At 38.4% G+C, this 144,179-nt stretch overlaps 1 protein-coding gene across 1 annotated transcript; it reads right to left on the bottom strand.

Moving 5' to 3' along the window:
* Positions 1-86,847: 86,847 nt before the first annotated feature.
* GPR63 (G protein-coupled receptor 63) lies at positions 86,848-143,744 on the bottom strand. The gene is made up of 2 exons (XM_004264799.3): positions 143,511-143,744; positions 86,848-92,651 (listed from the first exon to the last, which is right to left on the bottom strand). The coding sequence occupies exon 2, from the start codon at positions 92,499-92,501 to the stop codon at positions 91,242-91,244; it is 1,260 nt and encodes a 419-aa protein (XP_004264847.1). The 5' UTR covers positions 92,502-92,651; positions 143,511-143,744; the 3' UTR covers positions 86,848-91,241.
* Positions 143,745-144,179: the final 435 nt, after the last annotated feature.

Below are 144,179 nucleotides of genomic sequence, written 5' to 3'. Positions count from 1 at the left end.
TGTCATTTTTCCCTTGTTGCTTTCAATAATCTTTCTTTGCCTTTCGTATTTGTCAATTTGATTACTATGTGTCTCAGTGTGTTTCTCCTTGGGTTTATCCTGCCTGGGACCCTCTGTGCTTCTTGGACTTGGGTGGCTATTTCCTTTCCCATGTTAGGGAAGTTTTCAACTATAATCTCTTCAAATATTTTCTTGGGTTCTTTCTCTCTCTCTTCTCCTTCTGGGACCCCTATAATGAGAATGTGGGTGAGTTTAATGTTGTCCCAGAGGTCTCTTAGGCTGTCTTCAGCTCTTTTCATTCTTTTCTTTTTATTCTATTCTGTGGCAGTGAATTCCACCATTCTGTGTTCCAGGTCACTTGTCCATTCAGAAGAATGGATATTCTGCTATTGATAGCAGTCTCCTTCTATTGATTCCTTCTAGTGTGTTTTTCATTTCAGTTATTGTATTGTTCATCTCTGTTTGTTCTTTAATTCTTCCAGGTGTTTGTTCTTTAATTCTTCTAGGTCTTTGTTAAACATTTCTTGCATCTTCTCGATCTTTGCCTCCATTCTTTTTCCGAGGTCCTGGATCATCTTCACTATCATTATTCTGAATTCTTTTTCTGGAAGGTTGCCTATCTCCACTTTATTTAGTTGTTTTTCTGGGGTTTTATCTTGTTCTTTCTTCTGGTACATAGTCCTCTGCCTTTTCATTTTCTCTATCTTTCTGTGAATGTGGTTTTCGTTCCACAGTCTGCAGGATTGTAGTTCTTCTTGCTTCTGCTGTCTGCCCTCTGGTGGATGAGACTATCTAAGAGGTTTGTGCAAGCTTCCTGATGGGAGAGACTGGTGGTGGGTAGAGCTGGGTGTTGCTCTGGTGGGCAGAGCTCAGTAAAACTTTAATCCACTTGTCTGCTGATGGGTGGAGCTGAGTTCCCTCCGTGTTGTTTGTTTGGCCTGAGGGAACTCAGCCCTGGAGGCTACACTCTCTTTGGTGGGGCTAATGGTAGATTCTGGGAGGGCTCATGCCAAGGAGCACTTCCCAGAACTTCTGCTGCCAGTGTCCTTGTCCCTGCGGTGAGCCACAGCCACCCCCTGCCTCTGCAAGAGACCCTCCAACACTAGCAGGTAGGTCTGGTTCAATCTCCTGTGGGGTCACTGCTCCTTCTCCCTGGGTCCTGCTGTGTGCACTACTTTGTGTGTGCCTTCCAAGAATGGAGTCTTTGTTTCCCCCAGTCCTGTCAAAGTTCTGCAATCAAATCCCGCTAGCCTTCCAAGTGATTCTCTGGGAATTCCTCCTCCCATTGCCGGACACCCAGGTTGGGAAGCCTAATGTGTGGCTCAGAACCTTCATTCCAGTGGGTGGAATTCTGTGGTATAGTTGTTCTCCAGTTTGTGAGTCACCCACCCAGTGGTTATGGGATTTGATTTTATTGTTATTGCGCCCCTCCTACCGTCTCATTGCAGCTTCTCCTTTGTCTTTGGATGTGGGGTATTTTTTGGGTGAGTTCCAGTGCCTTCCTTTTGATGATTGTTCAGCAGTTAGTTGTGATTCCAGTGTTCTCCTACTGTGAGTATTAGAAGGCTTCAAATTTAGAAAAGAAATTTAGCCAAGAGCTCCTGGAGCAATAAACTTTGAATATAATATTCTATTATCAGATATAGTTAACTTTGGGTAGGAAACTAATTTACTTTGATTTGCATTTATTTGATATTAATGAGATTGATCCTTATCTATGAATTTTCTAACTATATTTTTAAAATTGAATTATCTATTGATGTGGGGCATTTTTATCAGGTGAAGTTCTAATATCTTTCTCATGATGTATAATCTGGATTTAAATAACATGTTATTTGTGAAAAATTGCCACTAACTAGGAGCTTTTTGTAAGGCACTCTGCTGATCCAGGAGTACATAGAAAGGCCCTGATTTTTGTGGTTGCAAGGCCACAATTCATAGTGCTGGAGTGTAAGGGGGAAGTCACTTAGCCACTCTGAGCCCAACTTTCCCATCTGTGAAAGGAGAAAATTGAATTAAATGATCACAGAGTATCCTACAACAATTTATTTGCAAAGAACAGAGATTCTCTCAAAATAGCTCAAGTAGAAGGGTGAGATTTTGTTAGCAAGGGCTCTGTGTCACAGCTTTGCTTGTCTCTGCTTCTGTATTTTGGCCTCATTCTTCTACCATCAACAACTTCTCAACACATGGTAGGAAATAGCACCCTTGGGAAACCACACCCTTTATAACTCATGGTTCAAAGGGAAAAGAGATATTTTTGTCCTATTGCCCATATACCAAATCTCTGGGAAAACTTCCAGTGGGCCACATACTCATCCCTGGACCACAGAACCAGAGGGGCACCATAATTGACAGTCCCGACAAAGTCCATAGTTGGGGAAGAAATAAATGAGTGCTGAGAATACAAAAATGGTGAGTGTCCACCACAGACTCACATGGGATTTGAAGAGTAGGACCTCACAGGAATGAAGAGCAGGACCACACAGAAACCGAAAAAAAATTGTCAGGCAGCCAATATCTCTGATGGTCAGTCTCTAGATCCACACATGCTGTCATGTTTGCTTCTCTTTGAGCATCTGTTCCTATGTTTTCTCTACAAAAAAAAAAAAAAAATGCCTTTTCCAGAAAACTCCTGTTTCTGGCTCCCCATGACCTTAGCTTCCATGTGGCTCTGACACCCACCTCCCCATGCTGACACTGTCTCTCAGAAATACGACCGTGCAGCTCAGCTCCTCACTGCCCTCAACTGTCTCAGCCCCTGTTCCCAATTCTAACTTTCCAAAGGAAAGAATGATTGACTGGTAACCATAAGTTCATTCTCTAAGTTTGTGAGTCTGTTTCTGTTTTGTAAATAAGTTCACTTGTATAATTTTTTAGATTGCCCATATAAGCGATATCATATGCTATTTGTCTTTCTCTGTCTGACATACTTGGCTTAGAATGGTAATCTCCAGGTCCATCCATGTTGCTGCATATGGCATTATTTCATTCTTTTTAATGGCTGAGTAATATTCCATTGCATACATGTGCCACATCTTCTTTATCCATTCATCTGTCAATGGACATTTAGGTTGCTTTCATGTCTATTGTAAACAACACTGCAATGAACAAGGGTCGGGGGGAGGGATAGATTGGGGGTTTGGGATTGACATGTACACACTGCTATATTTAAAATAGATAACCAACAAGGACCTACTGTTTAGAACAGGGAACTCTGCTCAATATTCTGTAATAACCTAAATAGGAAAATAATTTGTAAAAGAGTAGATACATGTATATGTATAACTGAATCACTCTGCTGTACCCTTGAAAGTAACACAACATTGTTAATCAACTAAGCTCCAATATAAAATTTAAAAGTAAATAAATAAAATAAAATTCCACCCCCCCCCCCAAAAAAAAGAATGATTGACTGAAGTTAGGTCAGGGGTATAGTTAAATCAGTTTGACCTATCCCAGCACTGTGGGTGGGTGGGGTATTTTGAGAGGGGAATGTGTTTCCTGTCTACCTGTTCTACTTGACCTTGTACAATTCACATCCTCTTTCACTATGACACACACACACACACACACACACACACACACACACACACACACACACACACACACACAGAGGCATCTTGCAGGTTTCTTCAAGTATAAGTTCCCTCCTGCCTCGGGGCTTTCCCTATGCTGTAGCCTCTGCCTAGAATGCTCTTTCTTCACAATTTTTAAATTGTTTGTTTTCCAGCTTTACTGAGATATAATTGACATTGAAACTTACATAAGCTGTACAACATGATGATTTGATACACGCATATATTGTGAAATGATAACCATAATAGGGTTTGTTAACACCTCCACACTCTCACACAATTACCATTTGTGTGTGTGTGTGTGTGTGTGTGTGTGTGTGTGTATGTATGTGTGCGTGTATGGTGAGAACATTCACGATCTATTCTCGAAACTTCCCTGGTGGCCCAGTGGCTAAGTATCCGCATTCCAATGTAGGGTACGTGGGTTAGATCCCTGGTCAGAGGACTAAGATCCCACATGCCGTGGGGCAACTAAGCACACGCACCATGTGCTCTGGAGCCTGCGCACCACAACTAGAGAAGCCCATGGGCCAACTGAAGAGCCCACGTGTTGCAACAAGGACCCAGCACAGCCAAAAAAAAAAAAAAGATCTACTCTGAGAGCAGCTTTCCAGTATACAGTACAGCATTGTTAACTATAGCTACCATGCTGTAATTAAATCCCAAGAACTTATTCATTTTATAGCTTGGAGTTTGTTCCCGCTGACCAAGAATTCCCCATTTCCCTCACCCCTCAGACCCTAGAAACCACTATTCTACTCTCTGTTTCTATAAGTTCAGCTTTTTCAGATTCCATGTATTTTTATGATTTTTTTTTTTTTTTTTTTTTTTGCGCGGTACACAGGCCTCTCACTGTTGTGGCCTCTCCCGTTGCGGAGCACAGGCTCTGGACGTGCAGGCTCAGCAGCCATGGCTCACGGGCTCAGCAGCTCTGCGGCATGCGGGATCCTCCTGGACCGGGGCACGAACCCGTGTCCCCTGCACCGGCAGGCGGACTCTCAACCACTGCGCCACCAGGGAAGCCCTTTTATGATCTATTTTGATGCATCCTTCAAGTTTCAGCTTTTAATGATCACCTTTTTTGACAGGCCTTTCTTGCTTGTGTAATTTAGGAGGTATCTCCTGAAATTCTGTAGCATTATACATCTGTGTGTATGTGTGTGTGTGCACGTGCGGGTGTGTACATGTATATGTAAAATCCATTTACTGTCTTTTATTCTCTCTCACTGGTTTGCAAACTTACATATGAAAAAATGTAAATTTCATATTTTCTGAAACTTTATTATTTTTAGCTTCTAGTCCTCCAAGTAGCAGAAATTTCATCTCAGTCAATTTCCCTAGAGTTTGTGTCCACGTTCTGATGGGGTGCGGAGTGAGAGGGAAGCATTGGGTGGGATTAGTCAGTCCTTGATATAATCATCTCTCCACATTGAGGTCTGGTGAAAAGGATTTATTCAAGGCTGATCTTTAATCAAATCCATCCTTTTCACTGCTGTAATCCTTTCCAATTTCCATTTTCAAGTTGTCCAAGACAGTATCTTCAAAATTAAAGTTTTCTCAAGAAACTTTATTCAATAACAGGCTACTTTTCTAGATTGGGAGAAAAGAAAACCATCTAGTGCATTATGAAAATTATTTTCTTTCTTTGAATGGCTGAGAATTGATACCACGAATAAAGATGTGGGGAGGAGGAGTCATATAGCACAAAAATTAGTCCATGAATTAAACTTATAACACTGTAAACCCTATAATTTTCACTAAAGCAAAATATTTTGAAAAAAGATGTGAAGTACTAGGAGAACACAGTATGAAACTGTCACTTGCAACAAAGATTTCAAGTACCTAGTGCTCCTTAATGTAATCTCATGTGATAAAAATTTCTTTGGCAATCAATGAGCTATTTAAATAGATTATTTTCACCTGCCTTGTATATTCTTTGATAGCAAGTTTCTGTAATTAATTTGTTTTAATTAGGGAGAGTAATGGACTGTCCTTTGTTTTGCTTTTTAAATTATTCTCAAATCATTCTGTATTAACAGTGTTTTTAGGGGTTCTTAAAGCTAATTCCTACTATAACACAATTAAAGAAAGATCATTTATTTTCAGACCACAGTTGATTGGCATATTTAGGTACCTTTAGTAAGGGGTATGTGAAAGCTCAGGTTACTGAAAGAGTTCATAATTTTTTTCATTGTGCTACTTATTTTTTTAATATTTTTTTGATGTGGACCATTTTTAAAGTCTTTATTGAATTTGTTACAATACTGCTTCTGTTTTATGTTTTGGTTTTTTGGCCATGAGGCATGTGGGATCTTAGTTCCCCGACCAGGGATCGAACCCGCATCCCCTGCATTGGAAGGCAAAGTCTTAACCACTGGACTGCCAGGGAAGTCCTTCATTGTGCTACCTTAATTCATAGACATTACTTCCAGAATTTGATGACTAATTTATTCTTAGTTGTAAGCTATGTGGGGATATGTGTTTATTCGACTTTGGAAGTCGATTTTCTTATGTCCTACTCTCTTTAAACAGTGTTCACAATCTAGCTAAATACTAACATTTAAAGCAATGCAATTTGGTCTTCTAGTTAGGTTACAGCATTATCCCTTAACTCACCTAGAAAATAAAATACGAATCGTTCACAATGAATCAAAGTATTGCCTTTAATAATCAGCAGTGTGTGTACCAAGATACTACCCAAGACAGAGCAAAAGCTAGCCTCTTAGTGTAATTAGCCTTCTTATAAGAAAATTCATTCTTACAATAACAAGAACGAGCTTTCCTGGCATTGTGCATGGTAAGGTAGGAAGAACATGAAATCTGGATTCAAAGATTCTGGAGTTGACCCCTGCCAAACTTCCGGAGCCACACAATTAACATGGCAATAAAGGAACTGTCATAGTGAAAGTACCTACAAGAGAACCTACTGTTTTAAAATTCCCTTCCATAACCTGGGTGAACAAATGCCAGCATAGAGGCAGTGGAACATTAAGATTAAAAACATGGACTCTAGGATCTGATGGCCCTTAATCAGATCCTACCCTTTGCACTTAAGGGCTGTAAGAAGTCAGACAGGTTAACTAATCTCTCTCTGCTTCAGTCTTTTTATCAACTATGAGATAAGAATAATAATATCATAGTACCTCCCTCATAGAGCTGTTGTGAGGATTTAAAGAGTTAATTCAACTAAAACTCTGAGGACAGTGTGTGGGCTGCACCAAGAATGAAATGAATACGCACTATGGTTATAAACATATAAGCTGATGGCCGTTCCATTTGGTGCTGAACTGTTCTCAGTTCACTTCAGTTCTGCTCTCTGAACTCTCACTTCCCATGGTTTCTTCTTTACAGAGTGGGATTAATGACTGTGGGCTAATCTGCAATAAAATTCATGACATTATTAAATGCTTATATTTTTCTACTTGTAAAAAGTAAAATATATACTTGTTGCAAAAAATTAGAAACTACATGAAAGTGTAGAGAGAAAAATAAAAATTAAGCAAACTAGGGTTTATTTTTATATATTTCTTCCAAGAATATTTTTCTAGGTATATACATGTTCAACAAAATTTTCATCATTTTGTATGTAGAGTTGCTTCTTGATTTTTTACTTAAACTTTAATCATGAGCATTTCTCCAATTTGTTAAATTTTATTGAAAATTAATGTTAATGGATACATAATATTCCATCATGCCCTAGTTAATTCACCAATTTCCCACAGCTGAATATTGAGATTATTATCCCATTTTTGGCTAGTATAAATTACACTATAAGAAACATCTTTGTGCTTAATTTGTCTACATTACCCTCATTTACTTGGCCTATATTTCAGAAACTAAATACTTTCTAGAAATTCTGTAATTTTTTTTTACCTCCTCTGGTGGAAAAACAGTAACTCATTATTATTTTTTTTTAATTTTTATTTTATATTGGAGTATAGTTGATTAACAATGTTGTGTTAGTTTCGGGTGTATAGCAAAGTGATTCAGTTATACATATACATGTATCTATTCTTTTTCAAGTTCTTTTCCCATTTAGGTTATTACAGAATATTGAACAGAGTTGCCTGTGCTATACAGTAGGTCCTTGTTGGTTATCTATTTTAAATATAGCAGTGTGTATATTTCAAGCCCAAATTCCCAATCTATCCCTCATCATTATTTTAAATTTCAATTATCTGACAAGAAATCAAATTGGACAGTTTTTTTTTTTAATTTTATTTTTAATTTAATTTTTTTTTTTGGCGGTACGTGGGCCTCTCACTGTTGTGGCCTCTCCTGTTGCAGAGCACAGGCTCTGGACGCGCGGGCTCAGCGGCCATGGCTCACGGGCCCAGCCGCTCCGTGGCATGTGGGATCTTCCCGGACTGGGGCACGAACCCGTGTCCCCTGCATCAGCAGGCAGACTCTCAACCACTGCGCTACCACGGAAGCCCAATTGGACAGTTTTTAAGCTACTTATTTATACTTTGGATTTATTCCATTAATTTTCTATGTTTCTTGCCTAAGTTCCTATAGAAAATTTTCTTTTTCTATTGTCTTTTGCCTACTTAACACTATTGTTAGTGTTTTCCTTATTGAAATATAAGTAGAGGAATGTACCTTCCCACTCCTGTTGTTTCCCTCTGTTTTAGTCCATTTGGGCTGCTGTAACAAAATACCACAGACCAGGTGGCTTATGAACAACAGAAATTTATTGCCCATAGTTCTGGGGGCTGGAAATTCAAGATCAGGGTGCCAGGAATAGCATGGTTGGGTGAAGGCCCTCTTCTGGTTACAGACTTCTCCTTGTATCCTTACGTGGTGGAAGGGTCTGGAGAGCTCTATGGGGTCTCTTTTATAAAAGCACTAATCCAATTCATGAGGTTTCCACCATTGTGACCTTATCAGCTCCCCAAAGCCCACCTCTCAATACTATCATCTTGGGCCTTAGGATTTCAACATAAGAATTTTGGGGGATGCAAACATTTAGAGCAGAGCATCTTATATGTCGATGGAGCCCCACTGCCTAACACCCCTGGTCCCTCAACCACTCTCCCCAAAACAGCTCCCCTCCGCACTCACTCTCCCTCTGCCCCTAGGGATGAGGAACTGTTGATCTGTGAGTTTACGATAAGGAACTGGGCAAGCACAGCTTCACTCTTCCTCCGACCTCCCTGTTCCTCCACACCAGAAACTGTGGGAAGCACTTGTCATATCTGCTCCTCTCTGCTGTAAGTTTTAAAGCCGCAGCTTAACTGGAGAGGCCAGGGGCTTCCCAGCACTGCCTGGGACCCAGTGTGTAGGTCTGCCTAATCCTAGGGTTCAAAGTTAGAAAGCCCACTCTTGCCACTCACACAGGCCACCTGAAACACTTTATTAGTAATGGAGGTAATATTTTGCTATCTGCTACTTCTTTTTCTCTCTCAACTGGTTCAAATCTTGGGTAGAGAAAGCAAAGGAGTCATTCATTGGGATTCAGGAAATGCCAAAATCTGAAACTTCAGAAAAGGAGACGAAACTGAATTGAGGGGACAAGTAATAATAAAAGAGTTGATGCATAGAGGAGATGGGTAGGAAAGAGAGCGATCAAAGCTGCACAAATGCAGTTTTTCCTTGACATGCCACAGAAGCTTCTGGAAACTTTGTTCATAGGCAAATGGCTATTTTGTACCTCTTCACTGGCATTCGGAAAATTCAAGCCTGCCTCAGCAAAAGCACAAGGTGCCTTGGTCTCAGCATATGTCTGATTTCCAGGCTGTCTCAGAATCAGCAAAGGTGCATGCCTCAGGCTGAATGCTGCTGTAGCTGAACCAGAAACCACACAGGCGCCAGGCTAGACAATAAATGCAGCTGGGACCTCAGCAAGTGCAGGCGGTCCTCAGGGACTATAGTGAGAGGATTTGATTACAGAGAAAAAGTCGTTGCATGTCAGGTTTTTTAGATATTTGGGGGTCATGTAAATTATTTGATGCGTTTGTTTAGGTTTTTTTATTGTTTGCTTTCTGTTTTGTTTTGCCAACTAGATCAAATCTTAAATTATAACTACGTTGTGTAGGAACTACAGAAATATAGTGTGCAAATTTTTAAAGATTTTTAAGATTTTTTTTCTTTTTGGTGTGGACCATTTTCTTAAAGTCTTTATTGATTTTGTTACATTATTGCCTCTGTTCTATGTCTTGGTTTTTTAGCCCCGAGGCATGTGGGATCCCAGCTCCCTGACCAGGGATCAAACCCGCACCCCCTGCATTGGAAGGCAAAGTCTTAACCACTGGACCGCCAAACAAGTCCCATAGGGTGCAAATTTTTAGCTTTAAATTGTTCGTATGAGGCCTAGGTCAGCAGTGGGATAGATTTCTCCAAATTCTGTAATGTTCTATGCTATTCTGAACTTCACTCATGAAAAACTGGAAATGGTGGAGGAGCTGAGCTTGGATACATGCGGCTTGTCCACAGGGTCTTAAAAGTCTCCCCCAGTATGGACTCAAGCTTGCTCTGGATTGTTAATTACCTAAGTTATTAAATGGCTTAAAAATATGCAAGTGTCAAATTGTAGCTAAATTCACTGAAGAGTGGTATATTTCATTAACAAATAAAAAAGAACAGGGCCTTTAATACAGAGACAAATGCTACCTTCTTGAGCTCAAAGAAATATTGCAGAAACACAGATGGTGATTTAAAAAGCCTGTGCTTAGAACATTCTGCCTCTAGAAATCAAGTTTGCTCAGGAATCAAGGAGAAATTGAGAGTGATTTAAAAAAGAAAAAAAAAAGTTGATTTAGTGTTATATTCAGAAGAAGGGTTGTGGAAGAATGAAAGCAAATCAAGGGAGACAGACTGTTTAAACTGGAGGAAGAAAGAAATTTCCTCAGGAGAAAGGTTAAAATCTGCGGAAACAGATGCGATATTAAAGGAAACATGAGATCTTAAAGGCCAGAATAGATCAATAATGAGGAGAATATAATAATAAACAATATTTTATTATAATAAAATAATAACAAAGAAGCATTATACCCAGGGGGTGTGAGGATAAAATGAGTTTGTATAATAAAAGTCTTTAGAGCAGTGTCTGCATATGGTAACTATCTTACTGTTATCTATTGTCATTACCATCATTATTGTTGCAAGGAGTAAAGATACTAACATAACAAAAAGAATAAACTGTTAGACACCACAGAGCCTTCTTAAAAGAGTAGGGGTGGGGCTTCCCTGGTGGCACAGTGGTTGAAAGCCCGCCTGCCGATGCAGGGGACATGGGTTTGTGCCCCGGTCCGGGAAGATCCCACATACCGCGGAGCGGCTGGGCCCGTGAGCCATGGCTGCTGAGCCTGCGCGTCTGGAGCCTGTGCTCCGCAACGGGAGAGGCCACAACAGTGAGAGGCCTGCATACCGCAAAATAAATAAATAAATAAACAAATAAATAAATAAAGAGTAGGGGTGGAAAAGAGAAGGAAGATACGTTAATAGAAACATATCCCAATTCTGCTGAAAACAATAGAGGGTAAAACTACTAGTCAAGGCCTCTGAAAGTCAAGGCCCCTGATGTCCAAAAGCTGAGGAGAATAAACATAGGCACAGATCCTCACGTGACCTCTTGATGGAAGCTTCTATGCAGAAATCTTCTGAGGGGGTTCTCCAGCTGAAACAACTATGAATTTGAAGGAGAAATCTTTCCTAGGAATGAGTTTTCCTAAGCTAAAACAATTTCATAAGAAGATGCAGAGGTCATAGCCCCTGAGGCAAAGGATTGAAATACCCACTCACAAGAGAAAGACCCCATCCTTGTTATAGCACTGGGGTCCCAACGCCATTCTGGGGGCCAGAGCCCTGTATTTTGTTTTTACCCTAATAGCCTTTGGCCTTTGATTTCATTATTTAGTCAACATTTCTGACTGTCCTACTCTAAACTCCACTGGGCTGGAGAGGGTGTGGAGAAAAGGGAACCCACCTACACTGTTGGTGGGAAGGTAAATTGGTACAACTGTTATGGAAAACAGTATGGAGGTTCCTTTAAAAACTAAAAATAGAACTACTACATGATCCAGCAATCCCACTCCTGGGCATATATCTGGAGAAAACCATAATTCAAAAATATACATGCACCCCAATGTTCATTGCAGCACTATTTACAACAGCCAGGTTATGGAAGCAACCTGAATGTCCATCGACAGAGGAATGGATAAAGAAGATGTGGTATATATATGTACAATGAAATATTACTAAGCCATTAAAAAAACAAAATAATGCCATTTGCAGCAACATAGATGGACCTAGAGATTGTCATACTGAGTGAAGTAAATCAGACAAAGACAAACATCATATGATATCGCTTATATGTAGACTCTAAAAAAATGGTACAAATGAACTTATTTACAAAACAGAAATAGAGTCACAGATGTAAAAAACTTCTGGTTACCAGGGAGGAAAAGGGGCTGGGGGATAAATTGGGAGATTAGGATTGACATATACACACTACTATATATAAAATAGATAACAAATAACTTTCTGTATAGCACAGGGAACTCTACTCAATACTCTGTAATGACTTATATAGGAAAAGAATCTAAAAAAGAGTGGATATACGTATATGTATAACTGATTCACTTTGCTGTACACCTGAAACTAAAACAACAGTGTAAATCAACTATACGCCAATAAAAATTAATAATAAATAAGTAAGTAAACTCCACTGGGACATAACTCAGCTCTGTTTTGTTCATTCCCAGATTTCTAACACTTAACACAGTGGCCGGCATATATTTGTTGAACAAATAAATAAATTGATGGGTATGGAAGATATTAAAGAGTTTGCTTTCATTTTCTTTTGGTTCTGATTACTTCAAAGCATATGTTAAAATATCCTGTAAAATTTTAAATATATATTATTTTCCTTTGTCCTACTGTATATTGAACAGAGGCCTCACGTTCTAAGGAGGGCGTGGGTCACAAATACAGTTGTCTGCAGGAACACTGATTTAACACAGATGCCTAAAAGCTTCTGCCTAAAATGTCACAGTGGAAAAACTCTGCCTGATACCAAACCTAATACCTGAATAATTTTCTTGCTTCATTGCATGTCTTTCTCTCTCTTTTTGATTCCAGATATTTGTGTATGAGAGGATAGAAGAAATTGAAGTCAATATTATCCCCACCCTGCATTCTTCAGAGAAGTCTTGCCTTTCTTCTGTCCCTCAAATAAAGTGAGAGGTTTATCGCTGGGCTCCAACCAAGAACTGAGCTGACTCCAAATGGACAGAGTTTTAGATATGACTCAGTTCACCTTAGTGTCAAATGTTTGGGGCTGAGCCTGTGTTTATGACAGGCCCACTCCTCCAGCACGGCTTTGTCTACCAAAGCCCCAGCATACTGTGGGAAATTTCACTTCTCTTTTCAGTCCAGGCCCCATCGTGCCTGTCGCCCCAGTACTTGACAGACCCATGCATTCACAATTCCTCCAGATTCCAACTCAAGTCACCCCATTGTCAGTTGTTTTTTTTTAATTAATTAATTAATTTATTTATTTTTGGCTGTGTTGGGTCTTCGTTTCTGTGCGAGGGCTTTCTCTAGTTGTGGCGAGCGGGGGCCCCTCTTCATCGCGGTGCGCGGGCCTCTCACCATCGCGGCCTCTCTTGTTGCGGAGCACAGGCTCCGGACGCGCAGGCTCAGCGGCCATGGCCCACGGGCCTAGTTGCTCCGCGGCATGTGGGATCTTCCCAGACCAGGGCTCAAACCCGTGTCCCCTGCATTGGCAGGCAGATTCTCAACCACTGCGCCACCAGGGAAGCCCCCATTGTCAGTTTTAACCAAAGGAATGTAAGAATTTATGTCAGCTAGCTCTGAACAGAAGCTTCAAAAGTCACTGCGTGCTTCCTCATACATATATTTTCCTCTGCCATGAGATTGGCATGACTATATTAGTTTCTTAGGGGTGTTGTAACAAGGTGCCACAAGGGGAGCGGTTAACAGAATTTATTGTCAGACAGTTCTGGAATCTAGAAGTCCAAAGTCAAGGTGTTGGCAGGGTTGGTTCCTTCTGAGGGTGTGAGGGAAGGATCTGTTCCAGGTATCTCTTGTTGATTTGTAGACAGCCATCTTCTCCCTGTATTTTCATATCATCTTCTCTCTGTGCATGTCTGTATCTGTGTCCAAATTTGCCCTTTTTATAAAGACTCAGTCATACTGGATTAGGGCCCGCTCTAATGACCTCATCTTACCTAATTACATCTGTAATGACCCTATTTCCAAATAAGGTCACGTTCTGAAGCACTGGGGGTTAAGATTTCAACATATGAAAATGGGGGAACACAATTCAACACATAACAATGCCCCAAACCACAACTGCTTTTTCATCCTGAATCCAAGAATGAAGAAGACATGTAAAGGAAAGCCTTGCAGATCCATACTTGACATTCAATACAAGCCACAAATAAATCTTTATTATTGTATGTCACTAAGATTTCAGGGTTGGTTTGTCACCACTGCTTTACTTACCAAGAGCTGACTAACATAGGATCCAGTATGTGTTCATTTGGTGTAGTTCTCTTGATTTCAGGTAATGTAGTGGGTTGAATTGTGTCCCCCTAAAAGACAAGTTTAAGTCTTAACCCCCAATGCTTGTGAATGTGACCATATTCAGAAATAGGGTCTTCGCAGAAGTTAAGATGATGTCATACTGGAGAAGTGTTGGTCCTAAATCCAATGACTACTGTGAGAAGAAGGGAAGGACACAAGAGATACATGAAGGGAAGAAGACCATGTGAAGACAGAGGAAGGCCATGTGAAAGCCATGTGCAGAGATTGGAGTGCTGCATCTACAAACCAAGGAACACCACGGATTGCTGGAAGCTAACAGGAGCTAGAAAGAGGCAAAGTGGAATTCTTCCCCAGAACCTTCAGAGGGAACACGGCCTTGCCAACACCATGATTTCAGACTTCTATCCTCTGGAATTACAAAACAATTAATTTATGTTGTTTCAAGCCACCCAGCCTGTGGTATTTTGTTATGGCAGCCCATTATGTTTATTCAGGTAGGATCAATCCCTATTTTCACAGCAAAGTTTTTTAATGCTGTGTTTCATGAAGGTCAGTAATTCTCAGTGCAGTTCCCTCATTTTTTTTTCTTAATGAATTGTCACCAAAATATGGCAATAACTTGTCTGAAACTGTCTTAGTTGTGGTGTATGCTTTATTTTGTCTTTTTGCACATATTCATTGATATTTCAGTGGGAAGTTAAAAATGTGTGTCAGGTACTCCTAAAGCGGACACTCTATAACTCTCAAATCTAGTATGTTTAAGCATTCAGGAAGAGATTTTCTGTTGAAAAGTTAATCTCCCAAACCAACAAAGGAGAAGTAAAGTTGACAGTGCCAGGGAGGACTGGACTTAAAATCCAATAGGAAACAAATACCTAAAAACCAACCTCTCTGAGTCTTAAAATCAAATATGCTCAGTTAAAAAGAAATTCCAACTGCCTGCACAGTGCTGGCCTTACTTACGATGCCCCTAAGGCACTAGAAGGGAAGGAATCACTTTATCATTAATTTTACAGTAGTGGTTTAAGATCACCATTTGGTGTGCACTCACAGTAGGCTTTTGCAAAGACAACTACTGTTAAAGTTCAAGGAGTGTAGAGTGGGGAGTCTAAGTGCAAAGGCCAGAGTCACACCATTGACCTCCCTTTGAACAGGCTTCAGCAGCAATAAAGAGCGTCAGCATTTACTACAAGTGGGAAGGCACCTGTGACTCACCTCTGTAACCTCCAGGAGAGCCATTCAACAGTCAGGGGCTGTATCAAGCGGCAGAAAATGGCAGGCTGACCATGGCCTTTGCAGAGGCAGCAGGAAGTAGGGATTTGCAGCTTTGGGAGAGTAACCCAACAAAAGGGATTAATTATTGGGGGATGGGACTGCTTATTATTTATATACATTTATATTTACTATATTTAATACTTATAAAAAGTATAACTGTATAGCACAGGAAACTATATTCAATATCCTGTAATAAACCATAATGGAAAAGAATGTAAAAAGGAATATATATGTATAACTGAATCACTTTGCTGTACAGCAGAAATTGACACAACACTGTAAATCAACTATACTTCAATAATAATAAAAAAAGAATAACATGTACTGTAAAAAAAAAATTATACAATCATTGAAGAATCATTCAAACAACATAGAAACTGTGAAAAGTGCAAGTGCCCATAAACCAGCATCATCCCGAGATAAGCACTATTACCTGTTTTATATATAAATGTCTCAAATTTTTCTATTCCTCTAATAACATAGTTTTCCCTCTCTTTTTATTTATTTATTTATTTACAAAATGGGATTATGCTATACTTTTTTTTTACAATTTGCTTATTGGATTTAACAATATGGAGATACTTTTACAATATTATATATCTACTTGTCTTTTTTTTTACTTTTTAGAATAATGTTATTATTTTTATAAATATGAAACATTCTCATTCCATAATATTCAAGCTCTCCAGAAGAGTATAAAAAAAGATAGCAAAAAATATATACAAAATGTAAAAAACTAAAAACTCTCATTAACATTAAATGAGCATCATTCCAGATATTTATGCATAAATATATAGAAAATAATAGAGAGATGGATGGATATATACATAAAATAAAATTTTAATATATGTAATATTTTAAGTAAGAAATACAGTTTTATTTGAATTTAAACAAGATAATTTTTCTAACTGAAGTAAAGTTGAAGAATTTATAAAATCAGACCAATGTCTCTTCTGACAAAGAGAATTAGTTGATTAAGTATAAGGAAAATATAAAACCATTAAAGAGGTTCATTTTATTACGTTTTAAACCACCTACTTCAAACAAGCCTATAAATATTTAGCCTTAACTCCACATACAAATGCATTTAGTGTTGTAGCAGACATTATCAAGCATCTATTTCTGTCCGCTCTCTTCTTCCCCTCCCCCCAAAATGTATTTATTCCAATTTCCTTCCTTCTTCTCATAGCCATATGCTTTAGGACAGGACAGAGGGTGAGTCTTAATTTGTCAACCATGGGGAAACCCATTCTCCCCGCCAATGATTGGTTTAGTACTGTAGGCATGTGATACAATTCTGACCAATGAGACATGAGGGTAACTTTGCTGGAAGGCTTCCAGGAAATGTTTCCTAATTTTTAAAAGGAAAACACATAGAAGCAAATAATCTATTCTTCTGAACATCTTTGCATTTGGTTGTAATGCCTGGATTGTTGCAGCCACTTTGAAGCCTGAGAACAAATCTGACTCTTTTAAGAGTGGAAACACAGAAAGATTCAGAGAAGCTGGGTCCATGATGTCATTGTTGGACTCCTGTATTAGACAGTATGGAGCTATATTGCTTCTGGAAGCTCTAATTATATAAAGTAGTAAGTATTCTTACTGTTTAAGCCATTTTGAGATGGAGTTCTGTTTCCTGAATCCAACATTATCTTCAAAGTTATCCTTATGGACATAAGTATTTATCACTGGTCACTTCCTGATTTTGTGTGTGTATGTGTCTGTGTCTGTGTCTGTAATCTAACTAAATCTAATATAATCTAATCTAATTCTGGGGTGACTTCAAGGCAAGCTTTATGATGTGGTTGGAAAGTTTTGTTAATTACTAGTATAAGAATTCCACATTTCTTATTCATTCATAAATTCATTTATTCATAAATGTGTGTGTGTGTGTTTGTGTGTGTGTGTTTGTTAGCTCTGAGTTAAACATGAAAAATATCTGCTCCTATGAATTTATAATCTAGGCTGTGGGGGAAGAGAGGCAATAAAATAAGTAAGGATATTGTATGATATATAAGAAGGTGATAATGTTATGGGGGAAAAACAAGAGCAGGAAAGAGGATAGGGAGAACCATGGAAAAAGGATGGGGTAAGGGTTACAATTTTAAGTAGGGGGATTGGGCAAGTCCTCACTGTTACAAAAATTCCTTGATACAAAAACTTGGGCCCATGATACATCATTTGAGCAGATACATAATTTATTACCATCTGACAGTTTGTGCCCATCAACGCTTGGAAGAATCAACACAGCCTCCTGAGAAGGTAATTAGATGTTTGGGCAAGACACATTTTTTTGTGCCTTGAAAGTGAAACACAGTCTCCCCCTCCCACCCAAGTTCTGTTTCAAGTGTCAATCCAAAGACAAAAGAACCTAATATGTACTAACTTTGTCCACCTGGTTATTTATCCTTAAATACAATACATAATAACTATCATTTGTTGAGGATAAGATAAATATCAGATGAGGTAGCGAACTTAGTGCAAGATCCTTCTACTTTATTACAATTATTTTACTACCTTTTATACTTATCTCTCCCTCACCTAATTTTACAAAGATATTGCTCAATAAAGCACTTAATAAAGCAATTAATGCATTTATTTTCCCAAGAAGCCCTAGCTCTCTTTTTGCAATTCATATTTCATTCACTTCCATATTATATAATTAAACAATTACAATAACAAGTACAGCTGATTTAAACCAACAAACAAACCCCCTGATTATTTCACAAGCAAATAAAGAGTAGGACTGGACATTTTTCTTTAGAAAGGTAGTGTTTGTCTCATCAGACCACGTGGTACTATCATAATACAATCAAACTAAAACGTAAAAGCACTAACACTGAGGGTAACCCCACCCCCACCCCCACTCTGACTTTTTCCTACCATCTGGCCAGGATTCACGTGGGAAGATTTTCTCCATAGGTTAGCATTCTGTTCTTTACTGCCACGCTGGACTGTGGGGAGGGTGAGCCTCTGTTGGAGTCAGGCAGGGACAAGTTATGGTTTATGACAAGAGAACAGAGAAACACCAGGATTCGGGAGTTGGCCGACTTGTCACATACACAAGGAGGGTTGTAAGTACAAGCACAGTCAGATGAAGTGAGCAGATCTGAAGTCTTTGAAGGATGTATCCAATGACCAGGCTTAGAGAATATTTCTAGAAGACTAGACTCAAACCAAGAGGTACATAATCAGAAGACAAAGGCAGGGTTAAATGGAAAACCACTTCGAGCCAATGCCTTGAAGGATGAGGCAGCTGAATGCCACCATTCAGTCTGCATTACTCTTTCCATACAGGGGAAGCCAATCCCTATGAAAGAAAACCCGAAGAAGCAAACAGTCAGCTCTGTGGGTAAGCTGATACAGGGGAGCAAGACACACACTGAGATATCCCCCAGTTAGATCAATAATGGTTCCCTTTCTTCCAGGGGATTTATAATACTGTATCAGTGCCCAGCTCCTTAGGCAAGACTTTCTCTAGTCTTGGTAAGGATAAGTGTCACCAGGTAAACACAGAGGAAACCATGTTTAATATTACTTTGTATATATTTGCTAAAGCTCAGAAATAGAAAGGAAATCACAGGAAAAAAAATCAACATTCTCAGGAATGCAAAATGTAGGGGTATGAAAGGTTAGGGTGGTCCAAAGGAGAAAAGTTAATATCCAAACACCTGGTCTTCAGAATACTGAGAGACCTAGATAAATAACTTGTTGGACTGTAAGTTTCATCTGCATCTATGCCTCCTGTAGTCATGTTAAAACAAGGCCACAAATTCTTCCATTCTTCTCCCATCAAGAGGTGGGTCTATGTCCCCTCCACTTGAATCTGGTAGGCTGTGGCTTCTTTGACAAATAGAGTATATAGGAAGAGACACAATGTGACTTCTGAGGATAAGTCATAAAAAGCCCTGGTATTTCTGCCTGATTTGCTGGAAACCTTCCTTGGGAGCCCTAACCTACCAGGTAAGAAGTTCAGCTACCCTGAGGACACGATTAAGAGGCTACATGTAGGGGCGCAGGTCAACAGACACAGCCTTTGAACCAGCCCAGGCAAGGCACCAGATATGTGGTTCTCATCCCAGTTGAGGCCCCAAACTTTGGGGAGCAAAGACAACGCCTTGAGTGAATTCCTGACCCTTAGAAAGTATAAGATTAATAAAATGGTTGTTGTTTTATCCCACTAAGTTCGAGGGGGAAGGTACTCCATTACACAGAAAGAGATAACTGGAATGATTCCCAATACTCCGGGGCAGTAAAATACGATTTATTTATGTGCCCCCCATACCCAGGCTGCACATACTCAGGCATGCACACATTCATGATCTGCCTCTTTCCTTCTGAAGAGAAAAGAAAGCAAAATACTATTTTTGCTGAGTTTTCTCTATAACGTTTTTGCAGTTGTTACTGTTGTTATAAGAAACTACTCAGGGGTCTTAAGAACAATCATTCCTTAGGGAAATATATAACTAATTCTTAAGGAATACATTTGCTTCAAACTGGGCATGTTTGGCACCCAAACTTTAAAAGATTATATCATTGAAACCACTAAAAGACAGGAGGCAGCACACATACACTCTAACATCTCTCTGTCTGTCTTTTTCCTGCTCTTCTCCGCCTCTCAGTAGCCTTGATCAAAGATCGTCTGTCATTCCCAGGTCTGCAAGAGACAGGATGCACCCAGGTCTGATGCCTGGATTTGGAGCTGCAGAGACTTCTTACTATGAACCAAGCAGATGGAAGCCACAAATCCAAAAACTAGGGTGGAAATGGCTTTTTTGTAGAAAGGCTACTTTTAAATCATCCTATATGTCATCTTCCTGTGGATCACTTTCTTACAAATATTCTCAGCAACACCTTCTAGATGACTTTTTAAGAGAAAGATGAAAATATATTTTCTTTTTAAATTTAAGCTCAAAATAAGCGATCCCCAAGAATATGAAAAAGAATGTGTGTGTATATATATATATATATATACATATATGTAACTGAATATATATATATATAACTGAATCACTTGCCGTACAACAGAAATTAACACATTGTAAATCAACTATACTTGAATAAAATAATTTTTTAAAAAATAAGTGATCCAAGACCCAGATGATTATGTGTCTTTCCTTTCCCATTATATATATATATATACACATACTTTTTTATATATATATATATATATATATATATATATATATTTTTTTTTTTTTTTACGGTACGTGGGGCTCTCATTGCTGTGGCCTCTCCCGTTGCGGAGCAGCAGGCTCAGCAGCCATGGTTCACGGGCGCAGCCGCTCCGCGGCATGTGGGATCTTCCCAGACCGGGGCACGAATCCGTGTCCCCTGCATCGGCAGGCGGGCTCTCAACCACTGCGCCACCAGGGAAGTCCCCTATTTTATATTTCTTGATGAAATATTTTAAAAGTAAAACGAAGATCTTTTGGCTAATTAAAAAGTTCGTATGTGGGAATAAATATTCCTAAGGTTTACTCAGAACTACCAAATGTTAAAAAATTTGTACTCTAAATTAAAAGTTGTCAACTGCTTTCCTTCTTGAATATTAGATATACTATTAAAGGAAGTTAGATTAAAAAATAATCCATGTTTCGTAAAGGATTTTATCAATATCTCTGCACCATATAAAAAGAAAATTAAATACCAGGACTCAAACACTCATAAATAAGAAAATAAATGAAGCTATTTTACTGGATTTATATTCACTGGCAAAAAAAAAAATTCTAATGGGTTTTAAGTAGCAGCTTAGCTAAACTTAATTTGTCCACTGGTAATGGTTTTGCTAAGTCACTTCAAACAAGTCAGCTCTATGTCATGCATTCAAGGCAGGGCACATGGTGTGGCCTTTGTGGGCTGGAAACAGGCACCTCATAAGCACAGGTGAAGAGACAGGGAGGGGCAGGATATCCACAGCCCCTGCCCTGGCTCACTGGACAAGGGAAAAAGTGATGAATTCCTGTGAACATATTTTGATGCCCATGCCAACATCACTTCCCAAGCCTGAACCATCAGAAGAAGTTGGGATTTCCTTGATTTTCAAAGTCTTCCATCCCTTGTTTTAGGATAATCCCTGAAACAAACAACATCTAAATTTCAGCAGCTTAACACAAACTTTCTTGCTCATGTAACAGTGCAGTGAGGGTGGGTGGTGGGCTCTGCTTTATGCAATGATTCTGGGACCACAGATACTTCTCTCTAGTGACTCCACCATCTTTCCTTAGCTAGATCCTCTCCATCTGGACAGTTGACAAGTGATCAGAGAAAGAAGGGGACACCTGGTCTCATCATCTCAGCCTGGATCGTGACATTTAGAACTTCTCATGTTCCACTGGCAGGAACCATTCTCATGGCAACCACCTAGACGCAGGCTCCGCCACGTACATCAAAAAATAGGTTTCTATATTTCCCCAATTCTGTGACCTTCTTTCATTTTTTTCCACTTCCAGGGTGGCTCCTTCCCTAATCCTGAGTAGAAGAATTATTAATTAAAAATCTTACATGTTGTTTTAAGATGTAGCCAGATGTGGTGGAAATATACCAACTAACATTTGATGTAGATATCATTGACATCTCAATAACTTGTTCCCATTATCTCTAAGAAAATGTAAAATTCTGGCTGAACAATTATAATGTGGCATTTAAACCTTTTCATCTACCAACCTCCAGTCTTAGAAATCATATTTAAAGTAAAACTCTCAACATGTTATGCTATTCTTAGCTCAGATAGAAAACGATGCTGATTATAGCAGCGTAACTATGGTGTTGCCATGGTTATCTACCTATTAATGATTAAACTTGCTTCCTTATGCTCGGTAGAAAGTATACTTTAAAAGTAGAAAAGAGGTTTCAGTTTACTAGCAGTCTGTAAGACCCAAAGTTCTCAAACAAAAGTTTGGATATCAGAAACCAATTCAGGCTCTGATATTCAACAGAGTTTTCTGTTGTGTCCATGGTTTGGGGTGTTTTTTTTCCCTCATCAGCTCCAGCAATCAGTCTTCAAAGGGACAAGCATTTCATGCATCATACAGTCATTATGACTTCCTGGCAAGAGAGAAACTTAGTGAGAGAAAGTATGAATTATGCAAAAATATAAATTTGTTTAAAACCCATAAAGCATAAGCAAATTGAATCTGTTTATTCTTTTCAATTATTTATGAAACCCATCCTCCTGAGTCTACATACAAAATTATCACCATAAATTACCAAAGCAATCAAAGTTTCAGAATCATAGGAACAAGAAGAATAACTAATAGTTTTTCACAGAAATGACTTTGAGATTTATAATGCAAGATACTTTTGTTTATTGTATTTTTAAAAGCACTCAAATGTTTGTAGGTATTTCCAGCTTCCAACACAGCAGATAATTCATCTCCTCACATTTATAGTCCTCACTACTGGTTTTTAAGAAGAATGAAAGCTTGGAAAAGGTGTACAAGATGTCTCTGTCCTCAGATCATTTTGTTCTGCATCAGAGGAAAAAATAATAATTATTATGTGGTAATGTTTATCTTCCTGTGCTTCTCTATTTGGTTATCCAACAGACATTTCCTGAGTGCTTCATATGATGTGCCAAGCCCTGTCCTGATGCTAGGGATACAGAAATGCACAAGACAGATATAGTTCCTATCATTATAGAGCTTTTAATAGCACAGGTAAGAAATGATGGAGGCCTAAACAAAGGCTTGTGAATGAATCACTCTCTTCTGACAACAGGATGAACCCTTAGCCTGACCTTCAAATTCTTCAGCCTATATTTTAAGCCTTCCTTGTAGGAGTATACTGTGCTTCCTCCCAACTGGTTGTCTGCATACATAATTTGGAACCAAATTCCCATGTCCAAGATCCTGTTTTCTATCTCTAAGAAGTAAATTATATCCAGATTTCAAGGCCTAACTCAAATCCCACTTTCTCCACAAAGCCTTCTCTGACTGACTGTTTTCTCTGTCCTCTGTATGCCCATAGACTTTTTTTTTTATGTTAAAAACTCATGTAGGAAAATTTACTGAGTTTATATTGTGAACCAGATATTTCACAAACTATAATAGTTTGCACTTTGAATCTTATAATGAAAAATCTCTATTTCATTGATGAGAAGACTTGAATTTCAGTGGAGATAAATAAGTTGCCCCAAGTTAGAGCTATGATTCAACTCAAGACATTATGATGAAAAATCTATGTTCTTTCCAACACATCACAGACCCTAGTAATATATTTTTTAAATTTCTTATCAGATTATAAATTCTGTTAGGTCAAGAATCAACTTTACATATGTCTATATTTCTCTTAACATCTAAAATTAATGCTTTACCTATAGTAGACCTTGATTAAATTTTTTTCATGATAATTATAATAACAGTGCAAGATACAATATAGTAAATACCTTCTTCCTCACATGGTATATAAAATAGCAATTAGAAGAGGTCAGGAAGAAGAAAAGCATAGTGGGGTGGGGTAGTGATGAAAGGAAGCTGAGAACTAAAGGGTGAGTAGCATTTCAGTTGCTGGTATCATTAAGTAAAAGCATTCATTCCAAATATGGGAAAAGTCAAGAGCAAACAGGTTGAGATGAGAATGCACAGGTTCCATCCATGGGACAGCAACTGGAAGGCTCTGATACAGTGGAAGATAGCCTAGAATGGGCAGTGGGTGTGCTAGACAAAATAAGGGTCTCCCCAAAGACATCCAGGCCCAATCCCTGAAACCTGTGAATATTGCCTTACATGGCAAAGGGAGTTTACAGCGTGATTACATTAAGGATTTTGAGAGAAGATTATCCTGGATTATCCAAATGGGCACAGTGTAAACACAAGGGGCCTTATAAAGGGATGTAAGGAGATCAGAGTTAGTAGAAAGAAATGTTGTGATGAAAGCAAGAGGTTGGATGATAAGAAAGGGTCCATAACATTTTTCACAGGACTAGAACAAAATATTTTATAATTTGTATGGAAACACAAAAGACCCCAAATAGCCAAAGCAATCTTGAGAAAGAAAAACAAAGGTGGATGAATCAGGCTCCCTGACTTCGGACTATACTACAAAGCTACAGTAATCAAGACAGTATGGTACTGGCACAAAAACAGAACTATAGATCAATGGAACAGGATAGAAAGCCCATAGATAAACCCATGCACATATGGTCACCTTATTTTGACAAACGAGGTAAGAATATACAATGGAGAAAAGGCAGTCTCTTCAATAAGTGGAGCTGGGAAAACTGGACAGTTAACATGTAAAAGAATGAAATTAGAACACTTCCTAACACCATCCATAAAAATAAACTCAAAATGGATTAAAGACCTAAACCCTAAATGTAAGGCCAGACACTATAAAACTCTTAGAAGAAAACATAAGCAGAACACTCTCTGACATAAATTACAGCAAGATCTTTTTTGACCCACCTCCTAGAGAAATGGAAATAAAATCAAAAATAAACAGATGGGACCTAATGAAACTTAAAAGCTTTTGCACAGCAAAGGAAACCATAAACAAGACGAAAAGACAACCCTCAGAATGGGAGAAAATATTTGCAAACAAAGCAACTGACAAAGGATTAATCTCCAAAATATACAAGCAGCTCATGAAGCTCAATATCAAAATAACAAACAACCCAAACCAAAAATGGGCAGAAGAGCTAAACAGACATTTCTCCAAAGAAGATATACAGATTGCCAACAAACACATGAAAGGATGCTCAACATCACTAATCATTAGAGAAATGCAAATCAAAACTACAATGAGGTATCACCTCACACCGGTCAGAATGGCCATATCATCAAAAAATCTACAAACAATAAATGCTAGAGAGGGTGTGGAGAAAGGGAACCCTCCTGAACTGTTGGTGGGAATGTAAATTGATACAGCCACTATGGAGAACAGTATGGAGGTTCCTTAAAAAACTACAAATAGAACTCCCATATGACCCAGCATATGCCACTACTGGGCATATACCCTGAGAAAACCATAACTCAAAAAGAGTCATGTGCCACAATGTTCATTGCAGCACTATTTACAATTGCCAGGACATGGAAGCAACCTAAATGTCCATTGACAAATGAATGGATAAAGAAGATGTGGCACATATATACAATGGAATATTACTCAGCCATAAAAAGAAACGAAACTGAGTTATTTGTGATGAGGTGGATGGACCTAGAGTCTGTCATACATAGTGAAGTAAGTCAGAAAGAGAAAAACAAATACCGTATGCTAACACACATATATGGAATCTAAAAAAACGGTACTGATGAACCTAGTGGCAGGGCGGGAATAAAGACGCAGATATAGAGAACGGACTTGAGGACACGAGGTGGGAAAGGGAAGCTGGGATGAAGTGAGAGAGTAGCATTGACATATATACAGTACCAAATGTAAAATGGATAGCTAGTGGGAAGGAGCTGCATAGCACTGGGAGATCAGCTCAATGTTCTGTGACCATCTAGAGGGCTGGGATAGGGAGGATGTGAGGGAGGCTCAAGAGGGAGGGGTTATGGGGATATATGTATACTTATAGCAGATTCACTTTGTTATACAACAGAAACTAACACAATATTGTAAAGCAATTATACTCCAATAAAGGTATAAAAAAAAAAAAAAGAAAGGGTCCAGAAGCTGAGGAATGCAGGTGGCCCAGGTGGCCTCTACAACCTGAAAAGACTAGGGAACAGATTCTCTCTTGAAGTCATGCAGCTCTGCCAACCCCTTGATTTTAGACTTTTGACCTCCAGAATTGGAAGAGCTTAAATGTGTGTTGTCTTAAGTCACTCTGTTTATGGTAATTTGTTACCTTAAGAATAAAGTATCAGGAAACTTGAGGGCCAAAGTAAATTATCAGGAATATCCCCTGCATGTATTGAATGTTTCTAAGATAGGGATGGAAATAAATTCCCATTTTGAAGATAAATCATGATGTTACACTTATTCACATCTTTCTGAAATATTATGGTAGCAATGAGAAAGGAACACAGGGAGATGCTTGGAGATTGTCTCTGAGGAACTCAGAAAAAGGAAGGAAAATTCAAAGAGGATAACTACACTATGAGTATAAGAAGAACAATTGAAGTAACAAGGATTTACTGTATAGCACAGGGAACTATATTCAATATGGTGTAATAAACTGTAATGGAAAATAATCTGAAAAAAAATATATATATATATAACTGAATCACTTTGGTGTATACCTGAAACTAACATAATATTGTAAATCAACTACACTTCAATTTTTTAAAAGTATAATTGAGAGAATAAAGAATTTAGGCAGAATAGTAAGTGCTAAGGAAAACAATTAGTTAAGTGTTGCACGCATCCGAGTTTAGCATGCTGAGGTCATATTCATTAGTCAGATAAGACCTCACTACTAAAAAGAGAAAGATGACTTGGAAATAAATACTCCCAACTAACTGTGAACCCATTAAAGTAGGAATATAGTCTTTTTGTCATTACCACAAATCCAAACACAGCCAACTGCACCTAGTAGTGGTAGACATGGCTGTTAATGGGGAAAATGTCTGATCATGCTAATCAAATGTATTGTAGACACTGATTTTAAAATAGCCTCATTGGGATAAGTATCTAGTTGTAAAGATTTCTGTCTCTCTTAATTGATCTCCCCTCCTCCTCTTTCCAGTTTAGCATCTGGATTCCATGTGGCTTTGATAGGGAGGAATGCTCAGTCCTTATGCTATCTTCTGAGTCTTCATATGTCTGCTGAGCTGTGCCTTGGCCCATCAGGTCCCTGGGTGTCCTGAACTGGTCTCTGCTGAATTGAGACCATCCTATGTGGACATCTGAGTATCACTCTGGCACTGTTGCAGGTACCATGGCCTCCAGCTGCAGGATAGTGCAATCACCTCATCCTCACTCTAACCACCACATAACTCTTCCTTATCAAAGGCCTCTTGAGTTCCTCTCAACACTTCTATGTCCCTTGCTTCTTAGGGACCTTGGAATTCTCAGGTGCTTTCTCTGTATCATTCCGACGTGTGCTCGATCCAGTGAAGTTGTTATGAGGCCCATCTGCGTAGGCTACCTGCCTTCGTCTTTGTTACTCAACCACTCCCACATCCTGGTGGGCATGGTAACATTCAATATGGACTTCTCCGAGAGAGAGTCAGGCAGGCTCCCTCAGGCTATACCTTTGGAAGCCCTGAATCTTCCAAATGTATCTGAGTATTTAAAAACCTCCCCTTAGCTTTTAAAACTATTGACTCTCTATGGCTTTTAAAATGTCAGATTTAAAATTAAAAGGTGAACCATGACTTCTGGGTTGTAGACAGTATCTCTTCCTTCCTTCCTTAGAGCAATAATTATTGGTCTCTGACTTAGCCTTAATGAGACTGGACCACAGGGAATGAAAAAGAAATATTTGAGCAGGGAAAATCCATTGGAAGCCATTTCAAAAGCTTTATTAATAGAGGCAGAAGAGAAAGCTGACGACGAGTGCATGGATGAGAACTGCAGGAGTAAGAAAAAGACATAATAAAGGGCTGAGGGCTCAGCTGGGGAGCAGCGGCAAAGCAGGACCAGGAGAGAAAGAGGAAAGAGTGCAGACTGAAAAAAACAGTGATAGACACAGAAGGAGAACCAAGCTCTCAGAGACCCCAGGTCTAAGAGAAAAAGAACACTTCCCAAGGAGGGGAGGAGCAGAAAAGCAAAAAATTCAAGGGATCAAGGAGAATGGATATCCAAATGGGCCCCAGGATCTGACAAATGCAAGGTAACTGCTAACATCTGACAGGTGTGGATTAGGGGTAGGATTTGGAATAGGACCCAGAGATTATCCAGGTAAGGACTTCATAGGAAAATATTGTTTTCTTAGTCTGTTACTATGCCAAAAATATGAGTAAACCAGAATAGATCTTTATACACACACACACACACACACATATGTATATAAAGACTGGATATTTCTTTTTATTATCCCTATGTAACATGTCACTCATCATTAATTTCATGTTTATCCCTAAATAATCAAACTGGTATATGGCCACTCTCCTAAAGTATATCCTTTTTTATATGTGTAAAATTCACTGTCAATCATTGTTTTCTGTACATGTTACATAATTCTCCATTTCAAACACACCAAAGTTATTGTGATTTCAGAAGACAGTCATCTTAGTTCCTACTATAAAATTCCAAGAAATTCTTATTGCTCTACTGAGCTTGCTAAACATAACAACACTTTTGCTGTCTCAAGAATTGCTAAGCTTTAAGTAAGGGAAAGATGTCAATTTGGGGGTTCAAACGAAGGCCTATGCTGTAAAAACACAGTATCAATTCCAAAGGGAACTAATGAGAAAGTAGACTATATACCATGTGTATATAAAGCTCACTTCAACAGATACTCAAAGAATTGAATTTCATACTTAAGTTACTTTTATTGTTCACTGACATATTCACTAATAATTATACTGTTTTAGTTAAGTATTTCTATGGAATGTTACAGATATAATAAATATAAATGCATAATAAAATATATATACACATATAATTTTTTAAAAAATATAGGACTTCCCTGGTGGCGCAGTGGTTAAGAATCTGCCTGTCAATGCAGGGGACATGGGTTCGAGCCCTGGTCCGGGAAGATCCCACATGTCGCGAAGCAACTAAGCCAGTGCGCCACAACTACTGAGCCTGCATTCTAGAGCTCGCGAGCCACAACTACTGAGCCCATGCGCCACAACTACTGAAGCCCGCACGCCTAGAGCCCATGCTCCGCAACAAGAAAAGCCACTGCAATGAGAAGCCCACGCACCACAATGAAGAGTAGCCCCCACTTGCCGCAACTAGAGAAAGCCCGCGTGCAGCAACAGAGACCCAATGCAGCCCCCCCCAAAAATATATATATATACACATATATGTATATATATATGTATATGTGTATATACATATATATATACACACATATATATATAAAATAAAATGGCTCAGACTATAAAACTACCTGAAAGGTGGAGGGATCAACCTGGCAAATACTTAAATAAAAAGACTTATGAGTTCTAGATGAAGTGACTATAGTCAGATATTTAAGCTTTCTGAACCCCAATTTCTCCTTCTATAAAATACATATGAATACTATAAATATTTTTTAAATGATAGGCATAACACATATGCTAGAGCAAGATAAAGCATATTAATCTTAAGTGGTAATATGCTACTCTTTTTCTGTTGTTTAAATAGATCTTTATTGGAGTATAATTGCTTCACAATACTGTGTTAGCTTCTGTTGTACAACAAAGTGAATCAGCCATAGGCATACATATATCCCCATATTCCCCTCCCTCTTGAGCCTCCCTCCCACCCTCCCTAACCCACACCTCTAGGTCATCGCAAAGCACTGAGCTGATCTCCCTGTGCTATGTTGCTGCTTCCCGCTAGCTATCTATTTTACATTCGGTAGTGTATATATGTCGATGCTACTCTCACTTTGCCCCAGCTTCCCCCTCCCACCCCGTGTCCTCAAGTCCATTCTCTATGTGTACATCTTTATTCCTGCCCTGCAACTAGGTTCATCAGTACCAAATATGCTACTCTTTTACTGTTGATTTTACAAAAGTATAGAACTGAAATATAGCTAAGTCACAGAATGAAGAATCAGAAAAAATATTCCTAGATTCCTTCAGAATAATCTTCTCTCCACACAATGTAATCACTTCAGCATGTCATTCCGTTGACATATGCTCTGAATATACAGAATATCAATGAAGTCCCTGGGTCAGATTTTATAAAAATAAAAATTGAAGCTGTGATCCATTCTTTTTTCATTTATTTAATTACTGAATAAAAGCCCATCCTCCTGATCCACAGGACAGCTAGGAGTGTCAATCTCACTTCTTTTACCAAAATTGAATAAAGCGCACATGAGCCTTCACAGCAACAAATAAAAATTAGGTCTTGAACAGAAAGTATATCTGAGGGTGGATGGACTCATCCAAAGCTTGACACATTCTCAAGAGACAGGCCAGAGCACAGAAGAAGAACTTGTTACCAATTATGGCAGACAGAAAAAGTACACAAGATTTGCAGCTGATATCATCTAATTCACTGACCTGATTATGCTTCAAGAGGAGGACTCAAATTTCTGAGGTTGAAAAAGACTGAGAAAACATAATAAGCAGCTCAGTGGCCGAGGGCCTTGCTCTAACTGTCTTCTGCCCAGTGACACACGCACCTGCAGAACCACATGTGATGCAGAAACAAGCAGGTGAAGGCATGGAGTTTGGTTTTACATAATTTTTTTTAAAAGAAAATAAAATAGAGATTTATTTTTATGGACCTCTCATTGATGCACTCTGAACTTTAGTAGATAAACATTCATGGGTGATAATAAATAAAAGTGGTTTTCTTCTCATCAAGTGTTCAGAGGTCCCAGGGGGGAAAAACAGCAAAATATATTGTCAGAAAAATGGCAGACAACTAACTTCCTCCTTCCCAGAAAAATAATTGGTATGTGGGGGAAAACACAATGAAACACATATTAATAATGTAAAAGCTAGGTTCTAAAATGACTCTGACTTCCATCAGACAGCAAATTATTAATGATTTCCTTCTATATTGTCAGAGAAAAATCTGGGAAAGGATTCAGATGCATATTTTCTATCCATCAAATACTATTCATGTCTATTTTGCATACTAATTAGAGTTTTGCTACATTCTAGATGGAGACAGCTAATTAATTCATTTTTTTTACATGATTGTTTTCATATTTTTTTCAGTCTTTTCTCTTTGATTCAGAGTTATTCTCTCCCCAATTAAGAGTATTCTATTCCCCCAAAGATTTGCAAACCTCCAGATGGTCCTGGGATGCTTCTATCTGGAGCTATGTTTTTATCCTTGAAACAAAGGGTGATCCAACAATTGGTTCGATTTGTTTTCTTGCTTACTTGCTTGTTTGTTTGTTTTTATAATATATTGGAGTAGTTCTTCACACTAAAGCCAACTGGATTTCCCATTTCTTCTGAACTTTTCTTCTGTTTCCTACAATCCTTTTTATTATACCTCTGTGTGTATAGCTGAAGTATTCTAAATACTGTTTATATTAGGTGTATGAATGAGCTATAACCTTCCAAGTTACTGTCCAACAATGAGATCCTATGAAAATTTAAACTCTTCTCCCTACACTCTACTATGCCTCAAATAGCTTTCAATGTTCTCTTGATAATTTATTCTGTGTTATAAAATGAGAACTGTGGAAGCTTATGTAGCTCGAGCCTGTAACTAACATTATACACACAGAAAACAGAGCTGGGTGGAAAGGTGGGTATCATTCTATCCTTTAACCCTGGCTGAGTATCCCAACCACCAGAGTGAGCTTTAAAATACTCTGACACAGTCCCATCCAGACTTGATATTTCTCAAAACTCTTCAGATCATTTTAATGTGCAGCCAGGGTTGAGAGCCACTGGTCTTATCCACCCATCATTAGCAGCCAAACTGAAGCACTGATAGACTCAATCACTAACCCGCCCATGTAAAGTAAAAAGCATCAAAGAAAGGATTAGAGACCCTTGTTTTAAGTGCAGGGTTCTTTCAACTACAAGGACTATAGGATTGCAAAAGGTGTCCTGAGGAGCATAGTCTAAGGTCTGAATTTCTTTCAACTTAGCTCAGGCCAGGACCAGCTATATAACTTGCAAGGCCTAGTACAAAATAAAAAATGTGAAGCCTCTTTTTCATAAATCACTACAGCAGAAACTAACACAACATTGTAAAGCAACTATACTCCAATAAAAATTCATTAAAAAAATAATAAATAAATAAACAAGAACTTCAAAAAGTTGGCAGCAGCGATTTAAACCAAGCTCAAGGCCCTTCTAACAGCAGGGTCTGACGTTGCTGCACAGGACACACACCCATGAAGCCAACCCTGGCCCAGATTTTAAAGGTATCCTGTGTTCAGTAACAAGGTTTGTAAAAAGAAAACATGTTCTTCTACTTCCACAGTTATAAATTGGGAAACAGTGCTGAACAAGTCTTTGGTTTTGTGTTTTGTTTGTGTGCTTGTTTATTTATTTTTTTAAATGCAGGAGCTCTCAGGAGACTTCAGTAAGCTAATGTGCATTGTTACTGCTTTAGCCTGCCTCTCCGCCTGTCCAAAGCAGAATCTGCGAGACAAGGGCTTTTATTTTGGGGAGTGATCCCAGAGACCCAGAGAGGAGGAAGAGAACAGTAACACAGGGAAGGAAGAAATCACTACAAGGGTACGTTACGGGGCCAGGCACTGCGGTGGGAAACTGGGCTAGATCTCCCTGAAAGCCTCTGAAGAGCCGCACAGAATGTGTCTCAGCAGTGCTGAGGGGTGGAAGAACGGAGCCTTATCCTCTGTGTCCTGTGGCCTATTGGCCAAGTGTGGCCCTGTAAGGGGTTAACCCTCTGGTCTTTCTAGATTGCATGTGAGAGTGTCAGGAGAGAGCCTGGATGCCCTGTCAGGGTGATGCCAGGTAAAGCAAAGGCTGGAGGGGCAAAGAGGCCCTGATACCTTGACCCTCCAAGCTGGGACTCAGCCAGTGGCAGCCCTAACTGATCTTAGCTAAAACTCTTTACTCTCCAGCATACCTATTAACATCTTTCTGGACACATGTGCTATCTATGGAGCACAGTTTGGAACAAAGTAGAGGAACTATTGTTACAATTAGAAATCCCTTTTCAAAGAAATCACACACCGGGAAATCCAAGTTAGGTGTTGGAAAGACCAAGGGATGATTAGAACATAGAGAATGAAAGTCTGAATCCAGCTGAAGGGCAGTAATTGTTTTGAATGTCCTCCCACAGGTATAAGCACGAGGATTCAGGCCCCCTGACTCAGCTCTGTGCCAGCTCTCCTGAAATTCTTTAACGTATATCCAGAGAGTTTTGTGTTTTTTAAACATCTTTATTGGAGTATAATTGCTTTACAATTGTGTGTTAGTTTCTGCTTTGTAACAAAGTGAATCAGCTATACATATACATATATCCCCATATCTCCTCCCTCTTGCATCTCCCTCCCACCCTCCCCATCCCACCCCTCTAGGTGGTCACAAAGCACCAAGCTGAGCTCCCTGTGCTATGTGGCTGTTTCCCACTAGCTATCTATTTTACATTTGGAGTATATATAAGTCCATGCCACTCTCTCACTTCATCCCAGCTTACCCTTCCCCCTCCCTGTGTCCTTAAGTCCGTTCTCCGTCTACGTCTTTATTCCTGTCCTGCCCCTAGGTTCTTCAGAACTTTTTTTTTTTTTTTTAGATTCCATATATATGTGTTAGCATACAGTATTTGTTTTTCTCTTTTTGACTTACTTCACTCTGTATGACAGACTCTAGGTCCATCCACCTCACTACAAATAGCTCAATTTCTTTTCTTTTTATGGCTGAGTAATATTTCATTGTATATATGTGCCACATCTTATCCAGAGAGTTTTAATAGGGCTATCATTGTTATCAATGTTATGACATCCAAGGCAGATATTTTTCAAATGAATGCTAGATGAAAAAGAAAATAGCACTTTTTGCCTGCAAACTAGTAATAGTAAAAGGTTTTAAGTGAACTTGGCTACAGCTAACAATTACACAGAGAGAAATCATTTCTTTGTTTGAGACAATTCTTAACACATGCACTCTTGGTCACTGAGACTGCTGGCAGTAATTTACAGACATATTATGAACAAATGTCTTCTTACTATATTTATTTAGCTGTGACAGCAGACTCAGAGCACTCTTCGCATTGAAAGGAAAAACTCCCTAAATATGTTTAGTGTAAGTGTCCCCATAGATGTGATACAATTAACATGCAAAAACAGAAAAAACAACAACAAAAAATCTTTATGTAACTAAGTCATAATTTCTACTTTTACTTAAGAACTCTATATGTTAATTTTCTCAAGAGCTTGCTATTTTTAAAAATTGCTTTCAAACATCTCTACATCACATCTCCCATTTTCTGTCAGCAGGGCACTATTTATTCAGTGTTGATCATGTCCAGAGCCCTGAACCTGATTGTGCATGTCAGCAGGATGCTTATATATTTAGAAAAGCACAGAGAACTCTGTCTCTCAGGGAGGCTATACCTGAAATATCAAAATGACAAAACTTCCTGTATTGTAGAACAATTTCATGAGGTTTTCGGAAACCAAATTCATCTTAAGAGCAATTCAAATCCTTAGAAAGAATGTTCTTATCATAATTTTCAAAATGTAATTGTCTTACTCAAATGTTTATGTCATTGGAAAACATGACTTTAAATATTTAGTTTTCCATCTGTTTGAAAATATGACCACCCACAAAGGCTGTAGGCTGCCAGTTTTCCCTACATCCCTTTTTATTGCCACACTTTTTTTTTCTGCTTATAAACCTGAAAAACTTCACACAAAAACAACTCAATAGCCTAGATCTACAAAGTAAAATCACTTTAAAACCACAGTAAATGTGTATAAAAAAAAACTGCACAAGGTATTTTTTCCACTGTTATATTATATTTAAATCTACTCTTAGATATAGTATTTCAATACAATTATTTATATCAATAGGGGTTTACAGTCTTCACATGAGCAGAAATTTTCCTGATTATAAAAGATAAAGGTCATGAAGAAAACCTTAAACATACATAGCTGAAATTTATGTCCTTTATACCTCATTTTATTTCTGTATTTCATATTTCCTCTTTGTCATATCCCTATTTGTCATTCAATAAGATAAAACAAATATGCTACAATTCTCTCTCTGAGCCTGGGTTACTCTCAACCCAGCAAATGATAAAGTTTCTGCACCTCAGTTACCTTATCTGTAAAATTAGGATGTTATACCAAATAACCACTCTTCTCTTTAAATGTAGTTTTAAAATAGGTCTTCCTGGGAAAGAGATGGCCTGAAAACCTTCCCATACATTCCAGGTTAGGACAGCAGATTGAACATTTACATATTATTCACTCCCTCTCCAAACTCCATTAAAACTACAGTAACTAAATGTTCAAAGAAAAAGAGGCTGAAGACATGAGGCGGGGTGAACAGCATGAAGTATAGGCAGATTAAGTAACTGAACCCACTGAAAGTTGACTGCAGATCCCATATTTCCCCTGATCCCATTCAGCTCCCAAAAACTCCAGCAGCTGGGCATTCACTGTCCAGGCAGAGAAACTTTCTCAAAGGAAATAACTAAGACAGTTCCCCAACAACAGACTCACTCAGGGTCAAATTTGAGGTTCAAAATCATGAATCACCATTTTATTCCTTCATGATAAATCATCACTACACAATCAAGGACTACTAAATATCTAAGCAAAATCTCGAACAAGAATGGAAGAGATCAAAGCAAACAACCTGAAAAAAAACAACTAGGAGGAAATACAATCTAGGCAACCATCACTGATAACCTCAGAGAGATAAAAGAAGATGTTGCATTCATGAAACAAGAACAGTAGGACATTTTAAAAGAAAAGAAAAAAATCTTCAAATTTAAAAATATGAGAGCAGAATTTTTTTAACCACTATTGAAAGCTTAGAAGATATTTTGAGCAAATACCCCATTAAGTAGAGCAAAAAGATAAAATAAGAAAAAAAAGAGAAGAAAATGGAAGCACTAGCTTTGATCAAGTGGGCTTTATTCCAGGGATGCAAGGATGGTTCAATATTCTCAAATCATTCAATGAGATACACCACATTAACAAAAGGAAGGATAAAAATCACATGATCACCTTAATAGTCACAGAAAAAGCATTTGACGAAATTCACCATCCACTCATGATAAAAAAATCTCATCAAAGTTGGTATAGCATGACCTTATCTCAACATAATAAAAGTAATTTATGACACACCCACAGCTAAAATCATACTGAACAGTAAGAAGCTGAAAGTGTTTCCTCTAAATTCACTCAACATAATAAACGCCATATACGACAAACCAAGAGCATACATCATTCTCAATAGTGAAGAACTGAAACATTTCCTCTAAAATCAGGAATAAGACAAGGATGTCCACTCTAACCACTATTATTCAACATAGTTTTGGAAGTCCTAGCCATGGCAATCAGAGAAGAAAAAGAAATAAAAGGAATACAAATTGGAAAAGAAGAAGTAAAACTGTCACTGTTTGCAGATGACATGTTACTATACATAGAGAATCGTAAAAATGTCACCAGAAAACTAGTAGAGCTAATCAATGAAGTTGGTAAAGTTGCAGGATACAAAATTAATGCACAGAAATCTCTTGCATTCCTATACACTAATGATGAAAAATCTGAAAGAGAAATTAAGGAAACACTCCCATTTACCACTGCAACAAAAAGAATAAAATACCTAGGAATCAAACTACCTAGGGAGACAAAAGACCTGTATGCAGAAAACTATAAGACACTGATGAAAGAAATCAAAGATGACACCACCAGATGGAGAGATATACCGTGTTCTTGGATTGGAAGAATCAATATTGTGAAAATGACTATACTACCCAAAGCAATCTACAGATTCAATGCAATCCCTATCAAATTACTAGTGGCATTTTTTACAGAACAAGAACAAAAATCTTAAAATTTGTATGGAGACACAAAAGACCCCTAACAGCCAAAGCAGTCTTGAGGGAAAAAAACGGAGCTGGAGGAATCAGACTCCCTGACTTCAGACTATACTACAAAGCTACAGTAATCAAGACAATATGGTACTGGCACAGAAACAGAAACATAGATCAATGGGAAAAGATAGAAAGCCCAGAGATAAACCCATGCACCTATGTTCAACTAATCTATGACAAAGGAGGTAAAGATATACAATGGAGAAAAGACAGCCTCTTCAATAAGTGGTGCTGGGAAAACTGGACAGCTACATGTAAAAGAATGAAATTAGAACACTCCCTAACACCATACACAAAAATAAACTCAAAATGGATTAAAGACCTAAATGGAAGACTGGACACTATAAAACTCTTAGAGGAAAACATAGGAAGAACACTCTTTGACATAAACCACAGCAAGATCTTTTTTGATCCACCTCCTAGGGTAATGGAAATAAAAATAAAAATAAACAAATGAGACCTAATGAAACTTAAAAGCTTTTGCACAGCAAAGGAAACCATAAACAAGGCAAAAAGACAACCCTCAGAATGGGAGAAAATATTTGCAAATGAATCAGTGGGCAAAGGATTAATGTCCAAATTATATAAACAGCTCATGCAGCTCAATATTAAAGAAACAAATAACCCAATCTAAAAATGGGCAGAAGACCTAAATAGACATTTCTCCAAAGAAGACATACAGATGGCCAAGAAGCACATGAAAAGCTCTCAACATCACTAATTATTAGAGAAATGCAAATCAAAACTACAATGAGGTATCACCTCACACCAGTTAGAATGGGCATCACCAGAAAATCTACAAACAACAAATGCTGGAGAGGGTGTGGAGAAAAGGGAACTCTCTTGCACTGCTGGTGGGAATGTAAATTGATACAGCCACTATGGAGAACAGTATGCAGGTTCCTTAAAAAACTAAAAATAGAATTACCATATGATCCAGCAATCCCACTACTGGGCATATACCCAGAGAAAACCATCATTCAAAAAGACACATGCACCCCAATGTTCATTGCAGCACTATTTACAATAGCTAGGTCATGGAAGCAACATAAATGCCCATCGACAGACGAATGGATAAAGAAGATGTGGTACATATATACAATGGAATATTACTCAGCCACAAAAAGGAACGAAATTGGGTCATTTGTTGAGACATGGATGGATCTAGAGACTGTCATACAGAGTGAAGTAAGTCAGAAGGAGAAAAACAAATATCGTATATTAACGCATGTATGTGGAATCTAGAACAATAGTATGGATGAACCGGTTTGCAGGGCAGAAGTTGAGACACAGATGTAGAGAACAAACATATGGACACCAAGAGGGGAAAGCCATGGGGGGGTGGGGATGGAGGTGTGATGAATTGGGCGATTGGGATTGACATGTATACACTGATGTGTATAAAATTGATGACTAATAAGAACCTGTTGTATAAAAATATAAAATTAAATTAAAAAATTTAAAAAAAAAGAAGTCCCTTAAGGATGTACTTTACCACAATGAGAAAAAAAAGGCAAGAGAGAAGAAGACATGGGTTGCAGGAAACAGGAGAACAGAAATACAGAACAGTGAAGGAACACACAAGGAGGATAGAAAAGGAAGACCTAGGATTTCAGCTGTGACCAGCTGTCATAGTGTGACTTAAGAGACAAACAAGAGCTGAAATCACCAAGATAACCACTGCTACATCTTTGTAACCTGAGACAGAATGTACAGATAATCCTGACCCAGATTTTTATTCAGACTTGGCATGAGCATGTACTGATGAAGCTCTTCTACCCCACACCAGGTCCTGCTGCAGAGATTAGCTCAGGCACCCATTTCCTCCTACAGAAGGGCTATTCTCTGACCTTTCCTGAGAGCTAGAGATAGACCATGGTGAATATAGAAACATAAACAGAGCAGCCCTTTCTTGCTGACCATATTTCTGCTAGACACATAGTACCTGCCCACCAGTTGCCTTGAGTGTATGAGAGAATGTACAAGCCATGACAACAGGAATATTCTATGGTATGTGGCACTTATGTGGCTCTTATCATTCATTATACAACTCAATCAGTTGGAATTATTGGTTATATATTACTCTTCGGAGCTTGGTTACTACACACTCACCCTTGAAAAACTAACCTATTCTAGGGGATATTGACAAGTCAGGTTTCTAATCCTTTAAGGCTGAAGGCCAGTTTCTGATAAATTCACCAAAGAAATATTCATGAGAGGAGCTCTGTAATAGCAGCCAGACCGCCAGCTTCTCTTGATGTCTTCTGAGGGTCCCACTTCTTTTCATTTGAAACCTCATCTAATACCTACTCCATTCTTCTATCAATATCTCATCTCCATCAAAAACAATAAACCAGCCAAGCAAAAATCCTCGAGATTAGGGAAAATGGTGTAGCTCTAAATGAGACTGTTGTAAGAAATCACTTGATTTATGTTGAGTGAAAAAAAATGCATATTACGGCCACTAATAGATAAGAGAAATAAAATATATCTCTGTGAAGACTTCTTCAGACCACCAGTGTCCCCCAAACGACTGAGAATCGAAGTGTTATGAATTCTTCCTGCTCCTTGCATCAGTTAGCTTTCATGGCGGACAACCTTTCCTTACAGGAGTTAAACTTAAGTGAACGAGAGACAAAGCAGTAATTGCAATGAAAGTTTTTGCTTGTGTTTGGTTCATTTATTTCACTTCTTTTTTTTAGTGATGAGAAAAGGGAATTGAATTTCTAGAAGAGGTGTTATTTACATCTAAAAAACAAACATGGAGAGATGGGGGAAGGCAAATAAAGGTGAATAATAAAGATGCAACAAAGATACTTTAGGAGAGTAGGATAATCAGCAGGTTCTAGAAACCAAGTTTAACGTAATAAGAAAACTTGGTCAAGAAGAAATGCCTGTCTCCTCACTGAGAGATATGATAGCAAAATTCTGATGACCTGCCTGGAAAAACTCTATTTCCAACAACTATTATTATTATTACTACTTAATCACATTTCTCCTTTTATACAGTTACAAAACATTTTACTCATTCGGCATTAGAGTCTGAGTCATTTGCTTTTATTCAGCTGTATAAATGCTAGGTGTCTCCAATTTTAAATGATAGTCATAGGCATTAATTGGTAGATTATGATTTAAATAAGGCTAGTAGATATTTCAAATTTTCCTCGACTTCTTTCTTTACTGTGTAAACAAAGTCGTGTTCAGAAACAAAAGCACCGGTAAAGAAAGAGGGTGAAGAAGGCTAAGTATGTTTCTAAGAACCTGTGGTCCTGGTTGCCTGGTTAGTTGCATTTCATGCGGCCCATTTACAATTGTGCATGAGATCAGCAGGCCAAGAAATGATATCAGCACACCAAGAAATAAGCTCCACCGTAGATTCTGTGAATAAAGTGATAGAGCCGTTCCTGTAATACTTAGCTGAAGACAAGTACAATATGCCCCTCTTATAACAGAATCTGTTCCAATACTATGTTGATTCATGTCAGAAGGCCCTGATGAAGTCCACCTCTTGTTCCAATATTAATGAAAACAATAGAAAGGGGCTGTAAATTAGACTTGCAAAACTATTATCTGCAGTAATCAGAATTAGTTTAAAATGACAGAGACTCTATTATCTAAGGCTCTGGGGGGAAAATATAAATCACAAATACATTCCCCCTTTAAGCCTCATCTATCAGACTAGATTTCATTTTTATTTTTGCCTTCTATTCCTCCCCAACCCCTCCCCATTTGTCTAAAAAGTGCAGTGATGCCTTTCTCTGAGTAAGAAATATGGATGAAATATTCATAGATAATTGGAATTCTGTTGGCCAGCACCTTATTACATTCCGAGACTTACAGCAGGAACACAGTTCACTTTAAGATCAGACTCTCACGTTTCCTTAGTGGTTACTTGCTGTTCCAGTGACTATTATTCACTTGGAAGCTTAGCGTGTTTGGTCGCAATAATAATAAAGGTGTCTTAGGGCCCACTTATACATAAACTGCCTTAGTTCACACAGGTTCTCAAATAAGAACAGTCAGTTAGGGCTCTGTGGCAGGAGGGTGTGATCACCTTTCTGTCATCCAAAAGAGGAGAGTCCAGTAATAAGCTAAACATGATTAGGAATCCAAATAACACACAAAGAGAAAGAGGCTACCAGCCTTTAGCATGCTCTCATTCTGGCCTGTGAATAAGACTTTGTGTCTTCCTGTTGGTCTTTGAAAGCTACTGAGGCCATGTTAAAACCATTGACTCTCAAGCACAAAAGGTGATAGTGGTTCTCTCTATATATCAAGCTCTGATTTACTCAGGTATTCCACCTCTTTCCTTTGACATTTTCCCAGGTTTCAGCAGCAGAAGCTTTTCTATATCTCGAAAAGCTTGGGAAAAGCAAAGAAGACATATGAACTATGCTTAGTCAAAGTTTGCTTCCTAAAAACAAGTAGAAGAGCTCCTGGAGAATAGCTGCTGCTGCTTCTGACCATGGCAGCTTACTAGGGAAGATTATTCACTATTCATTATTAAACTAGCATCATCACACAACTTCTGCCTCCTGTAACAAACCCAGGTTCTCGATAACTTATCTTGGGTAGAGGGGAGAGGAGTTAAATTATGTGATTAATTATGCAAATTAACTCTGATTGTATTTTTAATGATCTATTTATAAAATAATATTTGAATTGTATTTCCAAAGAAATCACTGGGCTGGGGTACTGTAAGTCTTTTTTTTTTTTTTTTTTTGCGGTACGCGGGCCTCTGACTGTTGTGGCCTCTCCCGTTGCGGAGCACAGGCTCCGGACGCGCATGCTCAGCGGCCATGGCTCACGGGCCCAGCCGCTCCACAGCATGGGGGATCTTCCCGGGCCGAGGCACGAACCCGTGCCCCCTGCATCGGCAGGCGGACTCTCAACCACTGCACCACCAGGGAAGCCCTATAAGTCTTCTTTGGATGTAAACAAGCTAAAATCTATTTCTTACCCCGCAACTGATACAATTTCTAAGCAGTAAAGAGCCATTTAAATTCCCACTATTGCTACCGTCCTACTTCTAAAAATTCCATTTGAATTCACACATCTACAACATCTTTGGAGTAAATAAAATCATTGATTAGAAGAAAAACAGATGGCATCAATAATATAAAATAAGAATTTTCTATACACCATCTGATCTTGGGTTGATTATTAACCGTGGCTTAATTATATTACAGAATAAGATAAAGATTTTATCAGAAAGCAGGTGACCCAGAAGAAGTGTAGGAATTACCAGTGAGGATGTTTCTAAGGTAAACTATAGTTGGCAATTACAAAAATAAAAACCAAAATATTTACTCAGGGTCCACACCCTATGTGGGTAACTAGGCTATATTTGAGAGTGTTGGGGAAATATAATTAAAAATTCAAATCTCCCAGCCCAGAAATTCTCTTCACAAAGGTAGTAGAGAAAGATAATACTTTGTCCAGAGAAGAAACAAATTTCTCATATTTTTATAACAAGAGGTAGTTTTGCAACTTGGATCAAGATGCCCACAGCAGTTGGTGTCCTACCCTCCCTCAGAAACAGAGGAGAAGCTGTTTGATGTCTATATTTCAAAGAGATGGGTCATAATGCTGACAAAAAGCCTATCTAGTCTCCAAAAGGATATACATACTTTTCAAAGAGACGAAAAAGTACTTCGAATTTTCTAAAGTAAATGCTCTAAGAAAAACAAGGAGGGAGAAGTTTCTTCCCTTATTTCCAATAAAATTAAGCACTTTATTTTTAATTTTTATTTGTCCCTAAAAGAATAATTCTCAACCTAAACTCCAATTTTTTCCAGTATCTTCTTTCTATCATACAGATCTCAATTTTGCTCTGCAAGTCACATGTCTTCATCCCTTCCCATTCAAACATTTGCAATGTTCATTTGCATTGGGGCTTTTATGCTGCATGGCAAAACGCAGCAGCTGGCAGTTGCCAACAGGAAGAAGGATAATGTAGTCATATACTCACAGACTGGGCAAAGGATTTGTTGTTGGTGTGTCCCACATGTAGTTGGAACCCAAGTCTGTAGAGTGTTCCACGTGTTGGGGAAATATAATTAAAAACAAAATCTCTTCCCAGCCTAGAAAACCTCTCCACAAAGACTAAAGAGAAAGAAAACAACTTTATTATTGAATAAGCTTTAACGAGGATGCAATGCTCATCACAGGCAAAAGAGAATGCCATGACAGAAAAAAAAAAACTTAGTCTTTCATACTTTTATATAGCTAAGTGGATACAACCCAGGACATTCATGTTTTCAATATAAAATTGCTAATTTTCTCTTATCTTTGTGACTGGAGGTAGAGTTCACAATTTGGAGTCAGGTGACAGCTGAAGTTAGGCTCACAATCTCCCAAAAGACTGGGAGATCGGGCAGCCGGCAGTCTCTTCCTTGATAACACAGTCCAGAGAGATGGCTTTCAGGTCCTGGAGGGAACATTCTTAAATTGTGAAGCTAGCAAGAGGCTTATTTAGCATTTTACCTTTCACAGGAAGGTGAAGAAACTGGAGGGAAGGGGTGCATAGCACATCTAGGGAGGCTGGACATGAGATTTCACAAAGAACCTCACGCCCAAGCTTGGCAAAGAAGCAGTGAACTCTCATGCCTTTGAAGGATTTTGTGAGCTTGGAAAATGTGCATATCAAAGGTGACCAGTGAAGACTGGAGACCATTGTGCTCTTTCCTAAATGTCTGGCATAAGTTAAGATTCTTACTATCGTTGCATGACTGTAGATAAAAGGAGGAAACTTTTTGTTCATGACTCTGATTAAATTTCTTGTGAGCCAGGGATGGGAAGAAAGTAACCCAAAGCAGTGTTACCGTACTTTTTAAAAATAGTGAATCGTGACATTCTCACACTAAATGTGGAGTATTCAAATCTGCCACGTTTACTTATTGCTTATTATATATCAGTCACTGTTCCATGTAAACAAGACCATGAAATTTCCATCATCACAGAAATTACAATGTATTAGGAGAATCAAACAAGGAAACAGCTGATTATAATCAAGATGGATAAGTTATGAAATGAGAAGTATAGGATGCTATGGATGTTGCCTGAGATCCACATTTGGGGTATTAAGGAAGGTTTCCTGATGTAGAAAAGTCTAAACTGAGACTCAAAAGAATAGGAATTATTACCTGTAAGTATAACAACCTAAAGGTACAATACAATAATGGATTTTAAATGATGACCTTCAGATTAAAAAGCTTTTAATTCTCCAAAATTATTTTTACTAAAATAAGGAAGTGTGGGCTAGATCTTAGAAAGAATTCCACCTAATTTTTTTTTTTTTTTTCCTGTGGTACGCGGGCCTCTCACTGCTATGGCCTCTCCCATTGCGGAGCACAGGCTCCGGACGCGCAGGCTCAGCGGCCATGGCTCACGGGCCCAGCCGCTCCGCGGCATGTGGGATCTTCCCAGACCGGGGCACAAATCCGTGTCCCCTGCATCGGCAGGTGGACTCTCAACCACTGCGCCACCAGGGAAGACCAACCCAAATTTTTATGCTTCAAAGGGGAAACCTTTCAATATCCAGAACATGCTTTTCTTTATGATATCTCACTTCCTTAACAATGTCAACGTGTTCCTTCATGTGTTTTCTGAACTTCAGATATGACTGCTAAGCCTTCAGGAAAAGTTCAAGCATTACTTAGCACTAAGAGAAGACCAGTTACTGATTATGATTTTTCCATATTCTTTCATCTTTTATTCAACCAATTTCAATTATTTGCTTATAATACCTGGGTCCTCCACCCAGGTGTTTATCCTGTCACCCCTGGTCCTCCAAGGTGCTGGGGATGACAAAATAAAAAATGGCGAGTCCTTCCCTTCAAGGAGCTCACAGTCTAACTGAATAGCCAGTATAGAAAGAAATAATTATATTACCTACAGTGATTGACACTTCCCAAAGTCACACTATAATACAGTTACATGCAGGCTCTAACATCTTTCCATCATCAGGAGACAGGAACAGAAGCTTTAACAATTGACCAGAGATTGGTTCAAGATGGAGGAGTAGAAGGACGTGCGCTCACTCCCTCTTGCGAGAACACCGGAATCACAACAAACTACCAAACAATCATCAACAGGAAAACACTGGAACTCACCAGAAAAGATACCCCACATCCAAAGACAAAGGAGAAGCCACAATGAGATGGTAGGAGGGGTGCAATCACAGTAAAATCAAATCCTATAACAGCTGGGTGGGTGACTCACAAACTGGAGAACACTTATACCACAGAAGTCCACCCACTGGAGTGAAGGTTCTGAGCCCTGCGTCAGGTTTCCGAACCTGGGGGTAGGGCAATGGGAGGAGGAATTCCCAGAGAATCAGACTTAGAAGACTAATGGGATTTGATTGCAGGACTTCGACAGGACTGGGAGAAACAAAGACTCCACTCTTGGAGAGTGCACACAAAGTAGTGTGTGATCAGGACCTAGGGGAAGGAGCAGTGACCCCATAGATGCGGAACCAGACTTACCTGCTAGTGTTGGAGGGTCTCCTGCAGAGGCAGCAGGTGGCTATGGCTCACCGTGAGAACAAGGACACTGGCGGCAGAAGTTCTGGGAAGTACTCCTTGGCGTGAGCCATCCCAGAGTCCGTCATTAGCCCCAACAAAGAATCGGGGTAGGCTCCAGTGTTGGGACACCTCAGGCGAAACAACCAACAGGGAGGAAACCCAGCCCCACCCATCAGCAGACAAGTGGATTAAAGTTTTCCTGAGCTCTGCCCACCAGAGCAACACCCAGGTCTACCCCCCACCAGTCCCTCCCATCACGAAACTTGCACAAGCCTCTTAGATAGCCTCATCCACCAGAGGGCAGACAGCAGAAGCAAGACGAACTACAATCCTGCAGCCTGTGGGGAAAAAAACCACATTCACAGAAAGATAGACAAGATGAAAAGGCAGATGAAGGAACAAGATAAAACCCCAGAAAAACAACTAAATGAAGTGGAGATAGGCAACCTTCCAGAGAAAGAATTCAGAATAATGATAGTGAAGATGATCCAGGACCTCAGGAAAAGCATGGAGGCAACAAAGATCAAGAAGATGTAAGAAATGTTTAACAAAGATCTAGAAGAATTAAAGAACAAACAAACAGAGATGAACAATACAATAACTGAAATGAAAACTACACTAGAAGGAATCAATAGCAGAATAACTGAGGCAGAAGAACGGATAAGTAACCTGGAAGACAGAATGGTGGAATTCACTGCTGCAGAAAAGAATAAAGAAAAAAGAAAGAAAAGAAATAAAGGCAACCTAAGAGATCTCTGGGACAACATTAAATGCAACAACATTCACACTACAGGGGTCCCAGAAGGAGAAGAGAGAGAGAAAGGACCTGAGAAAATATTTGAAGAGATTATAGTGAAAAACTTCCCTAACATGGGAAAGGAAATAGCCACCAAGTCCAGGAAGCACAGAAAGTCCCATACAGGATAAACCCAAGGAGAAACACACCAAGACACATAATAATCAAATTGGCAAAAATTAAAGACAAAAAAAAAATTACTGAAAGCAGCAAGGGAAAAACGACAAATAACATACAAGGGAACTCCCATAAGGTTAAAAGCTAATTTCTCAGCAGAAACTCTACAAGCCAGAAGGGAGTGGCATGATATACTTAAAGTGATGAAAGGGAAGAAGCTACAACCAAGATTACTCTACCCAGCAAGGATCTCATTCAGATTTGATGGAGAAATCAAAAGCGTTACAGACAAGCAAAAGCTAAGAGAATTCAGCCCCACCAAAGCAGCTCTACAACAAATGCTAAAGGAACTTCTCTAAATGGGAAACACAAGAGAAGAAAAGGACCTACAAGAACAAACCCAAAACAATTAAGAAAATGGTAATAGGAACATACATATTGATAATTATCTTAAATGTGAATAGATTAAATACTCCAACCAAAAGACACAGGCTTGCTGAATGAATACAAAAACAAGACCCATATATATGCTGTCTACAAGAGACGCACTTCAGACCTAGGGACACATACAGACTGAAAGTGAGGGGATGGAAAAAGATATTCCATGCAAATGGAAATCAAAAGAAAGCTGGAGTAGCAATACTCATATCAGATAAAATAGACTTTAAAATAAAGAATGTTACAAGAGACAAGGAAGGACACTACGTAATGACCAAGGGATCAATCCAAGAAGAAGATATAACAATTATAAATATATATGCACCCAACATAGGAGCACCTCAATACGTAAGGCAACTATTAACAGCTATAAAAGAGGAAATTGACAGTAACCCACTAATGGTGGGGGACTTTAACACCTCACTTACACCAATGGACAGATCATCCAGACAGAAAATTAATAAGGAAACACAAAATTTAAATGACACAGTATGCCAGATAGATTTGATATTTATCGGACATTCCATCCAAAACCAGCAGATTACACTTTCTTCTCAAGTGCACACGGAACATTCTCCAGGATAGATCACATCTTGGGTCACAAATCAAGCCTCAGTAAATTTAAGAAAATTGCAATCATATCAAGCAACATTTCTGACCACAGTGCTATGAGATTAGAAATCAGTTACAGGGGAAAAAACATAAAAAACACAAACACATGGAGGCTAAACAATACATTACTAAATAACCAAGAGATCACTGAAGAAATCAAAGAGGAAATCAAAAAATACCTAGAAACAAAAGACATGAAAATACAATGATCCAAAACCTATGGAATGAGGCAAAAGCAGTTCTAAGAAGAAAGTTTATACCTATACAAGCCTACCTCAAGAAACAAGAAAAATCTCAAATAAACAATGTAACCTTATGCCTAAAGGAACTAGAGAAAGAAGAACAAACAAAACCCAAAGTAAGCAGAAGGAAAGAAATCATAAAGATAAGAGCAGAAATAAATGAAATACAAACAAAGTAAACAATAGCAAAGATCAATAAAGCTAAAAGCTGGTTCTTTGAGAAGATAAACAAAATTGATAAACCATTAGCCAGACTCATCAAGAAAAAGAGGGAGAGGACTCAAATCAATAAAATTAGAAATGAAAAAGAAGTTGCAACAGACACCACAGAAAAACAAAGCACCCTGAGAAAACTAAAAGCAACTCTATGCCAATAAAATGGACAAGCTGGAAGAAATGGACAAATTCTTAGAAAGCTATAAACTTCCAAGACTGAACCAGGAAGAAACAGAAAATATGAACAGACCAATCACAAGTAATGAAATTGAAACTGTGATTAAAAATCTTCCAACAAATAAAAGTCCAGAACCAGATGGCTTCACAGGTGAATTCTATCAAACATTTAAGAGAAGAGCTAACACCCATCCTTCTCAAACTCTTCCAAAAAATTGCAGAGGAAGGAACATTCCCAAACTCATTCTATGAGGCCACCATCACCCTGATACCAAAACCAGACAAAGATACTGCAAAAAAAAAAATTACAGACCAATATCACTGATGATATAGATGCACAAATCCTCAACAGAATACTAGCAAACATAATCTAGCAACACATTAAAATGATCATACACCATGATAAAGTGGGATTTATCCCAGTGATGCAAGGATTCTTCAATATACACAAATAAATCAATGTGACACACCATTTTAACAAACTGAAGAATAAAAACCATATAATCGTCTCAACAGATGCAGAAAAAGTTTTGAGAAAATTCAACACCCGTTTATGATAAAACCTCTCCAGAAAGTGGGCATAGAGGGAACCTACTTCAACATAACAAAGGCCATATATGACAAACCCACAGCCAACATCGTTTTTAATGGTGAAAAACTGAAACCATTTCCACTAAGATCAGGAATAACACAAGGTTGCCCACTCTCACCACTATTATTCAACACAGTTTTGGAAGTTTTAGCCACAGCAATCAGAGAAGAGAAAGAAATAAAAGGAATTCAAATTGGAAAAGAAGAAGTAAAACTGTCACTGTTTGCAGATGACATGATACTATACATAGAGTATCCTAAAGATGCCACCAGAAAACTACTAGAGCTAATCAATGAATTTGGTAAAGCTGCAGGAGACACAATGCACAGAAATCTCTTGCATTCCTATACAATAATGATGAAAAATCTGAAAGAGAAATTAAGGAAACACTTCCATTTACCACTGCAACAAAAAGAATAAAATACCTAGGAATCAACTTACCTAGGGAGACAAAAGACCTGTATGCAGAAAACTATAAAACACTGATGAAAGAAATTAAGGATGATACAAATAGATGGAGAGATATACCATGTTCTTGGATTGGAAGAATCAACATTGTGAAAATGACTCTACTACCCAAAGCAATCTACAGATTCAATGCAATCCCTATCAAACTACCACTGGCATTTTTCACAGAACTAGAACAAAAAATTTCACAATTTGTATGGAAACACAAAAGACCCCGAACAGCCAACGCAATCTTGAGAATGAAAAAGGGAGCTGGAGGAATGAGGCTCCCTGACTTCAGACTATTACCACAAAGCTACAGTAATCAAGACAGTATGGTACAAAAACAGATCTGACATGACATACAGTAATCAAGACAGACTGGCACAAAAACAGAAATATAGATCAATGGAACAGGATAGAAAGCCCAGAGATAAACCCACGCACATATGGTCACCTTATCTTTGATAAAGGAGGCAGGAATGTACAGTGGAGAAAGGACAGCCTCTTCAATAAGTGGTGCTGGGAAAACTGGACAGGTACATGTAAAAGTATGAGATTAGATCACTCCCTAACACCATACACAAAAATAAGCTCAAAATGGATTAAAGACCTAAATATAAGGCCAGAAACTATCAAACTCTTAGAGGAAAACATAGGCAGAACACTCTATGACATAAATCACAGCAAGATCCTTTTTGACCCACCTTCTAGAGAAATGGAAATAAAAATAAACAAATGGGACCTAATGAAACTTCAAAGTTTTGCACAGCAAAGGAAACCATAAAGAAGACCAAAAGACAACCCTCAGAATGGGAGAAAATATTTGAAAATGAAGCAACTGACAAAGGATTAATTTCCAAAATTTACAAGCAGCTCATGCAGTTCAATAACAAAAAAACAAACAACCCAATCCAAAAATGCGCAGAAGACCTAAATAGACATTTCTCCAAAGAAGATATACAGACTTCCAACAAACACATGAAAGAATGCTCAACATCATTAATCATTAGAGAAATGCAAATCAAAACTACAATGAGATATCATCTCACAACAGTCAGAATGGCCATCATCAAAAAATCTCCAAACAATAAATGCTGGAGAGGGTGTGGAGAAAAGGGAACACTCTTGCACTGCTGGTGGGAATGTGAATTGGTACAGCCACTATAGAGAACAGTATGGAGGTTCCTTAAAAAACTACAAATAGAACTACCATATGACCCAGCAATCCCACTACTGGGCATATACCCTGAGAGAACCATAATTCAAAAAGATTCATGTACCAAAATGTTCATTGCAGCTCTATTTACAATAGCCCGGAGATGGAAACAACCTAAGTGCCTATTATCGGATGAATGGATAAAGAAGATGTGGTACATATATACAATGGAATATTACTCAGCCATAAAAAGAAACGAAATTGAGCTATTTGTAGTGAGGTGGATGGACCTAGAGTCTGTCATACAGAGTGAAGTAAGTCAGAAAGAGAAAGGCAAATACCGTATGCTAACACATATATATGGAATTGAAGAAAAAAAATGTCATGAAGAACCTAGGGGTAAGACAGGAATAAAGACACAGACCTACTGGAGAATGGACTTGAGGATATGGGGAGGGGGAAGGGTGAGGTGTGACAAAGCGAGAGAGAGGCATGGACATATATACACTACCAAACGTAAGGTAGATAGCTAGCGGGAAGCAGCCGCATAGCACAGGGATATCAGCTCGGTGCTTTGTGACCGCCTGGAGGGGTGGGATAGGGAGGGTGGGAGGGAGGGAGACGCAAGAGGGAAGAGATATGGAAACATATGTATATGTATAACTGATTCACTTTGTTATAAAGCAGAAACTAACACACCATTGTAAAGCAATTATACCCCAATAAAGATGTTAAAAAAAAATAGAAATTCAATGTATTAGTCACAAACCAGTAGAGAGAAAATAAATAGTAAGGAAACTAGCTCAATCTGACATAAGGAAAAATGCAAAGAAAATTCATAGTAAATAGAAAGTGCTATTTGTTATAGCATAAACAAATAAAGTGGCATAAATAAATCTAAATATATTAGTAACTTTATAAATAAAAATGGAATAAAATTCCATTTAAATGGCAGATTCTTCAAATTGGATTTTAAAAACTTAAAATCTGGCTATGTGCAGTTTATAAGGAATATACCTAAACCATAATAATACAGAAAGATTGAAAATGAAGTAGTAAAAAACATATACCAGACAAATAACCAAAAAAGGGGGTAGATTTATTCACAGTCATTTGAAACTGAGTTTAAAGCAAAAATCATCATTAGGAGTAAGAAGAGTCAGTACATAAAAGAACAATTCACCAGGATGACACATCAGTTCTAAACTTTTATAAACCTATTTCCAATTATAAAAAGTAAAAATGTACAGAAGTATAAGGATATATTTGAAAATCTGCAATTATACTGGGGAAATTTCTCTTAATAATAATAGTTAATACATATAGCATTCAGTAGCATTAGTATTTTGGACACTATTCTAAGCTCTGTAAATGTACATTAATTCACTTACTCCAGTTCAGCATGTTCACTTAGATGTCTGATAGATTCTCGATCTAAACACTCAAAATCAAACTCCTGATCCCCCCCCCCCCGCCAACATTTGCCCCATCCACAGCCTTCCTTGTCTTAATACTGACACTCCATTTTTCCAATCCCCTGGCCCAAAGCCTGGAGTGATTTTTATTCCTCATTTTCTTTTATACCCCATATCCAAAAGATCAGGAAGTCCTATTGGTCCTGTCTTCAAAGTATATCCAACCATCTCTCACCCACTCCTCTGCTACCCTCCAGTCCAAGCCACTACCATCATTTGCCTACATTTTTTCAGTAACCTTGTAACTAGTCTCCTTGATTCCATCCTCTCCCCCATATTATTCTGTTCTCATCACAGTAGCTAGGGCAATTCTTTTAAAATGTATGTCAGATCACATCATCCCTCTGCTCAAAATCCTCTAACTTCTCTTTTTACTTACAGTGAATATCAAAGCTGCTCACGATGGTTTATGAGGCTCTGCAGATGTAACCCCTTTAACCCCCCAGACCACTTACTCTACCATGCTCTTCTCTGCTCACACCTTTCCACAAAACTGTGGAAGCCCATGCCATTCCAAGCATACTCTGATCCTGGGGCTTTTGCAATTTCCTCTGCTTGAAACACTCTTGACCCAGATATCAGCATGGCAAGATTCCTCACTTCTTCCAGGTCTCTATTCAGATACCATCAACTTGATGAGGCTTAGCCTGACCTCTCTATTTAAAATAGAAACCTACCTCCCACCTCATTCTCCTCTGCTCTATTATTTGCATGGCACTTATCTTCTAAGATACTATATAATTTACTTATTTATTTTCTGTCTCTCCCTCAAGAGAATATAAGCTGTAGTGAGGGAAGGGAATTTTTGTATATTTTATTCACTTGTGTGTTACATATGGCAAGAACATAACTGGCACAAAATGAACAGCCAATAAATATTTGTTGAACGAGTAAATGTATGAGTGCTCGAAAAAATCACTAGAGGTAGATGTCATTACTTTTCATCCCAATATTACAGATGAAAAAACTGAGGCACAAATAGGTTAAGTAATTTGCCCAAGTTCTCACAGTTAGAAAATGACAGAATAGGGATTTGCTTCTGTTTTCTCCCACATGTTTTTTGAAATTTATATCCTATATAAAACCCAATTATTTCTCCTTAGCAATTGAGAAATCAAGCCATAATAACAACAATAACAACAAAACATGAGTAGTCTGGGATATCTGAATCACAAAGTAAACATACTTGACATGTATACAACTTCATTCCCAGCAGAGAATTCATTTCTTTTTCAAGTATATTAACATATTTACAAACACAAACCATGTTAAACAGCAAAAGATAATATAACACAAATATTCAATATAATACAGATATTATTTTACTTCAAATTCAATAAAACTAGAAATCAATAAATTAAAGATTGTTTTTTAAAAGATAGTATACAGATGGAGCCTAAAAACCACACTTCTGAATAATTCATGGGTTAAAAATCATAGTAGGAATTTAGATCAGAATGAAACATAAAAAGCACTAGATAACAAATGTAGCTACTCCCAGAAATTTAGCTATTTTTAATGCCTATGTTTAAATGTATGTTAGAAAACAAGAAAGGCCACAAATACGTGAGCTAACAATTTGTTCTCAAGAAGCTAGAAACAGAATTTGCAACAAATACACACCAAAAAAAAAAAACTATATAAAACAGGAAATAAAGATTAGAATAGAAAGTAATAAAAAAGAAAACAAAGCAAAGTAGATGTGATTTACAAAAGCTAGAGTTAACTCTTTGGAAATGCTGTAAAATAGACAAGTTGCTGGTAGGACAAAGAAAATAAAAATGGTAAAAAGTAAACAGTGTCAGGAAGAAAGCAGGAGGAATAATAACAGACTGAATAGGGATTTTTTTTAACATGAAAAATAAAATGAATAATTCTATGCCAATTAATTTTAAAACTTGGGCAAAATTGATAAAATTTATAGGGAAATATGAATTACCAAAACTAACATAAGAAGAAACACAAAATTTTAATAGATTTATAACCATTAAAAAATTGGTGTCTATGGCTTAAAATCTACCTGAAAAATCAAAAGGGGAAAAAACTTGCTGTGACCAAAAAAACTTACATACATACTCCCCAAAACTATCAACAGTCATAGTATCTCTAATACCAACAGTTTCAAAGAACAGAAAATGAGGGAAATTTCCCTAACTTATTTTATGAGGCTAGTATGATCTTGACATGAAAACTGGGAAAGAACAGTACAAAAAAGGAAAACTAGAGGCTAATCTCACTTATGAGCAAAAAGATAAATATTCTAAATAAAATATTAGCAAACCAAGCCAAGGATTATGTGTGTGTGTGGTATATGAAAAGTCTAAGTAGAGATTTTGCAGAAGTCATGCAAGTTTACCATTAGAAGATGGATTGGGAGAGGATTCAGAGAAGATGGTGGAGTAAGAGGCACCAAGAACATGTCCCTCTGCTAAGACAACAATTGCAATGGCAAAATATGATGTAACTATTTTGGAACTCTGGAGTCAATTGAAGACTTGTAACTTCCAGGGGAAGGCTTGGATGGTAAATTACAGTTAATTTTGGTTAATTTCAGCTCTTAGTACAGTAGCAGCCACCCATATCCCACCCCTTAGCCACATGGTAGGCAGCTCTGCATGAATTCCTGGAGTAGCTTGCAGCAGATTATGGAAATCAGAGTGGGCAAAACGGATCCTGCCCTCCAACTATCGGGAATCTTTGCTCTAATTGATGACTGCTGCTTCTGATCACAGAGGTGCAGACAGAGAGATGTTGTTGTAAAACCTCCCTCCCATTGTTGCAAGCCCCCCTCCTCTAGCTGAAGTGACAGAAATTATTAAGTCTGAGGAACAAAAAGAAACAAGATTGATGAAAAGTGAACAGAGAATAAGGGACACTATCAAGCAGACCAACATATGCATTGTGGAGGACCCAGAAGGATAAGAAAGAGAGAGAAGGGGAGAGAGAACATTTGAAAAAATGCTTGAAAACTTCCCAAATTTGATAAAAGACATGACTATAAACAACCAAGAATCTCAATGAACTCAAAGTAAGATGAACTCAAAAAGATCCACGCTGAAACACACTGTAATGAAACTTGCCAAAGATAAAGAGAGAATCTTGAAAGCATCACAGAAAAAGAGACTTACCACATACAAGTGATCTTCAATAAGATTATCAGCAGATTTCTCAACAGAAACTTTGGAGACCAGAGGTAGTGAGTTGATACAGTCACAGTGCAAAATGAAAAAAAAAACAAAAACTGTCTAACAAGAATCCTGTATCTGGCAAAACTGTCCTTCAAAAATGAGGGAGAAATTAAAACTTTCCCAGATAAACAAAAGCTGAGAGAGTTCATTACCATTTGTCCTGCCCTGAAAGAAACACTCAAGGGAATCCTGGACTGTGAAATGAAAGGACACTAGACAGTAATTTGAAGCCATATGGAGAGACAAATCATGTAGAAAACAAAAACTTGAGTTATAAACCACACTTACAATAACACTAGCTTTTTAATGCCCATGTATATACCTTTATTGAGATCTTTAAGAGATTAATAGATTTTTTAAAGTTTAGTCTAAATGCTAGTATTCTTGTAACTTTGACTTGTAACTCCAAATTTGGTTTTATAAATAACTTAAGAGACTGATGCATTTAAAAGAATAATAAGTCTATATTTGGGGACACACAATGTATAAAAATGTAATTTTGTGACATAAACAACTGAAAGTGGTAGTGACGGAGCTGTAAGGGAGCAGTTTTGTATGTTATTGAAGTTTGAAGCTATTAATTCAAATTTGACTGTTATAACTTTAGGGCATTAGATGTAATTCCCATGGTAATCACCAAGAAAATAACTACAGAATATACACAAAAGAAAATGAGAAAGGAATTTAAATTTTTCACAACAAAAAAATCAACTAAACACAAATGAAGAAAGTAATGCAGAAAATGAAGGATGAATCTCAATGCTAAGACCTAGCTCCACTCAACAACCAGCAAGCTACAGTGGCTGGACACCCTTTGCCAAACAAATAGCAAGACAGTAACACAAACCCACCCATTAGCAGAGAGGCTGCCTAAAATCATAAGTTCACAGACACCCCAAAACACACCATCAGATGCAGTCCTGCCCACCAGAAAGAGATCCAGCTTCATCCACCAGACCACAGGCACCAGTCCCCTCCACCAAGAAGCCTACACAACATACTGAACCAAACTTACCTACTGGGGGCAGACACCAAAAACAATAGGAACTACAAACCTGCAGCCTGCAAAAAGAAGACCCTAAACACAGTAAGTTAACCAAAATGAGAAGACAGAAAAAATACACAGCAGATGAAGGAGCAATGTAAAAACCCACCTGGCTGGGGCTTCCCTGGTGGCGCGGTGGTTGAGAGTACGCCTGCCAATGCAGGGCACGTGGGTTCGTGCCCTGGTCTGGGAGGATTCCCCGTGCTGCGGAGCAGCTGGGCCCGTGAGCCATGGCCGCTAAGCCTGCGCATCCGGAGCCTGTGCTCCGTAACGGGAGAGGCCATGACAGTGAGAGGCCCGTGTACCGCAAAAATAAATAAATACATAAATAAAATAAAAAAATAAAATAAAACCCCACCCAGCCAAACAAATGAAGAGGAAACAAGCAGTCCACCTGAAAAAGAATTCAGAGTAATGAGAGTAAAGATGACACAAAATCTTGGAAATAGAATGGAGAAGATACAATAAACGTTTAACAAGGACCCAGAAGAACTACAAAGCAAAAAAAAAATGATGAACAACAAAATAAATGAAATTAAAACTTCTCTAGAAGGAATCAATAGCAGAATAACTGAGGCAGAAGAACGGATAAGTGACCTGGAAGATAAAATAGTGGAAATAACTACTGCAGAGCAGAATAAAGAAAAAATATTGAAAAGAATTGAGGACAGTCTCGGAGATCTCTGGCACAACATTAAACACATCAACATTCTAATTATAGGGGTCCCAGAAAAAGAAGAGAAAAAGAAAGGGACTGAGAAAATGTTTGAAGAGATTACAGTTGAAAACTGTAAGGAAATAGTTAAGTCCAGGAAGTGCAGAGAGTCCCATACAGGATAAATCCAAGGAGAAACATGCCAAGACACAAAATAATCAAACTATCAAAAATTAAATATGAAGAAAAAATATTAAAAGCAGCAAGGGAAAAACAACTAATAACATACAACAGAATCCCAAAAACATTAACAGCTGATCTTTCAGCAGAAACTCTGCAAGCCAGAAGGGAGGGGCAGACATATGTAAAGTGATGAAAGGGAAGAACCTACAACCAAGGTTACTCTACCTAGCAAGGATCTCATTCAGATTCGATGGAGAAATTAAAACCTTTAAAAACAAGCAAAAGATAAAAGAATTCAGCACCACCAAAGCAGCTTTACAACAAATGCTAAAGGAACTTCTCTAGGCAGGAAACACAAGAGAAGGGAAACACTTACAAAAACAAATCCAAAACAATTAAGAAAATCATAATAGGAACATACATATCTATAATTACCTTAAATGTAAATGGATTAAATGCTCCCACCAAAAGACATAGACTGGTTGAATGGATACCAAAACAAGACCCATATATACGCTCTCTACAACAGATCCACTTCAGACCTAGGCAAACATACAGACAGAAACTAAGGGGATGGAAAAAGATATTCCATGAAAATGGAAATCAAAAGAAAGCTGGAGGGGTTTCCCTGGTGACACAGTGGTTGAGAGTCCACCTGCTGATGCAGGAGACATGGGTTCGTGCCCCGATCCGGGAAGATCCCACATGCTGTGGAGCGGCTGGACCCGTGATCCATGGACACTGAGTCTGCGCATCTGGAGCCTGTGCTCCACAATGGGAGAGGCCACAACAGTGAGAGGCCTGCGTACTGCAAAAAAAAAAGAAAGCTGGAGTAGCAATTCTCATATCAGACAAACTAGACTTTAAAATAAAGACTATTACAAGAGACAAAGAAGGATAATACATAATAATCAAGGGATCAATCCAAAAATAAGATATAACAATTGTAAATATTCATGTACCCAATATAGGAGCACCTCAGTACTTAAGGCAAATGCTAAGAGCCATAAAAGGGGAAATCAACAGTAACACAATCATAGTAGGGGACTTAAACACCCCACTTTCACCAATGCACAGATCATCCAAAATGAGAATAAATAAATAAACACAAGCTTTAAATGATACATTAAACAAGATGGACTTAATTCATATTTATAGGACATTCCATCCAAAAACAACAGAATACACTTTCTTCTCAAGTGCTCAGGGAACATTCTCCAGGATAGATTATATCTTCGGTCACAAATCAAGCCTTGGTAAATTTAAGAAAATTGAAATTGTATCCAGTATTTTTCCAATCACAATGATATAAGACTAGATATCAATTACAGGAAAACATCTGTAAAAAATACAAACACATGGAGGCTTAACAATACACTGCTAAATAACCAAGAGATTACTGAGGAAATCAAAAAATACTTAGAAAAAAATGACAATGAAAACACGATGACCCAAAACCTATGGGATGCAGCAAAAGCAGTTCTAAGAGGGAAGTTTATAGCAATATAATCCTATCTCAAGAAACATCTCAAAAAAACAACCTAACCTTACACCTAAAACAATTAGAGAAAGCACAAAAAAAAACCCAATGTTAGCAGAAGGAAAGAGATCATAAAGATCAGATCAGAAATAAATGAAAAAGAAACGAAGGAAATGATAGCTAAGATCAATAAAACTAAAACCTGGTTCTTTGAGAAGATAAACAAAATTGATAAACCACTAGCCAGACTCATCAAGAGAAAAAGGGAGAAGACTCAAATCAATAGAATTAGAAATGTAAAAGAAGTAACAACTGACACTGCAGAAATACAAAGGATCATGAGAGACTACTATAAGCAATTCTATGCCAATAAAATGGAAAACCTGGAAGAAATGGACAAATTCTTAGAAAAGCATAACCTCCCGAGACTGAACCAGGAAGAAATAGAAAATATAAAAGACCAATCACAAGCACTGAAATTTAATCTGTGATTTAAAATCTTCCAACAACCAAACGCCCAGGACCAGATGGATTCATAGGAGAATTCTATCAAACATTTAGAGAAGTTCTAATACCTATCCTTCTCAAACTCTTCCAAAACATAGCAGAGGGAGGAACACTCCCAAACTCATTCTATGAGGCTACAATCACCCTGATACCAAAACCAGATAAAGATGTCACAAAAAAAGAAAACTACAGACCAACATCACTGATGAACATGGATGCAAAAATCCTTAACAAAATACTAGCAAACAGAATCCAACAGCACATTAAAAGGATCATACACCATGATCAAGTGGGGTTTATTCCAGGAATGCAAGGATTCCTCAATATACGCAAATCAATCAATGTGATACAGCATATTAACAAATTGAAGGAAAAAAACCACATAATAATCTCAATAGATGCAGAAAAAGCTTTCAACAAAATTCAACACCCATTTATGATAAAAACTCTCCAGAAAGTAGGCAGAGAGGGAACTTAGCTCAACATAATAAAGGCCATATATGACAAACCCACAGCCAACATCATCCTCAATGGTGAAAAACTGAAAACATTTCCACTAAGATCAGGAACAAGACAAGGTTGCCCACTCTCATTACTATTGTTCAACATAGTTTTGGAAGTTTTAGCCACAGCAATCAGAGAAGAGAAAGAAATAAAAGGAATTCAAATTGGAAGAGAAGAAGTAAAACTGTCACTGTTTGCAGATGACATTATACCATACATAGAAAATCCTAAAGATGCTACCAGAAAACTACTAGAGCTAATCAATGAATTTGGTAAAGTAGCAGGATATAAAATTAATGCACAGAAATCTCTTGCATTCCTATACAATAATGTTGAAAAAGCTGAAAGAGAAATTAAGGAAACAGTCTAATTTACCACTGCAACAGAAAGAATAAAATACCTAGGAATAAACCTACTTAGGGAGAAAAAAGGCATGTATGCAGAAAACCATAAGACACTGATGGAAGAAATTAAAGATCACACAAACAGATGGAAAGACATACCATGTTCTTGGATTGGAAGAATCAACATTGTGAAAATGACTCTACTACTCAAAGCAATCTACAGACTCAATGCAATTCCTATCAAGTTACCACTGGCATTTTTTCACAGAACTAGAACAAACAATCTTAAAATTTGTAAGGAGACACAAAAGACCCTGAATAGCTAAAGCAATCTTTTTTTTTTTTTTTTTTTTTGCGGTACGCGGGCCTCTCACTGTTGTGGCCTTTCCCGTTGCGGAGCGCAGGCTCCGGACGCACAGGCTCAGCGGCCATGGCTCACGGGCCCAGCCACTCCGCGGCATGTGGTATCTTCCCGGACCAGGGCACAAACCCGCGTCCCCTGCATCGGCAGGTGGACTCCCAACCACCGCGCCACCAGGGAAGCCCTAAAGCAATCTTGAGAAAGAAAAACAAAGGTGGATGAATCAGGCTCCCTGACTTCAGACTATACTACAAAGCTACAGTAATCAAGACAGTATGGTACTGGCACAAAAACAGAAAGATAGATCAATGGAAAAGGATAGAAAACCCAGAGAGAAAACCACACAAATATGGTCACCTTATCTTTAATAAAGGAGGCAAGAGTATACAGTGGAGAAAAGACAGCCTCTTCAATAAGTGGTGCTGGGAAAACTGGACAGCTACCTGTAGAAGAATGAAATTAGAACACTCCCTAATACCATACACAAAAATAAACTCAAAATGGATTAAAGACCTAAATGTAAGGCCAGACACTCTAAAACTCTTAGAGGAAAACATAGGCAGAACACTCTATGACATAAATCACAGCAAGATCCTTTTTGACCCACCTCCTAGAGAAATGGAAATAAAAACAAAAATAAAAATATGGGACCTAATGAAACTTAAAACCTTTTGCATAGCAAAGGAAACCATAAACAAGACGAAAAGACAACCCTCAGAATGGGAGAAAATATTTCCAAATGAAGCAACTGACTAAGTATTAATCTCCAAAATATACAAGCAGCTCATGAAGCTCAATATCAAAAAAAACAAACAACCCAATCCAAAAATGGGCAGAAGAGCCAAACAGACATTTCTCCAAAGAAGATATACAGATTGCCAACAAACACATGAAAGGATGCTCAACATCACTAATCATTAGAGAAATGCAAATCAAAACTACAATGAGGTATCACCTCACACCAGTCAGAATGGCCATCATCAAAAAGTCTACAAACAATAAATGCTGGAGAGGGTGTGGAGAAAAGGGAACCCTCTTGCACTGTTGGTGGGAATGTAAATTGATACAGTCACTATGGAGAACAGTATGGAGGTTCTTTAAAAAACTAAAAATAGATCTACCATATGACCCAGCAATCCCACTACTGAGCATACTTACCCTGGGAAAACCATAATTCAAAAAGAGTCATGTACCACAATGTTCACTGCAGCTCTATTTACAATAGTCAGGACATGAAAGCAACCTACGTGTCCATGGAAAGATGAATGGATAAAGAAGATGTGGTACATATGTACAATGGAATATTACTCAGCCATAAAAAGAAACTAATTTGAGTTATTTGTAGTGAGGTGGATGGACACAGAGACTGCCATACAGAGTGAAGTAAGTCAGAAGGAGATAAACAAATACTGTATGCTAACACATATATATGGAATGTAAAAAAAGAAGAAAAAATGGTTTTGAAGAACCTAGGGGCAGGACAGGAATAAAGATGCAGATGTAGAGAACGGACTTGAGGACAGGGGGAGGGGGAAGTATAACCTGGACGAAGTGAGAGAGTGGCATGGACATATATACACTACACCAAATGTAAAATAGACAGCTAGTGAGAAGCAGTCACATAGCACAGGGAGATCAGCTTGGTGCTTTGTGTCCACCTAGAGGGGTGGGATAGGGAGGGTGGGAGGGAGACACAAGAGGGAGGAAGTATGGGGATATATGTTTATGTATAGCTGATTCAGTTTGTTATACATCAGAAACTAACACATAATTGTAAAGCAATTATACTCCAATAATGATGTTAAAAAAAAAAAAAGAAAATGAAGGATGAAAAAGGTACAAGGCATATAGGAAACAAATAGCAGAATGACAGAAGAAAGTCATTCATTATCTTTAATTACTTCATTCTCTGCAATAAAATTTGAATTTAACTCTCTAATCAAGAGATGGGAGAGGCCCCCACAATGGGAGAGGCCACAACAGTGAGAGGCCCGCATACCACAGAAAAAAAAAAACAAACAAACTGATGTTTCACTGATGAATTCTAGCAAACATATAAAGAACTAATAGCAATCCTTCTTAAACTTTTCCCAAAAAGTGAAGAGGAGAGAATACTTCTCAACTCATTCTATGAAGTCAGCATTACCCTCATACCAAAGCCCCAAAGACACCACAAGAAAATGACAGACCAATATCCCTTATGAGCACTGATGGAAAAATCCTCAACTAAACATTAGCAAACTGAATTCAGCAGCATACTAAAAGGATTATACACTATGACCAAGTGGAATTTATTTCTGGAATAAAAGGACGGTTCAACACATGAAAATCAATGTAATACATCACATTAGCAGAATGAAGGGGGGTAAGAAAAACACTACCACCTCAACTGAAAGAGAAAAAGAATTTGACAAAATTCTACATCCTTTTATGATAAGAAATATCAACAAACTAGGAATAGAAGGAAAATACCTCAAGAACAAATATGATCATTTGCTCTATCACAGCCCCTGTTCTCATAAGCCATGGGGGAAAAATGTGCTTGCACATGAACTTCTATTAAGCCTGCAGAGAACAGGTTGGAACAGTTGCTTCCTTTAGCAACTTCTTGTTCAGCTTGCCCAACTAATCCTTTGGCCTATTTCCAACCTACCCTAGACCCATAGACTTACAGATTCCCTCATCCACACACCACTGCACACAAAATTTTACGTGAGGTGAAAAGCCCACACTGTAAAAGGGAGAGTTTCCTTTGACTTTCTCATACTACACCAGATCACCAGAATATAAACATACATAATACATTCATTTTATAATGCACTATCATTAAAAATGCTTATTTTTGTGGCCTACTCTCTACCTCTAGGTAAATCAATAACCAAATCATCCACATAAGTGTTCACACATTCTTTTTGACCTCCTCAAGAATGTGCTATCTTTTTCCCTCCCAAACAAATGAAGGTAGTGCTTTACTCTACCTATATTGACCTTGAAAAGCTGGCAATGAAGTCCTTCTTCTGGCCAGGGCCACGGCTATTATTTAAAAGCTCCTGGGAATACATAAATGTACATTTTTACAATTATGTTTTTAGAAATATGCAGAAACATAACTATGTTTAGTTTGTTCATTTTTTCACTTTTAAACTTAAGACAATTTAAATTATACTGACTGAAAAAAATAATTATTCTACATATACAGTAAGATATTCATCTCCATTATGAGATATTTTAAGTTAGCAGAAGGTTTCACTTAAAAACAAAAGTCATCATGGCATTTGTTCTTTCAAAAATACCTTCTATTAGGAAAGCTAACCCTTTCTGTTACACTTTGGTAATTAAGAAAAGCACTCCTGATGAGCACTATTTTGACAGTAATTAAATGCCATTAGGCCACAATAAGAGCACAAATGTGTGAACCAAGTTACTGATCTTTTGTGATAAATAAATAATATTAAACAAACTTGTGAACAAGTGTTCTGGATAATTAGTATTGATTTCTACTTATTCAAGGGTCTTTGAAGTGGTCATGGCCACATTATTCTCAGGTTAAAAAATCTTTAGAGAGAATGAGAGCTTTAAAATGCTTATTGTCAAGGGATGTTGCTTTGGATTTACAGAATGCTTCTAGAAGGGTAAATGTGACTGTATTAACTTCAGACTTCTGCCTTCTTAATTACAAAACAGTATCTTTCAGAACCCATAGCCTCTCTTAAAAGAGAGAGAGGAGTTTTCATGGGTAGACCCTAAAGTCTTAATTTCCTTCTCTGTTATTAAATTAAGCTAACCTTCTCCTCATCCTTTCCCATTATCACTTCTAATCTTTACTGAGTGCTACTAATCCTGAAAAAGGTATTTCAAGAACATGTTAAACCTGTAACTGCAAGGAAAACTCCCTAGACACAGTAGAGGAAGGTTACACTTATCTAATTCCTTTATAAGAAATCAGCAACTCCCAATATCAAATTGCTTCCTTGTTATTGTTTATGGTCAATTTTTTTATCCTGTTTGTTTTAATGTAAAATACTAAAAACTGTCTTGTAGAATTTAGGGAGCTGGGAAAGTAAGTGGTAAATTTAATTTTTAACCAAACTCTCCAGCTTTAATATTGTGGCAGACCAAAGCTGAGCCTTTCCATACCCACACACAAACCCCCACCATAGCATCCCTCTACTGTATACTCTCTACCTAGGAAAAAAACTTAGGAATTAGTAAAATATCTAGACAGGATATCCTTTAAGTCAATTAATACCAATTGCAGTGTTACCCAAGACAAGGAAAGTCCCAAGAATACCAAAGGTTATTACTTTATAAGAAATAATGTCTAATTTTTGTTAATAGTTGGAGCTACATGAATCTTCCAAGCAACCCAAATGCTCTCCTAAGAAAGACATTAAACCTGAGAGTTAGGAAAAATATTTAATTCCAAATATTTTAGGAGGATCCCAACTACCTGAGGAGAGGAATCCAACTCCACTACCCCAACCCCGCCACACACATACTCTATTTCCACTCTCCCCTCCACTAGATTTTAACTTAATCCTCCTCTCTTTAAAGTTGCAAGACCCTAGAGAAGGAAAAAAAATTTTATTGATATTCAGAATATGTTTGAATTTCTGTCACATTAGAGAGACCTGGGATTTTATCATATCTATAGAGAAACATAAGTATGTAGGAAAATGGAGAACTGAGAACACAGGGAATGAGATGATAAGGAATAAGAGAGAGAAGATGATGAGCTAAAGAGGAGAGAGCAGTTCTCTGGCCCCTCTGGGGAGGCCAAGGTAGTGAGTCTCATCCCTTTTAAAGGACCAGGGAGCAAAGTGGATAACCTAAGAGCACAATGCCCCATCTGCCCCTACAGACTCACTCTCTCAACAACTTGGAACAGCTTGGGCACACTGACCTATGATTTACAGTAAGAAACTATTTACACATGAGGTCCTTCACATGAGGCTTCAACATCATGGCCTCTTCATTGTGGACCATCAGGCAGCAAGGAGTACTTCCCAATAAAAATATTAAAAATCGAGGGCAATGGTTTTTATCAGTTTTGTTCTTGCTATATATAACAGGGCTTGAAACATATAGGTGCCCAATAAACATTGTTGGGTGAAGGTTGAATTACTCCACCCATAGACAACCCAGTAAGAGAATCAGCTCCTCAGCAGCATATTCCATATTAAAAATTCAGTCTCTTAATGCCCAGGTCTATTATGCTTTTTGCCCAATATCAGGTAGTCTCCTGGTTTGGAAAAAGATGGAACTTATAGTTAGAAGATTTAGTTTGTAATTAAGTAAATATTTAGTCCCTGAAAACGTCAAATGCCAGGGAACAAGCAAGCAACTTGGGACCACATACAAGGAGAGGGATGAAAATATTACTTTTATTTTTTTTAAAGTGTTTACATTTTCTAAGTTTAATTTATATAAATCCTAATTTAACTGTTCCAAACTCAGGCTGATTAAAAATAAAGTAAAATTTAGGGAGAAGGAGATATGTGGGACTTCATGTTTTTACAGAATATCTATTTTAAGCCAAATTTTCTCAGGGCTTGGAGAAAAAGACATGAACTTATATGGCAGAGGGCTTACTACTTTACAGCTAATATTTATACATAATATAGTATAAATAGATAATATTTTTATAAAGTTCAAAAATCAGAACAATATTTTTTTAAAGTAACAAAACCCAACACCTATTAATAATAAAAACTCTCAGTAAACAGGGAATAGAAGGGAATTTCCTCAACTTGATGAAAATACCTTCAAAAAAGCTAAAGCTAACATCACACTTAATGGTGAGAAGCTATAAATTTTCCCACTAAGATGAGGAACAACAATAGGATGTTCCCTCTGACCACCACTTTTCAATATTACACTGGAAGTCCTAGCTTATGCAATAACACAAGAAAATGAAATTAAAGGTATATGTAGTAAGAAGAAAGACATAAAATTGTCTTTATTCACAGATGGTATGACCATTTATGTAGAAATACAAAAGAATTAACCAAAAACTCCTGAAACTAATAACCAGGTATAGCAAGGTTGCAGAAAACTAAATAAATAGAGATATTCCACGTTTATGGATAGGAAGACTAAATATTGTCAGGATGTCAGTTCTTCTCAACTTGATCTATAGAGTCAATGCAATCCCAATCAAAATGCCTGCAAGTTATTTTGTGGATATCAACAAACTGATTCTAAAGTTTATATGGAGAGGCAAAAGACCCAGAATAGCCAACATAATATGGAAGGAGAAGAACAAAACTGGAAGACTGGCACTACCTGACTTTAAGACTTACTACAAAGCTACAGTAATCAAGACAGTATGGTGCTTGTGGAACAGAATAGAAATCCCAGAAATAGACCCACATAAATGTAGTCAACTCATCTTTGCCAAAGGAGCAAAGGTAAATACAGTGGAGAAAAGACAATCTTTTCCACAAATGATGCTGGAACAACTGAACATCCACATGCAACAAAAAGAAGAAGAAGAATCTGGACACAGACCTTACACCCCAAACAAATATTCACTCAGAATGTATCACAGAACTAAATATAAAACACAAAACTATAAAACTCCAAGAATATAACTAGAAGAAAATCTAGATGACCTTGTGTCTGGTAATGGCTTTTTAGGTACAACACCAAAGGCACAATTCATGAAAGAAAGAATTGATAGGCTGGACTTCATTAAAATTAAAAACTTCTGCTCTGTGAAAGACACTACCAAGAGAATAAAAAGACAAGACACAGACTAGGAGGAAATATTTTCATGAGACATATCTGATAATGAACTCCTATCCAAAGTATACAAAGAACTCTTAAAACTCAACAATAAGAAAACAAACCACCTAACTTAAAAATGGGCCAAAGATCTTAACAGACACCTCACCAAAGAAGATACACAGATGGGAAATAAACATATGATAAGATGCTTCACATCATATATCATCAGGGAAAGGCAAATTGAAACAACAGTGAGATACAATTACACACCCACTAGAATGGCCAAAATCCATAATACTGACAACATCAAATACCATCAAGGATGTGAAGCAATAAGAACTCTCATTCATTGCTGGGGGGAATGCAAAATAGTATAACCACTTTGGAAAACAGTTTGGTGATTTCTTACAAAACTAAACATATTCTTACCACACAATTCAGAAATCTTACTCCCTGGTATTTACTACAAAAAGCTGAAAACTTATGTCTGCTCAAAAACCTTCACACAGATGTTTATATCAGCTTTATTCATAATTGCCAAAACTTGGAAGCAATCAAGATGTTCTTCAGTAGATGAGTGTTTAATAAACTGTGGTACATCCAGACAATGGAATATTATTCAGTGCTAAAAATAAATGAGCTATCAAGCCATGAAAATACATTGAGTTACCTTAAATGCAGATTACTAAGTGAAGGATGTCAATCTGAAAGGGCTACTTACTGTATGATTCCAACCATATGATATTTTTGGCAAAAATGAAATTATGGAGATACTTAAAAATATCAGTGGTTGCTAGGAGTTAGGGTGAATGAAAGAATGAATAGGTAGAGCACAGGGGATTTTTAGGGCAGTGAAAATACTCTGTCCTAAAATGGTGAATATAGGTCATTATAGACTTGTCCAAACCCACAGAATGTACAATATGAAGAGTAAACCATAATTTAAGCTATGGACTCTGGGTGATAATGATGTGTCAGTATAGATTCATCAACTGTAATGTACCATTCTGTTGGGGAATGTTGATAATGAGTGAGACTATGCATGTGTGGGGATGTTTGGTATATGGGAAACTATTCTTTCCACTGCATTTTGCTGTGAATCTGAAACTTTACTAAAAAATAAAGCATTAAAAGTTTTAAAATTTGAGAAATCTTAATTCCATCCCCATTCCTATTCACCTTGTCCCCTCACCCATTACAAGTAGCCATTTTAATTAGTTTCTTAATTACCATTCCAAAATATCTTCATTGAAATACAAACAAATATAAACATATATTCCTCTTTTTTCATCTTTGTTCGATAAAAGGTAGCTTGGTATATGTACAATGCTGCCCCTTGCTTTTTCAGTTAACAGTGATGTATCCTGGAGATCTTCTCACATCAGCACATTATGGATATCCTCATTCTTTTCACAACTGCATAGTGCCCTATTGTGTGGTAAACCAGGTCCCCGTTGCTGGGCACTTGTGATGTTTCCTATCTTTTGCTATTGGAAACCAAGCCATAATGACTAGGTTTATACATGTGCCATTTTGTATTTTTGTACATATAACTGTAGAATAGATTCCTAGAAGTGAATCTATAATTCACTAATCTAATTTCTGGGCAAAGAGTAAAATGCATCTATAATTTTGGTAGTTATTGCTAGATAATCTTTCATAGGTGTTGTAGCATTTTGCTACATTTGCCACCAGCAGTATATGACTTACTGATAGTGTGTTCTCAAATTTTAGATTTCTGCCAATCTGGTATGTGAGAAATGGTATCTCATGTATTTCACTTTTATTTCTCATGAGTGGGGTTGAACATTTTTTCATATGCTTATGGGCATTCCTATTCTTTTTCTGTAATCTATCTGCTCCTGCCTTCTAACAATTTTTCTATGGGGTTGATGGTCTTTACAATTTTAGGAACTCTTTACATATTAGGAAAGTTACACCTATGTGTAACATATGATCGTATTGTCCCTTTCAAATTTCACACAACCCTAGATGGTAGAACAATTACCCTCACTTTTAGAGAAGAGGACACTGGAGTTATAGGAATATCAAATAAATTGCTCAAGAATACACAAACTCAACCATAGACCTGACTTTGAAGATGGTATAATATCCATTGTACCACACCGCTCTCTTGCCACAAAGATAAAAATAAGGAAAGCAATAATATCTAACACTTTACATTAACTATATTTTTATCCTCACAACTCTATGAAGTTGATATTATTATTATCATTATCATCATCATCATTACCATCTCTACTTACTGATGAGAATTTGAGATTTCGTAAAGGTAAATAAGTTTTCCCAGGGAACTTTAACTCTTTCATCGAGGATCAAGTCCCCACAGCTTGAGTCTAGAACCCGAGTGCTTCACCTCCAAGCTCTACAGTCCTTGTTCTCAAGGAACTCACACTAGCTTACATCTAGTAGCAGAGACAGAACAGCAGTGAGTTATAATGATAGAGGTAAGTTAAACAAATAAAATAGAGCTGCATACAGGTACAGTTGCTAGCTCTCCATTTACTGGGAATCTTAAGCTGAGTCTCATTTGTTTTAGAGATAATCATAAACTGTCGGCCTAGTGTACAAGCATCTGGGCAGTTTCACCAGATGTTGTCACTACACCTGGCAACAGTGACAGCCATGGCTCCTAGCGATGCATTTAATGAAACACTAATTGCCACGGTCAAGCTTCTTGTCAGGGAATATTACCTCAACTTCACAATGTTCAGAAGTTCTTTGGAAAGGAACACTGTTTATGGAGGACTTCCTGAAGGGTCAGTACACTATCAATTCCCCTCCGTAAGATCTAGCTCCAGTATACAGCAGATTGACAGAGAGGAGAGTACATGTCCTGCTTTATACTGATAGTTCTCCCTCCTGGGCAACTGTTCTTACTGAAATTTGATCCTAAGGGATGCTTTCAACCTAAAGTAAGAAAGCTTTAGAAATTTCTAGAAAACTATGTTTAAGTTGATATTAAGGATGCTATTCAACATTATCCCCAGTGTCTTCTCTTTGAAAGAAAACAAAGTGATTTCTGGTTTCAGTGTCAGGAATAGTTTTATTCCTAACTGAGACTGAATTTGCTTACCTTGTGGACTCTGAGATTCTCCTAAATGACCATATTTCCCCCTTTGAATTGACTGTAAGAAAGCTCAGATTAGAGTTTGTGCCATAGACATGCACTTTATGTGCTCACTTTACTCCCAACTCTATCTTACAACCTTACCCTTCTTGTCCTTGTACTTCCTTAAATTAATTTATCTTATTGAATTGTGTGGATCATATTGTCACCTAAATGAATTTTAAAGGAGACAGGGTATAAATATATATCAAACTAAATATTTTAACCTCCATTTCCATTCTTTTAAACATTGCAAAACACCATGATTGGAACTCTGCTGAATCTAAATTATGACTCAAATTAAATGAGTAAGTAAAGAAAGATTATTCCATCTGTACCAAAGTTTCACTAAATTCTTCTCACCTTGTGCTGACCTATAAAACTTGACTAGAAATTGTGCTAATTTGTATCTCTGGTAAGAGAAGAGTCAAGGCTCACCAGAATTCTTTTCAGATTATGCAGATTGTCGGGCATGCTAATTGCTACCTGGTTAACTCAAGCTTAAATTATTAATGATAAGTTTTCTGCTGATAACTGTTTTGAGGCCAACACACATGGAGCCTTTAAATTAAAGTAGAAATTGGCACTCAAAATTCAATCTTCCTAGAAATAGGCCCCTATGTACTACAATAAAATCATGCAAAGAGCAAACTAAAATTACCTGAAACATCATTTTAAAATATTACTGGCTACAGAATAGAAAACTCTAATTATGTCAAAAAGGATCCAAATGTACCCTAGAGTGCTTACTTAGTAATTTGCTTCCATTAACCTTCAGCGAATTACAAATTCCAGGCTATTAGTACAACTGAGAGAATTTCCCTCTGTTCTCAAGCTTCTCTCTGTATCACTCCACCCACAGAAGGCTATCAGCATATTCTACCCAGGAAAAAGTGTATTTCACAAAATAAAACCTCAGCTCATTGTGATAAAAACCCCAAACTAAGAAAACCCAAATATATTTATATTGCTGTCCTAAGAATAAAAGTAAAAAGATTTTTGGTCTTGCTTTGTTCATCTATTTGTTCATTTGTTTTGTTTCTGTTTCCGTTTTCAATGACTTGATGAAGGACTCAGGATTTACTCTCCCTAAGCCTTGGCTCATTTTACACTTAGACAAGCTGAGTACAGTTATCTCAGGAAAAAGCATGCTTTAGTCTTTGCAATATTTCTAACCTCAGAAAATTACCCATGTTCCTAGAGTCTAAAATGACTATACCCAGAGGAGCTAATTTTCATCTGTGCTTTGAACTTACACAGAAACCACAGCTGCCTTTATCTATCTGGCTTATAGGTTAATTTACCACAGGGTGTTCTGTTTGGTTCTCCTTGGTGGTTAGCTGATAAAAACTGCTTGGAAATATTGTGACTCCCTGTGTCTTGCCCTTATTATATTGTCCAAATTAGTTCATATCATCCTTCCTCTCTCTCCCGGCTCTCTCCCTCTGTCTTTTTTTGTGTCTCTGAAATTAGGTTTAGCTGTTGTCAAGGATGAATTGTTCCTTAGGGAAACCAGGAAAAATCCTGATTGTATGCTACCTTGAGCACAAGTGTGCCAGGTAATTTTAGTTTTCTCTCAGTTTGAAATCGCTGTTTTCTCTTCCTCCATATCTTCTTCCACCTTCCAAGGGACGTGGGAAGAACTGACATATAACTGACATCATAAAGTCACTTACTTACACTTTCAACTATAGCATATATATATATATTTAACATCTTTATTGGAGTATAATTGCTTTACAGTGTTGTGTCGGTTGCTGCTGTATAACAAAGTGAATCAGCTATACATATACATATATCCCCATATCCCCTCCCTGTTGGGTCTCCCTCCCACCCTCCCTATCCCATCATCTAGGTGGTCACAAAGCACCAAGCTGATCTCCCTGTGCTATGTGGCTGCTTCCCACTAGCTATCTATTTTACATTTGGTAGTGTGTATATGTCAGTGCTACTTTCTCATTTCGTACCAGCTTCCCCTACCACCCCACCATGTCCTCAAGTCCATTCTCTACGTCTGTGACTTTATTCCTGTCCTGCCCCTAGGTTCATGAGAACCTTTTTTTTTTTTTTAAGATTCCATATATATGTGTTAGTATACGGTATTTGTTTTTCTATTTCTGACTTACTTCACTCTGTATGACCGATTCTAGGTCAATCTACCTCACCACAAATAACTCAATTTCATTTCTTTTTATGGCTGAGTAATATTCCATTGTATATATGTGCCACATCTTCTTTATCCATTCATCTGTCAATGGACACTTAGGTTGCTTCCATGTCCTGGCTATTGTAAATTCAACTATAGCTATAGCATATCTACTAACAAGGAACTAAACTATCCCCAATCAGCAAGAATTAATATTAAAAAATAAAAGGTATGTCCCCCAATGATGATAAATAAAGTAATATACCTAAGAGTTAAATCTTCAGTTCAAAGGAAGAACACAGTCCTTATTTGCTGGGTTAGGGTTAAAATATTAGATCTTTCTGGGTTTTATCTAATTTCTGGATCCCTTGTGAAACCATTACTTTACTAGTGGCAGCTGAAAAGTCTCCCTGGGTCTGTTCCTCAGGTATGGTTTTTTACAAAGAGCACAGAAGAAAAAAAATTTCCAATTATGATAAGCAAAAGAAAGGATGATCTTTTTAAAAAACAAACAAATAAATAAATAAAATGCCCAAATGGTAAACTAGATGCCTTAACACTTGTGCAGCTTACATACTCCTCCCAATACCTAAGTGACTCCATCAACCACTGTGTTCTTCTAATGCTCCAAATTCACAGGCATAAAGTAGAACAACAAAAGAGAAAACAGTTAAAGCCTCTATAGTTAGCAAAAATAATGTGAATAAAACTCTATGAGAGACATTTAAGCAGAGCAAAGATGCAATGAGATATAGTTGTGGTATGCAGTTATTAAGAAGAATAGGTTATATCTATGGAGACTGACCTGTAAAAACAGCTATGGTCTATTAATTAAAAAACAAAGATATTCCACAATAATATATACAGTATGATGACAGATTTTATAAAATGAACAAACAAAACATGATAGACATATATTAGTTTCTATAAGCATAAAGGAAAATATATAAGTACATATAACTAATGGTTAACATTGGTTACATCAGGAAGGTATAATTAGAAAGAAGAAAGTAAAGATTAAAGGTTTTTTCCATATGTCTATATTGCTTTGACTATCAAAAATGAATATTATCTTATGATTAAATAAAATTAAAAAGTAAGGAGATTTTTTAAAAAGTATATACCAAGGAAGACACATGTATTATATATGGGAGAGAATTTTCTATTTGATTCAGTAAGTATTTGTTGAGAACTAAGAACTGGTCATATAGCTTAGGTATAGTGCATCTGGCTACAAGTAGTAGAAAACTCAACTCAAACTGGCTTAACTAAAGACATTTATTGGTACACACAACCAGAAGGCCAGCAGTGATGTGCGTTTCAGGAGTGACATAATCTATGGACTCCAGCTCTATATCAGTGAGATTCTCTTGGTTTTCCCTTCCTGTGTGCATTGACTTCATCTTCAGTCTTATAAGAAGAATCAGATTTCCATGTATCACATGTCCAGAAGAAGACAGAATTGCATTTTGAAAGTTTCCCCAGAAGACAAAGTAGATACTCCCATCAAATCTCTCCTGGTGCCTTGCTGGCCCAAATAGCAACACATTCCCACTTTTGAAAAATTTATTGGCAAAGGAGATGGATATTAGGTCAATCAGGGCTACTTAGAGTGAGGTGTGAGCATAGTCTACTGAGGAACATGGGCTGAGTTGGGGACAGGACAGACACCAGAATAGCATTCTGTTAGCAAAGAGAGCAGAGAAATGATGACTATGGTCAAACAAGTGACACAGTCCTTACCCTAATGGATTTTACACTGTTGTAGAAGGCAAACAATAAACAAACAATTATGACTGTGAACAGCATTAGAAAAAGGAAGTATACAGAGTTATGCTTTGGGAACAGATAGCAAAGGATCTGTCATTGACAAATGGGGTTGGAGAAGTTTACAGAAGACTACCCTGAGGAATGCTCATGACCTGAAGAAAGCAGACAGAAGACAGAACATGGGAAGACAGGAAGGTCAGCAAGTGGTTTAAATGTCCGAAAGCAGATGGCCAAAGGCAAGAGAAACTGATGCAAAGGCTATGTCTTCTGTACATTAGAAAAACTCTTACAAATTGCCAAGGCAATCACCCAGAGAGAAAAATGGGCAACATAGATCATATGTAAATAAATAGAAAAGGCAAATGAAGATATGATATATTATTTGGTCCAATATCAAAGAAATACATTTTGAAATAAATATTCCATTTTTCATATAGCAAAATAAAAATAGAGGGGTCCCAAATTGAATTGGGGACACATCTTAATAGAGATAACAAGAAGATGATTCAGTCATTCTGATGTCATTGCTCAAAATTTATTTTTTAATATTGATATTTGGAATGTATAAAACATGAGATTTCAACATAGACACTTGTCATTTGTAATACTGCTAAATGTTTCTGTTTTGCAAACACAGGAATTCTGATAAATTCTCCTTCACATTATTCCCATCCCAAAAGAAACTTATATGTAAGCTGAATTTTTTATTCTATTATCTAATATGTTGCCAACAGAAAGAGAACTTCTGCTTTCACTAGGCTTCAATGAGAACTGAATTCTCTACTTATAATTTTACATATGTGAAGACTGAAAGAAATCTCCACAGATTAATTTCTGGCTCCAAATACTTCAAATATTGTTTCTCCTACACTATCCTCATACTTCCGGTGCCAGGCACCAAAAGATGCATTCACACAGCACCTTCATATCACATTGCAGTTGTGAGCCAGCACAGTGAGGAGGGGGAGTATTCCTGGAAGCCATTCCTACCCTAGTCTTGCTAGCAATAACTTAACTGTATACTCATCCCACTAAATCTAAAATAAAATGTGTCCTCAATTCAATTTGGATCCCAAAATGCCTATTTCCCTCAAAAATACAAAGGAAATGTGACAGAAGGTGAGTCAAAGTGGACACGGTGGTCCTAGAGTGAATGAGAAAGTATATACAGAAATATTACCATTAATATATCTTATTTTTGCACATTGTGCAAATACATATGATCATGTGACTACACCACTAAGTCCCACCCACAGCCTTGAAAGGGGCTCAGGCAAATTAGAAGCCCTGAAGATTATTTAAGCTTCATTGGCTTTCTGGTAGGTAGATCCAGCTCTGACTGTGAGAGGAATGCACATAGAGAGGAAGACTTTGCAAATGTAGGAGAGAGGGTGCAATGATAACTGGAGGTTTCCTTTACAGGAGAGAAGGCTGAAGTAGAGGACACAGGAGCAGGAAAGGAGGTAAAACTGGTCTCAATATAGACAAATTTGTATATGTAGAAACAGGAAGTTGAGGGAGGTCTCACCTTTTACCCTACAATTTCCTGTAGGAAGTAAAAGACAAGGCAGTCTGCTGAATGGGGAGCTGGGCCTAAGGAAGAATGGTGAGGTTAGGAATAATTATTTCTGGAACCTGTAAAAGACATGACCAGGGCAATGTGAAAAGTTCATTGAGTAGGACTGAAGTCAAAATAAAGTTGAAGAACATGAACTTGAAATGTCACTGATCTTTAGGGTTGTGTAATAGTCTCCAGCAGCATTCAGCAGCTCAGCTGAGAAACCAAATGTAATGAAAATGTATTCATTTTTAACCACTCAATATTGATAGACCATCCTTTTAGTCATTGTACCCCAATTTCTCTCTTAGAGAAACATTCATTCCTCCCCTCACTTTTAGCCCATGATCTTCTGGGCTCCAGAGTACAGTATGTTCCTTAGACCCAAACCAGACTGTGTGGTTTTCTGTCACTTACAAGTGAAAACAGTCCTCATAGAATTTAGAAAAAAAAATAGGAACTGGAAGTAGGATAGTGCAAGTAACGGGGAAAAAAATGGAATAGGCGAAGGTAGGGTAGAAAGTAGACTTTCCATCTTGGGCAGGAAAGTTGGTAATCCCTGATGAGGAGTAGAAAAATATTTACTCTTGTATCTTGGGATTGAGACCATGTGCCTCTTGAAGTTTCCCAATAAAAGACTTGATAAGAAAAGAGATAAGAGTGTTATTTATTGTGCCTTTCTGTAAGGTCCTACAATGAAAAGATTCACTTAGGCTCAGCTGAAATTGGCCCATCTCAAAGCAGAAAGGAATGAAAATTATGAATATGCTGATGGAAATGATTTCTGCCTGTGGCCTGCAATCTGAGTTGGCTAAAAATCCAGAGAAATGAAACCAGGGGCTGGAAAAGATGAAATGCTTTGCTGTCAGTTAAGGTTCTTGCCAGAAAAGGCAGGGAAGAGTTATTCCAGGAGACAAAATTGGGATGTGTTCCCACTCAACTATCTGCTGTCATGCACTCTAGGAATGACTGACAATGGGAACAACGAACTTAATTGCAAAGTAGAAGCTGGGATGGAGCCTAGGATCAAGAGGCAAATTACTGGTGACTCATACCACAGCTATTGTTTAATGTTCTCCCTAGGCAGACCAAAATGAAAGCCATTTAGTTGACAGTCAAGTGCATACACCAATGTCTGAGACTAATGCAACACCAGCTACTGAGAGACTGAAATTCCCATGCCCAGTTTCATCTTTCAAAAGCTACGCCTTGATATGATGTCTGACTTTGGGTTGCTAGCCCATGAAATCCAGGGAATGAAAGGGAGGTGGTGGGTGGAAAGTCTCCAAGTTGTTAAGGAAGTTGCTTTGCTTGAACTCGAAATCAACTCCTAGGACCCTGAAACTCTACTAGCTCAAAGTAGAATGTGCCATGATGATATGAATAGATAGCTCATTCTCCTCAGTATCCACTAAGATGTAGCCATGGAAAGCAGTGGATGAGAGAGTACCTCCTAGAAAACAGAATAGGGACCAAACTGTTTACTAAACATTCTGACCCAGTAGGTCTTGGTTGGGGCTCTGTACTTTTAATAAGCTAAATGGGTTTTTCCCACATACACACAAATATTTGGAATATAGTAATTTAGAGGCAAAAGAATCAAGATACAGGCAAGTTAGGGCACTGACCTTCATTGAGGATTTGTCCTATCTGTTCAAATGGTCACATATGCCCATCTTCAGCTCCTGAGGCCCAGGAAGCCCCAGCAGGACAGCTGCAGATTAAGGCTTAGGTGATCAACAGGAATCTTGGGGAAATCTTGGACCAGCCGAAATATTTTCCCAAGGAAGCTTGCAGCCACAATTCCAGGAGCATAATATGAATCATAATCAAGGAGCTAAAACAGGAATTTATGGCCAAGCATCAGATTCTAAAAGTACAGTGAATTCATAAATGGAAGAATTAAGAAATATGGTCAGAAGGTAGGAGAATCTAATTCATGAGTTTGCACAAATGCTAGGGTCATAGACACATGAGGTTAAGATCCACTTTTACATGTTATGCCTGTGTGGTCATATGGTTGACCTCTAGCACCAGGGGTTCTATGTGATTTACCACCCAGACATTCATGGGTCATGCACCCTCCCCCAGTGTCCATCCCCCAGTGGGAATCAGTGGTATAACTCAGACTTGCACAATTTTGGGGCAGCTCAGCAGCTGAGCCTAGGCACCAGGATCCAGAAAACAGGATTTTCTACAACTACCATTCTATGGGTTTGTGCCCAGTTCACCTCAGTCCCATGAGCACCCAGAATCCACTGGCTTAAGAGAGAAGAGGAGAACAAGCTAGAAGAAGAGAAAACCCAGCAGTTGCACTTACTAGAGCAGGCTGCACATTTCCCATCACTGAGTAAAGGGCACCTTGAATAGAGGGAGGGTAATATTTACAGAAGTAGCTGGTTTCTCTAGGGTACAACTGTAGACATACCCATTGACTGCACTTTCATATGGCAACAACATGCGTCCTCCACTCACATGGGTTATCTCCAGTCCTCAGCCAATGAGACTGTATGGCTGGCTTACCAGCTGACTTTCTATGCATAGACAACTGACTTTATGGCCCAGACTAATAAATCATTTAAGTATCATGTCAGTAAGTGTCCAGAAAGCATTCCTGAGACATTCAGGTTCTCCTCGTTGTTAAATAAAATGTGTACCAACAACCAGAACTCCTTCCTATACACAGCAACACATTGCCTGATGTCCCCGTACAGAGGACAGATGATGGAGACACTTGCTGTCAGGTCGGATGACCTGATGTGGCCTGAAACACTTCCAGAAATCCTACATGATGCTTCAGGAGGAGTCTGGCTGGTCGTGAGTGTGGGATTGTTCATCTATTTGTCTCTCTTCTCGGCCAGGATAACAAGATTTTTACTCACTCTGGCTCACCCATAAATTTCACAGCCTCAGATACAGAGTTCATCAATAGCATAAGGAAATCTAGGTGCTAGACTATGTCAGGGGAAGTCTTTCAAAGGGAAGCTGGGCCTGCATATGGGGTAATTGCCCTGTGTCACTACCAAACAGTGAGGGAAGCCCATGGTCTCAGGTGGTTTCTTCTCTTTGGGATACTCTGGTCAGAAACAAAGAGGTCACTGCTGGCTCTACTGTGGCAGAAAACACCGTTTTCACAAAAACTCATTTCTACTTCATCAGGGGTTGCACAACTAGACCACATTTCTCGGTCTCCATTGCAAGAAGGTGTATCCAATGTGGCCAAATTTTATCCAATGGAATATGGGGGAGAAGTGATGAATGCCACCTCCAGGCTTGGCCCATAAAAATCTCCCAGGTGTCCAGGCATGGTACCTTTATCCAGTCTACTGACTGGATATTGGCACGTTGGAATCCACATGCTGAAGATGTAGAGTTTCTATCATCCTGGATTCCTGAATGATTACTTGGAGCCAAACCAGGAACATGTAAATTGAATTGTTATATGAAAAAGAAATAAACTATTGTTGTTCAGATACTGATTTGAGGAGTTTGCTGTCAAAAAAGCTAGCGCTACTTTATTGAATATACCCACTGATGTTCATGTCACATTTGTCGGGCCAGGATAATAACACCCAGAGTTACGGTTAGACCAGGGGAGATGACTGTCCAGAAGCATAAATAAAGAATTTCAATTGTAGTATAAGAAGGAAGCAAAACCAAATGCTAGGAAAGCATTCCCAAAAGTCAAGGAAGGAAGCCATTCACAACACAGTAAGTAATGGGGATTGAGTCAGGAGGCCTGTGAGCCAGTTGGGTTGCTGGGCACGAAGACAAATAGAGCACATGGTACAGGATTTGGGCAGAGATGTGAGGGCAGCAAAGGTCCATTTTCTGTGCAAATCCAGACAACTTCAGCCCTCATCTTTAATAGCCAGCTCTTTATCCATTAGCTTCCTGAAGCCTCTACTCACTGGCCTCATTCCTGCAAACCCCATTTCTCAAGGTTCAATCATTTCCCAAATTCTTTTAACTTTGGTCTGCACCTGCCACACATTGACAGTGTTCTCATGTTCTACTTCCTCACCGTATCCATGCCTTAGATTTCAGTTTTCTCATAAGCTAGTAATTAACTGCTGAGTATATTACTGGGGGTAACTGACCCCTTTCTGGAAGAGAAAGGAACTGCTGTTTTCACTCTCATGTTATTCCTAACCCTTTAATGGCATAAATACTACTTTGTGTCAGCCTGGGATTAAGTTGAAAGCACCCAGATGAGCACCCAGGCTGCAGAAGAGGGTAAACATTCATGAAACCCTGTTTCTGAGACAATCAGGACCTCATGACAAGAGCCACATGCCTGTAGGCATTCCATGATCTCTTGGCCAACCTAACATCCCCAAGGAAGGAGGTATTCAGATCTGGGTTAAAAGTCTGAGTAGGAACTTCACCAAAGTTCCCTACTTTGGGAACTTTGCTACCAAAATCTTGCCTGCCTTTCTAGTGGTCACCATGTCTGAATCTCTTCCCAGGAAGAACCGCAACACAAAGAATCATTCTTTGTTTACTGTTTGGATTATTTAGGTCTCAAAAGAGTTCTCCTGGTGCTGGCCTCCAGGAGCTGTGTGCCTGCCTGGCTGATTGGATTTCTGCCCTATATTAGGAAGTTCTCTTAGGAAATTCTCTGAGGATATAAGGGTCAATAATGCTTCATAAGGATCTTTGGTTTTCTGTGCTTCTTGTCTGCAAATAAGAAGCACATGACTTCAGGCCATAATAAGGATATTCATCTTGTGGGGTGGCATCTATGTAAATTATCAGCACACAGGAGTTCTTAGCCTTAGCAATGCTGAACCTAGTATATACCAAAATGAGGATGTGAGGAATGTAGACAGATCACCAAAGCTTAGGGCTAGGAGATCATAGAAGAGTTGAGGAAAAGCTGAGAGCAGGACGAGAGGCCACAGGATAAATCATGAAGTCCAAGCTAGGTTGAGTGGGACAATCAGGTTCTAAAGGAAAAGTCTTCATAAGTGAAGGAGAAATAAGGTGAAGGAAACAAGAATGCATAGGCAAAAGGTTGGATAGATAGTACTACAACATGAAAAAAACCCCTAAGTTTTGGTGTTCACACAGACGTGGGGTTGAATTCTTGTATCTCCACTTTGTAAGTCCTGTCGCCTCTTAAAATTCATCTAACTACTTAAAACCTTGAAGGATTTGTAAAACAGAATGATAATATCTACCTGCTAGAATTATTATAAGAATTAGAGATTATGTATTTATGTAGATATAGTACTTGCATCATTCAGCAGGCATCAAATAAACGATGGACGTCTCTAATATGATTACTTGGTTGTGGACTTTCTATAGGCTTTAAACAGCAATCACAGTCTTAGCCAGGAGCCAATGACTGAAATCATTCTTTATAACACTGACCTAGCTTTGGCCAACAATGGATCTTTATTTTATAGTTAAATCTTTTAGTATTTATTCATTGAACAGAGAAGTAAACTCCTTTTATATATAAAAGGCTGAGCTAGCTGCCAAAAACACAGTACTACCCATACACATACCATAATGTTACCTGTTTTTATGTGGTTATGCATCTTTGTTTTAAACTGCCAGTATTTTAAAGATATGTTACTAAATGTAAGTTTTCTTCATTTCTACACAACACTGTACTGATCTGCCTGCCTTTTTTGTTTCCCAAATTTTCTTTTTTACTGAATCAACCCTTTGTTCTGGCACCATGTTAATATACCTTTTGGTCTATTTATACATGTCACATCTTGGATTGACTTTTTATTCTAAGTTTCTTCCTGGCAAAGACAATGAGCACAGTGAGCATACTTAATAAATGTTACATAATAACACCTATTAAATGTTCCTTTAAAATCTCAAGCAGCTTTTTATCTTTAGCTTCTACTTTGAGATAATTATATACTTCCCCAAAGCTATTTATAGCACCCATCAGGAAGAACAGCTGAAAAAAAAATGTGTTCCCAGTCCTGCCAAAACTATGGTGGAAGTGCTTTAAACTCCAAATTTCTGTTGCAAGTGTTGAAATGGCATTCAACACATGGATGTCTAATTCTAGCAATTGAAAACTTTTCCCGACCAAAATTTCCCTGATGGAGGTGGTTATTGAATATATCTTGTCCATATCACCATCACCAGTCATTTACCAACAAACTGAGATTACACAAAACAGTTACAAAACACACCTTTTACTTCTGTTATCCGTCCATCTGTATCTGCTCCTCAGCTGCACCAGGAGTCACGTCCTCCTCTACCCCAGCATATTTAGTCAAGACCACAAGATGTAGTCACAGACCAGCCTCATAAACAAGAGGAACAGAGGACCTCCTCCATGCCACGACTTGCACATTATAGGATCAAAAAACTGTATACATATGTGCACTACTCTCAGGGTTGCCAGGTTTAACAAATAAAAATTTAGCATCTCATCCCACTACTGGCATATATCCTGAGAAAACCATAGTTCAAAAAGAGACATGCACCCCAATGTTCATTGCAGCACTATTTACAATAGCCAGGACATGGAAGCAACCTAAGTGTCCACTGACAGATGAATGGATAAAGAAGATGTGGCACATATATACAATGGAATATTACTCAGCCATAAAAAGAAATGAAACTGAGTTATTTGTAGTGAGGTGGATGGACCTAGAGTCTGTCCTACAGAGTGAAGTAAGTCAAAAAGAGAAAAATATCGTATGCTAACACATATATACAGAATCTTAAAAAAAGGGTTCTGATGAACCTAGGGGCAGGACAGGAATAAAGACGCAGACGTAGAGAATGGACTTGAGGACACGGGGAGGGGGAAGGGTAAGCTGGGATGAAGTGAGAGAGTGGCATGGACATATATACACTACCAAATGTAAAAGAGATAGCTAGAGGGAAGCAGCCGCATAGCACAGGGAGATCAGCTCAGTGCTTTGTAACCACCTAGAGGGGTGGGATGGGGAGGGTGGGAGGGAGACGCGACAGGGAGGGGATATGGAGATATATGTATACATATAGCTGACTTACTTTGTTATACAGCCAAAACTAACACAACATTGTAAAGCAATTACACTCCAATAAAGATGTTGAAAAAAAAAATTTAGCAGTTCTGTCCACTCCACACACTTGTCTCCTAAACTGGCCTAAACTCAGTGTCAGAAAACCTTCTGATTACTTTCTCCTCTAAGTCAAGGAAGCAGGTTTATATAGTGAGCAGGTTACTGGACTTGGAGACTGAAGCCCTGTGTGCTGATCTTAGCACTTGCTACTTGGTTTATGTAAGTCCATTACGATTTTAACCATCAACATTCTATTATCAAAAGGTCCATTTCCAGACTTTTGAGAATCGCCCTTCTCTGTGAGCCACCATGCTAGGTGCTGGAGAAATAATAAACAAGCACAGGGCCCTGCCCTCAGGGAGTTTAGTGCCTAGTGGAAAAGAAAGATGAGAACTCCAGGGGGAAAGGTAGGGCTAGAAATCAAGACTGAGCTGATTTTTTTTTTTTTTTTGGTTGTCATCGCATCTCTGTCAGATTACATTTCTCTATTTCTCTATTTTTCCTTCAATGTGCATCTTGTTTTACTGAAAATGTTTTCACGAGAAGCCTTTTGCCCTGGAGAGAGATCTAACAGAACCTGTTACTTGGCAATAGTAGCCTTCACACAGATGAACATAAAATACTGTGATGTCTTGCAATCCAAGTTAATCACGGCATTTAAGACTACAAATACCTTTGGGTAAGTCATACAAGAAGACTCCATCTTTCTTCCTGTCAGAGGGAAATGTCTTCCGTGCCATTTGCAGTTACTTTGCTCGTTAGATAAATCCTGGAAGAGGGGGTGGGAGCACAGTGAAATTCTCTAGGTACTAACAGTTTCCCAAGGAGTCCCCAGCACCCCTGAAGAAAAAGTTCTTCCAGTGTTAAGTCCAGAAGAGCAAAAGTGATAGCGATAGCAATAGTTACCAGAGAAGTTTGGGGTGTGTAGACCCAGCTTAGGCCCCCTCAGAGATTATGTCCGAACTGAGAATAAGCTGCTTGCCTGCGCACTGGGAAGCAGTTGCTCCTGGCCTCCTCACATTGACCTGGCTGTGCGCCTTTCTCCACAAGCTCAGCTGTTTTCAGTGGTAAATCTTGGGTGATGAACTAAAAAAAAACTGTTTTCTTAAAAATGTAAACATTCGGGGCTTCCCTGGTGGCGCAGTGGTTGAGAGTCCGCCCGCCGATGCAGGGGACGAGGGTTCGTGGGAGGATCCCACGTGCCGCGGAGCATCTGGGCCCGTGAGCCATGGCCGCTGAGCCTGCGCGTCCGGAGCCTGTGCTCCGCAACGGGAGAAGCCATAGCAGTGAGAGGCCCGTGTACCACACACACACACACACAAAAGTAAACATTCTATTTTTCTTCTTTCTACTAATAAAAATGTATCTATTTGATTAAGAGCCTTTCCAGGATCATTTATCTGACCTTTGTTTACTTGGTTACTGGTTTTTTCCAACGCTCGCAAGCTCACTTTCCAGCCCTTCTCTCTGTGACAGTAAAATCCCACTGACTCGAAGTGGTTAAGAGCTCTCAAGCTGAGAGATGTCCAGCTGGGTTTGAATCCTGGTTCTGCCTCCTAACTGCTGCAAAAATTTGGGAAAGTCATTTAATTATTTAAACCTGTTTCTTCATCTGCTTATTAGGGAATACAGCTGACCCTTGAACAAGAGGTTTGGGATCTCCACCCTCCAGGAGGTGGGAAATCCTTGTAGAACTTATAGTCGGCCCTCCGGCTCCTCTGGCAAGAATCCAACCAACCACGGATCCTGTAGTTTCACAGTATTTACTATTACAAAATTTCAAATGTAAGTGTACCTGAACAGATGGTCAATAAGATAAATTACACAATTAAATTTTTTTCATCATTTGCAAAAATACATGACAAACTACGGTAACAAAGTTTTTTTGGTTTTTTTTTTTTGTACAAATAATGCAATCAACTAAGGAATTCTAATTACTATACCAATCATGAGTTTATAGGCATGTTAAAACCCTGCCATTTTATGTCAGGCTGAAGGAGTCCTGGTTGGCAGCACAGCAGGAGTGTCAAAGCTGGCAGGAGGACCCAAGGGCTCCTGATTATCACTTCCACCTTCTCTTCCAAAGTCTTGGCTACTATAGATAAAACCCATAGTACTTCAGACAAATCGGCACATAATCAAACCCCAAATGTGCATCAGGGTGAAACTTTCCAAAAGGGGTTGTGAGATCTATGCAATCTAGGAAACTGTCTGGGTATCTAAGCATTCCCAAAATTTCTGCCACAGTCAGCAAGTTTTTGAAGGTTCTGTGACATTAGAACCCAAGTGGGCTTTGGTGTACCCAAGGCTCCCTGGGGCCCAGACAGCTTGACAGTCTCAATTCTGATTTAGCCAAATCTACTTATTGACTTAAAATCGAGAACAAACTAACCTAGGTTTTGTGTTAATATCCACAACTTTATGTATAGGTTTTTCTGTTATGATTATTTACCTAATGCATAGAGAGGAATCATCATCTAGTATGATGCTTAGTAAGTTGGTCTCACTAGAAACTCAGTTCTGAAGAGGGAAGAGATATGGGAACATATGTATATGTATAACTGATTCACTTTGTTATAAAGCAGAAACTAACACACCACTGTAAAGCAATTATACTCCAATAAAGATGTTAAAAAGAAACTCAGTTCTGTTATCGGGGAATAACAGGGGAAGATGGTCCAGAAAACTCTGAACTGTGGCATTAGGCCTAGATTTGAATCTAAGCTATTACCTGAAAAAGTTACTTAATCTCTTGGGAGCATAGTTTCCTCAGTTGGAAAAAGGAGAAAATACTGTGGATTAAAATAAAGGGTATTTTGACTACAATAAGTGGACAAAAAATGGCACCCATCATCATCATCATTATTATTATTTACTATTAGCATATTTTTATGCTGAGAGTTAATACTGTTTTAATTATGCTTTCAAATTTCTTAGAAGAAAGGCATCATCCTTGGCAAGTATCACAAATAAAATTTACGTAGGAAGAAAGTTGATTTACATAATCATCTAATCAGTTGATTATTACTTCCTTTTGAGAACTTTCACAATAGCTACAGTGAAATCCAGAGATAAATACTGTGCCCTGTGATTATGTGAATTTGAATATAATGCAGTCAGAATATGCTTCCCATCCTCTTCAACAAACTTATCTTGGTCATTATATTAATCTCAACACTGAGATTTATGCGACTTAGTTTTTTATACTACCACTACAGCATCATAGAAGGATTTTATTATATTTTATTTTTTAATTTATATTTTATTTATTATCATTTTTAAAAATTTTCTTGCCACATCATGCAACATGTAGGATCTTAGTTCCCCAACCGGGGATCGAACCTGCGCCCTCCAGCAGTGGAAGCTCAGAGTCTTAACCACTGGACTGCCAGGGAAGTCCCGATTTTATTATATTTTACATTTGGATGTCATCACTGTGACGGTCTTTGGATGTGTCCCTTTGGCCAGGCTACAGTCCCTAGTTATTCCATCAAACACTAATCTAGGTGTTGCTGTGAAGGTATTTCATAGATGTAATTAAAGTCTACAGTCAGTCCACATTAACTAAGAGATTATCCTAGATAATCTGAGTGGGTCTGATTCAACCAGTTGAAAGGTCAAAACCAGAACTGAGGCTTTTCTGAGGAAAAAGAAATTCCACCTGTGGACAGCAAGCTTCAGTTTGTGCCTGTGATTCCCAGCCTGTCCTGCATGCCAGTCTGCCCTCTGGCCTTTAGGTCTGCCCAGCCAGCCCCACAATCATGTAAGCCAATTCTTGCAATAAATCTCTTAATAAATATCTTCTACTAGTTCTGCTTCCCTGGGTTAAATGCTGAGATAGCCATGAAATTTTTCTTTCTTTTTGCATTAAATCTAATTGACTGCACTTTGACATAGAAGGTAGAAACTTCTCCTAAAGGTTCTCTTTATTATGAATGAGCTGAGTGGGGTTAATTATTTTCATGATAGATGTGAAAATGCTTTTAATTCAACAGGTTCCTCTATTTTGCTATTTCTTTCTTACCTTTCCATTTCAGAAAGAACGATCAGATGTATAATAGATTCAATAACAACCTTCCTTTGTAAATCAACCTTTTATAATTTAAAAATAAATATATTTAGCTATTGCATATAAGTGAAAAAGAGAAAATAAAACCCTCATGTCTAATTGGCAAAAAAGTTGAAACTCATATAAAAATAAATATTTCCTTAAGATTTAAAAGTAGGTTTTAGAAAGGCCTTAGATTTTAGAAAAGGAAGTGCAATAAGAAATCATTTCATCAAGATAGAGGCAAACATTGTCACTGCTTTGCCAGTGACAATCTAATTTCAAATGACTTAGCAGGAAAATTTTTATAACTCTCCTAGACAGAATGTCTTAAAACTGTCTCTTAATACTGATAGTCTTTTGCCAAGTTTCATTTCATCCTTAATTACTCTGAGAATTTCTAAAACTAGAATACACATACAGGCTTTAAAAGCTAATTTGAAAATAAAAACCCAAAGGAAGCAGGATTTGAAACTAAACTCAGATTTTAATTTAACAAAAAGTATCATTCATGACAATTTTTTCTAAGATAAATGAAGCAGTCCTTTTAAAAAAACTTCACTTTTAGAAATGTGAAACATTTATTCATTTTCTTATTGGGAGCTCTTTTCCTGGTTGTAATAAGAATATGCACAAATAATCATACATTTTGATTTTGAATATTGCAACCCAAAATTCAAAGAGGTTTTTTCATATAGGTTAGGTACTATTGTAAAATAAATTAATTTAAATTACAGAGGACTAGTACCAATATATATCTAAGAACTGTATTACCATTTACTTGTAATAACAAACATGTGCTTTGACGTTTTCATTTATTATTATAAAAATCGAGTTTTCAATGAAGACTATGGTTGTGAAAATAAATTTGAATTAAACAGTCCTTTAAACATAAACTAAAAATCATGGAAGAGTAAAATGTCAAGCAAGTGAACATTTTTCCTGTGATATATACATAAATATTGTCATGTAAACAAAAGCAAAGATCAAGATTAAGTTAAATATCCTTGTCAGCAACTGAAATACATAGATTAAAATGGTTATTTTATGTTCTTCATGCTTCCATTGAACACAGCTGGCATAAGCACAGCAATAGGAATTGGATGAATCTTTGCATTCCCCTCATACGCTTTGGGAGGATACGTACAATAAAGATACCTCTCTATGAGAAAAGAAAATATTAGAGGAATCAGACTCCTGAAAATCATGACTTTCAAATATTAAGTCACCTTTTTTGCTCTTCTGTGAAACTACATGGTTTATCAGAATTTTGCCAGTTGAAAGACGGTAAAGCTGACACTGGCGTGATCCAGCACTAATACGAGTGGCAGCAAATTAGGCACAATTACAGGCTTTCCTCTCAATGCGCATTATCCATGCACTAGGAGATAATGGCTTCCAACACAAAACAAACATTTTTTGGATAAAACAGACAATATTTAAGTGGATATATTTTCCACAGGAGTGTTTCTTTGAAGTATGCCCCAGAGACCACTTGAATCAGCATCAGGCCAAATACTCAACAAAATAAAAGTGTGCATTTGTGGGCCCAATCTCAGACCCTCTGGGTGCCCTGGGGATCTGTACTGTTAACAAGCCCCCCGGGAATACTTAGACACAAATTCATATGAAAGTTGGAATGTCACTCTTGCAGACTATTGGGGATTTCTTTTGACTCTTTCTTTGACCACAAATATTTCATTATCTCTTTCCTGCTTCTTACTTATTCACCAGAAGGAAAAACAAAACCAAAAACATTTCTGATTTTGTCAGCCAGTGGTGACAACTAGTAGTGGTATTTTTTTTCCCTCAGACAAATGTAGGAGAATAGGCAACATACGATACTGCACCTAAATTTTTCAAAGGTACACCACAGTACTTTTTTTTTAAAGCTTTCAAAATGTATACATGATAAAAACGTTCAAAATGGTTTGTAAACTGTCATCTGATCAAGACGATCCAGTGTAAAGAGAACTGCTATTCAGTGTGGTTGCTGAATTCTCACAAAGGCCCCTCACGGTTGTCTTTCACAAACACTGAGCCTCTTAGCAGGCACCCCAGAGCTCTCACCAAACGATGCACTGCCTACCAGGCAGCACTAAAGTACCTAAGGATTGCTCATAAAAATAGGACAAAGAAAACAAAAGCTCAGTTTCAGCTCCAACCACAAAAGGAGTCTCAAGACCTACAGCCAATATGTAAGATGAATACAGATCATGCTGACTTTCCTCAGAGAAAGTCTAATTTCAAATATACTTATTAATATCTGCCTGAAATCTAGTTTATATTGGAAGTGGAAAGCATGATACACTTCAATGTGCTACTAATATCTACTACAGTGTTTATGTTCTGTAAGATTCCTATGGATAAAAGCAATTTTTCCTGTGAATAATATAAATTAGAAACCAAAGAGGTAGGCGAGTATCATCAGAAGATGATCTCAAAACAACATGTTGAATAACATGCTTGAATCCCAAAAGAGAAGTTAACTGGAAAATGAGTTCCAATACCATGACAACCGCCTCAAGAGCAGAGTTTCCCAGGTCTTTCATGATGACGTCCACCTTCCAAAGTCCTGATTCCTGATATGGTGCCATATGCTCTTCAGATATTCAATTTTAAGAAACATCTGATGAAGTAAAATGTAAAAAAATAATACTGGAGACAAAAGAGTGAAGTTGATATCAGCTGGGCTCTTTAAAAATCTCTACTCTCAGGCTCCCCTGGTGGCGCAGTGGTTGAGAGTCCGCCTGCCAATGCGGGGGACGCGGGTTCGTGCCCCGGTCTGGGAAGATCCCACAGGCCGCGGAGCGGCTGGGCCCGTGAGCCATGGCCGCTGAGCCTGCGCGTCCGGAGCCTGTGCTCCGCAACGGGAGAGGCCACAACAGTGAGAGGCCCGCGTACCGCAGAAAAAAAAAAAAAATCTCTACTCTCACATTAGAGTTGGACAAGACCTTGAAGATTCATCTAGTCCAACTCTCTGGTTGTACAACTGAAGAAAAGTGGCTAATTTCCCACTGGTCACAAAGCACTATAATTCTGAAAACATGCTATAAATCCAAAAAATGTTCAAGGTTAACTTGCCTATTTATAAAGCCCATGATGTAGCCAAGAGGCTACACTTTCAGCACTTATGGCCATAGTCTGCAGCTCCATCCCCGGGGGATATTTTATAACGTGTTCTCATGATTAGAGAAAGAAGGGCACCAAAGGCCCTGGTTGCACCTGGGGTGGGGGAGAGGCAGAACATCATCAAGAGATAAATAATCTGAAACCCCAGACCTGCCTTAATGAAAACTTGCTCTAGGCTCAGACCAGGGCTTATCTTCACCTCTTTACAGGAGACACACCTCTGAGCACATTCACATTCTTCAATAGCCATCTCTGCTCTGGGCAAGCACTGGGGCAACAATGCTGTTCTGCCCAGAACATTGAGAAACACATCTGGACAACTGGTAACATCTAAACCCACAGGGCAAAGACCTATATACAGCTGTATTTAACTTCTCAGTCATTGTCACTTGTTTTGCAAACCAAAAAATTGCCCTTATTTCCTTATACCCTTACTTACCTAAGATTTTTAGTTCCGCTCTAAAAAGGTAGTTATAAATGATTTTATTTTTTCTTTTCTATTTTCCAGACTTTCTGTAATGGTTTCACATTTCTTTTGGTAATACAAAAAATGAAGCTATTTTTAAAAAGAAGGTTTTAGTCTAAAAGAAAATGAAAGGATACACATAGTTCCCTCTTGACTCTGAAACGTCCAAACCTGAACCTGAATGAGGTGTCCGTGTGGTACAGTAGAAATGCAGTCTCAGGACTCGGACAGAGTTTTGGATCCCAGCTCTACCACGAACCTTGGGCAGGGTTTTAGTCTCTCTGAGACTTGCCTTCTTCATCTGCAAAAAGGAAGAAATAATACTTCCCTCACAGGATGCTGTGAGGATAAAATGATGCACAGGGCCTGGCACATGGCAGACGTCTAGTAAATGGTGCCCTTCTCCCCACTGGACTCAGAGAATCCTTGGGTAAAAGGAATCGCCACAGCCCGCACCAGCCACAGCCTCACTGCATCCCACTGAAATTCGCAAGGGTGCTCTATCTCAACTCTGCCCTACCGCTCCAAAGAATCACTATTGTGCTTAGAAAAAGTTCTTCATTTTTATGTTCCCTCCTTTAAAACTGTACATACAGACAAAACATTTTTAAAAAACTATCTTCCTAGAAATAATGCAATGTTTTCTGAAGCACAACATGTCATGTATAAAAACAATTCTGAAAAACATGACTGAATTAGTCTGTACATTGTTTCTTAAAGTGCACCAAAGTAAATATTCATGACCTTTAGAATGTCACTAACCCCCTTGGGTTATTTTTTTAAATAAAACTAAATATTTATCTACTGAGATGTATGTGGTTTTTGGCTCCAATGTGATGGCAAAAAGCAGCAGTGTCTTCTCTTCCAGAAAAAAATAATTGATAAACTCGACAAAGCATCTTAGCAGCATACAGAATAGCTACAATCCACTGTAACTGCAGGCTCAATAAAGCACAATCCTGATTCCTACTAGAAAAACAAAATCAATCAAAGGAACAGAAAACCATCCCCCCACCCTAAGTCAAGGATTTCTCTTGAACCCTGGAGGTAACACGTGTGATCACTTCCCTATTGTGTATCCTTGGTAACAGACTTGTAACTAATCACCATTCTTTCTTCACACTGCACACACACACACACACACACACACACACACACACACCCTATGAAAAACAATATAGTTTAAGTGGAGAAGCCACGAGAAAAAAATTCGAAGTCAGATAAAGAACAACCATCACCCAAAACGTCAGGCAGTTCCAATATTCACACCACCGTCCGATGTTCCCCACACACGTAGACAGCACTGGGGCGTATCCGTCGCCTTGTGTGGCCAGGGAGCCGCGGCAAAAACTTGAGGGACTTAGGCATCATGTCCAGGCAGGCGTCATGGAATTTCTTAATCCTCCAGTAGTAAATCAGTGGGTTCAATGCAGACTTGAGGTAGCAGAGCCAGAGTAGCCAGGTGCTAATCTCAAAAAAGTTGTGTTGATAGTAAAAGTGCTTGCTGAACGTCGCCACAAGGCTGTAAGTGGTGAATGGGGCCCAGCAGAAAATGAAGACAGCAAAGAGAATCAAAATGGTTGTGAAGGCACGTGTTTTAAAGCCCATGTCAATGCTCATCTGGAAGGGTCTCTGTAGACTCATGAGACCCAGTTTGCTGGCCTGGCTGAGGCATATACCTTCAGGGTAGCTATGGATCCTCAAGGCATTGTGCCGAAGGGTATTGAGTATGCCCATAAACGAATACAGTATCACCAGAAAGGGTAGGAAGAAAGAAATGAGGGAAATCAAAATCACATAAGCCCGGTAACCTGGATTGGTTGTGTACCCAAACACACACTGCGGGGCTCGGGAAGGTATCTGCAGGTCAGGGTTTCCTACTGCCAAGGGAAAAGCTACACAAAAAGAAGTTGCCCAGGAAACTGCAATGAGAACCTTAGCCCTATATGGATTCAGCTTATCCTGCCTCTGGACTATAATAAGAAACCTATCGATGCTAATGATGAGCAGGATGGCTACTCCCTCTATCACAAACAACCAGAAAAACATGGCAGATACCCTACAGAAGAATTTCCCAAAAATCCATCTGGTGGTAAGAATGGTGACCAAGGCAAAGGGCATGTTCAGAACTGCAAGCAACATGTCTGCAAAAGCCAGGCTGGCCAGGAGGATGTTAATGGCGGAGCGCATGGCAGCTTTTTGGTAAACCATGAGGCACACAACCAAGTTCCCAAGAAAAGACACAAACAGAATAAATATCATTATAGCAGAAAGGATGATCTGGAGAGGCAAGTTTAGACTCTTTAAAACCGCTGGTGTTGGGGGCACAGCTGTACTATTCAGTGTCAAGGAACTCATCCCGGTGGGAGCCATGGTTTCAAAACTGTATCTAAGCAGCGAACCAATGTCGGGATGCTGGAATGGTGGAGGGACCGTAATATTCATGTTGGTGTTTTCATAAACTACGAATGTTGTGTTGGATGCCCCAGTATGGGACGCAGTCAACACTGCAGAGAATACCATGGCTTCAGCAGGATGGAAGGCGCCGGCAGAGATGTAGGTGTTCTTCAAGTATTTCAACACAGAGCAGCAGTATCATGTTTCACTGATGGGCTTGGAAACACACTCTGGAAAACGCACAAAGACTTCCATCTTCCATAGGAGTCCTTTTGCCTGAAAACAAGCCCAAAACACAAAAAAATGAATGGGAATGAGTTTTGTAAATAACATTTGACTTCTTACTTTTCATCATGAAGGACCAGTTTTCTGCTTTTTTTTAACCCTTTAAAAACATTTAAGTCTCTAGCCTAGTCATCACTAAAGTACTGTAGTTCTGTTGTTTCATTTTTAGTCAACTACAATGGAAATTTCATGACATTCATGTATAAAGTGAAAGTGAAAAGAATGAAAATGTATTACTGCCTTAAAGGCAAAAATTATAACTTTACAGTTAATTTTTCTTTTAAATTTCCAGGAGCAGCATAGCCTTTTCCACAGTCACTATTAATACAGATTTTATTAATAATGGTTCTCCTGAGAGTATTCTTGATAGATCTTTGGTACAGGTTCATATTCCATTTTTAAATTAGCACAAAACTAGTTGGCAAAGAACCTTGAAATCAGTATCCTATTTAACACATGATAATCAGACACTTTTGCTTTAACACTTTCACAAGTAGGCACTAGGTTATTTCCAGTGAAGGGTCGGAAACAGTTTCCTGGCTTTCTATTTTATTTGTAAGTGTTTCTTCCCAGAAATCCCACCACATAACTACTGGAGAAGTTATTCAAGAAGAGAAGAAAAATTATCTGTAAAACGTCTTGGTCATATTTTTAAGACTTCCTTTCTTTTCTAAAGCTCTCTTTGCTTCTCCTATTCTCTCTTCTTTCCCATGCACCCATTTCCACCCTTTATTTTCTGATACAAATACTTCTACCTTCTCAATTTCTTCTCCCTAAGCCTTGTATGTCAGCAACTTGATAGATGTCAACCAAGAAATAAAGATGGGGATTCTAAAGAAGATGACTAGGAAAATATTCAGGCGTGAATAATGCATTCTAGAAAACATTTCTTGCTCCAAAAAGTTTATCACCTTTCTCTTATCCTAACCCCCAACTTCTTAATTTCTGTGACCCTGGAGTTCTCTGTAAAGGACTTCCTTAATCTACTATCTTCCTAACCCACTTCTGTTATGTAGGTTCTTACTTCTTTACCGGAGAGGTAGCTTTAATCTCTTTAATTAGAAAGAACTGTCTTTGGATTTCCGGGTAGATTCCTTTAATAAATCCCTAAGATTGGGGGGGGGTGCACAGTAGTTTAAGACAATGCTGTAATTTTCTCATTATTTGAATTTACAATTACTCATTGATCTTAGGGGTAAATGTTAAAAGTTCATGTATTCATTTCCTATAGTATTGAGGGTAGAAGCATCCAATTTACGAGACCCAAGATCCAGGACTGTAGCCAAATCACGGGCTCTCTACTATACTCATATCTACAATCACCAATTTGTGGTCCAGGGCTAACCTTATGAAGAAGGAGAATATTCATCTGTTTGTTCAAAATATTAACTGTACTATACACTTTCACTGTTATAGCTTAATTTCTTTGTCTCTACTATATGTTATCCATCCTCACATGTTCACTTTGAAATGAAAAACATACCTGGATAAGATGACCCACTAATCCAGTGACTCCCAAACTTTATTAACCACAAAGGGCCAATGGAAAAAGGGGCAGTGGTAGCTTTACACCATAATCACCACAAGTCTCTTTATAACTACCTAAATATACATACAAATAAGAATAAAGACGGTGCTTACTACATAAATCAGCCTCAATACGATTCTATCTCTAGAGAAAAATTATAAATGTGTACCTTAGGCAAATGTGTATATTAAGCCTAAGGTAACAGTGATAACTGTGCTTGACCAGGTAAACAAACATATCCATCCTGAAGGTAGCACACACTTTAAAACACTTAGTTTTCTCGACCATGTTGAGGAACTAAAACAAAAAATGGAACGGAGCCAAAACAAAACCATAATTTAAAAGATGCTTTTTAAGGTTGTTACATGTGTATATATAGTCACAACATTTTACTGCCATTGTAAAAACTTCTAACTCAAGTCTCTCAATTATTCATCCATCAAATATTTATTTCAGAGCCTACTATGAGCCAGGCACTGGAGAGACAGTGATGAACAAACGGTTCCTGGAATTCTGGTTAAACAGGACCGAACCACCACCTCAAAATTACACTGAAATGACAGTAAAGGGATTTTTAAAAATAAAATGCACGACTCAAAAGGACAAGAAGTATGAATGAAAGATACATCAATAGATAAGAGATTTTTTTAAATGTTTCAAAGCAAAAGGCAGATGGTGGTGTGGTAACTGAACAAAGTAGAACAGAGAATTTCTTATCTTCAATACTTACACAGAAATATGCTTAGAAGAAGCTGAAACACCCTGTAGATTCCCCAGAGAAGCTCTGGATTAGGAGGTACCAGTTACCACAGTAAGTGTAGGTGTGGCTGAAAACTGGGAAATTGAAAAATCTATACACAGAGCCATCGGAACCCCACTCCAGGCTCGGGGGTCTTCTCCTCCAGCAACCACATGAAAGCACGTACTCCTGTGCCAGTAGCCCAAGTCGCTGGCACAACTGAACCTGATAAGCACTAAACTTTAGCATATTGGTGCAGGGCTGAACACAGCAGGACTGGATGAATGTCTGCATATTCAGTATGAGAACCTAGCCCCCATCTCCACCCTGTTCCCAGACAGCCAGCAGCCAGGCATATGCTACTATGCAGGACTGAAGGACTCGTCTTTTCCAGTAACTTTAAAAGCCCTAGAGGAAAAAATTCTAGATACTAACATTTGATGGTGTCCCAAGAAACATGCCAGCTTGGTACCCAGTTATCCTGGATACTGAAGCCCACCCACTATCAAGGCCAACCCACACACACAGAGCTTCCAATCAGTTTTTCAGTGCTCATTAAATAGAAACGGTAAATTTCCCAAATATATAAAGAATCTATAAAAGGATTAAACAAAAGCAATGTTGTAGTTAAACATTAAGGAAAAGAACTGGAATTTCTAATAACAGGGAACGTAACATACATGAAGTTAATAATGCCTTTGCCCTGGTATCTGTACATGCTCTTCATTCACTGTACTCCTGGCTACCAGAATAGAAATATTCTCTGGCCTTTCTTTTCTCACTGCAAAGTGTAATAACCAAAGCAGAGCTTTTGAATACTCATTGTAACTATGTTGAAAGATTTCTTCCTCTTAGGTATTCTCATCAAATACCATTGTGACCTGCAGTTTCTTTGAATTTCACAGAAGACTAAATAAAAGCTTTATACTTAAAATTTGTACTTCCACAGGAAATGGGACAGTAGCAACATAAGAACAGTAGAAAATTAGCTCAGGTCAGTAATACTTGCTTAACAGTCCTAATGTTTAATCTAGGCTAGTCTTTATTTGCCATTTGTCAGAAACTCTCGTTACATATTCTAAGAAAAAATTAAAATTGTATGTGAAGGTTTACATATATGTGTATATATTCATACACACATACATATATACACACACCTCACATGTATGTACACACGTAAAACTCACGTATGGCAGAAGTGATGGAATTTATGATTCTTTCTCTTGTCTTATAGCAGCTACAGAAACAACACTGGGGCAATCAGATTAATGACACAAGTAAGTGTTTTATGTTTGGGGTACGCCAGAATTTCACAATTACTGGGGCTTCACAGGCTGGAAAGGGCAGTGGAGGTTGTAGAATTCCCCTGGTCTTCGTCCTTTAGTCTTATCTGCAATTCCAGTGCTTTAGATATTTGTTTCAATTCTCTGAAAAAAGTATATGCTCCTAAAAGGCAGAGACTGATTTTATAAATCTCACTGTCCCCTATGACTACTATGCTTTGCACACAGCCAGTGCATATATGGTAAATTATATTTATTTGCATTATGCTTTGTCAGATCAGAGAATTTCTTCTTTACTCATTTTAATATTTATTTATACATTATATGTACATAATTTTGCTTAAAAAATTATCAAGAGTTTTTCAATGACAGTCAAATCCTGTACTACCCTTCACCATTCCACTTGTTCTTAGAGGCAGTCATTTTTAATTATTTTAAAGGTTTTTATCAAAAGCACTTATTCTTTATATATAAATAATATGAAGAAATTGCTTTTTGATTTATCAGTATTGTATATTATGTCCTGATTTCCTATTAGGATAAGGGTTTAGCTGCCACAGCACCTCCTAACTTACTTCTCATCCCTTCATACTACCAAAATCTTCATTTGAAAATTTTGAATTACAGAAATTAGTGTTTCTATTAATGTATTTAGGTTAACAGTATATTTACTGATAAGCTAAAATAATGTTTTCTTTCTTGTATAAATTTTGGATTTCCTAGAATAAATAATTTACTTTTATTTTCAATTTTTAAAAATAACTATCAATATTTTTTTACCTGCTCCACCTGAGAGATTTTTTTTTTTGCGGTACACGGGCCTCTCACTGCTGTGGCCTCTCCCGCTGCGGAGCACAGGTTCCGGACGCACAGGCCCAGCAGCCATGGCTCACAGGCCCAGCCTCTCCGCAGCATGTGGGATCTTCCCGGACCGGGGCATGAACCCGTGTCCCCTGCATCAGCAGGCGGACTCTCAACCACTGCGCCACCAGGGAAGCCCCACCTGAGAGATTTTTATACCTAGAAGTATTATACTTTGGAAGGTCAGATTTATCAACTACATTTTTATCTTGGAGTCATTCTTTTGGCCTCATGTCCCTCCCTGAAGTGATACACTTCTCTCTGTTACAAAGATGCCAGCCAGAAACATCTCTTTACTACCATCTTGGAAATCCTCCTTTCTGCCTTGGGCTCTTGGCTTCCATATTTCCTAGGTCCTTTGTCTTCCACTTCACTGCTTCCTTTCTGTTCAATTCCTTCTTTTCCAGGAACCAACTGCTTTTGAAGGACGAACACAAGGGAGGTAAATTTTGAGTCCTGTATGTTTGAATAAGTCTTTATTTGTTCATACTAATTGTCTCAGTTTAGAATTCTCAGCTGAAAATAATTTTCTCTGAGACTTTTGAAGGTGTTGTTCTACATCAGTGGTTCTCAAAGTTGAGGGTATATAAGAATCACCTGGAGCATCTGTTAAACTACAGACTCCTGAGCCCCACCCCCTGAGTCTCTAAGTCTGTGGTCTGGGGTGGGGCCTGGAATTTGAATTTCTGGAGGAGAGAAAAACTTAAATTGAGAACTTTAAATTCCAAGCTCAAGGATTAGATGAAGATCCAGAAAGCTTCTTCAACAACAGTGAAAGAAAACTTTTATCTCCTATTGCCCCAGAAATGGAATATCTGAAAACTAAATCAAAGTCTAATCCTATGGGTGGCAATGTTACAATGCAAATTGAATTCCCAACCTTGCAGAGTCTCTTCTGTTAAAGTTAGGGCCTGATTGGGAAGGAGTAGGGGCCTGAAAATTGGGATGAGGATATATGGGTATTTTGATGAAGCTGAGGCTTGGGACCTTGTGCTGCAGTCTTCTTTACCAATAGTAATAGCCTTTCCTCCCTTGCCTAATGAGGTTAGCTCTCTCTTTGCCTGAAAAATCAGTAAGGGCCTCACCTAAGATAGCATCTTGCAAGGGACTTTTGCCCTTCCTAAGGACCCTGCTCCATCTACCTCTCTTGCTTGTAGACCTACGACCAGAATCAAGTCCCAGCAGAATCCAGTGTGAGGTATAAATTGTGACCTAGAAAGAAGTACCATTTATATCAAAAGATATGCAGGATAATTCCAATTTACACAGACAGAAACCAGGGAGTATGCATGGAAACGGATGCTGAGGGTATTGAGTCAGCTTAGAAGGAATATATTGTTAGATCAGATCAAGTTTATTGACATGGGCACACTAAACCAAGATTCTGGATTCTCTGTGCTAGCTCAAACGGCTGAAAATGCCTCTAATAGTACGTTCAGTTGGTTGGCGGAAGCCTGGTCCCCAAGGTAACCTACACTACATGAAACTGAGATGCCATAACTCCTTGGTGGAGAGGGAACTATCCAAAGACTTCAGCCGATAGGAATGCTGAACTGGATTTATCACGTACAACCTGCTCAGCCACTTATAACTACATCACTTGGTAGGACCCAGAGGGCACTGCCTTCACCAAGTCTTTGAGAGATACACTGGTTGAAAGGACCAGCAGCATCCTTGAAGAGCTCTATAGTAGCTACTCTCTGAAGACCAGGAATGACAATGGGCAATGTTGTCATCCAAGAAATGGGTTCCTAAATTGAATGGGGATGATAGTATCTCAGAGTGGCAGGGACTCAGTGACAGTACTTAACAAAAGATGAGGTGAGCATGATTATCAAAATGGGCAGCGAGCAAAAGCTGAAATCAGAATAGTCTGACCTGCAGAGATCACTGGTGTTTGATCATGGTGTTTCTAAGAGAGAAATAGTTAGAAAGCTACCAAGTGCTACTTGATCTGTATAAGCAGCAAAGCTATAATACAGAAAAATGCAACTCCTCAATCAATTCCCAAACTTGAGCCAGGACACAGATCTAGAACCTCTTGTATTCAAGAAAGCCAGGCCCCTTCGAGGAAGGACCTTGCTACACAGCTATAAATTTATACTATAAATCTTCCAGCCTTCCCCAAAAAACCTGCAACAAATTACCAGGGTATACACTGAGGAAGGGGAAATAATCAGAACTTTGTGGGATTGTTGGATATGGCTCTGAAATGACTCTCGTTCCTGGAGACCCAAAATGGTACTGTGTTCCACCATGCGGAGTAGGGGCTTATAGAAGTCACATGATTAATGGAGTCTGTGCTCACTTCCAGCTACCACTCACCCCAGAACTCATGCCATCATTATTTTCCCAGTTCTGAAATGTGGAGTTGGTACCGACACACTCAGCAGCTGGCAGACTCCCTCACTGGTTCCCAGACGTGTGGAGTTAGGGCTATAATGTAAGAAAGGCCAAGTGAAACTCCTAGCACTACCTCTACCTATGAAAACCGGAGACCACTTTGTTCCTGTAGAGACTGCAGAGATTAGGGTCATCATCAAGGGCTTAAAGGACGAAGGTGATCATTCCTAAAACATCCACATTCAACTTGCCTATCTGGCAAAACAGATGGATCTTGCAGAGTGCAGATGCTGTACCAGATGTGATTTCCTTGCTAGAATAAATAAACACACTCCCTGGCATCTGGTACACAGCTATTGATTGGGCAAATTATTATTTTTTTCTTTATATGTGCTAGCAAAGAATGCCTGAGCAGTTTGGCTCCAGCTGGCACCCTACTACACTACCTCAGGGTTCTATCAGCTCTCCAGCACACTCATAATCTAGTCCACAGGGACCTTGACTGCCTCTCCATTCTGTAGAATGTCATGCTTTCCATTACGTGCTGACTGAGAAGTAATTAGTAACTACTCTATACTTGGAAAAACACAGGTGTGCCAAAGGTGGGGAAAGATTACTACAAAAATTTGACCTACCATCTTTGTAAACTTTCTAGGGATCTTGTAAGTAGGTCAAGATATCTCTTTCTACCACTAAAAAATAGGCACAGTACTTAGTAGGCTTTTTGGATTTTGATGGCCTCATATACTTACTTGGGTATGTTATTCTAACCCACTTATTAAGTAGCTTGCAAAGCTGCCAGGTTTGAGTGGGACATTTAATAAGAGAAGGCTCAGCAACAGGTCCAGAGTGCCATGACAGCTGCTTTGCCACTTGGGCTACACGACCCAACAGCTTCACTGGTGTTTTAAGTGTCTGTGGCAGATAGGGGCTGCTACATAGTATGGCATTTGGCAGTCCTTTTATAGGTGAACAGAGACCTTTGGGATTTTGAACAAAGCTACAGAGCGTGAGCATTTCACGTGAACGGGGTTATCTGACCTTCCAAAGCCATAAAATTGGGTATGCACAGAGCTCTTCAACCTTAAACAGAAGAGGTGTATATGAAATCAGGCCTGGCAAGTCCTATGAGCACAGTTAGGTTAACATAAGCAAGTGGCTCATATTCCCATAGCTCTTATTCTTGCTACACTGATCCTCTCTTCAAACGTCACCTGTGGCCTCACTAAGACGAGTTCCTTATGACCAACCAGTTAACTAAAGAAGAAAAATTCAGGCGTGATTTAGAAATGGTTCTATACAATATATTGGTGCCACCCAAGAGTGAAGAGTTGTAACACAACAGCCCCACTCAGGAGCCCTTAAGGTCACGGCAGAGGGAAAACTTCCCAGAGGGCAAAGCTTTGAATGGTATATAGTCATTACTCGGTATCCCAGGGGATTGGTTCCAGTACCCCCACGGATATCAAAATCCAAGGATGCTCAAGTCCTTTACATAAAATGGCATAGTATTTGCATATGACCCACACACATTTTCCTGTGTACTTTAAAACATCTCTAGATTACTTTTAACACCTAATACAATGTAAAAGCTATGTAAATAGCTGGTGTGCAGCAAACTCAAGTTTTGCTTTTTGAAACATTCTGAATGTTTTTCCAAGTGTTCTCGACTGGCCATCGGTTGAATCTGCAGATGCAGAACCAGCAAATACAGAGGGCCTACTGTACCTGGTTGTTCATTTTGAAAGAGACACGTCAGAAGTACTGATCTACACTCATTCATGGACAGTAGCTAATGGTTTGGCTGGCCATATACATGCTCACCAAATAGCAACTTCACAGATAAGGAGGTAAATAATCTGGTAGAGAAGATGATGCATTCTACAGGGGTCAAGCAACATTTTTCTCTCCTCTTGTTCTTCTCAAAAGGGATTATGAACAAAGTGGCCATGGAAGTCCAGATGGAAGTTGTACACGGCTCAGCAACATGGGATTTCCACTCACCAAAATGAATCTGGCTACAGCCACTTAGTACTTAATCTGACAACACTGAGGCCAAAACTTGACTTAGTGAATATGGCATCATTGTCTGGGGCACCCGCCAGCCATCTGGTGGCAGGTTGATTACATGGACTACTTCCATCATGGAACACTTTGTTCTCATTGGAATACACTCATATCCTGGATAATTTTATCAAATTAAACTGTCAATCATAAGATCAGTATGTTTAATAGCTGTACTTCCTTTCTTTCACAGAATATCCCATATGTATACAGAGAAAAATAATCAGAAAGCTAAAAATCTCTACCTTTTCAGTTACACATTTGGAATAAAACAGCAGAAATGCAAAAAGAGAACATTTAGAATTTTGTTTTTAAGTACTTAGAAGCATATCAAGATATTTAGTCCGTACTCAAAAGCAGGAATTTGTATTCTTAAAGAGGATAACTTCTTTCCTCCTGAGTTTTTCTAGAAAGTAGAGTGTGAAAGAATGTCTTAAGCTTTTTTAATATATATAAATTAGCTTTTTAAAAATTTCATAGCAACTCTGAGATTATTACTATTATAATCCCCATTTTAAGTATGAGGAATTAAATACCAACAAACTAGATAATTCAGAAGAAATGGACAAATTCCTAGAAACATACAATTTACCAAGACTAAATCATAAAGTAATAGAAAATCTGAACAGACCAATAATAAGCAGGGAGATTGAATCAGTAATTTAAAATCTCCCAACAAATAAAAGCCAGGACCAGATGGCTTCACTGCTGAATTCTACCAAACATTTAAAGAATTAATATCAATCCTTCTCAAACTCTTCCAAAATACTGAAGAGGAAAGAATACTTCCAAACTCATTTTATAAGGCCAGCATTACCCTGATACCAAAGCCAGACAAGGATACTACAAGAAAATAAAATTTATAAACCAATATCCCTTATAAACATAGATGCAAAAATCCTCAACAAAATACTAGCAAACAGAATTCAAGAGCACATTAAAAGTATCATATACTATGATCAAGTGGGATTGAGTCCTAGGATGCAAAAATGATTCAACATATGCAAAACATTAACAGAATGAAGGATAAAAATCGTATGATCATTTCAATAGATGCAGAAAAAGCATTTGACAAAATTCAAGATATTTTCATGATAAAAACTCAAAATAAATTAGGTATATAAGGAATGTACCTCAACATAATAAAGGGCATATATGACAAACCCACAGCTAATATTATACTCAAAAGTGAAAAGCCTTCCTTCTAAGATCAGGAACAAGACAAGGATGCCCACTCTTACTACTTTATTCAACACAGTACTAGAAAGTCCTAGCCACATCAAATAGACAAGAAAAAAAATAAAAGGCATCCAAATTGGAAAGAAAGAAGTAAAATCATTGCTTTTTGCAGATGACATGACCTTAGAGAATATCCTATTAGAACTAATAAATAAACTCAGTAAAGTTTCAGGATACAAAATCAACACACAAAATCAGTTGTGTTTCCATACACTAACAACAAACTACCTGCAAGAGAAATTGAGAAAGCAATCTCATTTACAATAGCAACAACTTTAACCAAGGAGGTGAAAGATTTGTACAATAAACACCATAAGATTTTGATGAAAGAAACTGTTAAGAAGACCCAGAGAAATGGAAAGATATCCTGAGTTCATGGATGGAAGAGTGCTATTAAAATGTCCATACTACCCAAAGCTAGCCACAGATTCAACACAATCCCTATAAATGCAGACATAAAACCATTCCACCCAGTGGTTGTGGGAAATAAATAAGATAGGTTGCAAGAGGATTATAAAATACAAAGTGCCATCAAAATACAACATATTATAACCAGGATCTTTCTACAGCACTTCAACTATTTTGTGCAAGTCATATCTTTATTGTACACCTTTGTGGGAGTATAAACTTGTTCAGCTTTTTGGAGGGTAAACAGGAAGTATTTTTCAATATCAAAAATACACAATTTAAACACTGTCTGGAATTCCACATTATAGAAGTAAAAGCAGAAACATGAAGATAAGGATATTTATTGCAGGATTATTTAAGAGTGAAAAACTAGACCCTTTCTAAATGATCATCAATAAAATAGTAGTTAAACGAATTATAGTACACACAATCTATCACAAACAACAAGCTAATCCATAATAGTGACACCAGAGAATGTTCACAAACACTGAGTGAAAAAATCAACTTGCAGAATGACGTACAACATATTCCCAGTTGTGTGTGTATGTAGATGCGTGTACATGTGTGTATGTACATGCAAATGTATATGTTTAAGCAGACCAATAGACAGAAGAACACACATTGAACTAACAAAAAGGATTTCCTCTCTAGTGTGAAAATAAGGGTGCAAAATATATTTTCCTTCTTTACTTCTGGCTTTTTAAAAGTTTTTTTCACATTAAACCAATACTGATCTTTATTATTCTGTGGAACTTTCCTCGCTGTTTCCTATATGAAACAGGACGCAAGATGCAGCCTATCTTCTTTATAACCTATCAGCCCTAACACAAAGCTGTGTACTCTAGTGATGCTTAAAATGCAATAACCATTTAGAGCACCCTTTAACCATGGAGAAGAGAAGCAAGCCATCTAGTTTGTGGATCTTCTTGACAAACTGGGCCCAGTGAAGGCCCTGGGTTCAGATTTCTCAGGGCTCCCAGCAGACACCTCCCACCTCCCCGGGTCCTAGCTCCCTGTACACACTCTAAAGGGTGACCTTGAGTCCACTGAGCCCAGGCTGCTGGGAAGGTCGAGAAATTAAAACAACTGCTGCTGTTCTAGAACTCTTCTGTCCCTTAAGGAGTGACGTATACACATATTTGGCCTCTAGTAAAGACCAGCAGAGGACTGATAAGACAACCGAAGTGTTCTAGCAAATTCATAACTGGCACAGTAAAATAAAAACAGGTAAGAATTTGAAATATTGGCCTTACTCAGACTGTCTACTTTTGTCTTGAGCAGAGTAAAAATCTAAAGGAAAGGAAAATGCCTAAGAGAAGAAGCACTTGTATCCTGGGTTACTGAGCATCTCTCTCCCACTCTGGGCCACAGGTAATGCTGGAGAAGGAAAGGCATCACACCACTGTCCTTCTCTGATACTCACCACACTCTCAGACAAAAATTTCACTTGGTCTCAAAGGATTCCTTCCTTCACTCGTATCTTTCCTCTCATTCAGGAAAGAAATAAAATTAACACTAAGAGAGGAAAGAGACCATGCATCACTCATAAATCCATCTTCTTTACCTATAGTAGGCCCTTAATACTTGTCTAGTTCTAACTAGAAAAGGGGAATGGTAGACAAAGAACATACCAGGATGGACGCAAATATACTCAGTCTACTCTTGAGTTCTCTACGGGGAGCCAGAAATAAAGAACCAGGCATTTCACCTCAGAAGTAGCCCAAACTTCAACTTGATTTCATTTTTACAAAAGCAATCATCTTGGGCTTCCCTGGTGGTGCAGTGGTTGAGAGTCTGCCTGCCGATGTAGGGGACACGGGTTCGTGCCCCAGTCCGTGAAGATCCCACATGCCGCGGAGCGGCTGGGCCCGTGAGCCATGGCCGCTGAGCCTGCGCGTCCGGAGGCTGTGTCCCGCAACGGGAGAGGCCACAACAGTGAGAGGCCCGCGTACCGCAAAAAAAAAAAAAAAAAAGCAATCATCTTTATTGGGCATTCTGCTTTAAAATTTAGAAAAACAGTCTACAAATAAATTTATATCACTATAGCAATGTCTACTTTTTTGGGTTGAATTCTTATTTTTTGTTTTATCTGTAGACAGAGTAAAAGGAAGCTCTGAACAAACTAACCAGAGGAAAATATTTAACAATCAAGTAGAGTGGATGGGGTAGGGGAAGCCTTATTTGAAGTCATTTTTATAAAAAGAAAATCATCATTGCATCAAAATTTCACTTATTTTCAAGGTATATCTAACTTAAAACCTATATGCAATAAAGCTAAAGGGAAAAAAATGCTATGCGCACATTTTAAGTATGAATCATAGCAATGTTCTATTTATAACACTGTTCCATTCCTAATATATTTCTAATTCCAACCAGAATACTCACCACAAAAAAAGAAGCATTTTTCTCAAGAATGTTCAAAGGAACATTTAGTTCTTCCATGGACATTTTAAAAATTAGATTATTAAGCATGAGGATTTATTTGTATTCATGTTACTTTCCTCCACAATCACCAAGGAGAAATTAAACTAAATATCAGCAAGGGCTTTGTTTCAGAGGAAAATAGTCTAAGCGACTTCTGATGACAATTAAAACTGAAACTCAAGTGGCAAGAAAGATCAGCATTTAGTAGAAAAGTAAATTAATTACAATTAAAAACTAGGAAAATGTATTTTTTAAGTGGCTAATAGAAGATTAACCTTCTGGAACCTTTCTAGGAATACAAAAACCAACAGAAATGATGAGCCCCATGGGTGATGGGTTTTGCTCGTCTCCTTTTGTCTCCTATTTCTAATTCTTAGTCTTTGGCTCACATTCATTAGGTCGTTGTTGTGCTGAGAAATCTTTACCTGCCTTGAAACTATTATTGGGGAAAATGCAGGCCAATTTAATTTCATCAGCCTTTTTGAATAATTCAGACACATTATTTAACCTGCCATTGATGTTTCTCACAGTGGTGTTTGATTATAAATTCAAGGAAATACCAAGTCTTATTAGGTAATGGACCTGGAATCTTTTATCACAGCTTTGCCTAGAACTATAACTGCTGTGTTAAAACTTGAATATCTCTTTTTTTGCCTATAAACTACTTGCATAGAGCAAAGGGTGAAAACAAGTTTTGTTCTGTTTTGTTTTTTATACCTAAGGGAGTATATGGGTACTCAGATTGAAATCCACATGCTAATTAAAAGCAATATAATTTAGTCTGATTTTGAGAAACATAAAAAAGAAAAAAAGAAGATTTAAGCTTGGTTCTTTTCTTCTCATGCCATATGTAATCTCCTCCCTACCCACTCCTTCAATTACTGCCTGAATGCAGACACCTGACAAATAATGTTCCAACGTCCCAAACCTTACTTCTAAGTTCCAGGCTCACATACCCAGCTGTTCACTTCACATCTGCACTTGGATATCTCAAAGGCACCTCAAACCTTAAATGTCCAAATTAAACTTAGGGGGGTGGTCTCTCCCCCCTCTAAGTGACCCCACACCAGAGTTCCCATGTTCACTGACTGGGCTGCTACCCATCTGGTTATACAAGCCAGAAACCTAAGAGTCACCTTGACAGCTTCCTCCCTCAGCTATAATTCATTCCTTCCCCCAAGAACTGTCCATTTTAACTCCTAAAGGTTTTGCCTTTCAGGCCACTTCTCTTGAACCTCTCTGCCATCACTCCAGTCCAAACTACCAACAAGTCTCATGAGGCAGTAATTTTTTCCTGGGTTATTCACAACTGATTCCCAACACCTATGACTGTGCCTGCCGCATGGTCCACGTTCAGTAAACATTTGCTAAATGGGTAACAGCCTCCTGCTAACTATTCATCCATCCCCATTCCCCATTTGCTTTGTGAAGTCTTTCTCTTCTATTACTGTGGAAATCTTCTCTGGCCAAAACCTAGTCAACCCCCCACTCCTGTCCTATTGTCTCATTTCTACATGTATTTCTCTGTGATAAGACTCCATTGGCAGTCACTTTACAGTTACCCACAGCATCCCTAGATCCATACCTGTACACAGGCCTGCCCCGCCCCTGCCCCAATTGGAGAACAGACTCTAGGAAGGCAGAGGTGTGACATACTTTTTGCTCAGCACTGTGTCCTTAAACCCAGTTAAGAGCCTGGTATATAGTATACACTCCATAAAAAGCTAGTGAGTCATTAATTTTTTAAATTCTTTCATCATATTTATAACCCAGTGTCTCCTTTTATTCTCTGTTTGTGAAACCCTTAAAAAAAAGAGTTTATTCTACAGCATTGCCTTTATACTTCTTTACTAAAACATTTGATCTACTTGTCTCTTTGGGAAGCAAGCTACAGAGATTAGTATAGTAATACAGGGAATAGACGAAGTCAAGTACCCAGTGGGATCTGACCCTCAGGGCAGTTTTCTGTTCTCTAAGTAAAGAGCCAGAGAGTTACAGGATCTTAGTTCCACAACGAGGGATTGAACCCGGGGCCCTGGCAGTGAAAGCACGGAGTCCCAACCACTGGACCGCCAGGGAATTCCCTCCAGGTACCTTTTTTAAGGCTGCAAATTGGACTAAGCACCTTGTCTCTGTGCTCCAAGTGCATTCTCTGCACACCACCACCCCAAGTTACCGCTGTGTTACAGTGACATTCTCTCCCCAGGAGCAAGGCATCTGGTAGGAAGTTTTTATTAGGTCTTTCACTAAGGCCAGATGGTGAGGAAGACTGATTTTTAAGAAGTAATGGGGATATATGTATGCATATGGCTGATTCACTTTGTTGTACAACAGAAACTAACACAGCCCTGTGAAGCCATTATACTCCAATAAAGATGTATTAAAAAAAAATAAAAATAAAAAATTTTTAAATTTTTCAAAAATTAAAAAAAAAAAGTAATCTGGGATTCTCTTGAATTAAATACATTGTTACATATAACTACCCACCAAGTAAAATACCCACCTCTGTGAATCCTTGTAATAAAGTAACAGAACTGCCTCACACTTCAGGATTTAGAGAGAATTTTAAACTTAGAGGAAAAAAAAGTTACCCCGAAGAAAGAACATTTCCTTTTCCTAATCATCTGCTTCTAGTTCCCATTCCCACACATATACTCCAAATGCTGACAGCTCTTTAAGACTCTTTCAACCTAAATGACCAATATTTAGAGGCCTAGTTAACTCAGTAAGACATGATTCAGACACCTTAAGTGTTACTTAAGACTGTAGAAACAGGGAGAAATGCTTATAATGTAAAGTCATAAAAACGCAGGATGGAACATTGCATTTTTATATACTTATAACTGTTTTACACACACACACACACACACACACACACACACACACACAGCCTCAAAAGAAATAATCACTCAAATGCTGAAAGTAATATGTTAATGGTGGTAGGATTGTGGGCTTTTCCTTTTCTTTCTACTTTTTAATGTCTTTTTATTATTTTTATGAGAAAATAATTAACTTGAATCCTGAAGAATATTTTCAATATATCTGAAAGAAAGCATAAAGCCATGCCTCACTGAAATTCTAATATAGTAAAACCGTAGTCTATAAGAATTATTCATTATAGCTGAGTGGCCCAGCTACCACTAAGGTGAGTGAATGAGCTTCTCCACCTTGATGACAGACATATTTTGATGAACACTATTCACTTCCCCAGCCTCTCTAGTTATGTTGGGATGTCATTAAAGATACAGCTGTGCAGGACACAGGGCTCAGTTTCATGGCTGGTATGCTACCGTACATCTTGAGAGTTCGCAAAAGACTGCAGAAAGACAGGTTCTGAGTGGTGGCTTTCCTTAGCGTGACACATGGCTATCCCTGGGGGTGACGGAACCAACTGTATGTGAAGCCCACACCAGGGCACACATTTCAAGGAGGTTCCCAATGCCTGTGCTTTCAGCCAAAGCAGAGAAGAGCAAAAGCTGTTCTGCCCCCCACTCCACCCCCGCCCCCAGCAGAGCTATTTCCACATCTGCTTTTGATGGCTCTTCTTGCTGTAAGTGTCTCCAGCCTCCATCCTCACCAGTGCTTCTACCTCCTGCAGGGCAGGCTGCTGCTGATGCTCTCAGAAGGCCTTCTCCATGGCCCTGGCTATCTGCTCCTCTTTCCTCCTTCTTCTTCTGTGTCATCTTCTATCTCCTATCATTCCACTCGTACTCTTTGAGTGAAAAATAAGCCTTTAATATAAGCCAGTTGCTATCTTATTGCCTTTGGAATGTCAAATGAAAAAGTAGCAAATCTGCACTATCATCGCATCCCCTGGGAGCTCGTTAGAAATGTGTAATATCAGGCTCCAGAGCTATGGAATCAGAATCTGCATTTTGAAAAGATCCTGAGGTGATTCCCAGATGCATTAAACAGAAGTGCTGGTTTGGGAGTTGCTGGCTAGGTTGCTTTCAGTTGCCTAACCTCTGTAGCTCTACTTACACATTTAATACTGTTCTAACTTAAGGAAAAGTGGAGAGAGTATGCCTGGCCTTCAACTTACCAGTGAATCAGGAAGCACACTCATTACTGATAGTCTAGCAGTAAGGATGGAGCCGTGAGGATGTGAAACTGTCCACATCTGTGCTCTGGGAACAGGGCTTTGTCCAGGGGCTGCTGAGCTTTCAAGTGAGGTTAAACAAGCTCCACTCTGCACTGGCCTGGACTTGTAGAAACATATAACAGTAGTTACCAGTTCCTAAAATGTTAGGTGCTTCAACATGTTTTCCAAAATCCATAAAAACTAAATTCTGTACTATGCTCCATACTGTATTTCTGAAGTGCTTAAATATATAAACTAAATATTTAAAAGAAACAAATTTAAACTGGAGAAATTTAAAGGAAAGAATGAGGGAAAAAAATACTTTCTCATCGATTCGTTCATGTCCTCACTAGTTTCTACGTGAGGAAAACACTGCGGAAATGCAAACAGCCTCTAATTCATGTTTTTATATGAATTGATTCTTTACAAATATCAAAAATTTACAGTGAACATATAAATCTTTAAATCAATTATGGAATTTTTTGCTCCAATAAAAAAAATCCTCTCCAGCATTTAGAATCACATCGATATTTATATTAGAATCTTAACCCAACTCTAAACCAAGTAACATTTATCTTTTTAATTAAACTTTTTTATTTTGAAATAATTGTAGATTCACATGCAATTGTAAGAAATAACGCAGCGATCCCATTTAACCAGTTGCCCTGAGTTTCTTACAATATCACAAACAAGATATTGGAAGTGACACAGTCAAGACACAGAACAGTTCCATCAGAAGGATCCCTCTTGTTGACTTTTATAGTCACGCCCTCTCCCTCCCACACTCCCACTGCTGTCCCTGCCCCTGGCAACCACTCATCTATTCTCCATGTCTATAATGACACAATTTCAAGGATGTTACATGAATAGGATCATACAGTATGTCATCTTTGGGGAATGGCTTTTTTCACTCAGCATAGTTCTCTGTAGATTCATCCGAGTCATTTCATACATCAATAGTTTGCTCCTACTTCTTGCTGAGTGGTATCCCATCAATCTCCAAGTCTGTTGAACCACTCATCCGCTGAGAGATATGTGGTTGTTTCCAGATTTTGCATGTAACATATAAAGTTTCTATGAATATTTGTAATACAGGTTTTTATGTGGACATAAGTTTTCATTTCTCTGGCATAAATGCCCAAGAGTGTAATTACTGGGTCATATGGTAGTTGTATGTTTAATTTTATAAGAAACTGCTAAGCAGTTTTTCAAAGTGGCTGTACCATTTTATATTTCCACCAACAATGTATTTGTGATCCAATTTCTCTGCATCCTCACTAGCATTTAGTGTTGTCACTGTTTTTTATTTCAGCCATTCTAGTAGATGTGTAATAATATCTCACTGTAGTTTTAGTTTGCATTTCCCTAATGACTAATGATGCTGACATCTTTTCATGGGCTTATTTACCATTTGCATATCATCTCCAGTGAAATGTCTCTTCATATCCTTTGCCCACTTTCTAACTGAATTTCTTTATTACCGTTTTGAGAGTTCTTTATATATCTACATACTGTCTTATGGGATATGTAGTTTGCAGCTCGTTTCCTCTAATCTATAGCTTGTCTGGTCATCCTCTTAATAGTCTTGTCCAAAGCGGAAATTTTTAATTTTGATGTGGTCCAATTTATCAGTTTTTCTTTTTATGGATGGTGCTTTTGGTGTCAAGTTTAAGAAACCTTTCCCTAGCCCGAGATCCTGAAGGTTTATTGTTTTATATTTTACATTCAAGTCCATGGTCCATTTGAATTCATTTTTATATAAGGCATGAGGTTTAAGGTGAGGTTCATTTTTTGTCTATGTATGTCCAATGGCTCCAGCACCATTTGTTGAAAAGCCTATCTTTCCTCCACTGAATTGCATTTGCACCTTTGTCAAAAATCAGTTGAGCATATTTTGTGGATATATTTCTGGGTTCTATTCTGTTCCACTGTTCTATATGTTCATTCTTCCACAAATATCAAACTATCTTGATAATATAACTATAAAGTACTGAGTAGAGTGATTCCTCCCACTTCTTTTTCAAGACTGTTTTTAACTATTTTAGGGCCTGTGCTTTTCCATCTGGATTTTAGAATAAGCTTGGCTATGTCTACAAAAAGATAGGAGCAAGGAGGTTTTTTGACCAAAAGCGTTCCTGTTGTACAACCATTCTTTTCCCCATCCTTTGGCTAAGGGAAGCAGGCTTTCTTTTTTTTTTCTGTCTTTTCCCAGGTTGCAGCAGCCTGTCCAGGATATATGAGCGGCAATAAGGACACTCACGGAACTCATTGCTGTATTGTTTCTCAAGTCCCAAGGGCCCTAGGCAGCCTGCCTTCTTCCCACTTTTCCAAGATGTCCTTTCTTGTTTGTTGTGCTACGTCCAAGCGGACCTGGAAAGAATGGAGCTATTACCTATTGATGGATGCAGAAATTCCAATGTGTATTTTTAATGTTATTTCTGGTGCAAAGAGAAGACAGAAGGAAACTAATCATGAAAATATGCAGAAATGAATTTCCAGACACCGTCCACTATTTATAAAATGCTACATTGTGGTCATTTTTTGACCACAGAGGAACAGTTAGAAGTGAAATAAATGAAACAAAACAAGGACTGGGGCTTCCCTGGTGGCGCAGTGGTTGGGAGTTCGCCTGCCGGTGCAGGGGACGTGGGTTCGTGCCCCGGTCCGGGAGGATCCCGCATGCCGCGGAGCGGCTGGGCCCGTGGGCCATGGCCGCTGGGCCTGCACGTCCGGAGCCTGTGCTCCACAACGGGAGAGGCCACAACAGTGAGAGGCCCACATACCGCAAAAAAAAAAAAAAAAAAAAACAAGTACTGTGTCATTCAACCCATTATGACCCATAAATTAGCATTCAATAAATGCTAATTTATTTACTGATTCTCCTCATATAAGAAATTTTTGAAATGTCCTAGGCTCTCTTTGGAAATTAACTCCATATTCCTAGAACACATGGGAGAACCAGAATAATGACACAAGGGTTTTGCTCAAAGAAGAATGTGGCTTTGATTCGATTATTTACTATTTGTCAACATCACAGTTTATTGCATAAGTGTAACAGGCCCCTGAAACTTTCCATTGTGTCTGCCATTAAAAAGAGTACCTGAGGAGAATATGTAGTCCAGAAACAGACCCATTTATATACTGTTACCTGACTTACAACAAAGGTGTCACTGGGGGAAGGAAGAGTGTTTCAATAAATGGTGCTGAATCAATTAGAAATCCATAAAGAAAGAAAGAAGCGTTGACTCCTACCTTGCACCACAGGCATAGATCAATTTCAGATGGAATCTTAGGCCTAAATACGAAAGGTCTAGAAGATAATGTTGGAGAATATCAGGACCTTAGGTAAGCAAAACGTTTTGAATAGACACAAAAGATATTACCCTCAAGGAAAATATGGTTAAATAATATTTCATTAAAATTAACAACCTCTGGTCATCAAAAAAATCATCACGGAGAGTGAAAAGGCAAGCCACAAACAGGGAGAAGATAATTATAAAGAACTCATAGAGAACTTCTAGAAGCAGTAAAGAAAAACCAGACACACCAGGTTTCTTTTTTTTTTTTTTTTTTTTTGCGGTACGCGGGCCTCTCACTGTTGTGGCCTCTCCCGTTGTGGAGCACAGGCTCCGGATGCGCAGGCTCAGTGGCCATGGCTCATGGGCCCAGACGCTCCGCGGCACGTGGGATCTTCCAGGACTGGGGCACGAACCCGCGTGCCCTGCATCGGCAGGCGGACTCTGCCGATGGGCGCCACCAGGGAAGCCCTTCTTTTTTTAAATGAGCAAATTACTTCATAGGCTTTTCATAAAATGGGATATACAAATGTACAGTTAAGCATATGAAAAAGTGACCAATATTATTATTCATTAGGGAAAGCAAGTTAAAATTACAATAAAATAATAATACGCACCCACTTGAATGGCTATCATTAAGGAGAAAATGACAATCTAAGTGTTGCTGAGGATCTGGAGCAGCTGGAACCCTCACAGAGTGCTGCTGGGGTGTAGCTTGGTACAAACATTTCTCTTAGATTGTACTACTAACACTGAACATACACATAACTCTGAGTACAAAGGTACACCAAAACATACGTAGAAGGATGTTCCCTGAGCCAAAGACCAGCAATGACCCAAATGTCCATTAACAGTAGAATGTTAAATTAAGTTTGGTATATTCATACAACAAAATATATACACCAATAATAGTTTTAAAAACCTACTACTACATACGACAACACAAAATACTATGTTTAACAGTTGAAGTAACCAGACATACTGTTTGGTTCCACTTTGTAGGAAGTTCCAAAGCAGGAAAATCTAACCCATGATAATAAAGGTCAGATCAGTGGATACCTTTGCTGAGGATGAGAGAAGGTTTAGGGGGAGTTTCTGGGAACTGGTAATGTTCTCTCTATTGATCTGCTAGTGGTTACAACTTAAAAATGTACTGAGGTAGACACTTAACATTTGTGTACTTTATTCTATGAGCACATTACACATCAATAAGAAAGTTTACAAATGGAGTACCTACATAAGTGAAAAAAAAGAAGAAAAAACAGGTAAAAGACATTGACAGTTCACAAGGAAGGACACAAACGGCCTCCAAACACGTGAAAAGATGCTCAACTTCACTCTCACTAAAAGAAAGGTAAATAATACACTCTCAGAGATACTATTACTTACATATGAGACTCGCGAAAATTTTTAAATACCCGATATTGGTAAATCTGTTAGCCAACTCCACATATTGTTGATGGGAGTGCAAAATGATACAACCTATTGGAAGGGGAATTTCGCACACAAAACCATATGTGTATTTACCCTTTGCCCCAGCAAGCTCAATTCCAAGAATTTACCCTAAAGAAGTATATCCACAAATACAAAACAACATATGCACAGAACTACCCACTGCAATAGTGACTGTAAAAGCAAAATACTGAAAACAACCTAACTGCTTATCTAGAAGATTAGGTGAATAAATTTTACTCATCCACATAACAGAATACTATGAAGCTGTCAAAAAGATTGAAGATTTCAATAAACAGTGATTTCCAAGCACATTGTAAACCGAATAAAGCAAAGTACAAAAAAGTATATATAATGTGCTATTTTTGTGAAGTAAGGAAGGGCAAACAAATATATGCATATATTCGTTTATTTCTGAAAAAAGGATAAACCAAAAATAGGGTGTGGGACAGTATTTAAATAGAAAAGACAGAGATATTAGTGAGGCTTCTCTGAGTATATTTTTAATAGTTTTGACATTTGAACCACTTAAATATTTCACATATTCAAAAATTAAAGGGATAAAAATGTAAGCCCTCAAGATTTAATCAGTTAAAAAAAAAAGAACCTAAACCTATTGTCAAATTGATAATCACACTGAAGAATTTATCTCTGAACATAGCACTCTGATTGTATGCCCTTATAACACCCTATATATTCTAAAGACAAAAAAAAAAAAGAGGCAGGGCTTCCCTGGTGGCGCAGTAGTTGAGAGTCTGCCTGCCAATGCAGGGGACACGGGTTCGTGCCCCGGTCCAGGAAGATCCCACAGCCGCTGAGCCTGCGTGTCCGGAGCCTATGCTCGGCAACGGGAGAGGCCACAACAGTGAGAGGCCCGCATACTGCAAAACAACAACAACAAAAAACAAACAAACAAACAAAAAAAGGCAAAAAACCTCTCAACTTTTCTTAGCTTATTTGCTATTAGTAGTGATACTGCTATTTGGTAAAACCATTTTGTATGTATCATGGGATAAAGCATATATACATTTATCCCCTCCCCACCCCGCTCTCTCCACTGAAAAAGTCTAGAAGCCACAATACTGCAGATACAGTGAATGCCTAGGGTATCTTTGTTTCTAAACACATTCACCATTAAAAGAAACCAAAGCTCCCTAGAAAAAGGGCTGACTCCAGGCCTGGGGTAGGAAACATATGGGTAGAGGCTGAAGTACCTTACCATACCAGAAAGCAAAGAAGTGTTCAAAGACTTGACAAGCTCACTTTTCTCTCTGGAAGTTTTTAGGATCTTTTCTTTATACTTAGTGTTTTTAAATTTCACAAGAATCAGTTTGAATTTAAAATTGCCTTCATCCATTTTGCTGGGCCCTCAGAACTTGTCAATCTGAAGACTTGGATTATTTCCCAGAGCACAAGAGGAGGTTCTATTATTTATTTGATACTTTCAACTCTTCATTGACTCCGTTGTATCTTCTGGAATTCCAAGTATTTAGATATTAGACCAACTTGACTGAGCCTGTCTCTGCCTTTAAGTTTTCTGCCTCTCTTGCTGCACTGTGTTCTAGGAAATTTCTAATATTCACCTTCCAATTTTTCCACTGATTATTTTAATTTCAGCAAACAATGCCTAATTTTCAAGAGTTCTTCCTTATTCTTTGATGTTGCTATTTTAATGCATCCTGTTGTTTTCCAGATGTCATCTTCTTGAAACTCACCTAAAGTTTTCACTTATACTCTCTTCTATTCCTTAATTAGTCTGTTTCTTCCAGGGACATTTGTTCTGTTTGTTTTATCACTCTTTTGTTTCTTGTCATATATCTCGTGGATATTTCCGGTAGCTTGTCTCCCTAAGGCCAGTGTGGGTTTCCTCTGCTTTTCTGGGAGTCTCTCCTATGTATTGTATAAGGCAGCAGTCAGGGAGCTCCGTGTGGGGAAATGTTGGACTTAACAAAAGGCTTTATTTCAGGGTGAGCAGGGGGTGGGCCTTCAAACAGAAAGAAGATAAGGGCTTAACTGGCATGTGCACTCCCCTTATCAGCTCCAATTCCCCCCCAGGCAGTTCCTTTGATTTCTTGAGAAAAGAAGTCTCCAGTTTTCAACTCAGGGGTAAAATGCTGGGCTGCTCTGTCCTACAGGGTAGGTTTGCAGGTAAAGGAAGAACAGTGCACATGTGGGGTGCAGCTTAGCTATTCATTCTCCCTCTTCCATTTACTGCAATTAGACAGCTTTGTGAATCTTTATTCTTAACTTAAATTACCTACTATGAGCAATGGAAGTCTGCAGAAAATAAGAAGTGGTGAACTTTCCAAAAATCCCCAGTCATAAAAGTATTCTCAGTGTTCACGCTAAGAAATTACTGAACCCATCTGTTTTTATTCTTTCTCTTTTTTAAAAAAAAACCTCTGTAATATTTGAGATGGAGAGAAAATCACTCTGCAATAAAAAGCATTTCATTTTTCATTTTATAGACATGGACACATTCTTGGGTCTCCCCTACGAGTTTGTTTTACCTTTAAAATATGTTGTATTCTTTGACTTCTCTCTGAGCAGTACCTATGGTTTTTTAACATAAGGGTGAGCTGTGAAGGATGGCAACATATAAACATCTGCGTGAGTCTACCAGATACTCAAATTGTATTAAAACAAAGCCTTAAGTGACGATTCATACTACCTGAAATGCAGGATATAAAAGAAAATTATTATAAAAATTCAACAATAAAGAAGACAACACTGGTATTATTTATGCTAATTCAAAGCAACTGAAAAAAATAAAACATTTTATGTACCATGATATTCAATGGTACTCAAAAAATAATCCATAGATTTGTTCAACCTCCAACTTCATATGTGAAACATACTATTTATATACATATAAATATATATATTTACCAACCAAAGGAGACAATGTCTGACATTATGGAGTGCCAGTGTCAGCTGAGTGTTGCCTGGAACACTGCCTGAGTCATGTTCCTGTTCCTTTAGGTCTCTTTCCTGACAGTGGAGAACACAGCAGAAACCATTCTTGTAAAGACTTTTCTCTACAGGTTCTTATAAGAATGAGCTGAAAGTAAACACCTCCACCACTCTGATGTGCCTACTGATCAACAGCAGCCATCTGAATCTGTGACAGCTTTTGAGTTGCCAATTTTTATCTCACTAAACTTCTTCCAGTCTATTTCTCTTACCTGCGGGTCATTGCTTAGCACACAGCAATGGTGCCCCAGACCCACCCCTAATCCTATTACCCCTATTAATAACAATAACCAATTAATGTTGGCTTTGAGTGTCTACTTTTATATATCAAATACTTACCTAGTGCTTACATATTAGCCAGACACTATTCTGATACTTTATAAATATTAATATCTGTAACAACTTTAGGAGGTGGGCATCAAAACTATCCTCTTGTATAGATGAAGAGCCTGAGCTACAAAGTAGGTAACTTGCCCAAGGTCACACAGTGAAAAAATAGCAGAGCTATTTATTAGCACCTAGGTAACCTGGCTCTAGTCCATGAATCACTATGACATTAGGAAGCGGAAAAAGTCTTATGCCAGAATAAGAGAGAAAATTTAAGACGTGCAATTATAGCTACCATTTCTTAAACACCAACCATGTACCAGATGTTCAAATATATTATTGCTATTCCTGACAAGTCACCCCAAAGATAGGAGTTATTTTGCCCATTTTGAATACAAGTAAACCAAGGCTCAGAACGTGACGTGTCTCTAAACACACAGCTGGTGGGAGAGCTGGAATTGGAACCCAGGGCAGCCTGGATCCAAAGTCCCTACTCCTTCCAAAATGGTTTGCTGCCTCCCTCATCACCCAAAAAAGAGAAAGGCTCTTTTATTCCATTTAATACAGCAATCTGCGATGTCAAAAATGCTGTCCCTAGATCTGGCCCACATCCTTGGTCTGACACCTTGAGGATTTTATTTTTACACCAGCCTTCTCCAAAGACTTCAATTTTTCTTCAGAACATCATTCCCCAAGGGCCAGAGGCAGCAGCATGAGAGCAAATATTACAGTTTATGCAGAGTTGATGAAATAACCAAAAAAAAAAAAAAAAAAAGGTTGGGCAGTGACTAAAACAAGGACATTTCAAGGAGTAAAATTATATTTCCACAATTTAGAGAGGCAAAGTATGCCTAACACGATAAGGAAAATTCTACTATCCCTCATCCTCAGACATTATTTTCATAATGTGACTAAAAATTAAACTGTCTAGATGATTTCTTGAAATCCAAACACTTGGTTTTAGAGCGTGAATGAAGAATGCTTTAGATTTTTAAAAATTTTATATGCATGCTTTAGAACCCTGAAGTCAGTCTGAAACTGTCTTACCCTTACACCCCTTCAAAATGCAACTGGCAAGGTTGCCATTCAGCATTTATATGATACATCTAGCAATGATATTAATTCAACTTCACGTGAGGAAGGTAAGACATGTAATTCCCCTTTTACATTTGTGGAGAGTTATGAAGCAGATACTTATCCCCAATAAATGTGGGACAGCACAAAGGAGAGTTTGATCCTACATTAGTGATTTAGATGGATATGAGAAAGAAGATAATCACTCAAAAATGGGATTAGGCTTGAGGCCATGCTCCTAAATGAAGTATCAATAACTAAAGACATTTTTCACAGTGAACAAAGGGAACAACCTTCAAGGGTTTCTGGCCCCTATCTCCGCATTTTTTTTTTTTTTTTTTTTTTTTGCGGTACGCGGGCCTCTCACTGCTGTGGCCTCTCCCATTGCGGGGCACAGGCTCCGGACGCGCAGGCTCAGCGGCCACGGCTCACGGGCCCAGCCGCTCCGCGGCATGTGGGATCTTCCCTGACCAGGGCACGAACCCGTGTCCCCTGCATCGGCAGGCGGACTCTCAACCACTGCGCCACCAGGGAAGCCCTGCATTATTTTTTAATGCAGTCTGCTTCATGGTAACCTGGACTATACCACTTACCAGGTACCAAGAAAGAACACGAAAGAGGAGATATAACCCTTGCCTTCAAAAGTCTTGAAACATTATAAAGATCAATGGAAATGCCAATTATTTTTAAGTTCGTTAAGGTAACAATCCTTTATCTTCAGATGTACAAATTCTTATTAATATAAGCAATATTACACCGTTCTTAAATATCAATGAAAAAGCAGGGAGATTAATAGGTAAATCATAAATGGAAGATGCAAAAGACCAACCAGTGTTTGAAACAATGTTCAGTCTCATTAGAATAAAAAGAAAAAGAAAAACACAAGATTATTTTTTCCTTGGTCAATTTTCAAAGGTTTATAAAAGATGAAAAGAATTCTGGCAAACTAATACTCTATCAACGGAAATGCAACCTTATAATAATTCAACAAGCTTTATCAACAGCCTTAAAAAACATTCCTAGGGATTTCCTTTCCTGGCAAAGAAAGACAAGCTTGTGGCAGACCAATGCACCAACCAAGAACAACCAAAATAGCCTAAATAATTTTTTTAAACCTCTTTGAAGGCACCTAAGAGCTACCAAAGCAGGGAGAACTCGGAGAGGCCAAGATCTCAGAAAGAAGGAAGTATGTAAAAGTGAGGTAGCTCAGCATTCAGATATTTTTCCCCTGGAGGCATAGGCCAATTCTAAAATGCCAGCTCAGAGGTTTTCTCAAAGCAGTTGAGAAGTTGAGAGCCTGAAAACTGGCAGCTGAAAGGCTTAAAAACAGCTGAGAAGCTTAAAGTTGAGTAAGAGAGGCAGCTGGGAGCCTGAGAAGCTGAGCAGAGCAGAGTCTGTATCAGTCTCAAAGGGCCGGAAGCTATGTTCAGGGCCATGGAAGGTGGGAAAAATGACTTCTGAAGAACCCCCTGGAACAGGCATGGACAGGAAATTGGAGAGCCCTCGTAACACCAAACATCAGCTTCTAATTAGCTCAAGTTTAAGTTTCTTTATCTTAATGAAGTCTCCAAACCAAGTTTACTTTTAAGACACAAATAAGACACCAAAAGCGCTAGCTATAAAGGAAAGACTGAAAAGCTGACCAAAAGGCATCATCATAAGAAAAGGCAAGTCAAACAATAGAAGATACTTGCAAAAGATGAGCAAAAGAATTGAACAAAAACCTCACAAAGGAAGATAACCAAATAGCTACACACACCAAAAATAAAAATTTTTTTAAATAAAAATAAAGGTGCTCTCCCTCATTACTCACCAGGAAAATGCAAATAAAAACCACAGTAAGACACAAATCCAACAGAATGGCCAAAATTAAAAAGGGAAAATCAGCAAGTGTTGGTCAGGATGTGGTACAAATGACACTTTCATACACTACTGCTGGGAGTGGAAATTGTAACTGGCTATGGAAAACAGTTTGCCATTTACGGTAAATTTGTAGTTATGCCATCTCTATAACCCAGGAATCCCACTCTTGAGTATACACTGAATAGAAATGCTCACACTTGTGCACCAAAAACCAAGTACAAGTATTTTGCTAGCACTATTAAAAATAGCCAAAACTAGCCACTATTTTGCACTATTAAAAATAGCTAAAAATAGAACAGTAAAAATATCTATAATAGTAGAACTGATAAATAAATGTGATATATTCATAAAATGAAATACTTCACAGACATGAAACGGAACAAACCACTGTAACACACCACGTGGATAAATCTCATAAATACAATACTGAGCAAAAGACACAGACATAAAAATGTATATACGGGGGCTTCCCTGGTGGCGCAGTGGTTGAGAGTACGCCTGCCGATGCAGGGGACGCGGGTTCGTGCCCCGGTCCGGGAGGATCCCACATTACACAGAGCGGCTAGGCCCGTGAGCCATGGCCGCTGAGCCTGCGCATCCGGAGCCTGTGCTCCGCAACGGGAGAGGCCACAACAGTAAGAGGCCCGCGTACTGCAAAAAAAAAAAAAAAAAATGTATATACAATATTATTCCATTTATATAAAATTCAAAAACAGGCAAAATCAATTTAGGTGTTAGTAATTACTGATTAACTTTGGGGAAGAGTAGAAGTAAAGACTGGGAAGGGGCTTCTGGAGGTTCTGGGGGGTTATCCTGGGATGCTGGTAACATTCTTGATCTGTGTGCTAGTTATAACATACGTATTCACTTTTTCAAATTTAACTGAGCTTTGCCCTTAGAATTTGTACAACTTCCTGTTGTATGTAATACTTCAAATAAAACTTTACTGAAAATATATAGTCATCCCTCGGTATCTGTGGGGGATTGGTTCCCATACCACCCACATGGATACCAAAATCTGAAAATGCTCAAGTCCTTTATATAAAATGGCACAGTATTTGCATATAAGTAAGATACATATCCTCCCATATGCTTTAAATCACCTCTAGATTACTTATAATACCTAACACAACGTAAATGTTATATATAAATAGTTGCTAGTGCATGGCAAATTCAAGTTTTGCTTTTTGGAACTTTCTGTAATTTTTTTTCAAATATTTTCAATCTGCAGATGGTTGACTCTGTGGATGCAGAACCTGTGGATACGAAAGGCTGACTGTACTACAAGTTTCTAGAACTTTTACTTCTCAGATCCATCCTTTAGAAATATTTTTAATATTTCTTCAAAATATGTATCTTCCAGACCTTGGGTTAGGCAAAGACTTCATACACATGGCACAGTCCATAAAAGAAAAAATTAATAACCTGGACTTCATCAAAATTCATATTTTTGCACTTCAGATGACATATTTAAGAATATTAAAAGCCGGGCAACAGACTCAAAGTACTTGCAAAACAGATATCGAATATAAGACCTGTACCCAGAATTTGCACAGAACACTTATAACTTAATAACATTCAAATCAAATCGAAAAATGGACAAAAGATGAATAGACATTACCACAAAGAAGATATACAAATGCTTAATAAGCACACGAAAAGATGTTCAACATCATTGCCATTAGGAAAATGCATATTAAAATCACAATAAGATATTTTTCACCCGCTAGAATGGCTATAATAAGTAAGACAGATAATAACAAATGTTGGTGAGGATATAGAGAAATAAGAACCCTCATATATTGCTGGTGGGAATATAAAATGATAGACCCACCTTGGAAAACAGTTTGGCAGTTTCTCAAATAGTGAAAAATAAGTCTCCTACAGAGCATGGCAATTCCACTTTTAGGTACTGACTCAAGAGAAACAAAAATGTATGTCCACACAAAGACTTGCACATGAATGTTCATAGCATCATTATTCTTTAGAGGACAAAGCTGGAAGCAACCTAAATGTCCCTCAACTGGTGAATGGATAGAAAAAAATTATTACAGGCATACCTCGGAGATATCATGGGTTTGGTTTCAGACCACCACAATTAAATTTTAGCGAGTATCACAGTAAAGAAAGTCACGCAAACTTTTTCGTTTCCCAGTGCATACAAAACTTATGTTTATACTATACTGTAGTCTCTTAAGTGAGGAAGGGCATTATGTCTAAGGAACAATGTACATACATTAACTAAAAAATGCTTTATTGCTAAAAAATACTAACCATCATCTGACAGTTCAGGGTTGCCACAAAACTTCAATTTGTAAAAAACGGTAAAAAAGAAATATTTGCGAAGCTCAATAGAGTGAAGTGCAATAAAACAAGGTGTGCCTGTATATCCTTACAATGAAATACTGTTCAGCAATAAAAAGTAATAATGTACTGATACATGCCACATCATGGATGAACCTCAAACTATTATGGTAAACAAAAGAAATCAGTCATAAGAAACCACGTATTATGTAATTCCACTTGAATGAAATGTTCAGAAAAGGCAATCAAAGAGACAGAAAGTAGATCAATGGTTGCCTGGGACTAGGGATGAGATGAAGAATTAACTATAAATGGCCATAAGTGATCTTACTGGACGGGGCGGGGGAGAAAATGCTCTAAAACTGATATGGTGATAGCTGTACCACTTGGTAAAATTATACCAGTAAACTATACACTTGAAATGGCTGAATTTTATGATATATGAAATACATCTCTTAATAAAGCTCATAAAAAATTCATGTACATAGTAAGAAAATGGAACTAATCTAAAGGTTCACATTAAGGAAACAGATTGAGTTAACTATGTGATTTATATAATAGAATGCTATGCAGCCATTAAAGCTGTATTTGAACAGTAGTTAATAAAGACACAGGAGGGGAGGTGCCATGGGCAGCCAGGATGCCTGGCTTGGCCATAACCCGGTCTGGGGCCAGGTGGGACTGCGAGGGCCCATGGCCGAGCCGGCTCCATTACCTCTGACTTTTGAGGATGTAGCCGTCTATTTCTCTGAGCAAGAATGGCGGAATCTAGAGGCATGGCACAAGGAGCTTTACAAGCAAGTAATGAGAACCAGTTATGAGATTCTTGTTTCTCTAGGGGACACAGGTTCGAGCCCTGGTCCGGGAAGATCCCACATGCCGCGAAACAACCAAGCCTGTGGGCCACAACTACTGAGCCTGTGCTCTAGAGCCCACAAGCCACAACTACTGAGCCCATGTGCCACAACTACTGAAGCCCACACACCAACAGCCCGTGCTCCACAACAAGAGAAGCCACCGCAATGAGAAGCCCTCGCACCACCGTGAAGAGTAGCCCCTGCTCGAGGCAACTAGAGAAAGCCCACGCGCAGCAATGAAGACCCAACAAAAGATCAAATGGATGTGAAGTGGTGTATCAATGTGGGTTTGGTTTGCATTTCCTTAATGGCTACTCATGTTGAGCATCTTTTCATTTGTGTATCTTCTTTGGAGAAATGTCTATTCAAATACTTTGCCCATTTTTTAAGTGGGCTATTTGTCTTTTTATTGTTGGGTTATAAGTGTTCTCTATTTGTTCTGAATACTGAACCCTTAACAGATATACGATTTGCAGATATTTCCTCCATTTCTTGGGTTGTCTGTTCCCTTTTTGATGGCATCCTTTGAAGCACAAAAGTTTTAAGTTTTGATGAATTCCAGTTTATTTTTTCTTTTGTTGCTTGGGGTTTTGGTGGTATATCTAAGAAGTCATTGCGTAATCCAGAGTCACAAAGATCCACTCCTATGTTTTCTTCTAAGAGTTTTATAGTTTTAGTGTGTATATTTAGGTCTTTGATCCTTTTTTTTCCTTCCTTGATCCATTTTGAGTTAATTTTTTTACACTGTGTGATATAGGGATCCAGCCTCTTTTGCACATGGATATCCAGTTGTCCCTACACCATTGTTGAATATCCAGTTGTCCCTACACCATTGTTCTTTCCCCCATTGAATTATCTTGGCACTCTTTTGGAAAACCAATTAACCATAAATGTCAGAGTTTATTTCTGGATTCTCGATTCTGTTTCATGGATCTATGTGTCTAGCCTTATGCCAGTACCACACTGTTTTAATTACCATTGCTTTAGGATTAGTTTGTCAATTTCTGCCAAAAAAAAAAAAAAAGGCAGATGGGGTTTGGGGAATATTGTCATCTTAACAGTACTAAGTCTTCCAGTTCATGAACACGGGATATCATTTCATTTATTTAGTACTTTTTTTTAGGACTTTTAAAATTACTTTCAACAACATTTTATGATTTTTATTGTGCAAGTTTATGCTTCTTTTATTAAATTTATTCCTAAGTATTTTACTCTTTTTGATGTTCTTGTAAATAGATTTCTTAATTTTTTTTTTGAAAAATAGTTTTATTTTAAAAGATGCTGAGAGTTCGACCCAGAGGAAGACTGAGAATAGGTGTATTGATTTGTTTTTTTAATTCATTTTTGTTGGAGTGTGGTTTGTTTGCAATGTTGTGTTAGTTTCTGCCATACTGCAAGGTGAATCAGTTATACAAATACATATATCCTCTCTTTTTAGATTTCCTTCCCATTTACGTCACCACAGAGCATTGAGCATTGAGTAGAGTTCCCTGTGTTATGCAGTAGGTTCTCAATAGTTATCTATTTTATACATAGTGTATATATGTCAATCCCAATCTCCCAATTCATCTCACCCCCCTCCCCCGTTGGTATCCATACGTTTGCTCTCTACAGCTGTGTCTCTGTTTCTGCTTTGCAAGTAAGTTAATCTGTACCATTTTTCTAGATTCCACATATAAGCGATATTATATGATATCTGTTTTAGGTGTATGGATTTAAACAAAAGATAGTGATTCCTTTAAAAAAATAAATAAATAAAGACACAAGAAAATATTATGTGAGCATGCTGAGTGAAGAAAACAGACTACAAAGCCATATATAAAGCATGCTCTTGATACGTTTTTTCAAGTTCTTAAAAAGAATTGGAAGGAAACACATCAAGATATTAACAGATGTTTCTGACCAGTAGGATTATCAGTGACATATTTTTTCTTACTTTTCTGTATTTTCCAAATCTTGTAAAATGAGTAGTTTTCTTATATTTAAGAAAGACTTCTTCTTGAAGAATATTTTCATATATTATAAATATAAACATTAATATTTCTTTTTAATAAGACACATTCCTTAAAAAAAAAACTCTACTCCTTAGGAGGAGACAGGAAGGAAGCAAAATAAGCATTCTCTCAACATGCCTATTGCCCATGGGTAGAACAGAAGACAGTACTTAAAAATTTGGAAAATGGGGCTTCCCTGGTGGCACAGTGGTTGAGAACCTGCCTGCTAATGCAGGGGACACGGGTTCGAGCCCTGGTCTGGGAGGATCCCACATGCTGTGGAGCAACTAGGCCCGTGAGCCACAACTACTGAACCTGCGCGTCTGGAGCCTGTGCTCCGCAACAAGAGAGGTCACGACAGTGAGAGGTCCGCGCACCACGATGAAGAGTGGCCCCCGCTTGCCACAACTAGAGAAAGCCCTCGCACAGAAACGAAGACCCAACACAGCAAAAATTAATTAATTAATTAATAAACACCTACCCCCAACATCTACTTAAAAAAAAAAAAATTTGGAAAATGGTGACAAGAAGAGTTACTCAAATGTCCCTTATCCTTTAGGAACTCTTCTACATGGTTGGTGGGAATGTAAATTGGTGCAGCCACTACAGAAAACAACAGTACGGAGGCTCCTCAAAAAACTAAAAATAGAGTTGCCATATGATCCAGCAATCCCACTCCTGGGCATATATCCAGACAAAACTATAATTCAAAAAGATACATGCACCCCTATGTTCATAGCACTATTCACAGTAGTCAAGACATGGAAACAACCTAAATGCCCATCAACAGATGAATGGATAAAGAAGATGTAGTACATATACACAACAAAATACATTAAAAAGAATGAAATAATGCCATTTGCAGCAACATGGACCTAGAGATTATCATGCTGAGTGAAGTAAGTCAGAGAAAGACAAATACATATGATATCACTATATGTGGAATCTAAAATATGACTCAAATGAACTTATCTATGGAACAGAAACAGACACACAGACATAGAGAACAGACTTGTGGTTGCCAAGGGGGAGCGAGGTAGGGGAGGGTTGGATTGGGAGTTTGGGATTAGCAGATGCAAACTATTATATATAGGATGCATAAACAACAAGGTCCTACTGTATAGCACAGGAAACTATATACAACATCCTGTGTAAACCATAACGGAAAAGAATATGAAAAAGAATGTATATATGTGCATAGCTGAATCACTTTGCTGTACAGCAGAAATTAACACAACATTTTAAATCCACTATACTTCAATAAAATAAATTTTTAGAAACGTCCCTTATCCTTTAGGCAAGTCTTACTATTACTATGCAAGAAATGTACTCTCATCAGTAAAGGGCATAAGAAACTTATGAGAAGAATTTTTTTTTTCTCACAAAGCACAAAATTTATATATGGTAATTTATCTAGTCACTACTCGTAAATTACCCCATATTTCTTCCAATTATTTACCTACTAGTTTTAAAAAACAGTACCTACCTTTACACATTATTCTCTAGATCACCTTTCTGGTTTCCACAAACATCTCTTGGGAATCAATGCAATTTTAAAAAGAAAAAAAAAAGTGCTAATTTTTGTTTGCTTTCATGCTATTCTGCAAAAGTTTTATTTTTTTAATGCAGCTGAATTTCTGGGTACAGCTCGGCTTGCCATTCTACTTTAAAAACTGTTTCCTTAAGCAACTCTGTAACCCACCTGACCCCAAACACCTATCTATGTGAAATAAGACATTTAATTTTTCTTTAATAGTCACACAGCACAAAGTGAAAGTTTCCAGGCCTTAAGTTTATCTTATCAAAACTAAATGTTTCCAGGACTTTGCTGGCAGTCCAGTGGTTAAGACTCCAAGCTTCCAGTGCAGGGAGTGTGGGTTCGATCCCTAGTTGGGGAACTAGGATCCCACATGCTGTATGGCGTGGCCAAAAAATTAAAAAAAAATTTTAAATAAAACAAAATAAAAAATAAATGTTTCCACCATCATATATATTTCTTCTAAAAATGCTGCTACTCTCTCCTCCACTGCCTCTTTTTTTGTTTTTTTTTTAAATTTATTTATTTTATTTTCAGCTGCATTGGGTCTTTGTTTCTCTGCACAGGTTTTCTCTAGTTGTGGGGAGCAGGGACTACTCTTCATTGTGGGCGCAGGCTTCTCATTGTGGTGGCTTCTCTTGTTGTAGAGCACGGGCTCTAGGCACGTGGGCTTCAGTAGTTGTGGCACGCAGGCTCAGAAGTTGTGGCTCGTGGGCTCTAGAGCACAGGCTCAGTAGTTGTGGCGCCTGGGCTTAGTTGCTCCACAGCATGTGGGATCTTCCTGGACCAGGGCTCAAACCCATGTCCCCTGCATGGGCAGGAGGATTCTTAACTATTGTGCCACCAGGGAAGCCCCTCCACTGCCTCTTAACAACAAATGATTTTGGCATATCCTTTGGAGGGAATCAAAACTCAATAAGGGTGAAAATAAGCTTTTTATTGAGCACTTCCATGCCCTTCCTCCAGATGCCCACTGTGTCCACCTCAGCAGGGGTCAGAGTACCTGGTTACCATTTACTTACTAAGTGTCATTGTGCAGGCTACTTAATCTCTCATGTCCTCAGGTTCTTCCTCAGAAAAATGGAGATGACCACGGTACACCTTGATTCCTGAAGCTGCGGTGGGGCCGTGTTAAATGAGACAGCACATGTAAGGTACTGGCACACAGTCAGTGCCCAGTACTTACGACCTAGCAGTTCTACTCAAAAAAGAAAACCAGCGTTCTACCCGTCACCCTTGGAAATGACTATTTTCCACATCTCACCCAACTGAATTTAAACCTGTTTTTCACCTCAAGATTCTGCACTGTGATTTTGACGTACTATTGTTTCTCTTCCTCTGACCTTCTCCACTCCAGCTTCCACCCCATTTATTTCAGAAAAGTGAACCTCAATAGTCTCTTTTCAAAACAAAAGAGATGCAGCTTCTTTTGTTGTGTCATTGCTTCAAACCTGGTGGAAGTCTGTATATTCCTTCCTACACCTAGAAACAGTCCACTACAACCATGCCCAGTTTATTCCTCTACTTCCAGGTGCAAAACTGTAGTACAGCTTCCTTGTTTTTCAGAACAACACTTGTTGTTGCTGACTGTGACTGCCCCTGAGAGTTGCAACCAAGTCAATTAAACAAAAATGTTTAGGGCATCGCCCATGTGCCAGGTAGTGTGCTAGTTGTTGGAGATTCATGGACATCCTATCCAAAACAAATGGGGGACATATATGCTACACCATGGTCTCCTCTCTCTTGCTACATATCTGGGCAATGATACTGTCTGAGACGATTCAAGCATCATCTCTTGGTATAAGACAGTGTGTAAGATTCCCTACCCCTACCACCTTACTATCCCACCCCACCCGCATCAACCAGATACATCTTCTCTGATGGTAGAATAGAAATGTTACAGAATGTGGAATTGGAAGACCTTAATGACATCACCAGATACTTCAAATAACCTCTTGAGTGTATATTTGAATATACAATAGTCAAAAATATATATATTTATGTATGTATATATATACCTTAATTTTATATATATCTTTAAAAAGATGCTGAAATCCTTGGTCCCTTGGCTCTGTAAATATAAATTCATTACCATAGCAAATTCCAATAATCAATATAAGGGAAAATATGTAATTACTAAACATTTTCATAAGTGGGAAGCTAAAAAATAGTGCAAGGGAAACAGCCTAGAATGAAATATCATTCTGCCCTTGGTGTGCAATTTCAAAACAGGATTGCTGAAGAGCAGCGTTGAATCATCTCAGAAATAATGGCAATTCTGTTTTGACCTTGATTCACTGCCATGATCAAAGTAATATGTTTAACTTGGGAAGATTCTGAAAAATCTAAAGGTCACACTTAAAATTCTTGGAGTTCAAAAATCTAAGAAGTAGGGCTTCCCTGGTGGCGCAGTGGTTGAGAGTCCGCCTGCCGATGCAGGGGACACGGGTTCGTGCCCCGGTCCGGGAAGATCCCACATGCTGCAGAGCGGCTGGGCCCATGAATCATGGCCGCTGAGCCTGCGCGTCCGGAGCCTGTGCTCCGCAATGAGAGAGGCCACACAGTGAGAGGCCCATGTACCACAAAACAAACAAACAAACAAACAAACAAATCTAAGAAGTAATACTTTAGTTTTAATATTCAAAGTGGCCACCAAATAAAGACAAAGGAAATGTCAACAGAATCATCATATGCCAACTAAAATTACCTCACTTGCATATCTTGATATTCACCTGATACTCAGTCTTTCACCATGCCATTCATGTTCTAAATCTTTGATATATACTTTTCAACTTAACTTATACACTTATTTAAACTCATTCTCTTCCTTTAACAAATAGTTATTAAGCACCTGCTCTACGCCAGCTTCTGACTAAGCATGGCATACAATGAAAAGACAGGTATATCTCCTGATCTCAGGTAACTCTCAAGTCTAGTGGGGATACTCACTGTGATGGTTAATTTTACATGTCAACTTCACTGGGACACAGGGTGCCTGGATTAAACATTATTTCTGATTGTGTCTGTGGTTTTGTTTCTGGATGAGATTAGCATTTGAATTCGGAGACTGAGGAAAGCAGACTGCCATCCCCAAAGTAAGTGGATATCACCCAATCCATTGAAAGCCTGAATAAATCAAAAAAGTCAAGAAGGGGGAATTCGAAGTCTGCCTGTTTGAGCTGGGACTTCAATCATCTACCTTCAACTGGTACTTATACCAACAGCCCTCCAGTTCCCACCAACACCATCAGCTTTCTTGGGTTGCCAGCTTGCAGGTGGCCAACTGTGGGACTCATCAGCCTCCATCATCACATGAGCTAATTCCTTATAATAAATCATATATATCTCCTATCGGTTCTATTTCTCTGGAGAACCCTGACTCACGTCAAACAGACATAGAAACACAAAGTAACCACTGCATTACACCTTGTGGCCTGTGCTGTGAAGAAAAAGTCAGGATGCCCCAAGAGTAGAAAACAGAGAAAATATAATTCCTCATTTATTTGTCCATATTTTCTTACAACATTCTCTAAATGTCATGCTCTATGATAGTATATTATCCACTAAGATAAACGCAAAAGTACTAGGCTAAAGACTAGCATAGGCATACCTTGTTTCATTGTGCTTTGCTTCATTGTGCTTCTCAGATTTTGCACTTTTTACAAATTGAAGATTTGTGGCAACTCTGCATCTAGCAAGTCTATTGGCACCATTTTTCCAACAGTATTTGCTCACTTCATGTCTCTGTCACATTTTGGTAATTTTCACAATATTTCAAACTTTTTATTATTGTATTTTATATAATTATAGTATATATTTTATTATATATGTTATATTTGTTAGGGCGATCTATGATCAGTGATCTTTGTTGCTACTACTATGACTTGCTGAAGGCTCAGATGATGTTTAGCATTTTTTAGCAAAAAGTATTTTTTTAATTAAGTTATGTACATTGTTTTTTCAGACTGTTATTGCACACTTAATAGACTACAGTATAGTGTAAACTTTCATATGCACTGGGAAAACAAAAATTCCATGACTCAATTTATTGTAATATTCACTTAACTGCAGCGGTCTAGAACCAAACCTGCAATATCTCTGAGGCATGGTCTATATATTTTGATTTTGAAGTTATAGTTTATTTTGTATTCTGTTTTATTTATTTTTTGATGGGAGAAGGGTGAGAGAAAGTAGGTCATAGGGAATAAGAGGTAAAATAAAATAAATAAATGAAGACTAAAAGCAGGAAGTTTTCACTGCAAGAATAAATAAAGTTTTACTAAATGCATGTGGTCCTAAAAAAGTCTTCTAAAACCAAATTGTTGACAAATAATTTTAAATTCAAAAAAGTGTTTCTTGAAACCTCACTTGCTGAAGGACTCTCTACTAAATCCTGCCATAAAACAAAGTTCATGAATAAAAATAATTATTTCCTTTAACACAACCTTATTTCCATTTCTATTATTTCCAAATTTTAATATTCAGTTAAGTTTGCTGTGTAGCCAACAATGGGGAAGGACTGCTCTAAGTAAAAAGGGTTACATAATTGCCATTCTAAATTCAAAGTACTGCATATCACCTCCCAACACCTACCATGCTCCCTCCCCACCAAAAAATCATGCCTTAGCAAAGAAAATATTTAAAGAAAATCTGGAATATTCATTTTGAACCTTTAGAAATGAAAAATAAATAAATAAAGTTGATAAAATGGCTGTATTCTGAACACCAAAGAACAATTCTTCATCATGCACCACAAAACCACAAAAGAGAAGGAACTTGGGGTGAGGCTGTGATGTTTGTTTGTTGCTGGGCTCCCCACTGGTAGTGCCCCAATGATGCTGCCATTCAGTAAGATGCCTGCTGCTAGTCTCTGGTCCTCTGCTCAAAAATCAAAGTGTCAGTAAAGCTTTGCAAGTTCACCAAGTGCTGATTCAACTGACATATGGGTGGTAAGACCCAGGAACTAGAGGGCATTCACTCACCCAATGTCAACTGTACACATAATAGTCGGAATTTCAATTTCAAGGCGGAAAGAACACTATATACTACTGTATACACATCACTGTTTATACTTATGGGGAGTTCTTCCAGTTTTGTTATACTTCATTCATGTTGGTTCTCATTTGATTTCTCCTAGCAGATGTGGCCTATGAAAGTGATACCAGAAAGAGGTGCATGAGTGTGTATACATGTGGGTGGACTCAATATAGATTCTATAATGGCAAGAACCATTGCACTGGAATGGCCCAAATATAGAGTTTGTCTAATGGCTGATGAAACAAACGTGAAAATTCTTCTTATATGCAGAATATTTATTATGCTGGAATTGAATAGAATAAGCATTTAACGTAGATTCTGGGAGGGACAGCATTCAGTGAAATGATCACTCCAAGTCTCAAGTTTATATTAGACAAATAGAAAATTCCCTTTCTACAAGGGCCGCAAACTAAATGGATGCTATGTTATGTAATGAGGCTTTTCATAGGAGTCTTCCCTGGCTACCCACTAAAAAAAAATTACCTGAAGGATCTTTTCCTGAAACTTTATTCCAACCTAGAATCTAGATATGAGCAAAGACCTTACCAGAATAAAATTCTATTATGCGAGCCTCGGAGATCATTTCTATTCTGGTGATTCCTTATGCAAGATAAGGAAAATTAGTAGGACAAAAAGATTTTAAAACTCAGAATGCAAAAGAAAAATTATTTCATAAAAAGAGCACAGAAAATATTAAAAGCTTAGCTTTATGACTTGATGAATGAAATAATTACCCAAAGGTAATCAAGTTAATTACTTCAGTCTGTTTCTGTATTTGACTTCATTTTACCACTGTATCTAAGTTTTTATAGCTAATCCATAGTAACTGAGTACTAAGAAATATAAATGCTGAGGTTCTCAAACTCTTTGCATTTTAACTGATCATTACAACCAAGGCTGCATCCACATATCTATACTACATAGGGTTAAAGGAAAAATATTGAGTATAACAAAGAGAAAAACTAAACATTTCTTAAATGTTTACCAAGATGTAACCATTTGAAATAAACATGGAATAATTACTCCTTTTCAAAAGTGAACTACCCAGAAGAATCCTGCAGTCTGCCATCTTTAACTTGCTATGGAGATTATAAATAAGGGCAATGCAGACCAAAGGTGGCTTTTTAACTTTCCCTACTACCATTTAAAGGCAAAACCCGAAATCTGAAGCAATAGAAAAATAAATGTAACTGGCAGTGTCTTTCAAGCTTGCCGATGTAACCGAATAATTTAAAATAAGATGCCTACACTAACTTCCTAAAGAACAAAATATAAAACGAAATATTAAATGACTGTAAACAAGATGAAGTTTAGGCCTTAGGAAAGTGCTGATACCAATATACTATACAGAAATTCAAAATGCATCAGTAGAGGAAAACGATAAATTGCAAAATTGGAGTTAAAAGAGAAAAAGAAAAGTAAGCATTTTTCAATCTTAGCTTGACACGTTACTGTCTGCTTTTTTAGAAGACCCCAACAGCAACCAGGACTTCAAAGGGCTAATTCACTATGTGAGAAGTGAACAAGAAATAAACTCCTCCATGCCAAAAGAGACAGCAAAGAAAACTGCGAGTCTTGAATCTAGTGCTAGACAGATGAGGGAAAATAATCTCTCCAAGGAATTCATATCCACAAACTAGTCCTGAGATTAAAAAAACAAACAAACAAACCCTCAAGCAGAAATCTCATTTAAATGTACCTGAGCCAATAGTGTCCAAGCTAGTAGTAGAATCAAAATATATTTCCCCTCTGGAGGAACTCACCTTCAACCTAGGCCTGAAAAAATTACCACCAATAAAGTTCTAGGGAAAGTGAGCAGCTCATAGTCAAAAATAACAAAACCTTAAAATGATAAAGGCAACATGAGCAATTAAGAGCAGCCACCTTCTCACTGTGTCCTCACTTGGCCTTTCCTCTGTGCATAGGTAAAAGGAAGAAAGATATCTCTGGTGTCTCTTCCTCTTCTTATATGGACACCAGTCTTATTAGATTAGGGCCTCACCCATGTGACCTCATTTAACCTTAATTACATTCTTATAAGCTTCATCTCCAAATACAATCACATTGGGGCACAGGGCTTCAACATATGAATCTGGAGGAACACAATTCAGTCTATGGCAGAAGGCAAAGATACTGATTAAACTAGATTAAGATGAGTATGCCTAGTAAAACTGTCTGGGTATCCACTAAAAGAATAGATATGGAGCTTATAGCCAGTGCCCTAACCCTCAAAATAAAAAGGATAGTAAAAGGGGATGGGAGAGAATCAACCTATTCAAAACAAGGCAACAAAGGAGAGTAGAAAGAGATAAAGCAGAACAGAAAATACCTCATAATGTGATAATAAACCCAAATATGTGAGTCTTCAAACTAAACATAAAAAGACTAAACTCTCCAGTTAAAAGCAAAGATCCAGCTATATGCTATTTACAAAAGACACATCTAAAAACATAAGAACATAAATCCAACTTGAAAGTCAAAGAGTAGAGAAAGATATATCAAGCCAATCAAAATCTATAGGGAACCCTAAATTGTTTTATTAATATCAATGAAAAAGTGAAGTCAAACAGCATGATTAGAGACTTAGGTCATTACATATGAAAAAAGGTTTAATTTACCATAAGAATATTTAAAAATCTAATTGTAAAGGTACTTAATAACAAATCTCAAAATATTCAAAGCAGAAGGTGAATTATGGAGATGAGATTGATAAAGCCATTGTTACAATTTCTCAGTAACTGAATAATCAAGCAGACAAAATCATTAATAAGGAATAAGAAGATTTAAACAGCACAATTAAAATTTTCATCTTTTGGATACACATTGAACACTGCACCCAGAAACTGGAGAATATACATGATTTTCAAGCTACACATGGGACATTTATTAAAAAGAGAACATTTGCCCTAGCCCATGAAGATAACCTCAAAAAGCATCAGAAGACTGGTATGATAGAGACCACATACTGTGACCATATTACAAGTGGGTTGGAAATCAGCAACAGCAACAACAAACTATGTTTAGCAATTAGAAAACACCATTCTCAAGATGGATCTTGGATCTATGAATCAAAGAAACCATAGCAAATTATTTAGAACTGTATGATAACAAAAGCACTACATAAAAATTCTGATAAGCAGCTAATGTGATGATTCAAGGACAACTCCTTGTCCTCTGATGAGGCAAGTTCACAATTAATGAGCTAAGCACCCAACTTAAGAAATTAGAATAATGACAGAATAAACCTAAAAACATGGGAGAAAGAAAATAAAATAACAAAAAATGAAGGATTTAGGAAAAAAAAAACAGGTAATAGTGATGATCGGCAAAGGCAAAAGTTGGTTCTTTGAAAAGATCTTTTCTTTGAAAAGATATATCTCAAGATTGAAGAAGGAGAGGGACTTCCCTAGTGGTCCAGTGGTTAAGACTCCACGCTTCCACTTCAGGGGGCAAGGGTTTGATCTCCGGTCAGGGAACTAAGATCCCACGTGCCCAGTGGCGTGGCCAAAAAATTAAAAAAATTTAAAAAAAGATTGAAGGAGAGACAGAGAGTGAAAGAGCAACACACAGAGACAGACAGACAGAAATCAGCAGCATCAGGAGTAAAAAAGAAATGGGACATATCACAGATGTGGCAGTGATTAAACAGATAAAAGGATATCACGGAAAACTTTATGCTTATACTTTATGCTTTTGAAAACCTAGTTACAGTGACAAATTCCCCTTAAGAGTGAAATGAATGAATTATAGAATTCATACAATAAAACACTAAACAGAAACAAAAACAAATTACAGATATGAAATTGATGAATTTCAAAAACATAACAGTGAACAAATGAAGCAAACATAAAAGTATATAATACATACATGATAATTCCCTTTATGTAAAGTCCAAAAATAACCAAAACTAAAGAATATGTTGCTTTAGAGATAAAGCAAGGGTTGCCTTTAGGTGGGGAATGGGTAAACTGAGGGATTCTAGGTATATCATACTTTTTAACCTTGGTAGTAGGTGCAAAGGTATTCTATTTTTTTAACTTACAAATACGTTTTATGCACCTTTATATGTACAAGGTACTTCACAACAAATATTCTTTTTAAAATATGTAGTAAAATCAGTTTCAAAAGCATTTTCTAGGGCTTCCCTGGTGGCGCAGTGGTTGAGAGTCTGCCTGCCGATGCAGGGGACACGGGTTCGAGCCCCGGTCCGGGAAGATCCCACATGCCGTGGAGCGCTGGGCCCGTGAGCCATGGCCGCTGAGCCTGCGCGTCCGGAGCCTGTGCTCCGCAACGGGAGAGGCCACAACAGTGAGAGGCCCGTGTACCGCAAAAAAAAAAAAAAAAGCATTTTCTAAACCTCTCCATGTAAACAATGAACATCCAGACAATCTCATGAAAAAATGTACCTGTTCAATCCTTATATGCCTGTTAAATTCCATGCCAAAATAGAAAGATATGATTCCTGTTTGAGATATTAAAGAGGGACATTATACTCATCTAAACAAAAAATTCATTCTGAAGTGCTAGAACAGGAAAACACCACGTACTAGGGCACAGAGAAGCTCAGCCTGACTTAGAGAAAGGAGGAAAGGACATGGTCTCCACACAGTGGAGAAGACACTGTCTGAAAAAAGAATAGCTGGCCCAGAAAATATGTTTGTGTTTGTGTGTGTGTGCACGCTTACTTTATGTTTCGTTTTTTTTTTGCGGTACACAGGCCTCTCACTGTTGTGGCCTCTCCCGTTGCGGAGCACAGGCTCCGGACGCGCAGGCTCAGTGGCCATGGCTCACGGGCCCAGCTGCTCCGTGGCATGTGGGATCCTCCTGGACCGGGGCACGAACCCATGTCCCCTGCATCGGCAGGCGGACTCTCAACCACTGTGCCACCAGGGAAGCCCTCTGTTTCCTTTTTACAGCCAGCATCAAATTCTAAAGATGAAAAATGTACATGAAAATACAAATGCCATTCTTCAGTCATTAGGGTCATGTCTGACAGCTAAAGACAACGTCAGTCATAAAAATGAAGGAGAAAATTTCTCTCTACATTAAACTATCAATCCATAAGTTTTCACACATGTCCTTTTCCTGGTGTTTGCCCATTTTATACCCCTAGATTTGTTCCCGGGAGTGACTATGTTTGTGTGGTAGCCAGAGGGATACTTATCTGATTTTAAAACGTAATTTCTGGCTATGATGAAGTTTTGTATTATCGACAGAGAGTGAGAAGGATAGAGATAAATATATAAAATATAGATCTAGAGATACAGAGATAAACACACAGAGGACATTAAGAGTCTAGGTGTTGGCAGCAAAGGGCAGAAAATAGAATCTTTAAATCTTAGAGATGACTATACATAAGGAAACAGTATTTATTTACTCTACCATACAGCAATTATGTATGTATCAGTAAATGTGGCCAGGAGCTCAGATGGTAATACAGTAAGGAGACCGAAAGTGAAAAAGAGAGAACTCTCAGAGCACACTATCAACTGCTATTCCTGTTTAGGTGGTAACAGCATTTACAGCTATAACTGGGCACTAATGGATGTTTTGGTGTTGAGGCCGGACCTTATAGATAAGTCTTTGTAAATATCTAAGGTTATTTCATTTGGATAAAGCCCTAGTCACTCAGGTCAGGGTTCAAATGCTATCTGACTTGAGTCTTTCATATTACACTGACCAAAAAAACCTGCAGACGGTAAACAAGGAAAGCTATGATTAAATCTACAGATTTATATTGGGACTAATAAAATGCCTTGAGGTCAATAAAAAACATCATTGCCTTTTATCCCTACCCCAAATTTCTACTTCCAGGGTTTTACTCAAAGGAAATAACCACAGATATGTACAAAAGCTGAGCTTTAAGATATTTACTGCTATATAGTAGCAATTAAAAAAAAAAGAAAACCTGTCTGATATTATGGCATCTCCCCAATGAAATATGATACATCCACAGAACAAAATACTATTTAGTATTCAAAATATGTTACAGAAGATCACTCTATGATATGGAATGTGGTTCACCTTTGTATGAAAATTTAAAAGAAAAACATATAGTAAGTAAAGCATCATTTTTAGAAAATGAAATATAGTATTTTTCTATATGTATATAAAAATATATATCAAAATGTTAATAGGCATAACTCTCCTTTTCTTTTTTTTTTTTTGCGGTACGTGGGCCTCTCACTGTTGTGGCCTCTCCCGTTGCAGAGCACAGGCTCCGGACGTGCAGGCTCAGTGGCCATGGCTCACGGGCCCAGCCGCTCCGTGGCATGTGGGATCCTCCTGGACCGGGGCGTGAACCCTTGTCCCCTGCATCGGCAGGCGGCCTCTCAACCACTGCGCCACCAGGGAAGCCCTCCTTTTCCTTTTTTTTTCTTGTTTTTTAGCTTGTCTGGATTTTCTAAATTTTCCATGCATATGAATAAAGAATAAAGATTTGAAACCTCACAATAGCAACTGTACATGAAACATAGGCACAAAAATGAGAAGTCACCAACATCACTGCACCTTTAAGTAGGAGCAAATTCAACCAAGGCCTAATAAGGAAGATGGAGGAATCTTAAATTCAAAACTCATAACGTATCATTAAAGAACTCAATAATTCAAAATAAGAGGAACACATTTGAAAAGTACTGCTGGGAACAAGCTCAAAGGCTTAAAGAACAGACTTTCTGCTAGTGCTGAACAGTGTGAAACTTTAGAAGTGCAAGGTTAATCAAAAATGGAGCAGGGGGCTTCCCTGGTGGCGCAGCGGTTGAGAGTCCGCCTGCCGATGCAGGGGACATGGGTTTGTGCCCCGGTCCAGGAAGATCCCACATGCCGCAGAGCGGCTGGGCCCGTGGGCTATGGCCACTGAGCCTGCACATCCGGAGCCTGTGCTCCGCAACGGGAGAGGCCACAACAGTGAGAGGCCCGCGTACAGCAAAAAAAAAAAAAAAAAATGGAGCAGGAAGACACTATACACTTCATATATAGCATGGAGGAAACGGAAAAAATAAGCTACAATGATAAAAAGTGGATTTTATAGAAGTACACACTTAGGCAAACATTTTTCCCTCTGGAAGGCAATAGATGCTATGCCTGGAATTAGTCCCTTTCCATTCCAACTCCCTTTGAATCTGTATCTTCCCAGGATCAACTTGGATCAGCAGCAGACACCCTCAACCAAAAACTGTAACCAACACCTGGCACAAACGTTCACTGATTCTTAGGTAACTTTGAGCTGAAACCCTTATTTTGATTGAAACTTCAAGCATCTTTAAATGCCTGCAAATGTTCTTTCTCTAAAATTACCTATGCATTTGTTTTTGTTTAAAAAAAAGACAGGAAGAGATGAAGGCACCTTCCTTTGGAAGGTAAGAGCTGCAATAAAGAATCATGTCCCTTCTGCACTCCCTTCCCAAGGCAAATCCTTAGAAATTTTCACATAAAAAAATGTGCCTAAAATATTTTTAAACGCTTTAGTGATATAGATTGGGCTTCATCAATTGATAGAAAAGAAGTTAACCAAGAAACTTTGGTCAAAACGCCCAAAGGTACATAAAGCTTATGACTACAATGACGCATAAGGGTTTCAACTTAAAATTATTTAAGAATCAATTAACATATTTGCTAGGTGATTGGTACAGTGTCTGGCTGGGGATGTTTTTTAATCAAAGTTGGGCCTGGGAGGATTATCACTCAAAGGAAATACTATTAATAATAGTGTTATTATTAATTTCAAGAGATGACCACTAGATTACCCTACTAACTGCAAATATACACTCTTTTGCCCATGACCTGAAAGCTGTGTTAAAATCCAACATTCTGAACTCTTCATTACATTTTTAATGAATATGAATGAGTTTTCCAGTATATTAAGCTAGTTTCATGCTTGAGTTTTCTGAATCTTCTGACATACAGAGATGTGAACAAATTACTTTTTCCAATCCTGTCCATATTTACTGGCACAGAGGCTAAAAGGCACTTCATCCTATGTGTCAAACTCAAAGAGTGAAACAGCTTGCTGTCAGCTTCAAAAACCATTTTTTACAAGCATGGCACACTGCCTCAAGCCAACTAAACACTAAAGCATGCCCACACTGCAAATTATTTGGAATGTTCTCCATGTTTTGTGGTTGCAAAAGTACTTATTTGTGCATCATCCAGTTCAAATCAGGGCCACATCTGACCTTAAACAGAAAATTCCCAGGAAACTGAAACTATAATTGACCAAGATCCCATCAGTTCTGAAAGTCTGTGATCTCATGTTCATAGTCAAACATTTCAAATGTTATTTTTTTAAGCTGAAGACACACAACATAAACTCTGTGAAACATGGTACTGTCTGTTTCAAGTAAACACTAAGAACTCACCCTAAATATACACACCATAGTAGCAAAAAAAAGGAAAAGGAAAAAATTGCCATATGCAATAAAGTAAAGGGCATTTGTAGCAAATATAAACACATTCCTGGTAAATGTCTAGCAAATGAAAAAAAGTCTAAAAAATCATTTCATTTCTAACTTTCATACATATGCTAAAATGAAGCAGCTTCAGCTGTGGAACATGATAAATATTCCAAAGCTTTGCCTATAGACTGGAGCACTGTATCATAGGTATTATTTTCCCAAGTATAAATGAGTATCTCTCTCAAATCAAATACTCAAGACATCATTTCACAAACTGGAGTACCAAAACTTACCCAAGGTTTGCCTCCCATGCCTTTGATGTCTACTCTCTAAGACCCAGACCTATGGGGAATGCCCTGAAGGTAATTACTGAAGTGTTAAAAGAAGAAAACACTATATTAACAAGCTAAATTTTACCAGGGATTCTTCTACTGGAGTTAAATTGCAGAAGCTTAAGAAATGCCTGATTCAATCATCCATTGGTGTGATACTTCAGTTCATTTAAACAATATGCGGTTAGGATCATTGGCATACGGCTCCCTGGTCCAAGCCTTGTGTGAGAACAAGAACATGCTGGAAAATACAGTATTTTTTTTAACTTAACTGATAGTGATGAAATTGCTGAAGAAATGACAAGTCGTAGCAAGAAATGTTTTTAGCTTTTGATCTTTCAGACATGCTCTTCTTAGTGAAGGAGTATTATTGAGTCCCTGAACAGTTTTCCCTTCTATAGATATATAGAGATACATAAATATATGTATACCCATATCTATAAATAGATATGGATTTTGTGATGTATATGTGATATGTGATATACATATGAATATATATCTTTAGTTTCAAAAAGGATTATTCACAAAACTATCATCTCAATCAAATAAGTCACATACCAAATCTCAAGGTACTCATATTAACCCACACAGTTCTAGGAAATAAGTCACATCCACCTTAGAACCCCAAATTCCTACTGAATGCGGTACTTTCTGGCCTAGAGTCCAGCAAACTTAAGATAAAATAGTAACTGCAGTTAGGGCTTTAAGTATGCGACTTTTTCTAAGCAAATTTTTTTCCAAAAATGCTCAGTTTGCTACAAATTTTCAGAAAATGCTTGAGATGGAGAGTGCTTTTTTTAAAGTTTCAATTCTGGTATATTTGACAACAGAGTGACAAAACCATGCTCAGAGATGAAAACCTATATCCCAAACAAAATGTTATTATATTAATGTTTATTCTGGAATGATTTTCTTTCAAAACTTCCCCACTGCACATAAGTTGTCTCTTACAGTATTCCCCGTCTATTTTGGTAATATATCTTTCTACACACAAATTATATGTAAAGCATATACTTGAGAATTTAAATACTTCATGACACTCTTTTCTTTAAACAAGCTCCCACATTCTATTTTTATTTTTCAAAATAATCTGGACGGTATAATCAATTACATCACTACAATTCTGGCTATGCAACACTTCACAAAATATAGGGACTTGCCATCAGCACCTCTGATTTGTCCCTGTCATCAGATGTATACGATGTGAGTGACGAAGACAGAAACAAGAACAGACATTTGTGGTAGAGACCTGGGGGTGTGAGAAAATGGGCTTCCTTCACCCACAGGATATATGAAAAAAGAAAACTTAGCCACTTGGGCAATAAATGTACTTATATATTAGGTTTCATCAAATAATTACACCTACTACATACCTCATCCAGGAGTAAAACTGTCTGAAGCAATGTCGGATTACGCAAGAAACATCAGGTTTTATTTATGATTCTAGAAATATTACTCCTAAAATTAATGGGAGCCTTCTTAATCTAAGCTATAATGAAAACCAATAAACAAAGAGAAAAATCTTTAAAAAACATGATTGAAATTTTTAAAAAACATGACTGAAACCTCATCTCACCTCACTGAAAGAAGAAAAAAAAAAACCCTACATCCTACTGCAGAGATCTTTGCCTTTCATTAAGTGTTAAGACCAACACTAAATATTTCATGGGGACTAAACGATCGCTTGGAATACTTAGGTCAGCCCCGGGGGGTAAATTTCACAAAAAAGCATTGTTGGGTTTTGTTGTAGTGGTGGTTGGTTGGTTTGTTTTAGCACCCGAATCCTCCAAGATATTTTTTTTCTTAAAAAAAAAAAAATGTTTCCCAAAAGGGGAGGAGGAGGGCGGACGAAAATCAGTGCAACGCTGAAAACCGACCAAGGCTGAAAGAGCCACAGCTCGGAAAGCTCACCCGCAAGTAAAAGGCAACCTCTCAGAACTGGTGGAGCTCGAAGGAGCCCTCGGACTTGGGCAAACGAGGTGAATTTCACCCCTGAAGAGTGAGGAGCCCACAGTGTAAAAGTTCAGGAGGATTCCATCCCCTGCCTCTCACTCCCAGCGCTTAGCATCTCGACGGGAGAGCCCGGCAGAGAGAAACCCGGCACCGGGGTCCGGCCAGCAGCGGAGCGGTTTCTTCGAAGGCCTCACCGCTCGGGCGGGCAGGGGACGGGGCAGGGGGCGTCGGGAGGCGAGGCGAGGCGGGACCCGGGGACACCGAGTCCCGGCCGGGCCCCACCGTGTGGCGCTGGCTGCCGAAATCCCTCTAGTCCAGCTGCAAAAACCTTCCCGAAAACCCGGAGCTTCTCCGGCACAACTTCGGTCTCACCAGCCTCGTCCCCCGCCGCACACTCCGCCCAACCGCACACCCTTCCCACCGCGACGAATCAAAGCGCTCCCCGCGGGCGGCTACCTGTCCCTGGGGCCAGGGACCCCAAGTCTCACCTCATACAAAGGGCTGCGCGCGGGCGCCTGCGGGAGAGCCCGGGGAGCATGGCCCCAGCCAGTCCCTCCCGGAACTTTCCTGACATAGCACTTCTCTCCTCTGCTGCAGAAAACGACGCTTCGAGGCAGAGGAGGAGGAGGAGGAGGAAGAGGAGGCGGGGATGGCGGTGGCGATCCAGGCGGCGGCGGCGGCGACGGCAGCTGGAGCAGAAAGTGAGAAGCATCGCGGCCGAGCGCCGCCGCCTCGCGATCTGCCGAGGGGTTCCCGCCCCCAGGGTAACCGAGCTCCCTCTTAAAGGCGCCGCGTTTTAGGACGGGCGGCGAGGGGGGAGGAAGCGAGAAAATAGTGAGGGAGCCTGCAGACACGGAGAGATTCCAGGGGCCAGAACCCGGTCTGCCCCAGCCCTCCGCCTGGGCCAAAACAGGGCAAGTGCTGGGACCCGGCACCGGCGGGCCACCCTCGCCGTTGGTTTGCGCCCACGACGGTGTTGGAACTTCGCCCCTTCTCCTAATCGCCCCATCCCCCTTAGGGGCTTGTCTTCCCGCCTCCACAGAGGCACCGCCCACACCTACGCCCCCGAAGCCCGTGCGCGCTGCTGGAGACTGCCCAGTGGAATTGCGTTTCCTCCCATGTTTCCTGCTTTTTCTTCCTGTCTCCAACAGTGTTGA

The sequence above is a fragment of the Orcinus orca genome, chromosome 12 (genome assembly GCF_937001465.1).
Source record: "Orcinus orca chromosome 12, mOrcOrc1.1, whole genome shotgun sequence".
NCBI classification, from domain to species: Eukaryota; Metazoa; Chordata; class Mammalia; order Artiodactyla; family Delphinidae; genus Orcinus; species Orcinus orca.
The sequence above is the reverse complement of the archived record's forward strand: the minus strand, read 5'-3'. Positions and strand labels throughout refer to the sequence as shown.

Coding starts and splice junctions, on each gene's coding strand:
- GPR63 (XM_004264799.3), bottom strand. CDS start 92,501: ATGGTATTCTCTGCAGTGTTGACTGCGTCCCATACTGGGGCATCCAAC.